Source organism: Watersipora subatra, chromosome 5, assembly GCF_963576615.1.
Source record: "Watersipora subatra chromosome 5, tzWatSuba1.1, whole genome shotgun sequence".
NCBI lineage: Eukaryota > Metazoa > Bryozoa > Gymnolaemata > Cheilostomatida > Watersiporidae > Watersipora > Watersipora subatra.
In genome coordinates this window covers 14,102,739-14,205,423 of record NC_088712.1, presented here as the reverse complement: position 1 = coordinate 14,205,423, position 102,685 = coordinate 14,102,739, and the positions used below count along the sequence as shown (strand labels likewise).

The 102,685-nt window shown below is 34.5% G+C and overlaps 2 protein-coding genes, 1 long non-coding RNA gene, 2 other non-coding genes and 1 pseudogene across 6 annotated transcripts; 3 read left to right on the top strand and 3 right to left on the bottom strand.

Annotated features, from left to right (window-relative positions):
• Positions 1–22,351: 22,351 nt before the first annotated feature.
• LOC137396179 (28S rRNA (cytosine-C(5))-methyltransferase-like) lies at positions 22,352–62,077 on the bottom strand. Its single transcript, XM_068082332.1, has 14 exons — positions 61,707–62,077; positions 57,605–57,781; positions 54,155–54,183; positions 53,379–53,495; positions 52,678–52,773; positions 48,142–48,321; positions 46,423–46,561; positions 39,416–39,618; positions 36,361–36,438; positions 36,015–36,095; positions 32,364–32,513; positions 31,228–31,352; positions 25,163–25,302; positions 22,352–23,222 (listed from the first exon to the last, which is right to left on the bottom strand). The coding sequence occupies exons 1-14, from the start codon at positions 62,011–62,013 to the stop codon at positions 23,062–23,064; spliced, it is 1,983 nt and encodes a 660-aa protein (XP_067938433.1). The 5' UTR covers positions 62,014–62,077; the 3' UTR covers positions 22,352–23,061.
• Positions 62,078–62,134: 57 nt separating this feature from the next.
• On the top strand, positions 62,135–66,901 carry LOC137396896 (uncharacterized). Of its 2 annotated transcripts, none has more exons than XR_010978647.1 (4): positions 62,135–62,158; positions 63,488–63,592; positions 65,741–65,794; positions 66,599–66,901. It is a non-coding gene; the product is annotated as an uncharacterized lncRNA (long non-coding RNA). The 2 variants fall into 2 exon arrangements; XR_010978648.1 differs by lacking the exon at positions 62,135–62,158 and adding an exon at positions 62,161–62,188.
• Positions 66,902–72,805: 5,904 nt separating this feature from the next.
• LOC137397833 (U2 spliceosomal RNA) lies at positions 72,806–72,997 on the top strand. The gene has a single exon (XR_010978881.1). It is a non-coding gene; the product is annotated as a U2 spliceosomal RNA (small nuclear RNA).
• A 1,832-nt stretch (positions 72,998–74,829) lies between these two features.
• Positions 74,830–95,651, bottom strand: LOC137397132 (galactose-3-O-sulfotransferase 3-like). The gene is made up of 7 exons (XM_068083419.1): positions 95,537–95,651; positions 89,881–90,088; positions 87,709–87,818; positions 86,004–86,150; positions 83,500–83,675; positions 79,463–79,569; positions 74,830–74,992 (listed from the first exon to the last, which is right to left on the bottom strand). Exons 1-7 carry the CDS (start codon positions 95,556–95,558, stop codon positions 74,830–74,832), a joined length of 933 nt encoding a protein of 310 aa, XP_067939520.1. The 5' UTR covers positions 95,559–95,651.
• On the top strand, positions 85,413–85,593 carry LOC137397834 (U2 spliceosomal RNA; annotated as a pseudogene).
• On the bottom strand, positions 92,827–93,018 carry LOC137397832 (U2 spliceosomal RNA). Its single transcript, XR_010978880.1, has one exon. It is a non-coding gene; the product is annotated as a U2 spliceosomal RNA (small nuclear RNA).
• Positions 95,652–102,685: the final 7,034 nt, after the last annotated feature.

The window sequence follows — 102,685 nt, the reverse complement described above, 5'->3', positions numbered from 1 at the left end:
TCTGTTAGTAGTCCAAAGTGTGTCCAATAATAGCGATACCGCACCAGGAACAAAAATCTGCTTGACGCTGGATTTGAACTGGTATACTCTAGGTTTGTAAGCAGAGGTCTATTTATTAAGAAAAGCAACTACATTGCTACACAATGGAATAGCACACCATACTTATTACACCTGTCAATCTGTAACACCAAATGGTTAAAATACTGACACTTCAGCTAGAGCGCTTAGAGAGTATGACGCAATATTTTGTCTTAATGTTGGCTAAAGTTATAATATTAGCTTTTACTTTAGTAGAATTAAACTATTCAAACTCATTGAATATAGAAACTTTAGCCAATTTAGCTTTTCTATGCAAAGGCCAATCAGCTAGCCTTTCCTATAATAAGAGTTGTGTTTGTCCAATCATCTGAGGCCACCTTAAGAGCATTTGAGAAAAAGATTGCACCACAAAAGAATCAAACCCAGATACATGTATTTCCAGATCAGTGCACTACCAACTGCACAACTCCATCACCTTAGAATAATTATGCACATAGTTATTACACATGATGATCTCTCATGGCAGCATGGGACTGCCAGCGTACTAGTAAACATAAAAATTCAGTTCCATAGTACAGTAGTTGTTCCAAAATAATTTGAAAAAGGAACTAGCTCTGGTTCCAATAAACCCTATACCAAGAGGAAGATCGTTGGAGGTGACCCCCCCCCCTACATCGTGACATGACTCATTTTAAAGACGAACTTGCACAATATTTTAATAGATTTTATTAAATAATACATGTATCGGTATTTTTCTATCATTTGAGAATGTTTTTGATGTTTGAGGTGATCTGGCTGCCAGGATGTTTCAAGATTAAATTCGACAAAACTTGATTGCGGTTAAAACGCTCAAACAAGCGAAAGTGTGATTATCTATACTTGCAAAGAGTTGGAAAAAATAGAGATGTGTAGCGCTACAACTTGAACGCAATAGCCAATATTAAATATAGTTAGTAGAAAGTCTTCAGCTTTTGACTTTTTCTCTAAAAAATCGAAATCCGAAGACAGAATAAAATGAATGAGAGAGCGGCCATAGTTCAGGGATTAGGATGCTGCCTTACAGTTGGTAGGTCGCTGGTTCAAATCATACAAGGAGTGTCTGACTTCAAAAGCGCCTCAGCCAAATCTTGTGAGCAAATGATCACAATAAATCTTAGACCAGGAAGGTAATTTGCGCTGGGGAGAAAAGTGGAAGATGTGAAAAACTGAATGAAGAACACAGAATAACTTGAAAAGCTGTACACATCTTTCCATTCAAATATGTTCATTTGAAATAATTCTAGATAACATTACTTTAAACCAAGGCCATATTTAACACTTCAAGATTTATGGATGCACCAGCAGAAGTCATGGGAGATACTGGCTACTGTTATACCAGCACACGGAGGATAGCATAAGATCACTTATAATATAGAAGCCATCACAAGCCCGTGATAACTGAAGCAGAGCAAAGAAGAATAGATTCCTGACTAGAGATCTTTTTTAAAATGGAAATGCCTAAAACTAGACGTGAACCCGCAACTCCCTTCTCAATAGATACCATTGTGGCAACCCTTCAAATAAGATGTTTGTTTACTTTTAGGTCTACTGTCAAGTATAGCATGCATGTTTCTCAGTTTTGTTGATGTTAGGATATGACATTTCCATAAAAGTTTGAAAATGCCAATCTTATTTTAACGAGTAAACTTAACCTATTATAGGGAAGCAATACATCTAACACTATACCCTAGTTGAAACAGAGAAAAACCTAGCTGCATGGCGATCATGGAGTTATTTCTCTTTGAGTGTCTACAATAGTCAAGCTATATTTTGGCAGCGGTGAATTTCAATATTAGTTAGAACTCAGGCTTGAGTGAGAACTCTGTCAACAACAGGCATCGGGTTAAATAAATATACCTTAGCATCTTATGCGTCTGTCAGCAAGGCCATCAGACTCATCACTTTTCTCTCATCTTTAAAGACAATTAACCATCATGTGCAGCGGAAACTGCTTTTCAACCCTACAAAAAACAGCCACCATACTACAGTAAAAGCTCCTACAATGTAAATAGTTTGTTCTGAGAACAATTATATTATAAGTTTTTACGTTGTACAAAGCATAAAATTTATGTAAATTGCCTAATCCATTTTAAGATTTTTCCAAACTCACCCCTTTGATCCTTAAAAATGAAAAAACTAAACATAACATTTCAATTTAATGATTGTACACTAACCTTAGTATTATTGGTTTGTATCAGAAACTTATCTTTCTTTTCCTATCACTTTCCATTGATTTGCTGTTCAAGATTATGGTAATTTTACGTTATAGGTGCATTTACAGTAATTAGAATGAGATACCAACTCACTGTTATGAATATGTGGGTCTTAGACTTAGAGTTTAGGCTTCAAAAGCTGAAACAACTTTATTCAGGTCGTGTTCAGCCCATGACAGCCTGTAGAACATCAGCCAATGTCAGCTGTCCAATCATCTGTATAAGAACAATCAGTCAGCACTATCATTCATGTTTTTAAACATACATTGCTAGTTATCAAGAATATGCAGAAGAATGGACAATTTTTATGACATTTGAAGAGTCATTCACATTAAATTTTAAGGGGTTTATCGGAAAGTATAGATGTTTTTCTATTATTTGAGATTTGGTTTGTTGTTTTAAGTTATCTGACTGCCAGAATGTTTCAATATTAAAATTGACAAAACTTGACTGTGATTAAAATGCTCAGAAGAAAAAGACCTGTCCAGACTTCTCCAATAATGATGCCAATAGTCGTGCGTACTGTTTATAAGTTATAAATATACAGTCTCATTAGCATCGGGCACTCATATGTTAACAAAGCATTTAAAGGAAAAAAATTGGATAATTTCAAACCATTTTTAAATTACTTGGGACATCTATAGAAATGTGTCTGAAACTGTATTTGAAGTTTTAGTTTAACGGCTATAGCAAATACAAAAAGTATTTATGTCAAGAGAGACGCATAATATTGGAACTTGAATTCAATAGCCAGTGTCATAATGAGAGGTTCAAACAGAAAATGCAATTATTGATGTCATTTTGGGAGACGATTTTCTCTTCTGAATGTTTCAACAACTGATATCAAGTTTGAACAATTTTAATCTTGGTACATCTTAGCAGTCAGCTCACATAAAACAACAAACAAATGCTCATATAATAGAAAAACAGCAAAACCTTTCGAAAAACTTGTTTTCTAATTTGTTGTGATCGATCTTTTAACCTCTCTAGAATTAAAAATGCTTTTTTATATCTATCTATAACTCATTGGTTTCTTGTCATCACTATTGAAGTCCTGAGCCGAGTACAATCAGCACCTCCTTGGTCAGATATCAGTAATCTCGAGGACAAGTGAACTTTGAAAACTAGAGAGACACTCAACAGAAAATTAGCTATTGTCATTCCAAAGACAGAGTTTTTGTTGGCTAGCGGTAGAAAGTCATTTGATGCCAATTCTCTATTTATAAAAGGAATTTTCTTGTAAATATGTACATGTTTGGCAACAGTGCAATTACTTACTCACAAAATACTTTTATGTTTTCTTTATGTCACAGTTACACATTCATGGTTTACAACATGTTAGGCATTTTGCCAATGAGTAATACAAACATGTATGCTATGTAGGACTTCAAAGAAATTAAGTACTTTTTACCTCATTTCCTCATGGTGGACTACAAGGAAATGAATTTTTCCTTATAAGCATGTGGCTGACGTACTGAATAACAAAATATTTTTACATCGTGATCTTGGCATCCTTCGAACGTATTCTGCTCTATGTAAAGCCCTTAGAAGGTAACAATTTCTAGAATAATCTCGAAAGATGCTGCCAAGTTTTATGTTGATACTATTTTTCAAGTTAACCATGTTATAAATAAATAGTTTTACGTAAGAATCCAGAAAAAAAGTTGATCAATCTTGCACGGCTTCTTAAAGTGTTTTAATTTGACCAAAAATCCTTCCATAACTTATTTCTAGTCAATTTTAGGAATTGTAAAAGAAGCAGAATTTCTCATTACTTTGTAAAGGTTCTTTATGCCTATTTTTGTAAGAATTTAGAGCACCATTTACTCATTTAGAAAGAATTTTTACATTTATATTTGAATATTCACTCTGCCTATATTTAGACACTCATTCTGCCATTTTTTGATTCACACTATAACCATCTTTAAATACTCACCACAGCTATTTTTAAATACTAACTACGCCCATCTTTAAATACTCACTACGCCCATCTTTAAATACTCACTACGCCTTTCTTAAAATACTTACTATGCCTACCTTTAAATATTCACTAAGGCTATTTCTAAATACTTACTACGGCTATCTTTAAATATTCACTACGGCTATTTTTAAATACCCATCACACCTTTTTTTGAAAACATGCTAACAGCTATTTTTAATAACACACTAACGGCTATCTTTAAAGACTCTCTACGCCTATCCTTAAAGGTTGACTTGCAACAAAATTCACATTACAGTTATTTGATATGAAAAGATTCACCATGTCTTACTCTGCTGTGTTGTAGGTACAAAATATGTGGAAATGTGATTACAAGCTCTTAAAAGCTCAAAAATGAACAGTTAATCACAGCCACACAAGACCGCCGTAGTTTGGATTCTCTTTCCAAAATGGCTCAAATGTGGCGTAGTTATGAGAGATGGTGTCTGTTTACACTTTCATGCAACCTTATTTGTCGAAATATTTTTACAAATGTATTTCATGCATTCAATAAAATCATGTCTATTGTTCTTACGTGTCTGTTTTATCGTCATTGTAATGCTGTCACTTTTAGCAGTGATATCTTATAACCTACCATAAAAATTCGTTTAATTTTTTAGCCTTAGCTTGAAGGAGTACATATCATTGTCTGATAATCATGACGAGCCTGTTGGTCACTTGTGATAATCGAAAAGTGCTGCAGAAATTATTTGCGAAGTATTGGGTCACATGATCAGATTACGACTTGCCGATTAGACCAAACCGAAACCAAACTGTAAAGTGGCAAACACCTATATTTGATACGGGGGTCTTTGGTAAAACCCAAAGTTTTTGTCATAAACTAGTGCTACGACAAGTTTTATATTGAGCTTTTTATTGGCCTTTCAATTCACAAAAGAACATCTGTGACAAGACAATAATAAATTTCATGACTACGTCAGAGAAATAAAAGGATTCCAATCTACGGCAGCTTTTTGTTTTTGAGTTTTTAAGAGCTTTTAATCACATTTCCACATATTTGGCACCTACAACACAACAGAGTAAGACCTGGCGAATCTTTTGATACCAAATAGCTGTAATGCGAATTTTGTTGCAAGTCAACCTTTAAATACTCACTACGCCTATCTTTAAATACTCTCTACGCCTATCCTTAAATGCCCACAACAGCTATTCTTAGAGATCCCAATCCTTTTCAAATGGCAGCTAAAAACTCATTCTGCTTCATATTTAAACATCCAGTAAGCACAGTTTCTAAAATTCAATCTGCTTATGTTTCAAAACTTATTATACCAATGTTTAACGATCTAGTTCACACATGAAAAGATAATCGGTCATCAATTTTGTGTTACGATTATGCTGTATTTCCGATAAACAAAAATATTCAAGTTCAGTTTTTTTACATTGGCAAACATTTTGTAGACAATGTAACATATCAACACTATAAGCCTCTTAACCTCTCAACACATAGTTCTACCATTAAAAATTTCTAAATACATGATAAATGACACAGAATCGCACTTCCTATCATTCTGTTGTTGTGTAGAGTATAGATTCACCAATATCCATTACTCTGTTGCAACAAAAGCATGTAAAATCATGTCTTGGATTCTTCATCCAGATGTTTCTAATATGAGGATTAGCGGTTATTTCACAATTTAAATTATGATATATTGAGCGTACCGTAAAACTTCTAATTAAACGCCAAGAAAGGGTTGAAAAAAAGAGTGCCATGGCGTTCAATTAGAGATTTTACAGTATATTAAGACGTACATTCTCATGCAACAATAATTCGCCACAATTGAACTAAATCGGTAGCCTATTTAGTTTGTTGATGAGTCAGAATATTGTAAAAATATTCTGTAAACTTTCTTTTTGTTTAACTGGCAAAGTATGGCTACTTTAACTGTTATTGTTAGTTTTCACATGATATTCTTGATGGTAACACTTGCCGGCAGCATGTTTATATACCAGCTACTATAACCCCTAATTAAAAAAATTTTATATGGTGTAAGCCACTATTAAATTTGAAGATGAACTTGCACAGGATTTTAGTAAATTTTATTAGAAAGTATCAGCATTTTTCTATCATTTACAACTGTTTTTGGTCTCTAAGGTGGTATAACCGCCAGGATGTTTCAAGATTAAAATTGGCAAAAGGTTGATCGAGATTAAAACACTCAGAAGCAAAATAAATTCAAATGACATCATTTCTTGCTATAGTTGATATCAGCTACTGTTTCCAAATTGCAGCGTTACATATCTTTAACCTGTCAGTCTTTTTGAAAGTATAGATAATTGCTCTTTCGCTTGATTTGAGTATTTTAACCATGATCAAGTTTTGTCAATTTCAATCTTGAAACATTCTGGCAGTTAAATCACCGCAAACACCAAAAACAATTGCAAATGATAAAACAATACCGATACTTTTTGTTAAATTCTATAAGTCTATCTTTAAAATGAGGCGTGTCAAAATGTAGAGCTGTTCTTATCGAAAATATTAGGAATTGTAGCCGGACATACAAAAACTTGTAACAACGTAACATCAGAGCTATTGCTATTTCTCTTGGCTAAACTAACAACAGTTTTTTTATTGTGGTTAAAAACAAAGATGGCAACTGTTATATAGCTAATCAGCTATGAGTTTACTTATTCTCTCACGTTAAGCTGTCTCCTATTGTTATGAATGACTAGGGTTGCGTCTAATGACCAGGGTGTGATTCTAACAAACTCTACGGCTCATTTAGCCCTGCGCAGCAATACAACTTGACTGCGTAGCAGCCCTAGTATGTGCTTTCAAACGTAAAGTCTCTGAGGCTATATTGAACTCTGGTTAAAAACAGACTTGTTTTTGCTAGGAAGCTAGTAACCTGAGGAATGTACTGGAGTACAAAATTACAGACGATTATCATTTGTTCAGACTAATAAGGATAGGGCCATGTCCTGATATCAACAAAGTCTGGAAATTGATAATTGGGTACTGTACATTAAGCAGCCTATATTGTCTGGCACACATATTCCTAGGCTACAATATTGTACAGTATGCATATACAGTATACATAAGAAAGTAAAATATGGTTATACCTGCAATAGGATACAGTATAATATTAATAGCAGTAATAATTAATAACAAAAATCACCGTACTCTGGCGAGAAACTCATGCGCAGGTGTCACTCAGGTCCTCTGTCATGAGAACCACCTATTGGTCAAAATTGTCATTCTGCGGACACCTAAAACTACAGAGAAGCAAGTTTGAAAAAAATGGAGTTGACTGTACTACGATCAGGACATCCATAGATCTAAACAAACACTTTGAAAGCAAGGAATAAAGGTATGGCAAGTATATTTATTCTAATGAGGTTAGTAAGTACAAAGCAACAAGTTAATGACTGTACTGATGCTTATTAACTGAAAATACATGAAAACAATAACATTGTTTCAACAGTAACAAAAATAATTTCAATAATTTCGTTTACTGTGACAGTACTTGTCTAATTGTTATTAGTCGGTAAATTTAGCAGAATGAATTCCAACTCCAACGCTTTTAGAAAACAATTCACTGATGTTCACCAACTGTGCCAGAACAGAACCAACAAAAGTTGCCATATTCTTCAACCTTTTGTTACGCTGAAAAAAGAATGAACATCTACGAAACTGTGAAGGTTTCATTCAGTATAAAAAATATCTTTATTATGCTGAACTTGAAAATGATCCAGAAAAACAACACATGAATATTATAGCTAATTCAGTTTGAAGCCTATCTAGTGAAAGTTTAGGGCAAGTTACTTTATGTATTTCTATCACTTACCTTGGTATCAAACTAAAGCATTGCGATGTCTACACTTTCATTAATGCTTCTCTAAGTTGAGGTTTTCAATTGTGTTTGAAACAATAAAAAAGTTTTAACTTTCAATTCATTAATCTAGGTTTTACATATGAATTAGGCTTTTAAGTTTAGTTGTTATGTAATTTAGTGGCCTTTAGTATAATGTATTTGTATAAACTCATTATACAAAACAACATAATGTATAAAATATAAATAAGAATAAAAAATACAAAGTATTCTTATAACAATATTTGTTTCAAGACATGGAGGGTTCAACATACAAAGTACATTGGAACGGATTAAATTCGTATGTCAAGGTTAAACTATCCCACTTAGTATATAAACAGGAAATTAACCAAGTCGGTAAAGGCAGAGTTGATTTGTTGGAGGCATGATCAGTTGAGTTGTTTACTTCATAATCCTGTCATCACTCTGTTTGTGTGAATGACTCATAAGTCACAGGAAGTGTGGACAGCATGGTATGCGGACGATATACACACACATATATAGAACCAGTTCCTGTTTGATTCCAGCATGAATCAGCTTGTATCGATTGTTATTATTAACTGTTTCTGACCATCTGGTGGTCAAAAGAGCATGCGCTAGACAACGGCAAAAGTTTAACCACAAATTAATCAGTAGATTGAAAGGTGCAATTAAAAACTTTGTATTCTTGTAATATTCCCACGGTTAATCTAATTTGCAGCTGAGTAAATGGTAAATTACAGCTCAAGTGAGAACTCTTTGATTTCACTAACTTGGGTGTTATCAGAGTGCATGTTGCTAATTCCTGTTCATACATATGCAACAGCCAGGAGATCAACTGGGGATCAATGGTCAAGTCTTTAATTAGGGAAGCCATACATTGGGACAACTATAATTAAATTACTCTCTGAAATCTCTCAAGTGTGTGGGCAAACTCGAAGATAGAGACTGATGTCTGCTTAAGGCTGGTTTACACTATATCGCCGTATCTCGACGTTGGTGCCACAATACTTTGGTGATGGTCGGTGATAACGATGTTCACACTATCACACACACACACGCACACGTACACGCACACGCATACGCAGGCGCACACGCACACGCACACACACACACATCTGGGTTTGCATCGGAAAATACTCCATGGCATCGTGTTTTTATTTTTTTTTAAATTTTTTGCAAGTTTGTTTTCGCATGCTGGAATCAAAAACTAGTTCCACAGCGATTATCATAAACTAAAATGAATAAATCACGTTATCAGTGACCGCGGATTACCATCGCCGAAATCATTCCCATTTGAAAAGCGGTTGTCGATGGTTAGCGAAATATCAGGAAAGTTTGACAGCTGCAAACTTTCCTGATGTGTTCGGGCTGCTTCGTCGGTGCTATCTGTTTACGGTTCACATAATCGACGATGAACGCCGAAAGGAAAACGCTGGCTAACAGCGATATAGTTAGACCGACAATAAAGTGTGAACCAGTCTTTACCTTACTGAAAGTGTTTTGAGAGCAAGGGTACACAAACATTTGTTCAGTCGTTTCAGTTGAACATGTCTAATCCAAATATTAAGGAACCTCAACGTCTGGAGACATGCCAAGTTGCCAAGGGCAAATTAAGGTTGGATGTTACTTCTGTCACCACCAGTGACCTTTTTGGGAATTAAACGCAACCAGCTTTTTGCACTTAAGGAGTTCTAAACCTCCAGGTCATGGCCGCAGTCACATGTATGTCAGAGAAACAGAAATTACGTTTTTGTATCTAATTACAAATATGGAGTCCAACTTCATGCCTTCGTATTTACCTCTATTTCAAAGAGTTAGCGAAAGTGAAGGAGTATTTTTATTCCATACATCATTCAGCTTCGATTGGCTCTTGATATACTCTTTGAAAATGAACTTGCACGAAATGTTACCAGATTTTATCAGAAAGTAGGCCTTTCAGTCTGTTTCAATCATGTTCGATTGTTTTTGATGTTTCAGGTGATCTGACTGCCAGGATGTTTCTAGATTAAAATCGAAAAAACTTAATTGCAGTTAAAAGGTTCAGATCAAGTGAAAATTTGATTATGACATCTATAGTTGCAAAGAGACTGACAGATTAAAGACGCGTAATGCTTCAACTTGAACACAATAGTCGATATTAACTATTGCAGCCTATGAACTAATATTAACTATTAACTATGGCAATGATAACAACTAGTCACATTATTACTCTTGTATTTTCTTCTAACTGTTTTATTTGCACCAGGTTAAATCGATTCAAAACTTGGAACATTTTGGCATTAATATCAACTCAAACATTAAAAACAAACTCAAATGATAGAAAAGTAATCATACTTTTCGTAAAAGTAATTCTGCAATTTAAATGTATTAGCCGATATCAATTATAGCAAATATAGCGACTGATAGGGTCCTTTTGAACGTATCTTTTTTCTGAGCGTTTTAACCGCGATCAGGTTTTGTCAATTTTAATCTTGAAACATCCTGGCAATCATGACACCTCAACTGTCAAAAATAATCACAAATGATAGAAAACAATCAATACTTTGTGATAAAATCTATGAAAATCTTGTATAAGTTCATCCTTGATACGTGCAAAGACCCGCCTCTAATTTCTGCAAAGGCCCACTTCTAATTTTTGCTTATTTTTATGAACCAGGTAGAGTTTGGAACCTGGCAAATGGCACACAGCTTAGACATGCAAAGTTTGGGAGAAATCAGCCAAAAGATATGGAAACACAACATTTATGCTGACTGGCTAACAGACACACCGAATGCAGTGACAAAGGAAAATTAAAAGATTTTTGGCTGACTGCCATCACATCTGGCATCTCACTTGAACGTTTGCCAATTAACACAATTTTGAACTGGTACTAGCTAATTACCCTATCAGGTAGCGGCTGCCACACTGCAATTGGATAGCAGCCAACACTTTGGTTAACCAATCAGGTAGCTGCTACCACACTGATTATCCAATCAGGCATCGGCTACCACACTGGCTAATCAATCAGGTAATAGCTACCACATTGGTTAACCTATCAAGTAGCAGCTACCACATTGGTTAACCTGTTAAGTAGCAGCTACCACATTGGTCAGCCTATCAGGCGGCTGCTACACCTTTGTTTGCCATTGGAGTAACAACTATTTTATTGGGTAGCAGTTCTCCTGGTGTGTTACCTAATCGAATGGCAGCTACAACCCATGATAATAAGGAAAAATGGAATATGATTAGTTTCACAATGGCTGCCAGTTAGCTTCCTGAATTCCTGAATGAAAATCCTCTTCTACTGACATACATTTTATAATCATTAGTCCTCTGGCACTTCTACAAGGTAAATAATCCGGTTTAGGAATGTTTACATTATGAGGATTTCATGAGAGAGATCTGCTTAAGGCTGTCAAATTAGTTGTAAGGGACACCTGCTCAAGGCCGTCAGATTAGCTTTTATGTAGTACGAAGAAGCAAAAAATGCATAAATTTTTTACGTTATCTGGAATTTACGCTATAAGAAGTGTACGTTTTAGGAGCATATACAGCACCATACTTCTAAAAGGAAAGGAAAATGGTTGGCACAGGTGGTAGAGTGCCAGCCTACCAAACTGTATTTTGCAAGTTCGAATCCTATATGAAGCAATGTTTCTCCTAACCTCTCACCATGGATTCAGACAGCCAACATGTTTTGTTGTGAAATGCCCAGAGTTAAGAAAGTGTTATAAAAAATTTATATTATATTCTTCTGTTTAGATTTACTTAGAATTGTTGAAAAAGTAAAGATTGTATATCTAATAATGAGAAAGCTGCTATTCTTACAGTGCAGAAGTGTTAAAAGATTCAGAGGGAAAACTGAAAAAATAAAACAAATGTGAAAATTAAAAAAAAACTTATGTTATATTACTGGATTAACAAACACGCTGGAAATAAATGAGTTACATACTTACTAATCCTGGTTCACGCTATATCTCTGTATGTCGGTATGTATGAGTTGTCCTTTCGATGTTCTTTGATTGTGCGAACCGTAAACCGATGACATCGTTGGGAAAGTGTGCAGCTGTCAAACTTTCCCAATATTTTGCGGAGCATCACTGACCGCCTGTACAATGTAAATCATTTCGACGATAGTAATTTGCCGTCGCAGATAGCGGGATTTTTTATTTCCGTTTATGATAGTTGCTGCGGGACTAGTATTTGATTTGCACATGCAAAAACAAAGAGGTTTCTTCGCAAAAAATTAAAAAGAAAAATGTTAAGGCTACGTCACGGAGTATTTGCTGATGCAAATGCGAACAGGTTTGTGATATGGTGAACATTGTTATCATCGACAATCACCAAAGTATCGTGACATCAATGTCGAGATACGACGATATATTGTAACCCAACCTTCATAAGACTGTACTAATGATGTCATCTGGGCCCAAGCTGGCCTAGATACCTATAGTGCTGGTCAGAGACAAAAAGTTCAATTTTATGGCTAAAAAAAAGGATGAATTAAAAATGTTACTCAAAAGGCTTTTTTCAGACTCAACTAGAGTCCAAGTTTTTATGCAAAAAAAAGTTGCAGACAACACAAATGCTTAAAGTGGCATATTTTAGCAATATCCTGATGATAATATTATATCGCTTAACAATAAACTTATTCTATATAATTTAGTAAATGTTTTATAGTAATGATAGTTTTATAAGCTTTAGCTGACCAGTGCCACTAAATTGTGATCAGAGATGGCTTCTGATGAGATGAGGAAGTTTTACATTGAAACCTAAAGTTTTTGTCTTTGGCTGACCTAACAAAATCTTTGCCAATAACCATACTACATAGATTACATCATGTTTACCGCACAGCCTTAAAAACAATGAGTAACCCTAATTGAGATCTTGAGCTTGATAAACATGTTTATTGATTTAATAAAATATGGTAAATTTATAACATATTATTGGAGATTAGCCATTTTATTTTAGTCACATTGTAACCTCAGCTATGGTCACTGTCTGGTCTCCAAGGCCATACACAAGGCGAATGGCCTTAGAGTTGCAATGCAATGAGTTTTTATCGCTAAAAATGATGTAAATAATTTGAATTCGTTGTAAGACTAAAAACACTTTTTAGGTGTTAGTATATTATTTTACAGCATAAACAGTACATTATAAAGTATATTATAAAGTATTATAACTACTGAATTTATCTTAAATATTTTATAAATAGAAAGGATGAAGCTGGGGAATATAGCTCATCCGCTAGTTTGATTCCCCCAGACTTATGCATAAAATAAAAAAATGCAAATCTGTTTGCACGTTTGTATTCACTACAAAAATACAAATACAGACAGAATTTGGGCAACCACACACAATAAGCACAACAGCTGAAAAGTAGAAAAACACAAAAAAGGGAGGATCAGATGGTCATAAATCTGGGTCGTTTCCAGATTCCTGGAACTTGACTCGTGAGGAATTGTCTCATATCTCAAAGCAATATTTTTTACATAAAATAATAAATACTAATTAATCCGTTCCCATACTATGAAAAACCTCTTCAAAACCGGATATTACGATGAAAAACATGTTTTTAGTTGTTGTAGTTTAGCACCTATGCTCACAAAGTAACAAATATCTATTTAGTGGTTATGGTCTGTAATGAAATGTAGCATTATTAGGTACAGTACTGTACAGTACCTAATAATGCTACATCACCTAATAATGCTAGATTACAACAACTAAAAACATGTTTTTCATCGTAATATCCGGTTTTGAATTGGTTTTTCATAGTATGGGACTGTACAGTACTGTACAGTACTGTCTCTCGAAGTTCCTACCTTTGAGATGGACATAGTGGCTAACTGCAGTGTGAGAGACGCTTGACTGGAATGCATTTGGTACACTAGACTTTTGTGAAGCTGAGTAACATAAGCTTTGAATTTAACTTACATACTTTTATATTTATAATTTCATATTACTTACATTTAATTTAACACACACTTAAAGCTAAGTTTTAATTTTTTCCAAAGCTTGTCCCAAATTTGTTTTTGATTCAATTTTTTTTTCGGCTTGGCACTTCCTACCTCACTTTCACTATCAATTTTTAGCTGTTGTTTTAAAACTTTTCACAAGCTCATCTAATGATGCTGTTCTTGAAAACGGCCTCTCGCGTACTTCCCTACTTAGTGGCCGCATCGAGAATTTGTATGCTCGTATCTCACAGTTGTCTCATATGTCAAGGCGAAAACCTGTATTTTGATTTTCTCACATGTCAAGGAATGACTAAAATAAAGTACTAAAATAACGATATACAATAAATCATTTTGATAAATTCATAGGATAAATAGGATTAAAAATGCTATTTCATTATTAGTCATAATTTTACTAATATAATGTTTATGATATTACCAAAAGATATGGTAAAGCTGCCATTTATAGCTCAGAGGTAAGGGTGCTGATTTATAGGTTGGTAGTTCGAGGCACACAGACAGCATCGGTGATGTTACGAAAGGGCACCCACCAACAATTGTTCCTGTACTAAATCTCATAAAGAAATCGCCTCATTAGCGGCGGAAGGAAGACTCTTTGCGGCGGTGACTCATCAGAAAAGCCAAAAGAAGAAGACAGAATGACTTAAAAAATTCCATATATCGTGTAACTTTCTACACAGTAAAAATATATTCATACGAAATTATGTTAGATAACATTCCTTCAAGCCAAGGCCATATTTAACACTTAAAGAGCTTATGGATGCACCAGCAGAAGTCATGGAAGTTACTGCCTATTGTTATACCAGCACACAGAGAGTAGCATAAGATCACTGATAATATAGAAGACATCATAAACCCATGATAACTGAAGCAGCACAAAGAAGAGTAGATTCCTGACTGGAGATATTTTCTAAAAATGCCTAAAATGAAGTGTGAAACCAATTGCAAAAAAAAATAATCCTCTTATAGAAATATAGTATAGAATAGAATAATATAGTATAATATAGAAATAATATAGTATAGTATAGAAATCTATACTAAAACTTGTGTACTACCGATCAAGTATTCCAGCTTACCACATTTTCATCAATCGCATCACACTATCTGGTAAGATGTTGCCTTATCTCAAACTTGCTCATTTCTGCAATTATATTACATGTTTCAAAATACTATGTTCAGAATATTAGTATTTATCTATCTACACATATGACACACATCGTTTTCTATCTCGTGACACCAACATACTACATCCACATCGTATGTTTCAGTATATGAACTTTCTGTTTTTACAATCTTCAATTCACTATCCAAACTCCTCCGCAATAATATTAGATTACCAACTTTTAAACACTTTTGTTCAACCCACTAAATAATTCCTGACTGTGATCTTGGCATTATTTTTGGCTTGTAAAGAAAAACATCATTTCTGTTAGTGATTTACTAATACCTATAAAGTATTATACTTATAAACAGAGCCTTGAACTCATGGTTCCAATGATTCATATGAGAAAATCCGAAAGGAGAAGATATGCTAAAGCTGTCGGAAGATTAACAAACAACATTGTCGGACTTTACCAAAACCTCATGTAATATTTTTAACATATTTCAGGCAAGCTGCTTATCATCTCTAACTCTAGTTTGTTCTGTTAAGAAGGTCTGCATAAGCAGCAAACAGCTGATTCTATTCAGCTATGCAAACATTGTTTTACAATAATCTGAAGGGTTGAAGAAAAAAGGTCTGGTGAAATTATGAGAATGGGTTTTTCCTTTTATCTGGACTGGTATCCTGGCAGTCTAGTTTGCTATGAGAGGTCATCAAGTGTGCTGACAATGCACAGAGAAAAGGTATCTGCACTATTGTTTCTCAACAAGCAAAGTGGTTGATTGGTGCAGGTGTTAATATGTTGGTATACAAACCTGAATTTAGTGAGTTCGAGCCTCATTAAAAGCAATAATTTTTTTTCTAAATTTGGCCACTATCTTTGAACAGATGGGCAGGCATGGCTCTAAGTGTATCAGACCCTTTTTGTGCATGACAGATATACTAAAGAATATTGTTAGATGCCCTAAAAGCTAGTTATTAGTAACTTTTTCTAGTGTTTTTAGTCTCAATTCCATTTCATCATCTAATTCAAATAAAAAGCAAATCAGATCATGTCGTAAAATACAAATAAAATAAACTAAACATAAAACTAAACATAAAACAAAACGTGAACAATAGTATTTAAAAAATTAAAAACTAAATTATTATGGTAAATATAAGTATATAATATATTAATATGGTAAAATGATGTTCTAGATATAGAATGGGCAAGATGTTTATTTCGTGTGTGTTCTGTGGTTTTTGTATATGGTGTGTATGGGATGCAGCAATGAAGTAAGTTGCTGGATATGTTGGATTGTTTGTGTCTGAGCTTTAAGCAAACTCAAATCTTTGTGACTGATTTTTGAGGTTCACGTAAAGTGGTTGTACCAAAGTCTAAGTTGGTCTAAAAACATAAAACCTTGGCTACTTCTCGGTTTGTCAGAAAATACAAAATCAAAGCAGATTGCTGCCTTAGTGAAACATCTCTAAAATAGGTTGTTTACCAACCTTGCACAAGCAGCAAAACCGTCATTTCCTCTTGATGAAACGCTTGCTTGACATGCCGAATCATGTCATGGCAGCACGTAAAGCAACCGGATTACGCTTTCCATTGCTCATTTGTACCAGCACGTATTAGTGGCAATACCCGCAGGTGCTTGCGCAAGCAGGAATGTTCCCGCACAACAACAAGCTTAAATATAAAGCAACGAGCCCAGCCTGCTCATTCACACACAATTCATTTGACTAGATCACTTGCTCGTCCTGTCAGTGCCATCACACAATGCTTTCTCTAAAGAACCTGTGCCTACTTGCCATCATTATGTCAGTATGCACTGTGCAACTGGCTACAGCTATCTGCGCTAGTGACTATGATCTGGTGAGTTGATATGTTAGTCCCTACAATTTGGTTTAACACTTTTCACTTCATTTCTCACATTTTAATTCATAGTAGAATTTGTGTGGATATTTTCTGATGCGTGTTAAAATATATTACAATATATATTATATAGAAATATAATATGTTACATATATATAATATATACATTGTGATATTTCATAGTATTATCATGTATGATAATTATACGTATTTATATAAAATTATATATATATTATATATGTATATTATATATAGGCTAATATACATATTTATACATATATATTTATAATATATAATATATATTTCATACAATATATATTATAAATATATGTATAATATACATATTATCACAATTTAAATTATATATAAAATTTATTGTGATATATTATAATACTATATTATAATATATCATTATATATATTCCCCACAATATTTAATATTATATTTCATATTGTGGAAGAATATATATATATATATATATATATATATATATATATATATATATATATATATATATATATATATATATATATATATATATATATATATATATATATATATATATATATATATATATATATATATATATATATTGGTGAATATTGTTGCATATCACAGAGATTTTCTCTTTTGATGACCTAAAAGTATACAAACAGCGGAGCATTTGTAGTTTTGCTATATGCTCACATTAACTATTATCAAAGCTGCTATTAACACGCACAAAATGATAAGTTCGAAAAATTTGGCATTAATGAAGAAAAAATGGAATAGTTGTACATTTCTTAAAACTTTTCACCAACCTTAAAATTTTATTCTATACATACAAATATTATCCTATAGACTGATAATGGTAGCCTTTGGATATTCTTAAATAACAAAAGCACTTTTCAGAACTATTGTAGTAATACCTCATGCAAGAGCAAATAAATTGACACTTGTTTTTACCTTAAGGATAACTGGCAGCAAGCCAAAAATAACCAGTCATAATGTATGCTCAAGCACCTGTATCATGTAGTCGAATTGATATTTTTTGCAGTGCTTCTCAAACTCACAGTGCTGTTCAGGGTATTGTTTGAATATAATGTGCCGACGACTCCCACGTGGCTGTAAAGATGAAGGCAGACAGGTAGGTTGTACATGTATATATGCATATCATAATATTTATAAGTGTTTAAATTTATGGTTATTCAGTGCAAAAGTATAACTGTGTAATTAACTAATTCTATTACTTTAGTTACATAACATAAGTAACTTGAAAAGTTTAGGTAAACAAAGAATATGAATGTCTGCTATTTTTTTCGAATTCAATAACGTTATGCAAAGCATCCTTTAAAAATTTTAAAATAAAAATTTTTAAAATAATTTTTTAAATTTTATTAAAATTATAGTAACATCCAAGATTTATATTTGAATAATATATGCATGAAAAAAATCTTTTGGAGCAGGTTACTTGCATACTTTATCAATTTTTAAAAATTTCAATTTATTAAGTTAAAATTTTACTACATCTTCAATAGTATTTGGAAAAAATTGTTTTATACTCTTCAACTATAATAATTGAAAAATTGTATATTCAACCATCAGAAGCTAAACACCTTAACTATGGAACTAGCCATAACTATCAAGCTTCACATGACTTGGTTTTGTGAATATTGCTTTCATAGATACCTTAATTGGCTCACTTTACAAACTTTTTATGGCTTGTTGAATATCTCCATTCTTGAGAAAAGTCGGCGGCTGAGGTTTCTGGCTTATTACAAATGCATTAAGCTAGTACTAGCTGACCTAGCAATAACAACATAGACATATGTTTTGATGTAACCACTTCCTTAACCAGCTTGTTTTTACTAGTGATTCATTCTGTGAACCAATTAGACAAGCCATTCTAATTACACAAAAACAGACATTAATGCGAGTTTGAGTTGGCAAAAAAGGTTTTGTGGCCAAGCATAGGGGAAAAAAGTGGAAAATGGACAAGTTGAAGTTTCCATTAATCCTATGAGAACTTTTGGACGTGTCGAAGTAACATGGAGAGATAGCATGCTGTAGATTGGAGAGGATAACTCCATGTTTGTAGAAATGCGTAGAACTAAAAAAAATGCTTATCAGGTAGGCCTACATTATTGCGAGGTAAATCTTTTTGATCATAATGTAAACCTTTGTGCTCTTTTATGATCAGAGACACCCATAGGCCATGAAACATGCTTTGAAAGCAAGGGATGAAGGTTTCTATATATTAAGTACATAGGATTAAGTGGATTAAAGCAGTGGATTAACTTGGTATGTCGTAGTTAAACTTGACACTTAGCATATAAACTGGGGAGTAACTACCTCTACGCAGACATTGTTTATTTGTTGGAGAATTTCACTATAAATATCTGAAAGCCCTCTAAAACAACTTCAAAAAAACTTGTATGAAATTCATGTTTCCATTGTGAATACATTTATGGCAGCCAACACTGTAGTCTCTCATTGATCACTGAGGGGTTCGAAAGTTTGTCCCCACGGATTAGAAATTCTGTTTTCTCAAGCATCAATGGCTGCGTGAGAAAATTTGAACAATGGTCTTAGAGGTATTCAAACAATGAATAGACAGAATGGATGTTATTGTGTACATCTGCTTATTTACAAAGTAATCAAACACGATTTACTTTGAGAAAACCAAAGAACAAAAGCTATATTTTGTATACATTTCCATGTTTGCAGCGTTTTCACACAAATATGCTTCTTTTGTAAACAATCTTGTTTTTGAGCTTTCTTAAATGCAAAAAAGAAATGCAACACCAGTACGTATATATCTGCAATTCGTCTTCACACGCTTTATTATATTTGCAGTGTAAACAGCAGTCCGAATGCAGCTGCGGTGCCTGTATAAAAGCATCTCCATCTGATGTCTATGGAACGTGTACTGCACGGGGTCGCTGATTTCATACATGAAAAGAAATGAACTCACGGCTATGCCACGTGACTTTTAGACAGATGTATCATATGCATGTACACTAGCCTATTGTTATTATTTATAATAAATCTTACAGAAACATTTGTGTTACTTTTGACTGAAGCCTCAACTTTAGAAGACACGTTTATGCCAGGATGATTTATAGGAGTTGCTTCCACATTAACAAAGTCAGTTTAGAGTAAAATTAGAAATAGTAGCAAAAACAGCCTTGATCCAGTCGCCGAAAAAAGATCAATGAAATGCTGCAAACTATATTTGTCCAATTTGGACCGCAGTCAATAATAGAGTACATCATGCGTTTCACCAATCATATCTTGCAATAGCGCCAGAAAATTATAATGGTGACATATTCTGGCCTCCCAAAGGATCTGTTAAAAATAGCATTAGGTGCATTTACACCCAAACGATTTAAAATCACTATTAGTTAGTAATTACTGCAATTATTACGCATACACGTACATGGCATGTAGCAATGAAGTTAATCTCTTCTGTGTTTATTCTTATAAGCGATCAAAATGGAATGGGTATAGATGTTGTATTTTATTGGCTAATTGACGGAGTTTGAGTTGATTTGGTGTAGCCTTCGCAAAAGCGTATTTCTGAAATACAACTAAAAAAAATCATACATGTGTACTGCACCTTTAGGCATATGCGAACGCTTTAGTGTATCTCTGCTTTCAGATACACTGCACTGACAGTTTGATAGCAATATTACTTGAATTCTTTGGCATTTTATAGTAATTCATTCACCGGCAGCAAGGTTTTAGAGGCAGCTACTGGCTTAAGGCTATTTTGAATTATCATATGGGATTTGCAGTCAGTAAAAACAGCTAGAATAATATTTTAATTTTTTATGATAAATAATGTCTTTATCAACGCTAAAATTAACCTATGAAACACAGTGTTGCTAAGCAAACACCAATCTGCTGTCGATTGTCAAAATCATAACACATCAGTGTCAAACAGCAATGCCAATCCACATTATTGGATATACATGTATCTCTGACCGCCAAAGAGGAAAGGCAGACTTTTTCATTAGTTGAGCCTCAACATGTAAATGCAGGTGTAGTGAGCAAATCTTTACTATAATAGGAGCCATGTCTATTTGTCTGCCCAACTCCACTGTTGGATGTTGGAAAATTTTGCATTATACAGGATCACAACTCGCACCAGTCAGCTTGGTAAATTGACAATCTAATACCTGCACCAACTACCTTGCAACATTTCAGTATATTTGTGCAGGTAGCACAATTTACACGTGGCAATCTCTTGCAGTGCCAGACTACTAGTATTCAATAATAATTATGCCAATTGAACGTTTGAAAGAGCAAACTAAACTAAATGGAGTAACCTAGTTACAATCTTTGACTGATTCATCACTGAAACTAACACAACATCAAGGATACAAATTACCATGTAAATCTTTTAGCCTCAGTTTTTTACACACAAATTGTTGACCTTTGTGAAAAATTAAGGGTCGATTATAGTAGTGAAAGGCTGTCGCTTCTAAGGAAATTTCCTCGGACGAACTTATCAGCTTCCTTCCAAAAATCAAATGTCATTACAATTATTAACTTGCCCAACACATGTGTGAAATCTTCAAATTGGCCAAAACTTTCCATGACTACTCTAGCAAACTATCAAATTTGCCACGAAACGTGACCACTCAGCTACATGGGCAATAGAACCATTGGTGTAGGAAGAGTTTATTAGTTTAGCATTCCTGGAGTTCATGCCAAGTCAAATTGGCCTAATCCGTGATGACCAATAATAGTTGCCGGCGATGAGTCATAAGCTAAGGTTTTTGCTCAACTCATAGCGTGACGTTTCTCTTGCTCCTGTAGAAGGCAGCCAGATTTGAATTACTACTCTGAATTATTAAGTTGTCAATTACCATGGGATTATTTATTAGAGATTACAGGTTAGTCGCATATGCTGTTTGATTTTATTATACCATGTTATATTGTTTCTTGCCACATTTAGTTGATGTTCAGTACTTTTACTTGCTATTATACTGTAACGTTTTATATTATATTGCATTCATATTTATTATGCTTAACAAGTTGGTATAAAAATGGTACTGAAATGTTATTTCAGGTTTCACGGTACCAAACTAAGGTTGTAACCTGCATACTAACCAGTGAAGTCACCAGTGAAAATCACAAATAATCCTATGCGTTACATAAGAGTTACTCCAAGTTAAGAGTCTCCATCAAAACTCAACCATTGGGATGCAATTTTAGTATGATAGCAGCTTATATTTGAATTTGTACTAACATGTGCTCATTCTGACAGAATGAGCACATGTTCCATTCAGCATATAAGATAACTCCCCAGAAGGGTACAATAATCGCAAAATAGCAAAACTCCGTAGCAGTGGTTTCTAACATATTTGGAAGTACTGAACCCTGCAAGTATCATGTGTATACTCATCGATTGAGCATGTGTTATGAATCACTTCTCTTAAGCGCTACAAATAGTTTCTAAATACATGCGAAAAGCAGACAACTCAAAAAGTTTATAATCAGTACAGGAGCCTCGGTGTACCACAAAACTATCGGGCAATAGGGTGCTTTAAATTCTATCTTTTTTCATAATCCGAGGTCTATGAGTTCTTCTATGACTTCTATCGCCTGTATCTAATCATAGTATCAGATTAGTTGCCTGCGTTGGCCTGTAAGCTCTCATATTACTATTGGCACAAAGCCAAAATAACAAACTGACACCCAGCAAAACTTTTGAATGATCCAATAATAGTCATGGAGGAATTCCCTTGACACTTTGTAGCAACATGACACTCTGATATTCAGCTAAATACTTCGCTGAAGTGGTTAGACTGTGAGATCAAATATCAGATAGATTGCAGTGTATTCTTTAGCAAATACTAAACATTTCATTGTCAGATAATAAATTATTGATCGATTTTCAATAAATGAAAAGTTCATTTTACATAATTTTTTCATGTCTTCACATGAGGCGAGACAACTCCTAATCCACTATGAACAACAATGTAGGGAGGATGTCATTTATTTACAAGGCATGTAGACTGAATGGCAGCTGGTATGAGCCTAGAAATGTACCCAACAATAAACATCTGATTTTATTATTTCTGTTTTCGCTTCCGAGACTTGATTTGACTGTTTCCTGTTTGCTGAGCTTGTCTCTTCTTACTCTTCTCTAAGCGCTTGAGCCTGTTCCACTGCTTTTTCTTGGGCGATGAAGACTTTGGCAATGGTTTTGAAGTGCTAACAGGTACCTCAGCATCTACATGGAATATATGGTATTCATATAAAACACGGAATCGTGATAAGAATAACGCAAAAAAAGTGAAGCCACCTTCACATTTCAATTGATACAATATGAGAATGGTTTTTTACCAATGTTATTGCCATTTTGTTTATCATAAGTTCTTAGATGAGCATTTTTTAAACTCCCGCCCACTGCGGAGACAAAAGAAATCTTATAGTCCAGGCTAAGCATGACACTCAGTAAATACTATCGACTAAATTTGTACAATCAACGGGTATCAATCCTTTTCAAATTTACATTAAATACACTGAAGAAGACAATTCCAATTGAGAATACTTGAGGCCAGGCATTTATTAGTCAGATTCCATACTATTTTTGAGAATATTTGAAAAGGAACTGCTCATCGAGCCTGTACGAAGATATACATAATTTTATTGATAACTGGCCAATCATGGTTGAGCATCTATGCACTGTTATTAGCGGGCCAATCATGGTTGAGCATCTATGCACTGCTACTAGCTAGCCAATCATGGTTGAGCATTTATGCACTGTTACTAGCTGGCCAATCATGGTTGAGCATCTATGCACCGATACTGAAGACCATCATGCAGTTTGCCTTCATGGAAACTGATAAATTTGTGAACAGTAATCTCTTGAGGTCTCATTTTAATTTCATAATAGAGCTTTGTTGTTCAAAGATACTTTCTTGTTTTGAAATGAATAACTCAGAGAGGCAGTACAGTGAGCAGTATATTTATGGTCACAATGTGACCCCAAGCAGGTCTTTCTCTCCAGCGAAGGTAGTCTATTTATGGACACGTATAATAGGAATACATCGTCAGTGTTGTAACTAGGACATTAATGTGGAGTGAGTCTACTTAAAAGAAAGTACGCTAGCAACAGCCTGGTTTATATCAGCGATAAAAATGGAAGCTCTACCAAGAATACCTCGAGACCACTTTTCAAGGACCAAGATTTTGCCTTGAGAAATGAGATAAATTTAAAGGTTTACTTGATATCAAATAACTGTAATGTCAATTCTGTTGCAAGTCAACCTTTAAGATACAAAAATACGAGACGATTCTCGGTGCACACACTAGTTGGCCGAGTATGCAAGAGGCTGGTTCCAGGAAGAGCAGCGCTAAGCCTTTCTTTTAAGACCAGTTTAAAAATGTCTTAAAAAGGCTTGCTAAAGGTGATAGCGAAAGCGAGGCAAAAAGCGCCAAATGAGAAGATACTAAAACGTGAAAACGAACAAAAAATTAGAATTAAGATTAGTGTAAGATTAAAACTTATTTTTGAGTGAGTGAAGTGTGTAGTAAGCTAAATTCATTTAAATTAAATTTACAGTTTATGTTACGTAGTTTACGTTTGCGTTACCAATAGCTATTACCATCTGTCTTGCAAGTAAGAACCCCATACAGTACTACTGTACATAAGAATGCTATAATTCTTTGCAGATCATAATCCCCAGATAAATATTTGTTATCATGTGAGCATAGGTAATGAATTAGAACAGATAAAACATGTTTTCTATCGTAATATCCTGTTTTAGGTAGTTTCTCCAAGGAAGATAACAAATTAATTTGTGTTTGGCTATTTTATATATGTACTTCATGTACTTTACTTCATTTATTTTATATAGCAAATATTACTTTGAGATACTGGAAAATCGCCACACGAGCTGAGTCATGGAATGCATTAAGCTTGTATGCCGAGGTATGACTGTATTGAATATAATTTGATTATCTTTCCTCCCTCATCCACAGAGAATCACCAATAAGCGCTTTCCATCCATGTGCTATCCTGACACTGACACAACAAAGTAAAAGGGTTCACTGCATCTGACAAAATCCACTAAATCAGTTTTTAAATAAATGCTGTCGCAAAACAGCTTATTGTCTCCATGCTCAACACAGAGCCCATGACAGATACCTGCTGACATGCTAACTTACCTGAAACCTTTTCTTCTCTCTGATTGGCTTTTGGTTTCTCCCTATCAGCCTCTTCCTCCATCTCAGTAGCCGAAACATTTGTGAGCTTTTTCAGCTTGGCAACAAAGAAACCATCAAGATTATGACTGTGGGGGTAGAACCTAAAGATTAATAAAGATATATTTGTAGCGGAGGCACCTCTATAGCAACTAGTCACCCGATATAACGATGAATCTGAAGTCAACGAGAGTTCAGCTAATAGATATGAAGGTACCGTTACGCCTCTAATTGAACACCACCTCTATTAGACAGCTGATTTGAGATATTATGTTTGATCTCAATGAACCCACAATAAAAAATGATTGGTAAAAGATTCTTTGCAAAATGGTTCTAATAATGACTTAATCTGATTACTAAACGACAATAATAATAATTATACTCAATAATGTTATGCAAAAATTTATGTGGAAAGAAAAATAACATTAAAACGTTTAACCAAAGACCAGTCGCTGTTTTAAACTTTAGCAGAATTTAAGAATAAAATAAATCGAAAATAAAAACCATAAGAACAAATAAAACTGACTGATACAAAAATATAAATAAAACTGACTGAGCGCACAAATAACGACGTGTTTAGTCGCTGTTGTTGCCTAAGTTCTCAAGTTCTACTAAAGTTTACCGCAGAGACTGGTCGCTGGTTACACGTTGTAATCTTATTTTTTTCTACATAAACTATTGCACCAAATCCGTTATGATTACCAATGGAGCGACCGACATAATATCGCAACCAAGCCGCATAGACGGAAGAGAACAACTTCCTATAAGTGCAGCTGATGCATCAGGTGCAATACGTCTTGTGACAAGCTGTTGTGTTGCTCGCCCGCTCGACGGGGGACAACTCCGCAAAAACAACGGTTTGTCAAGACAGGCTAGCCGATTCCGATTTTGGACTCAAAATAAAGATTGGTTCACTAACTTTCAGAGTACTGAAGGCTTTTTTACAGCGTTTTAATATCGGTCTCCAAAACAACACGACCGGCACAACAAGCTTCGCCCATAAATACGTGCCGTGACCTAGCTTTTTAGGAACGGAAGCTAAGTAGGGATGTTTAGACCGATTTAGAATAATAGAGTTGGTTGTTTTAAAATCCATATTATCTAAATTCAGTCTTAAAAATAATCTCAGTCTTTTCTGAAAAGTAGATAAGCTATTTAACATTGCATATTTCAAAATGAGCTCAAAAAAGCGCGATAACAACGCTAGCTTGTGATAAAACCACATTTTTTGAGCTCATTTTTCTTGGCGTTCAACCTATTTAAACACCATGTAACAAGCTACGAGCAATTTTAAATAGTTTATATACCTTTCATAAAAGACTGAAATTATTTTACAGACAGGATTTAGATAATGAGTTTTAAGACGCCCATCTCTATTATTCTAAATCAGACTAAACATCTCTAACTTTGGTTTCTGAAAAAGCTAGGTTTTGTCACATATTTATGGGCGGAGCTTGTAATGCCGATTGTGTTGTTTTCAAGACGGATATTGAAACGCTTTAAGAAAGCCTTAATGACTTTGAAGGTTAGTGGACCAATCTTTATTTTGAGTACATCGGAATCAGCGTGTCTGATTTACCTACAAAATACGATGAAAGTTGTACGTGACAGTTATGGTATAACTTTGAAGGCGACGCGATTGAAAGAAATAATATTTCTATCAGTCTATTACGTTTTACTCAGAGAAATTTCTTGTATGATACTTTGTTGGTGTGATACTTCGCTGGACGGTGCGCCCCAGGTCACGATGTCCCCGTTATATGATTTTTTCACGATGTAAAACACAAGGTTTTTTCGTCCCTGCCATAAGACATTTTTTGGTCATACGATATTTATACATATCTCATCTCATACATACAATTATCTCAGCACCAGAATTTAGCAGTCGGTGTGATGAATACGTCAAAATAATGAAGATGCTGATATGCTATTTGCCAAAATGCCTCTCACAACGCCTGAGCCTGAAAGAGATAACAATGCTCTCAGTTCAGCATCATTTGTTGTAAGTTATAGTGAAAATGAAACCGGAAACAGATTGGTGATAAAAATTTAGCCAGTGACAATATTGAATTTAGTTTAGTTTAGTGAAACACATACTAGAACTGAGCTTTAACTCATTCGCACCTGGCTAATTTTCAGGCGACTAGCCACAAATATCGCTCATTTTTCAGAGAGTTTGCATAACTCAAATTACCACTACAAGAAACGGACTTGAGATAATTTACTCATTCAAGTTGCACAAGAAGCAGCCAAGTCTCATCTTTCAAATGATACTACATTCACATAGACAACTCGTTCATGTAGATCTGTGTCTCAGAGAAGGTAGTTTCAGAAAATTTGCTGAAACAAAGTTAGACTTGCACCATGAAAATTGCAAAATATACAAGGTTTGACTAAAATTACTTATTTATTACATACAGTACAGTTATAAATATTATTTATACATATACATGTCATGAACATACATAGTCATGAACATGAAAATTATGAAACTCTAATTTCGAACTTTTCTTAGCGAGTATCATCCTTCAAACCAAAACATAGCTAACCTACATGCCGATATAACTCAAATAAACTGTCACAAACATGTTTCAAGTAATAAAACTATGTTCAATACCTTGTTTTTGACTTTTCAGACTTCATATACAGCTCTAAAAATCAATAGAATGTAATAACGCCCTATGGTACGTACTGCACGTAGCACTTTATAATGTTACAAGTTATTACGGATCATCACCACTAAATATGCTAAAATTATAGTAGGTAACTATAGTTACTAAGGTTAACATATTGCTTTGTGACTAATTTTAATATGTACAGTACTTATATGAGATTTTGACGATTTTTACCAGGGGATGTTTGCATTACCATACTTTTCGGACTATAAACCGCATCCCTATATAAGCCGCATCTGCTTTATTTTCCAAAAAACGATAATAAAACAATACATAGGCCGCATCTGTGTATAGGCTGCAGAACTCAGGACGGTGATTTTTAACAGAGCAGCAACTTTCTCGTTTAAAACGGAACAGTGCCTAACGGCACGGTTTCGTATTAATCGACTTTTTTTACCCTAGTGCCTAACGTAACAGTACTGTTAGGCATTGTTTCGTATTTTCTTTTACTGCTAGAGGCGCACTAACCGGAGATTCTGGTTAATGCGCCCTAGCAATGAAAGAAAAAGCCACAGAATAGCCGCACCCTTATATAAGCCGCATGGCTCAAATCATCAGAAAAAAGTAGCGGCTAATAGTCCGAAAGGTACGGTATATAATTTCTATGGGTTCTCTACACCCTCCATTTAAACACCACCTTTAATAGAACGCCAATATAATGTAAGGGTTAAAAAAGCAGCGCCTCAAATACAGTCATACTTCGACTTACGAGCTTAATGCGTTCCGAGACTGAGCTCGTATGTCAATTTACTCGCAAGTTGGTGCAATTTATTTATATATAGAACAATTAAATATATATTGATTGGTTTCCATACTCTAAAAATGCAAATAAAACACTCGAAACAAGATTAGTAACAGAAAGAACATGTTGGTTATTGTCCTAACCTACCGCATGCTTTCAAAAACAAATAAAAAATAATGCAAGGAAATGTGATCAATTAAAATGTAAAATTAAATACATACAATAGCAGCTAACGCTAGTATTTGCCAGAGAGGGAGATTTAAGTTATCCTTCATTACAACAGTTGACTGTGATAAATATGGATTTTATCAAAGTCTCAAAAGACAAACTTAGAAGCAAATCTAAAAGCAAACTTTCATTTTTAACTTAACATGATTAAAATTTCTTCGGCGTTCATAGTTTGAAGTTTCTCGCTGGTTAGCTAATTTTTCCTTTGTTTCGCTTTCACGACTAGCCGGCCGTTTTATGATGAACATATCTAAGGAAATTTGCCTTTGTCGCCTTTGCAACATGTTGCGATTAGGACGAACACAGGTGTCGTCACAAAGGTTTAATGCATGACCACTAGCCAACTTGTCCGAATATCTATTTTTATAGTTTTGATACATAGCACCGGCCTTTTCAAATAGCGTCGTTTCAGTTACGCTGTCACCGGCCCATTGTTTATCTTTTATCCAATGCCTGAGCGGTCTCTCCATCAGCGGTCGTGAAGATCGCTGCACCGTTTAGAAACTATGGTTAGTCCTTTTGCGAGCTAAATGCCCTGAATATAATCCTTCTGTTTGATAATTGTGGATGTATTTCTGTCATATCGCTGAGCTAGCTCAATCACGCATATTTTTCAATAATTTTCCGTTTAATATCAATTGTTATCATTTGCTTTTTCTTTGCACTATTTTTCATTTTACTGGCAAACCTTCGGTCTACACATAGTACTTTTAATTCACATAATTTTGCCCTGAAAAGCGCGCACAAAAACACGGTACAAAAAGTATAACCTGAGCAGTTGAAAAATACAGATTTATGCTGTTGTCATCAAACACCTCCGGCATACTTTGCAACTGACTCACGTGCTCATATCTCAAACATGGCTAGTATGTTAGTGCTAAAACTTGCTTAAAAGCTGACTCGTATCTCAAGTTTCTCGTACGTTGGAGCACTCGTAAGTTGAAGTATTACTGTAGAGATATCATGGTATATGGCAGACTTACAAAATGCAACCAACAATCACTTCAGGCAGCTGATAACCTCTAGGCTAGGAGCAAATTGTCATTGGTACACACCATTCTATGATACCTGAGGTTTTGGTGCGACTTTCTGTAAGATAGCCTAATAGACACCCCAACAACAGATCTTACTGCACATTTAACTGAGAGCATTTTGTCATCGAGCTTAATATTAGCTCATCATTGTAAATGAATCCAAGTCCATTATGTGAACATGAAAATAAGCGATATTTATATCACTATTCAATATTTTCAAAATCAAATTTTTCGCATCAAAATTATAATAAAAACAAAATATAAAAACTTCCATTTCTACTTTTACTAAAATTTTTCCTTACGATTTTTACCAAAAATAGAAAGCAGTTGATCTTTTTAGATTTATGTCTTCACCAAACGATACGTAGCACGCATCCTTATACAAAGGTAAAACGAGGGAAGTAAATACAAATTTCGTAAATGCATAAATAAAAAGGAAAAAATATCACTGTAAAGAAAGTTTGTAAAACTCTTGTTAAACATCTGTAAAATGTGATGACATAAGCCAGAGTACAAGCAAATTCCAAATATTACAGCTTTATAATTCCTCATTCATAATTAATATGCCAAATATACCCGATTCACACAGTTGCATAACAACCGCGTTAAAATGGCCTAGATTATCAAAAAATAGAAAATAAATAAAAGAACATTTTCTTTTTTCAATGTCAATAAACAATATTTTTATTTAAATTAGCAACAAAATAAAAGTAATATAGTTAATGAAAGCGACGGAGTAAGCTAAATAAAAGATTGTAAAATAACCATGATATTAGGAGAGCACAATACCCAATTGCCTTGACTGGTTTACTGCCAAACATATTTAAGTTCAGGTACGAAAAAAACTCCAAAGAATTTTTTGCATTGAGATACAAGATAAATTTTAGATACACGCAAACGAAACAGTTCTCGATGTGGCCGCTCGGTGGCCGAGTATTCGAGGGGTTGCTTATGAGACCAACATCGCTCGGTAATTCTTATCAAATCAGTTTGAAAAAATTTGAAGGCTAAATGTGAAAGAGAGTAAAGAAAGTAAAATGAAGACAAAATTAAAATTAAGTTTCGTATAAGATTACAAATTTTTCTAAAAAACAAAGTAAAGATAGATTTGAAGTCAGTAATATAGCATGATGAAACACGCTATAAACATATTTATAGCATGCTATAAATATTGATGAAACAACTTCAAGTCTTTGGTATGCTTCATGGTACAAATCACTTTGTAAAAACAGGACTAATAATGGGTTGTTTCCAAAAATATGCAGGCCGGGAGATCTGACAGAGTTCACTTCTTGTCATGTTTATGATGAACAAAATAGCACAAGTCAAAACATTGGGTGATGAAAATACCTTCTGGTGTGTTTCATCGACTGGTGGAACCTATGGTAGAGGTACTGCGAGTAGCCTTCGACTCCAAAATCGAGGTTGGTAGAGACAAGCTTCACAGCTCGTTTCTTCAGAGCATAGTCTATAACCTGTTCAGACGAGCAGAAAAAGACAATATGATGGAAAAATACAGACATGTCTGATCATGAGGTCATCAGACGTTATATAAACAAATAACAGTGTACCAGAAATAGTGCAGACGTACAGAGGTATGAGAAAATGAGATTAGCAAATAATGTTCAGAAGGTTGATCTTGCAACAAAACAAAAAACTTGTTAGACAAAGTGCACATGACATGTTTATTTCATACAGGATATGAAGAGAAATGACTGATGTGCACTTATCATTCAATTAACCGAAGAGATTCTTCTATATCAATACTACTAAGTGAATGCAAACAATATTTGTATCTTCTCCAATATATGGCACCTGGTAGCAGGTGTTGCTATGTGGCACCTGGTAGCAGGTGTTGCAATCGACCAAACTAAAATATTAGTTCACTATGGAAATGCTTATACATTAATCCCTCACTTTTTGCATCCCCTCGATGAGCGAAAATCCACAGAATAGAAACTATTTCTAAGCATATGTATGAGCCAAATTTTAATACCACAACACTTAAACTGCTTTCTAAACTCATTGTATTAATTTTATTTCCGATATAAAAAGTCAGTAAATTGAAGTTATTTTGTGTGACTTTCAGTTTAAATTTCAACTTAAGTCCCAATATTTTAAGCCAGAGAAAGCACTAATGTAATTTGGAGTAATATGTAGTTTGGACTTAACCTGGTATGAATATCCGTACTCATGGTTAACTGGGGCCGTTGTAAGAAGGAAGTCACGTCCTTGTAAACGTATTTTATTCATGTATATTTACGTATTTAAATTTTTTTTTAAATTTATTTTTCTTAACCTCGAAGTACTGAAACCGCGAAGTAGCGAGGAATTACTGTATTTCACAATAAACAATGTCCTGTTGTAATCTAGCGAGAAAAATGCAACACAATTTGTATAAAGGTTAGCAGTGGGCGAAGTAGTAGATGGGACATATTAGTGACATAAGCTGTTTAAGACAAGCCCACAGCACTCCATATACATACCTGTTCATTCTCCTCGACAAGAATGGAGCAGGTAGAGTAAACAATGTAGCCACCAGTAGAGGATTTGGCATCGCATGCGTCTATGGCGGTGAGGAGTAGCTGCCTCTGGAGTTGCGAACACTTGGATATGTCTACCTCGTCTTTGTTTGTCTATAACAGAGTTACTAAGATCTATTATAACCCTTCCAGTGCTATTTACAAATTTCTGCAAATCTGCAATTGGTCTGAATCGATGAAACTTGCCGACCAATGAATGAGCGTAAAATGTTTACAAAATATTTACAAACCTGATATATTCGCGGTAGAAACAAAATGCATATGAAGCAGTTTTAGACAGTTAGGACGAGTATTTAATAGTGGCAAAAGAAATGGATAATGCCAAAATAGTATGTATGTAATTGCAATGTTGCAAATGCTTTTTAAATATTTATCAATACTTCAAAACGTTGTGACAACTCTCTTAACCGAGTTCCAACGCACTATAAACTTCTATAAATCTATGTAATATTAAGAGGAAATGCTACATTGCTTGGCAATTGCTTTCCTCACCAGTAGAAAAAACAATGTCTTGCAAAAGCCAATGATACGACATTGTTCGTTTCTATAAACAAGACTTAAGTTTTTATATGATGTTTTATATCTAACGTCGTTACAATGTCATTTAGTTGAAATTCGAAACCTTTCCTTATGGGAACACTCGTTTTTAATTTTAGGAAGTTTCTGCTATCGATAATCTTATTTTGAATGGTAAAAATTTATTTTTTAGTTATATATAGTACTTTATTGGCAATTATTTCATTTCAAAAACTGAAATGTTTTTTCAAATCAGGCCATACAACAATAGTAAAAAAAGGCAACAGTTCGCCATTAAAATCGAATAAATAGTTTGACAAATAGTGTTTAAAATGCCTTTCACTGCTAAGAGAACGGATATTAGGTGGAAGATTGTTAAAGCAGCTGGCAGTGATATTTTAAAAATGATTGGTAGTGATTGTATGCAATTTGTTCCTATCACGTGAGTTGAAACGAGTTGAGAACCTGTAACAGTCATGTAAAAATCGAGGTCACAAACCATGAAAAATCTTGGAACCTTGAATTGAAGTAAAATAAACATTTAGCATAGGCAGAGTAAGAAGACGCAGAGATTTGGAAAGATCATTCGCTGGAATAATATATGCAAGAATATGATGTAGATTTGCAATTAGTCGAAATGCTCTTTTGTGCAACAAAAATAATGTCTTTGTGACATATCTTGGAGCTAGATTATAATAAACGTCGATACCATAAATAATATGGCAAAATATAAACTGATAATAAAATGCAATAGCAGATTTTGAGTTTAGGTATGACCTGCAAAACTGGAGCAGAGTCAATGACTTCGTGACCTTATTGTAAATAGCGTTGACATGATTATTCCAAGAGAGTCGATCTGTCAAAACAAATCCTAACAATTTTGTCTCATGTCTACAAGTGATAGGTTGGCTGTTAAACTTAAGAATAAAGCTGTTTCGAAGGTTTTCATTAGTATTATAAAGAAGAATATGCAATTTTTGTAAATTGATTGTCATATGCTTTGAAGTACACTAGTAGCTGATAGTTTGCATGATGAGATTGCAGTTCGCCTCAAGAAGTTGCACATCTTCGTGATGACTTAGAAAGACAGTATCATCGACGTAGGCAAACCCTCTTGGAATAAGTCTAAGAAGATCATTTATATATTAAAAATAATACTGGAGCAATAAGAGACCCCTGTGGAACACCAACATCTATTTATTGCGTAAATGATTCCTTGTCATTCATGACAACCTTTTGTGAAAATTGGATTGAAGTATTCGCAACGATTTACTTCTAAAACCAGCAACTTCCAGTTTATGAAATAATATTTCGTGATTGACACAGTCAAAAGCTTTGCTGAAACCTAAAAACAATAAGCAAATCTTTTCACCCCTTGTTTTTAGATCTAAACAGTCTGAGATTATGAACAGCATCAGCGTACGAGTGACTTCTGAAACCACACTGATTAAATGGTAGCTGATCACACATTTCTTCAGAGCTCCTATTTTCTCCTGTTAACAAACCAGAAGCTCGCTTTCAGGTTTGTTTTATATTCATATTACGTTGTATAACTGCATTAATGTATTCTAACTTTTGCAAACTGCTTTCACGTTATCTTAACACTTCTAACAGCAAAATAAAATGGCTAGCACTTATAAAATATGAACTTAAGCCAGACAGTTGTATTAATAGTTCAAAAAACAAGCTGTTTTGTATTCGGCATCATCTATAAGGTCATCTAAGACAGGTGCTATTAGTCACATTCTGTTGTTGAAAGGGCTCTAATGATATATTGTTAATTTGGGTGAGGTAGACCATGGAATAACAAAGTAAGAACCAAAACAGAATGCCATGTTTTTGAGTGAATAAAATGCGGTGCTGTAGCACTTGGCGCAATAAGTAATACGACAGTCGAAAGGTTAAAGGAAAAAGAATGTAATATATTTGTTAAAGCTAATTAAAGGTTGACTTGCAACAAAATTCACATTACAGTTATTTGGTATCAAAAGATTCACCATGTCTTACTCTGCTGTGTTGTAAGTGCAAAATATGTGGAAAAGTGATTACAAGCTCTTAAACGCTAAAAAACGAACAGTTAATCGCCGCCATCACGAATCTGCCGTAGATTAGAATCTCTTTCCAAAACGTCTCAAATGGGCCGTAATTGAACGAGATGGTTTCGGTTTACACTTTCATGCAACCTCATTCGCAGAAATATTTTCACAAATATACTTCACGCATTCAATAAAACCATGTCTATTGTCCTGATGCATCTATTTCATCATCATTGTAACGCTGTCACTTTGAGCACTGATATCTTATAACCTACCGTGAAAACTCGTTTAATTTTTTAACCTTACCTCGAAGGAGTACATATCATTCTCTGATAAACATGACAAGCCTGTTGGTCACTTGTGATAGTCGAAAAATGAAGCAGAAATTATTCGCGTTGCTTGGCAGGATGTACGGGTCATATGATCAGACTACGACAAAACGATTAGACCAAGCCGAAACAAAACTGCAAAGTAGCGAGCATATATATTTCTTAAGGGCTCCTCGGTAAAATCCGAAGTGTTTGTCATAAACTAGTGCTACGAGACATTTTAAATTGAGCTTTTTATTGGCCTTTCAATTCACGTGAGAACATCACATGACAAAACAATAATCAAATGGATTGACTACATCAACGAAATAAACTAATTCCAATCTACGGCGCTTTCACGATGGCGACGATTAACTGTTCGTTTTTTTTAGCTTTTCAGAACTTGTAATCACATTTCCACATATTTTGCACTTACAACACAGCAGAGTAAGACATGGTGAATCTTTTGATACCAAATCACTGTAATGTAAATTTTGTTGCAAGTCAACCTTCAACTAAGGTTTGTCAGAGTTGTCCTCTACCGTCAAGGATAATGCAAGATAGCACAAATCCAAACAGATTATGAGACGCGTGTGAAGATCCATGTTGAGCAAAGGTGGGCTAACCGAGACCCTTCACAACTATTGTTATTGTTTTAGTATAAAATATGATTAAAGGCAAACTGTGGGTGATGATAATAAACCATATTATCTTTTAACACAACCCAACCTTACCTTTACAGCAGGATCTTTGGCTATAACCCCGGTACCGCTGCATGGAGCATCCAGCAACACTCTATCGAAGTTATTCATGTACTAAAACAAAACACAAGCAGTAAGAGTGTTTTGTATTGTTTTCTTATTAGGATATAATGGTGTGAGTTAGCTCCAACCACTGTCCACTTATGCACTGATTGTACAATTAACTGTGGATTACTAGCCAGTACATGTAGCTCTCAGTTGCTCATTGAATAAACACTCATGTTACCTCATATATTACCCTCAATGTCACAAGGATGCCTACAACAAGCAATACACTAAATAGGTGGTCAGAAGAACATAGGGCCTTTTCTCAACATACCTTAGTGATGTCCTTTCCATCCACATTCGAGATGATGGTATTGGTTATGCCCATCCTATGCAGGTTGCCTATCACTGCCTACAGAGAAAAAGGAGAATTGAGTTGGCGAGGTCTAAAGAAACTAAAACAACTATTCTGATGATGAGCTGACGGGCTGACCTAATGCTGACAGTTATGAAGAGACGAGCTGTGAAAAGATGAACAAAAAGTAATGTGCATGAGAAAACTTTTCTAAAATCGCATTTAAAAATGGATTTCCACTTTCAGAAAAGAAACGCATGAAATACTTCAAAAAAATTAATTTTTTCCAAAGCAGCAAGAAACCATACGTTCATCTGATGGCTCAACACCAGCAGTGTTTATCAAGCTGTTCAAATGCAAACAAAACAAAGGATCTAATTTTTACTGACTTACCGCTAGATAGCAAAACAAATGTTTTATTTTATTATTTACTCAAAAGAGACATTTATCTTGTGGCGGTGGCTAACGGAATACTGAGTAAAAAAATTTCTAAACAGACTGAAACGAACAGTAACTGAATTTGTAGGAAATGAGAGCATAACAAGTACCTACTATTAGAAACTTACTGATTGGCTGACAGCAATATATAACTGACAGCAATATATAGTAAGTAACTGGCTTTAAAGTTTGAAGTTATCTAGTATCTATGTCGTGGCAATCTCTACAACCCATGGCATAAAAATACAGCGGATGAACTTCTAGATGTCTAGCATGGGCTGGACACTTGATTTATTTATGCCAATGAAATGGGCTATAATTTTGCTTGCCACCTAGTCCTTATTTAAGACCTGTGAATAAACTAGCCCATAGTTCCATTCGTAAGTCTTTAGTGTGAGTAATTAATAAAGAGGTCTTGCCTGATTATTTGTTTATCACTTCTTATATCCTCTCCATAATACATTTGTTATACTGCCATTTGTATTTATTGGAGTTATCAACCATTTTGTGGACTAGGGAATAAAATCAATTAGTGTATTCTACATCAACCAGACTCACACAGGCTTTAGGAAGAAAGGGGAAGTATACCCTTTTGAAATAAATTAATTTCAAAATGAATTAGTGTATTCTTATAGAAAACACTAAGTCATTTTGTGTGAGTCTGGTCGATGTTCATTGAAAAACCAAACAAAAATTTATGTGAACGCGGACGTAATAAACATAAGACGCAAACAGATACTGTAAAATCTCTTTTTGAATATCTTTCAACCGTCCCTATAGTGGCATTGCATTAGAGGGGGTGTTTATTAGAGGTATCACAGAAGTTACCAAGTGGCCAATATGAAGCAGAAGTTACCAAGTGGCCAATATGAAGCAGAAGTTACCAAGTGGCCAATATGAACCAGAAGTTACCAAGTGGCCAATATGAAGCAGAAGTTACCAAGTGGCCAATATGAACCAGAAGTTACCAAGTGGCCAATATGAAGCAGAAGTTACCAAGTGGCCAATATGAACCAGAAGTTACCAAGTGGCCAATATGAACCAGAAGTTACCAAGTGGCCAATATGAACCAGGATATAGAAAAGACTAGGTGACTAGTATTTACCATTCCAACTTTTAAATGAAAGTGTTTGTTTATTTCTGTCTGTGCCTGACCAAAGCATAATTCAAATATTTGAAAGCTCGAGGTTTAGTTTAAACATATTGTTGAAAAACATATCTTACTTCTTATGCTACACATTCATTCAAGATTTAAAACAGCTTATAAACAGTGGTAGGTAATATAGTTGCCTCTGGCTATGTTTCTTTGCCCAATGAATTTGAGTAAATTAAGCTAGGAACTTAAGCTAATGTTTTAATCTTAACTATAATAAAAAAAAATTGTTTACTTCTTATGCTAAACATTCATTCAATATTTAAAACAACTTATAAACAGTAGCAGATAAGGTAGTTGCCTTTGGTTAAGTTTCTTTACCCTATGAATTTGAGTAATCTAAAGATTGACTTGCAACAAAATTCACATTACAGTTATTTGGTATCAAAAGGTTCACCATGTCTTATATTATTCTGCTATGTTGTAAGTGCAAAATATGTGGAAATGTGATTACAAGCCCTTAAAAGCTAAAAAACGAACAGCGAATCGCAGCCATCTCGAAAACACTGCAGATTTGTCAAGACAAGACAAACTTCGAGATTTATATATAGATACGCCAGTTGAATGCCCAGGTAACAAAAAGCCTGCGCAAAAAAAACTATTTTTGTTTATCCTGTATACAACATTTACAATTCTAACTTATAAATTCAATATCATAAGAAATGTTTTCGTGCAGCTCAAATAAATTTAAAAAAAAAATAAGCAAAGAGTACATCGAATTGTGTATATAAAAATATTACTGTTGCAGCAGGAGCTCATTGTGTTCAAAGTTTTTAAGGACAATACCAGAACCTTTTGATTTTGGTAAATCCCGATACTACGATATATATATCTGACTGCCTTTGTCTGACCAAATAGAGAGTGTAGAAGCTATTCCTATTCGAGATAATACAATTGTCCGCATGAAAATTATTAGCCTTTACCGATTTAGCAATCGAGCCTTACGAAAAAACCGGAAATAGAAGTTCAAGAAAAAATGAAAAACCATTGTTTTTCATAGAGTTAAAAGAATTCATAGAGTTTCAATTAATAGGTCATTTAGCGCGTGCTGTCGAGAAAAAGGTGTATACAATATATAGTAAAAGCTGTGAATCGTAAAAGCCATCGTAGACTCGTGGATAAGCAATTGGATCTACACGAGTTCAAATCCAGTAGAATGCAAAATTTTAATCCAATATTTTAATAACTGTAGCTGAGCATACAGAACTACATCCATGTATACAAACTTTGAGTTTATATATATATATATATATATGAGTATTTTCAACATATATGCTTTCAATCAGATATCATTATGTGAAAATGAGAGCGACTGGTTTACACCGCCACACAAACTTGCAGTAGAAACTTGGGCTATTGGCTTGTTTGCCATCATCAAGGTTGCACCACTTCAGCCTTGTGGTAGGCATCTTCCTCTATTTCTAGTGACTAATAAATTCTCACCTTCAATCGTGTTTTGTTTTTATCATTAGCCACGAGAGAGCCTGTGTTACGCATCAACGCCGCCATATACGACGTCTTTCCACCTGGCGCTGCCGCCATGTCCAGCACTTTCTCATTCTCTTGAGGAGCTAGAGCCATGACAGGAAGAAAGCTTGAGCCACCCTGAATCATGTAGTGGCCAGCCAAGTACTCTGGAGTGGCACCTACAGAAATAAATGCAGAAGTTGTGTTCACCTTGAGCTAACTGCTAAGTGGAAGAAGATAACTCGCGGAATAGAGTATGAATGGACAGCAAGGCAGAACGTAAAAGTTTAAAAGCCTCAAGGAATGCATTACAATGCTAGTCTATGAAATGAGTAAAATAAGACAACTTCCATATTATTTACCATGTATCAGGTATAACAAAAAATCTTAATAAACATATGAAGCCCTCTGACTACTTATGCAATAGCATTGTATACAAATAATTTCTTTATAAAACTTTGGAGCCTCAAATTGAATGCTATGGCCTTCATTGCATCAGTGAAAATACTTCTGATGAAATGATACATCTTATAAAATTTTCACTCGCCATGCCGTTTCGATAATAGTGACTTTCACCTGTATAGTGCATTTCGGGAAGGTTTTGCCTGCGGCTTTTCACGAAATTTGAACAGCGCTAAACTCCTGCGTTGACCGCCGGCAACTGCCGGTGGTACTAGGCATGTAGGTTCACATTTCACCGCAATTGTCTGCGGTGCTATCGCCGGTGCTTTGCGGCATATATGGGAACCAGACTTAAGCCATTTGCAAACAGGGTGATTGTTTTAATAAAGGTAAGCTTACCTTTACTGGATTACCAGGTAGGTTACAGAAATTAATTGGGTAATTATTTTATTACCCGTGCAACGCCAGACATTCGGTTAGTATATTTGTATACGTATAATGAATTAAAGTTTATAGTAAATATTATATTAAACGCTAAAATGCACAATAAATTTTCACTTTCGCTTAATTTTCGTTTAATTCACGCAATATCAAAAGATTTATGAAACACTAAGAATGCTGAACAGATACAGAGCGAGCATCATATATCTTTCAGGAGTTGTAGGAGGGATTTCGGCAAATAGCACATCGGCATATTTGTTATTCCGACATATTCAACACACCGACCGCCAAATTTGGATTTCGAGAGACATTTTGGTTGTCGTATGGTTGACTTGCAACAAAATTCACATTAAAGTTATTTGATATGAAAAGATTCACCATGTCTTACTCTGTTGTGTTGTAGGTGCAAAATATGTGGGAATGTGATTACAAGCTCTTAAAAGCTCAAAAACGAACAGTTAACCGCAGCCACACGAGACCGTCGTAGTTTGGATTTTCTTTCCAAAACGGCTCAAATGTGACGTAGTTGTGGGAGATGGTTTCTGTTTACACTTTCATGCAACCTTATTCGTCGAAATATTTTCACATATACACTTCACGCATTCAATAAAACCATGTCTATTGTTCTTATGCGTCTGTTTTATCGTCATTTTAATGCTGTCACTTTTAGCAGTGATATCTTATAACTTACCGTAAAAATACGTTCAATTTTTTAGCCTTAGCTTGAAGGAGTACATATCATTGTCTGATAATCAGGACGATCCTGTTGGTCATTTGTGATAATCAAAAAGTGCTGCAGAAATTATTTGCAAAGTATTGGGTCACATGATCAGATTACAACTTGCCGATTAGACCAAACCGAAACAAAACTGTAAAGTAGCTAGCATCTATATTTGATACGAGTCTTTGGTAAAACCCGAAGTGTTTGTCATAAACTAGTGCTACGATAAGTTTTATATTGAGCTTTTTATTGCCCTTTCAATTCACGGGAGAACATCACATGACAAGACGATAACCAAATTTCATGGCTACGTCAGAGAAATAAAGAGACTCCAATCTACGGCGGCTTTTCGTTTTTGAGCTTTTAAGAGCTTGTAATCACATTTCCACATACTTGGCACCTACAACACAACAGAGTAAGACATGGTGAATCTTTTGATACCAAATAACTATAATGTGAATTTTGTTGCAAGTCAACCTTTAATAAACATATGAAGCCCTCTGACTACTTATGCAATAGCATTGTATACAAATAATTTCTTTATAAAACTTTGGAGCCTCAAATAAGATGTTATGACCTGCATTACATCAGTGAAAATACTCATGATGAAAGAGCTTGGGATCATAAACTAGCACGGTTAACAGTTGCGCGTAATGGAATGATTATTAAAGCCTGGTTCCCATATCGATTGCGAGATCCCAGCGGTAACTTGCACAGCAAAACGCTAGGCCCGGTGGCTTCTGTTCACATATAAAGCCGCATCGTTAACCGCATAAAATGTTCGCTCGCCATGCCGTTTCGATAATGGCGACCTACACATGTACAGTGCATTTCGGGAAGGCTTTGCCTGCGGCTTTTCACGAAATTTGAACAGCGCTAAACTCTTGCGTTGACCGCCGGCAACTACCGGTGGTACTCGGCATGTAGGTTCACATTTCACCGAAATAGCCTGTGGTGCTATCGCCGGTGCTTTGCGGCGTATATGGGAACCAGACTTAAGCTGTCTGCAAACAGGGTGATTGTTTTAATAAAGGTAAGCTTACCTTTACTGGATTACCATGTAAGTTACAGAAATTAATTGGGTAATTATTTTATTACTGGTGCAACTCCAGGCATTCGGTTAGTATATTTGCATACGTATAATGAATTAAAGTTTATAGTGAATATTATATCAAATGCTAAAATGCACAATAAATTTTCACCTTCGCTTAATTTTCATTTCATTCACGTAATATCAAACATTTACAAGACACGAAGAATGATGAACTGATACAAAACGAATATCGTATCTCTTTCAGGCATTGTAGGAGAGACTTTGACAAATAGCATATCGGTATTTTTGTTATTCCGATATATTCAGCACACAGACCGGCAAATTTGAATTTTGAGAAACATTTTTGTTGACGCTATATGGAGAAAAAAATGCTGTACAAGGGGACGGAAAAAAGTGTGCTCTGAAAAACTGTAAAACAGGGACATCATGACCTGGGTGTGCACTATATGTCCAACCATATACTTAATACACTGGTATTTATGATTCTTGTATGGTGTAATTTAGAAAAAATTTCTGTTTGAAATGAAATTATTGCCAATAAAGTAATATATATATTACGAATTGTCAACTGCTAAGTATAATAAAATTATAGTTTTAGTTGTTCTTTCAAGCATGATTTCATCTAAAAGTAAAAGAAAACAGAAACCGATGACATCACAATGAACCAACAATGTGGCAAACGCACTGTCAGTTCACTACGAAATGGTAAGTTACATGTATGAGTCAGAATGACTAGCATTTCAGTGTTTATACCTTCTGACATTTTATAAGCAACACCTTGAGATACAACTGTGCATACTTTGTAGGGGAGCCTGACAAAACTTCATTTGTTTATGGTTTTAGCCATATTTAAATATAATAATTGACGAGCTCCTAAAGCTTTTTTTATTTAGCTTTTTCATGCGCATAAGCATGTTAGGCTACCATAGAGTACATTGCAGAAGATGTTGCATATTTCTACCTATTCTTTATGTTTACTATTTTAGCATCTCTTTCATTCAGCCTTTTTACCTACTATAGGTCTTTATTTATAATGCTTCAACTGCGGCACGTGTTAGTCTAACACCCGGTACCGTATGAGTATCAGCCTAACACCCAATATCACGCATGCAAAAAACAATGTCATGATAGCATAATATTGATATACTCATGGTTAATTTAGTGGTTTTAAGAAATGAATTTTCTGTTTATTTTCATTCAACATTTTTAAGTATACTTTCGACAAATTTGTACAATTTTTAACATGGCGCTGAAACTCGGAGTCGTCGTTACATGAGAATTACCTTTAATCAATTATATCTTTAGGAGCAAGCCTTGCTATAAGTGTAAAACTTGCTCGCCCAAACCTTATATACTATATATATCTCTCCTCCCCCTCTCTGAATACCATGTCGTGTAAGGACGTAGGTGATCATGGTTCCCCCCTTCCTTTAACCATGATTTTTCTTGACAGGTTTTCACAGCGTTTTGCCATTGCCTTCTGTTGGTTGTTATTATTGAGACACCATCTCTAACTAGCTGGTTGTTGGCTTGCAGAGGAGCTCCTTTACCTTTTATCAGGTTTGACTATATGTACAAACCTTTGACCATATGCACATGATTTTGTGTAAGGTTCTGACCATATGCTCTACATGTATCATATAGAGAAGGGAAATAGTGTGATTTTATGGGTAATGTGAAAAACCTTCACTTTGTTTATGCCTCCCTCAGTACTGAACAACGTAGAGTTGTGAATAGAATGACCGTACTACAACAAATCACTCATCTATATATATATATTTTTCAAAGTATGACCGTCGTATATCTGTTGGTTTTCTGGCTATAGCTATTATTAGAACAGCGGAGCTGGACAACAATGCAGACGCAAAGTCATGGAGTACCGTCATTGGAAGCCTAGCCTTATTCACTGGCTTAGTGGAATTTCCCATTGGCAAGATGCCAGGCTACTAGCTTAAAATGTACAGTTGTTTGACAAAGTTTTAAAACCTTTAGATGTTTTTATTTTTCTCTTGATTTATTTCAACTACACAAAACACTTCTCTCATGGTATGTAGTTTGAGAGTAAGAATGGGAAACGTTGTTATATGATAAATACAAATCAAATTTCTGTCCAAAGACTTTTTTATTACCAGGGCAACGGCGGGTGGTACAGCTAGTAAATTAATAAAACAAACAATTTAAGTTATCTTCCTTTTAATAGACTTATTGTTCCGTTAACCATGAGACAATGAATAAATCGTCATTTTACATATCTGAGCTTTAAGATTTGCTACTCAAGTTCAGGAAATACTAAAACTTACAAGGACTACTAACATATCACCCAAGCGATTTTAAGATGCTATAAGATGTGATTTCCTTTAGCCACATGCAAAATGTTCAACAGTGAGTTCTTTTCATGTTAACATCTAAAGGATATAAAAAGAGATAAGAATGACCAAGTCTATACATTGGTAAAAGCAATTGGTGTTATTTTTTTATTGCATTATGGAGTTGTGTACTCATAAAATATATGCACACGGCTGGACAGCCATTCCAGTTTATCTGCAATGGATAAGTTTATACAAGCATGGCCAGGAGTCAGAAATACCAAACACAGCCAGTGAAAGTTCAACCCGGGAGGCCTTTTGCTGAAAATTTTGTTCTTATACTACTTGGAGGTGTAAAAATCTACTGATTATTGTAAATCGTAAGCATGACACACTATAGCAGCTTTAAACATGTGAAAAGCTGGAAAAAATTATATGTGAACCAAAATTTTTTGACCAAGAATATTAAAAATTATACAAAAAAATTGAATTGTTTTAAAAGATGAAAACTGTTAAATTCTTCTGCTATATCAGCTTATATGAACTAGCGGGAGGCAGCTGTAAAAGTTTATAGCGTATGACCATTACATAACACAAAATGCAGGACATCTAAATCTGGCTTCTGAATAAACCTGTCAATGGAAAAGGCCTCGAAAGTGTAACAATACAGTGCACCCTCAGGATACAATTACCATAGTATACAATTTTTTCACCTTACAAAGTGGAACATCATGATTTGTTCACCTCACCATACGAATCTTATTTCACCATACGAATTCAACAAAATTTTCACCGGGAGTTCAAATTTGGCAGTCGGTGTGCTTATACGTACATCAAAATAACAAAGACTGCAATACTAATCGCCGAAAATATTTTTACAATGCCTGAAAAAGACACGATGACTGATTTTTCTCAGTTCATCAACTCTCATGTGTAAAATGGCAATATTTTATCTCTAAAATCAGTTCCAAAATTGGAGTTGCGATCCCTTAAAAAAGAGGCATTCAGTGGTCAGACAACTCTTAATCTGTTAACAAAAATCTATTTCATTACAAAAAGCAGCATCGTTCGGACTTTCTTGCTGAATTAGGTTAAAAAAGGTTTTAATGAGCCCGGCTAAAATTATTATTAATTATATTAATTAAATTATATTAAAAACAAAGCCAGAAACTAATGGGTGATAAAATTTTAGTCATAAAAAGTTAAAATTCAGTAAAATAGTTAAAAACACACACTAAAACTTAGCTTCAAGCTTGTTTAGTAAGCTTAACTTATTTGGAGTGAGTTCAAAGTTTATGTTATATGTACGTCTGTCTTGAAGGTAAGAACTCTCTATGGTACGCACTACACAGCACATTGCAGCATTACATTTTAATGCAAATCATAACCAATAAATACACTAAATACAATAAAGTTACTGTAGTTTACTATAGTTACTGAGGTTAACATACTATCTTGTTACTAATTTTTAATATGAACAGCACATATATATATAAAACGTTGACAATTTTTATCAGGGGATGTTTGCATTATATATGTACCATAATTTCTATACACATGCATTCGACTTTTTTCACCATACAATGCCAACCCTGGAATGGATCAAAGTCGTATCCTGAGGGTGCACAGTATTGCATATTTCTGATTTAATCAGAAATAAAAATGCATAGTCATAAGCGCTTAACCAGTTCAGTGTAAAAGAGCAGACCATGGGAGGCAAATCTATAATTGGTTTTAACAAATGCAAGAATGAGGAATGTATAACGTTAGTAACATTCTTGTGTCACCCGTCCTTTAAGTTGCCCTAGTCCACTGAGAGCCCATTTGACAGGTTTGTTTGATGAAATAATGGCTTCATTTTGTTTTATTGACATCTCATAGCTTGTCGTAGTCTGCTCACAACATTTAAATTTGATCTTTTCAACAACACTATATCACTTACCAAGTAACAAAGAATCTATAGCCTTTGGATAGTTGAAGAGTTTCAGACAAATTATGAGAAACAGCTGTCTAGGTGTGTAAAGCACCCTCAGACATGCTCAGAGGCAGATATTCTTACCTATAGGTACTTGTGTGTCATAGACAACGAGACCCACTTTGCTCCATTTCCCTATTGGATCCAGATTCATTCCTCTGTTAATGAGTGCTTGCGCCAAGTCTCGCCGCCTTGTCTTCAACGTGTTGGTACGTATCGTCACCTGACAGAGAATGAAACCACCAAGAGTTATTATTCCTTTTTAACAATGAGAAAACAAATCCTTAAAAAGGTGACAAATGATGGAGAGTGAAAGCACTAGGCTATCTGTTTCCTTACTAAGCACCAGACTCAAGACTGGAATATGTGTCACCAGAGGGAGAATGGAAGCACTAGGAGTTACCCACCCTTTTAAACAAACAGCAGGCTCACAAGGACTAATAAAAAGAAAACATCAAAACGACCTTTCCGGAACAACTCCAGAAAAGAGAGAGACTGGCAGTCACTCTTATTGTCATCTTTACTATAATAAGAGCCATGGCCATCAGCCCAACGCAGCGGTTGAACATTGAGAAAAAATATTGCATTGTCTAGGATTTGAACCCATGACATACAGCATTATATACCCACACTCTAACGCCTGTACCAATCGAGCGCATTACCAAATTTTTGAATAAATGTGCAAATGGTTATATTACACCTGACGATCTTTCACGGCGCACCCGACTACCATTTTACTAGTGAGTATAACACGAGGCACTTCGGTTTAAAGAAATACTTCTCTATCTGAAAAGTAAGTGTAAACATTGAGCATCAATAACAGGCTAATACCATTAAAGCTGGAACTTACTGCTATGCTAAACAGAAACGGAGCTGGGAGGGGTCACATGCCACCAGTTGGAGCAACATATAAATAATACTGTCATTCCTTGGGCTAAGGTATAATTTGAACTAAAATGCTAGTATATATGACAACTCCAAGCACCTCCCAGATTACAGCAGCGAACATATCCTCGAACGCTATATTGCCGATCCGCGACAAACCTTAATTTTATCTGCTATATCTATAGATTAATACAGTGCTCTCCTGTAAAACTACCATTTTAGAAACATTTCTATTCAGTCACACAGACAAGCTGTGTCAAGTAGAGCCTACTGGTTAATATTTACTGAATGCAGGACTTCTATGAAGCAAATGTTGTTGAAAGTTAAGTCTTTGAATATAAGATGAACCTGCACGAAGCTTTATCAGAAAGTATCGGTATTTTTCTATCATTTGGGATTTTTTTTAATGTTTAAGGTGATCTGACAGCCGGGATGTTTCAAGATTAAAATTGACAAAACTTCATCGCGGTTAAAATGCTCAAGAGAAAAAAAAAAGATGTGCAAAATGATGTAACTCACTGCTATCAGCTATTGTGTTCAAGTTGAAGTGTTACACCCCGTCTCTATTTATTCTGTCAGTCTCTTTGCAACTATCGAAATCATAATCACACATTTGCTTGATCTGAGCCTTTTAGCCACGATCAGGCTTTGTCAATTTTAATCTTGAAACATCCTGGCAATAAGATCACCGCAATCATTAAAAACAATTGCAAACGATAGAAAAATATGGATACCTTGTGATAAAATCCACTAAAAACTTATGCAAGTTGACTTTAAACATACGATAAGCCAACTTTACATGAACTCATTGAGCAATAGAAAAAAAAACTAAAAGAAAAGACAATTCTAAAATAAACCTAGATGCTTATTCAAAATGCATGCTAGCCGCTATGAAAAATGAAAGGAAAGACAACTCACCGGTCTGTCAACCTCGTTGGCCTCTAAAAACTCAATGATGTCATGAGGGAAGAGATGAAGGAGTTTCTCCATAAGGAATTCATTGTAACCGTAATAGGAGCAAAGATCCGTGTTGAGCTGACTTATGTACTGATGCCTCGACGTGTCTGGGTCTCTCCTGCTGCTAAAGTCTCCCAGCACCTATTAATTGTTACCGCGGTTACTGACTGCGACGACTGATAGGAACAGTGAAAATAATAAGAGTTGTCACTGCTGAGAGTAGATGAAATGTAATGCCATAGTTTCTGATAGTAAAAAGCGTTGCTATAGTTACAGACAGTAAAAAGCATCATGTCACCATGGTTACTGACAGTGGCAAATGTAACCACAGCAGCAAACACTTCATTGTCATAACTTCTGCTATTAGAACATTAAGTATGTAGTTTGAAGATTTTTTTAGCAATATTCAAATGAAAACGATAACCCTTCGTGATTTGGTCAAGCATCTGACAACAATAGCTTCTGAGATACACCGACTTGTGTAATCTGTATTAGGAATTCACGAGACGTCATCATCATAAAAAAAGAAACTGATAATCTTCCCGAATCCACGGTTAGAGGTTGGTAAAAAGTTTGCTTTGTGCTAGATTCGAACTCATCACATTCAGCTTGGTAATCCGGCACTCCACCACACGAACCAACCGTCTAACTTTAGAGTGTTTCAGAATAGTTGTACATAACTCCAAACTCTGTTCTTAATTGATTAGTTAAAATAGCATGTTTCAGCTAACACGCTTGAAGATCATGATTGTATGAGAGAGCATGATGAAAGCTTTATTGGTACACCTGCATATCTTTCACGGCACATGAGACTGATAGGGATATGACTAGATATGAATGAAAGCTTTCTGAGAGGGAGTGACAACAGTCACTCTCTAATTACACTTCTAACACAAAAAATGCAAATCAAATTTACAAAGATTTTCCAACAGATAAACCTTGGACAACAATCCAAATCAGGTTTATTTTCCAGTTTTAACCAAACGTTGCATCATTCAATCTTTACTATTATAAATACAGTGTCTGTCCGAAGCCATGCTAGGAAAACGATTACATCGCACGTGAATCAAACCCAGGGTTTTAGATTCACACGGAAATTAACTATCACCACACTACTCAGGTGCCCCACCACTTCATGACATAATTTTCCATATACTGATTACTCATGATGATCTCTCACAGTGAACAGGATTGGCAAGTATACTAGTATATAACTCTCTGTTTGTCATCTGCCTGTAGTTTGTGTGTCTAGTTATGGCAAAAAGGTTATAGGAACGAAAAACCTGCTTCGCACTGGAATTAAACTCTGATCCTCCAGTTTTGCAGACAAGCGAGCAATCCATTACACTATGCATCCAACTGGCTATACAGTGCACCCTCGAGATACGATGTTGATCCGTTCCAAGGCTGGCATTGTATGACGAAAAAATCGTATGTCGGGGTATAGAAACCATTGTAATTATACAATGGAAAAAAACAGGTAAAAATCGTCCACAATCTTATAAAAATGCTGTACATATTGAAAATTAGTAACAAGATAGTATGTTAACTTATGTTTTAGTATGTATTTTGAACTATTTTACTGAATTTCAGCTTTTTATCACGAAATTTTATCCTTCATAAGTTTCTGTCTTCACTTTCATTATAAAATTTAGCGTGTCTGATTGAAACCTTTTTCAACCAGAATTCAATAAGAAAAGCCGAGCGATGCAGTTATCGAAAGCGGCCTTTCACACACCTGACTATGTAATAGCTACCGAAAAGAAAAATTAAATTTTATTTACTACTATACAGGATGTACATACCTTTGGAGTAACATGACTTTAGCTGGTACATGTAGCGAATAAAGCAGAGGCAAAAACGTATTAAAATGTATGTTGCTGTACACTTGAAGATTAATTTAATACGTAATGAAATGGAATTTTCAGCAGGCAAAAGAGTTGTCTAGTCCTGTCCAATTTTTCTTCTGGTTTAAAAGAAAAAAATGCTGGTGCAATGCAGAAAACTGCTAGCTAGCTAACGCTTGTAGAAGGATCGAGAGAAGGTGCTACAGTAGTTTTTCTTGTATGAAATGTACACAAGAATCAATGTAACCATACGTACAAAGATTATACATATTTATACACTAGAGGACAAGGCTTTAACCAGTTTCAGAAAGTAATGTGAATGCATCAACTATGTTGAGTAGCTGGTTATATGAGTTACATACATACGATGAATTGTATTCACGTAGGAGATAACACGCCCATCTGCAAAGACATGGTTAAAAAAGAAAATAAAACATAAAATCAAAAGGAAACAAATAAAATGAATAAAATATGAAAAACATGCCACACAAGAGATAAATAATATATATTACACATGTATTGTTTTAATGTACCATTCCACATCAGTAAATTAAACACTTGAAAATATTTCTGCCAATGTGGGGGTTTTCTGTATCTTCTACTTCTTCGCCCGTACTAATTGGTTGCTCCTTTTGAATGCTGATCGCGTGCATGGCCTTTCAACTACTTCAAATCTTCAGTTATAAGCTCCTTCTTGTGCTTGCTTTAATGGAGTTCTTGTTTTAATACGAGGGCGGTTCGATAAGTAAAGATAATTTTACAATAAGTCAAGTTGTAGTTGAGTTAGATACTTTATTTTTTTTTATTTTTCAACATAATTGCCAGACAAGTCAATACATTTCTGCCATCTTGGTACCAGTTTCTTGATCCCATCTGCATAAAATTCTGCAGATTGCTTTCGTAACCATTCGCTCACAGTAGTGAGTGTGTTCACTCACGCCTTTGAGTACCCAAGATCTTCATGAAGAATGGAATGCACTGTTCCAATGGAGATGCTCAATGATTCAGCAATTTCCTCAACCTTTATCCTCCTGTCTGCTCTGACAAGCTTGTCCACAGCCTCCAAATTGGATGGTGTGGCTGCCTCTTTTGACCTGCCTGACCTTGATTCATCCTCAATAGGGGTCCTTCCTTCCTTAAAACTGCTAGCCCATTTGAAAACTCTGTTTTGGTTTAAACAACTCTCACCATATTGAGCTTTCATTCTCCTATAAATCTCACTTGGTCTGACTCCTTCACTTGACAAAAATCTTATTACAGCTCTCTGTTCAACATGTGAGCAAATTTCAAGAAGGGCAGCCATTTTGAAATAGTCTCCAAAAAAATTTATAACCTCAAAGTTATTGAAAACGATTAGTGTGAAGACAACACCTAAAAGAATATAACTCCAAAAAATTATGCATGTATCACAATAATATTTTAACTTATAAGGAAATTATCTTTACTTATCGAATCGCCCTCGTAATAATTGCAAATGCTGATTGGTTGCGATCATATTCCTTGACAATGTTAATAATACGGGTGCCTTCTTATTTACGACATCCAACTTTGTTGACATAGAAATCATTTTTCCTTCGTTTTGTATCAGTCTCAGAATCCATAGCTAACGAATTAAATGTAGATACTTGTAGTTATATACGTATGCTGACTAAAATTTTATAGTAAAAGATATTGTAACGCTACAAATGAACATTTGCTCTTGCTTGTGTATTTTACACAAAATTTTCCACGCGGAATTCTGACATGAGAGAAGTCGATCATCGTGTCTCTTCTAAACATTCTGAAAATGTTTTCGGCACACTATATTTTAGTGTCTTTTTTATTTCGACGCGCGTTATGATCACACCGACCGCCAAACTTTAACTTGGGCGAAACTTTTCTCACAATCGTATAGTGAAATAAAATTCATATATCGAGGTGAAGATCTCACGATGTTTGACTTCGTAAGGTGAAATAACCGTATATCAGGGTAATCGTATCTCGAGGGTACACTGTAGTGTAGAATAATTGTACACACCATGATTATTACACCCGCTGATTTTCCATGTCGATTGGTTAAAATATCATGCTTCAGTTAGCATGTTTTGTTTAAAGATAACAACTGCATGAAAGATCATGACAATCTTTTTCCTAACACTGGCATCAGAGAGATGTACACGTCTCTTATCATGGTAAAAATTTAGACTAGATTAAATTACTCAAATTCATTGGGTAAAGAAACTCGGCCAAACAAAAATAACTTTTCTGTGCAAAAACTTTTTTATTACCCGCGCAACGCCGGGCATTCATCTAGTCTTTACTTTAATAAGAGCGCCTGTCTGTCTGTCAAAAGCCACAGGTGAATATTTGGCAAAAAAGATTGCATCAGACAGGATTTGAAATCTGACCTGTTTTCTTGGCAGCCAGGCGTGCTACCATTTGCGCTAGTTGGCCATCTTGCCGCATTTCAAAATAATTGTGCACATAGTTATTACAGCTGATTATTTCTCAAGGCGCACTGGACAGCCACGGTACTATGAATAGTAATACACTAGCTAAATGCCTGGCACCTTCTATGGAACTTGAAGAGCAAACAAATGACAAATGAATGTTTCATCATATTACTCAATGGTTTACAAAATCAATCACTGTTCTTTGTTATGACCTTCACCTGTATGATGTCTTTGATTCGTTGTTTGAGAAGCTCCAAGTCTGGTGCCAACCGGCTGTCCTTGGAGATGTCCTGTCCACTTGGCAGCTTGTAAGTCTGTATTTATAAATCATCAAAACTGCGTTACTGTTATTACACTCACAAATTCACTGCAAATCGTCCTGTTTCTACTACCCAATGAAATTAGCCAACAGAATTGCAACCAATCGAAATTATCTCATAACAACAACAAAAAATATATCATCAAACTAGCGAATAGAATGCCAACAGAATATGAAAGCACCAATAGTAATTCATGAAATCAACCAATTGTATCCAATGAAGCAAGCCAATATATTCCAATGAAACTAACCAATAGGATTCCATGAATTAGTCAGTAAGATCCAATGAAACTAACCGGGCTTTTTCTTCTCAAGCCTAGAGATCATGTCTCATATTGGCTAAAATCCTCTAAATGTTTGACTACATCAGAGCAAATCTGGTAAACCACAAAAATAAGGGATAACTGTATTTTAATTTCAGGCTTTCGCTTTTAGACAAACCAAAAGTTTTTAACTTTTTGGGTCACTGCTGATAGATATCAGCAGTGACCGAAAAAGTGAAAAACCGTGAAGGAGTGTTAAGAGAGAGCTCAATGTATGCTACTAAAACTTGGCTAGACACATGGCTGAAAATCAACACACAATGAGTGTTAGTCTAACCTCTGTCTGTTGAATATTCATCTCAAGTTCTTCTTGTGCCAGCTTCTGCTCGGCTTTGTCTTCTTTTCTCAACTTCTTCGCTTCCTTCTCGACAGGTAATAAACCCTCCTCATCACTCTGTGTAAGTTCCAAGATCATACAATGAGCTCTATTATTAAAAGACTAAGCTCGGAATAACTTCTTCAAGCATTATATACTCGAAGATCAATTGCAAGAACTGCTAACTTAAGCGTGATTCCCATATACGCCGCAGGCACCGGTGGCAGAATGGCGGGGCTAGTAGCGGTGAAATGGGAACCTATGCGCCGAGTACTGCCGGTCAACGCAATTAGTTCAGCGTTGTTCAACTTTCGCAAAGAGCCGCAGGCATAACCTTCCCGAAATGTGCTGTACAGAAAGTCAGCCCTTTCGAAATGGCATGGCAAGTGGCCATTTTTATGCGATAATCGATATATGCGTACATAGTCGTTTTATGTTAACATAAGCCACCAAGCCTAGCGCTGCAAATGTTTTGCTGTGCGAGCTTACCACCAGGGTCTCGTAACCGATATGGGAACCACACATTAGAAAGCAAAAAAAAATTGTTTCAACTTTTTTGTATCAAGAAAATTGATTTACTTGGTTTAGCAATGAAACATGAAGACAACCTAAATAAACATTCTATAACAATTTATGATATATGTACAATATATTTATGAATATTCTTGTCTCATGTAAAGCTTTATAAAATAAGACACTACTACTGTCTTATTAGCAAGAACGGAAAGGCAACTTACCACGTCGTCTTCCTCTGACTCATCAGAATCTGCAGAAAATCAACAATCACAGCAATTATTAACAAGGATTTGAACTACACACGTCCATCAAAACCAGGTCAAAAATTTGGCAAATTTTTTAATACAAACAAATAAACTAAAAACGCCGATGACTGCAAGAACCTCAGTGAGCTCATGAAATTGTCAAGACATAGATCGTTAATATTGGTCAAAGAATTTCATAAATTTCTGGTATAATAACGAGCAGAGGTGTAGCTGAATGATGCCTTGGACAACAGCATAAAAATAATATATATATAAAAAGTTAATTTTTTTGTTAAATATAAGCCAAATAGCTAGAGAAAACCGGATGCACAAAAAAAAACTCATAACAGATCAAGTTATTTTGGTGTTGGTAATACATGTAAGTTTGACCATTTTGTGCACTTACATAGTAATTTTAAAGACATCTTGAAGCACTATATACTATGATATTTTATTACTTTGGTCCTGATTAGTTGATAAATGAACCTATTCAATGTTAAGATTGCACAGAATTCCCGGTAAAAACTCCTTCTCTATGTAATACAATGTGAGTAGGTTTCGCGATGCTTGGAGAATAATAGGATTTTTGACAATTGGCAAAAAATATACATAAAAATATAATAGCTAAATTATGCGAACACTATTAATATCAAAACATGGTAAATATATTTGAGGTATTTTAAGAAACCCTATAAAACTTGTTTAAAAGGGGAAAACTGAGAGTGGGAAAGCAAAATCTTAAAAAGTACTGCAGTGAGTGTATTATAGGAGTTGTTTAAGCAACTACACCGATATCTAGACCGAGGTTTCTATCAGTATTGAACAGTTCAGTAACAGCAAGTCATCAGTACAAAACTATAGCATGCTCTCATGTATGTAGCCTACTATTGTTGTCAATTGCTCTCTCTGAAGTTGTTACTACTTCAAAGCAGTAGCTAGGAAAAATGATAATGTAATCCCTCTCTTTTTGATGATAATAAGGAAAACTACGCAAAATACTAATTTTTTAAGTCACTTCTTCATTAATCATAAGCCTTTTTCTTTTAGCTCAAGTACAAAAGACAGTTTTGAAAATCATAGGCATTTAAATCCGTGTCCCAAGCGTGTTAGAATTTCGCATTTTACAGAACGTAACAGACAATTAGCGAACTGCAACAGTTGCTAGCCCAATAATGTTCACGAAGGCACCTTATTGTGTGGGAGTATGAGAGAGTTATGTATTTTCTATATTTTTTCATACAATTTTGTTAATTTTCAGTGAATATTTTTACCCCGAGAAGCGCTGAAACCGCTAAACCGATAAAGCAAGAAGTAGCGAGGAAACACTGCATTTCTCACTGACACATCCAATGCCATAGAAAGTGCGCTCTTTTCTTGAGAGATAAAGATTAACTTTTTTGCATAACAATTTACCAGAGCGTTTTTTGTCAAACGTTTTAATTAGTTGAATTAGACTATTCTTTTGTTGCATACAATGATTGGCTATAATCCATATATAAAAGCATGATTGAGATATGCCCTTTTTACAATAAGCAAAAAACATACAGTAATCCCTTTGTAACAGTAATAATAATGTTAATTACAATTATTAAATTATACAATTAGTTAATTACAATTGTTACTCCCTAATAGTATTATTTATAATTAAATTTCAATTGTTATCTATGATGGTTGAGCATTGCATATTGAGTTGTTTAAAATTCACACTAGTTACTGTTGCCGAGCCTCAGTCGCTCTGCTATACCCTGATATATCTAAGGTGAGTGAATGAGCATGCGTGAGTTTGAAGCTGGGTGATGGTGTGAGATCACAAATTCGGTGAGATTTCTTTGTGTGTTAAAACCCTCATACACTGGGTCAAATGTTCTATAAACACATTTAACTTATTCGATAATCAAAGTCTACAAAAACTTCTAACTAAATGATTACAAATATAGCACAAGAGAGAAATCAAAAACCAATTATAAATAGAGATAGTAATAGAGGTACCCAACATAATTCACCTAACTTGGAATACATGAACCTTACTACAACCTATTTTATAACCCGTTTTTATGTTTTTTAATTTATTTTTAATATTCATCTTTGGCCTCCACATTGGCAGAGTAGTCTAAAACGACTGACGCACAAACAACCAGAGCCCGTTGAATTTCCAGGCAAATGGTGGTGATAGGAATGAATCCAATCTTAAATAGCTCTCTACAACTGGGCATGTCTCCTGTTATCTAGGTTCCCTTGTCATTGTACTCGGACATGTCCAGCTAAGCTCACAGAGGCGATGTTTGTGTACCATTGCTCATAAAAACACTCCTAGCCTCTGCTAGCATTAAGTTAAACAGTACTCAATATTTGAGAGACCACTCACACACTTAAAGGAGATTTTCTTTATATGATTTTCAAGAAATTTCGAAGACCGCAACTTTGCAAGGCGAGCTATGCGGAAGATATATTTGCCCAAATTTTATATTACTAATAGAGATGGTTCTTTGCTTATGTAGCCAGAGACACTATGTTTCCATGAAGCAGATTTGGAATTGTGTGCACGTTCAGTTAGAGTGTGATAAGTGTTTAAATGAACATTCACATGTTGTGGATTAATGCTGCGCTTTGTTAACCCTTTGAACACTAACGGCCAGTATTCAGGCATTGCATAGGGTGTGTCAGGATCCCAAATAGCCGGAATTTCGGCATTCACATGGCTTTGCTTACAAAAGCGGTTTTCAAGTAACAGCATAAACCAATCAAATTAATTCTTGCACAGGATATTAGACCTGAAATTTCACTTCCATTTGTAACAGTTTCAAATATTATTGTTTACTTTCTTCGTTATAACAGCAAAATTTATTTGAACGCTATAGCAAAAAAATCGCTAAGACTCATCCGTTTGTACGTCATAAATGATTGTGATGCAAAAATTTTATGATACTAATTACAATTTTCCTGTATATTCTGAGTCATGAAATGATGATGAACATGCGCTCGATGGATATGATACTACCGTAATTTTTTTACGAGTTTGTAAAATTGTACGAACTTTTACATTTTTAGTCCGAATAACGGTGAAGTACTTTTTTTCTGTTTGATGAGATTTGCTGTGGGTTGCCTGACTTTTTTACTAGTGTTTTACCAAACATCATTGTATCATGCGCACATTTAGATATATTTAATAAAAGTTTAAAAACTTTGGATGTTGGGCAAATTGCCCAGGGTTACTGACAAGTATTGACAAGAACGACCAGGGTTCAAAGGGTTAAAAATAGAAAAGGAATTTTAAACCATAGACCATGGTAACATAGTGATATAAAGGTTTTACTGCACTTCATTCAACCATCAAGCAGTTCATAAATAAATACAATGCTATAAGCAGATGAGGAGGCTGGTTTTTTAAATATTGATAACATAGTTTCAGCTAATACAATGCCTTGCCTTTTATATTGGCCATCACTGGATCCTTCCGTTTTGATGTGCCTTTTGGGGTCAGCCACTCGCTGTTTTCATCGTTGAAGTCGTCATCAGGTAAATCGTCGTCGCTGAAATCTTCCTCCATTGCATCCTCCTCCATTTCATCCTCATCCATCTCATCGTCATCACTAGATTGGCTATCTATAGTGATGGAAAGAATACATGCGTGTCACCAAAAGATTGGGACTAAAATAGAGCGCTAATAAAGACATAACCGAAAATGCTTAAAATGAATGACGACACCCACCAAAATTGCTAAGCGCTTTGTTTGAAGAAATATCTATGGGTTACCGAATCAACACCTTCATGAACCAGCCTAGACTAAACTGCATGTCTTTGCTGAACTGCTTCAATGTTTACCCTATGATTGACCTTAGTTCTAAGTAAAAAATGAGCAACGATAATAAAACGGACCAGTAGAAATAAATTACATCCAAGTCTAAATAAAGCATTGTATAGCATAAAGCTCAATTAAATTTTGTATAAATTGCTACTTTCTGCATCAATACAACAAACATGGACTTTTAAACAAGGGGTTACATGCTGATAGGAAATTGTATCGACATAATAGAACGAGTGGCTGTAAGTAAAACTAAACTAGGAATTGACCAAAAGCCTGTATGGCAGTTTGCTTTAATACATTCCTGTGAATACAATGTAGATATGACCTAATACTAATGCGTACTAATGCTCTGCTACTACCACTGAGTGCAACAGAGCTACTAAGTTCTTGGTGTTACAGCCCAACTATGGGTAAAATAATGGGTATTTCCATAAAACAACAATAAAAGATGTGTTACAAATTTATTTAACCCTTTCAACTTTTCAAGTCCATTCTTTGAATACCCGGAAAAAAGTTATTATCCATTGCACCCAATCTTTAATTATCTGGAAAAAAAATTTTAAAATATTTGTGCAAAGGTCATTTATTATGTCATAATTCTGTAGCAGTTTTCCAAAATTAAAAATTCTATGCTTTTAAATGTGCTAGAGCTATTAGGTACCGATTGCTATAGGTTGGAGATCATAAAAGAGACCATTAACGCTTTTTCTCTCCAGTTGGTGTAAAAAATCCATAGTACAGGCAAAATTTGAGGATCTGTTTTTTTCAGCAATATCATAGTAATTTCAAAATATATTGTGGTGCCGATCACTGGGTTCACGGCTGAAAGAGAGAGAGAGAATATGCTAGAGTGACCGACGCCAGGACTGAGCCGAGCCCCGACGACACAGCCTCGATAGGTCTTCCAGTTGGCTGAGGGTCGGCTACCAAGCACTTTGCAACATGCAAAGTTACTTTACCAAAGTATTTTATCAATATTATGTAATTAGGAGGAATAAGTTTTAACTCGCAAACAATACAATAACATGACAGAAAAGTGTAAATTTTAAGATTATAATGATATACTACTGTATTTTATTTAAGCTGCTTATATTGGGCTTATTGTGACATATAGTTCAAGTAGGTGGAAATAACGAAAACGATCGGGCGTTTGATACTTTTGCACATGACTTTAATAGGAAACAACGATCAGATGCAATGTTTTGTCTCTGGACTCATAAGGGTAAGTCAAGAAAAATTATAACACTGGTTTACTCATAAATTCTGTACCTACAGCTCATCACCTTAAAGGTAAGTGAATGTTGTCAACTTTTTGCAATCAAAGGCCATTGTTATTTAGCGAATGGTGTGCCATTTGGATTTAATTGTGTCTAGAAGGCAGTCATTTTAATAAGTCAGTATTTGATTGTGCATTGGTTAGTTGCTAAAATATACTAACTTTTATTGTAAAACCAAGGTCAAGTCAGATAGTGCTTACTAAACGATTTGACTAATAACTGACAGAGTTTAGTGCATCAAACCTTCTTTAATTCTGAAGCCATTATTCAGGATAAGTAACACCTCAAAAATTACAAAATACTTGTCAAATGAACAAAGACATGAAATAGTGTCACACTCAACTATAGCACAAGGTTACTCAGCTGCAATGACCCTCTACGGATTCACTGATTCGGCATTAATTTCGTGATTAAATCAGAAAGTGAAGCACTAAAATTTTTGTTTTGGAATACTTCTTGAGGCTTATAGCATAATAGTCGATGATCGAGGACAATACTATTGGGTCCACAAAAGTTATCATCTCTCACACTTGTAAAAATGTGTACATGCATAATCTTCTTCTATTTAAAAACCCCTCAAGAATAGAACGAGTTGGAATGATGTTAATTTCCAGAGTTCCTTTCAAACTCGTGTAATCACTCGTTACAAATTTTTGAATCTTTGCTATGGTTGCCGCGAGTCCACCGCTTATCTCTGCCCCGCCTCGGCTTACACACTGTGCATCTCTTTATCATCTGTATTAATTATTATTAATGTATTATTAATGTATTATTATCGTTATTCCATAATTCCATAGTAAACAATATGTGACACCTCTTATTGATTAATACTTCGTAAAGTTTTACAAACAATCTAATTTTTTAACCTAGCTTTTAGCTTTTCGCAGTTTGCCTAATGCATTAGCTTTAATATTTCAATTCAAAGGCTATTTAATTTAATGTTATTTGTAATTACAAGAAACCTGTTTTATAAGTTTTTGACAGCCGGGCCCATATTTCCTGGGGCGGCTGGGCCCCCAACTTTTTAGTGATTTTTAGCGGCCTACAAAGAATTGCAGTCCAAGCTCATTCACTTGGAATCTTCAACAACTAATTTACTAGCAACTAGCGTTCTATATTGTCTCCGTGTGATCTCGCCGACTGATTGATCTTGTGAGACTCTGTTGAGACTAGGAAACTGAACTTTATTGCTTATAGTGGGGGTGTGAAGAAAACCCTCAAACTTGCATTTTCCTTATCATATAAAACTTAATCAACGTAGAATCAAAACATCAATGAGGAGCACTATGGGGCAGGCTCATCTGAATGATCTTCTAATATTACACATAGGTATATATATAAAGATGTTGAACTAGATACAGAATCAGTTGTGAATGATTTCTGTGATGGACACATTGACAGAACAAGAGCTAATGCAATAAAGAAGTAATAGCTCTTGTTCTGTCAATGTCCCTTACAGAAATCTGTAGTGTCATGAGTTTTATATCGTTCGTTGAATAAAGAAAAATTTTTGCCTACCATGAACCATTAACAATATATTTATGTAGATTTTGATGCATAAAATTGATTGCATTTATGCATACTTTGAGGGATGTTGATGCTTAAAAGGTCCAGAGCTTCAGGGTGCTGCCTCGAACCCCGTTGAGGGGCTTACACCGCCCCCCAAACCCCCAAGTGTTCATAACTAGTCGCCTAACATTTGCCACCCCAACTTGCAACTAGGGAATACAGGCCTGTTGGCAGCCAAATGACAAATTTAACGTATTCTTACAGGAATACTTGCTACAATATATGAAGCAAATATAATCAAAACATTCTAAGTTTGTATGTCGAGGTTTGACGGTAAGTTAAAAATTTGAATAACGACAAGTTTTGTACTGAAAACTCGAAACAGCTTTAAAATGAATGATCCAGAAAATTCTTTGAGAAATTGGTAGATCATTCCTAAAAGAAGCAAAATTAATTTAGTTGAAATACAAATTTGCTATTAATAAAATCCATTGTAATTCTCTGATTGGTCTACTATTACTCTTGGTCTTTGGGTAACAGTCACTGCCTATCAGATACATATATACAGGATGATCCATTACGCCCGTGGGCATTACATGGATGAGATATTTCTTTATAGGATTTATACTGTCAAAAATATCCTCTTTGAGCGAGTTTTTGTTAACACTCAAATGCTTTTTAACAACTTTGATTTATGCTTTGGCAATCTTTATAGCAAAAATGGAGGCACTTAAGCCCAATTTCTACACTAGAAAAAATTCCTCAACAGGTACTTGTATTGAGAAAACTTCACATAGATAAATAATAACGTATTTATGCGTCAATCAATGCGTACCAACCTTTAGGTCTGCTACATTGCTAATAGCTCAGCGCTAATTTGAAGTAGCACGGCGAGGAGCTTATAGGCTATCTATAAATTAAATTAGCATTAACTTACCACTGAGACTTTGGTTTAAAACCTTTTTAGAAACCGTTCGCATGCTTCTCTTTGGGCCATTGAGCTTACTCTTTAAAAGTGTTGCATTTTTCTTCGCTAATGCTTTATCCTTTTTTGCTTGTAGCAGTTGTTGTTTTTCTGCATCTTTTTGGAGGGCTAGCTTTTTTCTCTTCTTCTGATGAGAAGAAAGCTTTTTAGAAGAGTTGGTAGGTTCAATCAAAGCTTTTGGAACTACTGGATCTTGTTGCCTTTTTGCTTTTCTCCCAGGACCACGTTTAGGTTTTTCTGTGTCTAATTTTCTTCCCATTTTGTTACTATAAATAATAAAAAAGGATAAAGCGCGTACACGATTTGACAGGATTTACATGCGTTTCCGGTTTGCGATCCTTCAATACGCATGCGCCTGTAGTCCGACCTTATACTGACCTTCACTTTGACTCAACCTTGCTCTGGTATTGTTTGCAAAATGAAGTAGTGCTAAAGTATTTATACCTTTTGTTTTTATTTTGTATTGAGTACCGCTAAAATTATGGCCAACTGATTGCTACAAATTATTTACAGTTTTTACATCTTTGTTTGCAACTAGCTGTAGTTATGAGTCAAACACATCCAATATCAATAGTGAATCCGAGCTTTACCTGACACCAATGATATACAGCCCCCCTGGGGGGCTGTATATCATTGCTGACACAGTGCCATTAAGGCTAAAGCAACGGTGCAACTGGAGAGCTATTCCTGCTCACTAGATATATTTCGAAATAATATGTGAAGCCAGTATAGTTCGTTAAAAGTTTTATTAAAATTTTAATAGGTAGCAAAATGAAAATCAACTAATAATAGTATTTCAAACCGTAAACCATAGTCACAAAACCAGAAACAGATTCAAATTACTTAGTGCCATAAACCACAACAAACTCAACAGTAACCTGCTAAATTCATTAAATAATCTCTGCACTCATTTAAGAACTCTTCCTCTGCAATCTTTTAAAACAAAACTCAAACTACACCTACTTTCCTCTGACCAATAATACCATTCATCATATAGCCTTACCTATTTTAACCATTTCATATTACACTTTGTTTTCATGACTAGAAAACTTGTCATATATTTGTATACTATTTTCACTGAGCTATTATTTGTCCACTTTTTGTACTCATACTCATATCAATATCATATCAATCCTCAAGCTTGTGTTCTACATATTTTATGCATTCAGTTCTAATATTATTATATTAGTTAGACTATTCACTAGTTTTTTAGTTAGACTATAGTTTCTTTGCGATCCTTTTTATTTTTTTTTTGTTGTACACCGCTTTTTAGTTAGTTTACTTGCCGTGGTACCTTGTGGAAAACATATTGTAAAATATGACTATTGATTACCACAATAAAGATTGCTCATATATATATCTTTCCCAAATAACGTCCTAGTGTATATAGTCATACATTGATGTGGATTTACTGTCTACACTGTTAATCAATGATGTTCTGAGGGCTAGAGGGTTTAGTTATCATTACCATGACCTATAACTTTGGAAGATGTCAAAATTCTTGCAATAGGTGAATTTAATTCATTGCAGTTTGCCTTTTATGTTATTCCACGGTTGAAGCACGTAAATTATTTCACGAAATGTTTGTTTCACGAGTGTTGTAGAAAGTACTCCATGAATCATTAATTTCAGCTTTTATGCTCATGTGAAGAACTTGCCGGTACTGACATATTTTCATCTTTAAATTGACAGCACACTGCTTGTGTACTTGCATTATAGGTGTATTTTTCTAGGACTTGACAATGTTTCATTAACATTTAAAGTTGGATGTGGCCAACAGATCCTAGTATTAAAGAGGAGAGAACTAGGTTTGCACCATGTCATTATTTACTAACCTGGTGAGTTGTGTTGTCTTATGAATAGCATAAGTTTGGTAGATACTAAGGAACACCTTAGAGTTTTTTGTATATGGGGTGCTATTTTCCATGCTCGTTACCAAAATTGTATTAAGGTTGAGAAGTACATAAAATTGACGCTTTGCTCATCATATTGATGGTGATTCTTGTATCTACATGAATACCATTTTGTTTAACACAACATTTATTTTCATGATGTGTGAACAATTTAAATAAACTTTGAAAATCTTTGCTAATGTTTTGTAGATTTTTAGTTTGCCCTCTGATTAGATCTGAGACGCTTGAAAACAAGGTTGGGCTGTATTTGTCAGCATTTATAATTATATAATTAGCCTGAGAGATTGTTGGCCAGTATAGTGACGACTCTGACTTACTTACAATGTTATATCTATATTAATAACAAATCACTCTTTGTCATTCTGTCTGTCTGTTAGTCTGCACACAAAACACAACGCGATTTTAATTTTTTCACCAATTTTGTCCAAGTTTCGCACTAATGTACTCCACGCTTTTTGCCAGGGCATTAACACTATTGTGATTCAAAACTCTGTCTGCTTCATGAGAATCAGCCTCTTGAACACCATTCTGATTAGAAACTCAAGACTGTGCCGTCACATGTACCAAGGACAATTCCTTCAATAAACACGGTCTCAGATTGAAAAAGATTCAAATCATATTACAAGCGTTATAGCAAAAATATTAAGAACTCAAGATTTTACTTGTGTCTAACACCCCAGTAAGCTTCTCAGTTGCAAGACTGATACTAGTACTAGCGTCTTTCAATGCCTCTTATTCTGTCTCCCATCTGCCTGAGACCTTGCAAGGCATGCTCAGTTGTGCTCACTAAGTTGGCACTCTCTTAGTTTTTTCCAAATTATCAAAATTAGAAATACTAAAAAATATCAATGGAATTGAACCACTATCAAATTATAAGCATGCTATGAGAGCTATTGTAAACAAATGATTAACCTTTTTAATAATAAAGCTATTATTATTATAAAGGTTTAACATCACTTTTGCTTGTTTTCTTTTCAAATAACGTTGCATTGTGGTAATTAAAATTTGTTTCTTCAGCTCTACATTACAAATGAGATCGACCTGAATTTGAAGCGAGTCATATGCAAAATATAGAGCTAATTTTACCATGACCCTTGTGCACTAAACACACTTGAGCGATTCACTAGCAAACGATATAATGGGCACGCTTACAAGCTGCCAATAAAATTCCGTATCATTAGTTCCATCTGAGTTATTAATAAATTTAGGTGAGTCAATATGGCGCCGTCTAGGCGACAACGTAAGCAACTTCCGCATTTGTCATTAAACCTGTCTCACTTTCACGGATTGGACACTGCCTACACTACAAGAATACATAAGAAAAAATGATAATTGTATTTTTAACTGTAATATTTTTTCGATTTTTATACATTTTATTTTGTAGTGGTTTGTTATATCTGATATATTAAATATTTACCGTTCTCAAGATGGTCAACCTGCGCAACGATTGACTCCAAATGTTGGTTTTGAACTCGGATTTTTTGTAATTTTTGTTTGTTATGGTGCACATGACTGGGAGTGCTATTATTAAATTTATGAACAATTCAGTGCTCGTTCTGAAGATGTTTCAATATTAACAAAATAGCAAATTGTCGCTGCTGTACGTTGGTGAACATTGATAAGAAATGATTACCCGCCATAAAATTGCATTCTAGTAACAACCAACCAATCGAAATGCATCTCGCTAGCGATAAAGTTGTGTAGAGAAAGTCTAGCATTATCGCTTTGCATGAGCACGCTGAGTGAGTTCTAATGCAGATTAGCGCCACGCAGCCCGATATCGCTCTAAATATCGCCTAGTGTGTTTTCACCTTTAGAGTAACCTCGGCAATGTCATTGTGAAAATGTCAATATTTATCCTTCCCAAAGTTAGTACATGTTGGGTTGTAGGGTTGTGGGCATATTCCTTATCTATTTCTACTTTTTACTATTAATACCTGTTTACTACAGTGTATTATTGTTTTATTTAATTCCCAGACAATTGTGCAGCGTAGTTTAGAGCTAGGCATGTGTAGATAAAACTTGGAGTGTCCACCTTTTTCTGTTTTAATTGACAAAGTTAAATTTCTTCAGGTATGTGCACTCATCGGGGCCTACGCAGGCGTCTACCTTGACCAAAATTATAACGTAAGTTTGTTATTTATTAGCTGAACACATCATCGGCCTCAAATACATAAAACTGTTGCTAAAGCCAATAAAATAGGCTACTTTGTTTGTGTTTTTGTTGCTGTCATTACCAGCATTAACCAACATGTTGTTGTTTGTCTTCGGAGTTGAAGCTTGTGGATCTTTGATTGATCAAAAAATATAATTCTATTATACAGAATTATAATTCCATTTTGTTCATCTTCATTCATAGTCTTCGTCTCTTCGAACAAGAATGTGCACGTTTCATGAAAACGAATGAAATGTGTGAATTATGAATTCTCGTAATGTCTAACAAATTGTAAGCTAGTTACAAGGATGTCGTAACCTTCACCTTCATTCTCATTGCCAATTTATTTGTTGACACTATGTAGTTGAGTGTAGCTAGTCTTAAAACTTACCAACATTACTTTTCAAGAGCTTTATTTTTGGAAATAAAAACGTCAACTCTAGTTAATCTATCTGGTTTTGAAGTACTTTTCGCTACATTTTTTGCTTCAGTAAAACGGCATGAAGCCAATTTAACTTCTCTTGGCCAGCTATATAATGGCTCTACAGGTACAGAAATCCAAGCTAATGTACTTTTGAAAATCCAAGGTTATACACCTTGGAAAACCCAAGGTAAAACACTTTGGAAATTCCAAGGTAATACACTTTGGAAATTCCAAGATAATGCACTCCGGAAAATCCTGCTACAGGCATGCTGTTCTTCTGTTTATCGCATGTATAGTTGTGTAAATGAATCTGAAAGCTTAAAAGTATGTTCATTCCCTTTCTGATATACAGGTGCCAAAGGTGACTGACCCGCAGAGAATGTGGGAGAAGGCTAAGGACTATCTAGAAAAAAACAAAAAGGATTAACCAGAGTGTCAGTTACTGGCAACATTCCATTTACTTTTTAAGGATGCTCTTTTCAAAGCCAACCCATTTTGGCGCTAAGCTTTAAATGCATATTTCTTGTATGGTTCCTGTGGGAAAACTGCTTGTAAATTATGTGGTGGTCAATATCATTGCCATTGATCTCGGAATGTTGTTTATTTATTTCTACCATTTGTAAAGACAGATGAATAAAAATATGATGTAAAGCGATCGTCTATAAATGATGGCAATTGGTTCACTCTGCTCTTGGGGAAATTAGATTATTCATTGATTGGTATGAATGGCATTGACACTTTGCCATCATAATCTAGCCGGGGTTTAATTTGTAGGTTGTTATTTGATCATTAAGTCACATTGTGTGATAGCATTACTTTACTGAATACATTGCATGTTCAATGAATGAGCTGCTTGTAAAGTTATCAAGATGATAAGCGGAAGAAGGTAACTCCCTTAAAATGATCATTGAAATAGTTTCAATGATAAGTTATTTAGTGATGTCCTTTTTTATAATTATGATGTTAAAGTTTTTATGTTTTCATCCAGATATTTTATAATAGGAAAACAGTTTTAAAAATTTGAATGCTCTAAATCCTAACAAAGTGCATTCTAGCTTTAAACATCTATTGACCAGCATAAGCTCCGTGAACTAATTCAAATAACTTCCGTGGGCTAGAAAAAGTAAATATATTGGTTGGTCTTGTACTGGTAAAAGGTGTGTGTGTGCGTGATTTGTGTCTAGTGTGGTATGCGTATGTTTTATTTCATCAATTAGTAGAAATATTACATAAAGCAAAAATTAAAATATATTTACAATATTGAATGAAAAAAATAAATGAAAGCGTAATCCCTACATATCAAGGTATTATGAAACCCACATGCGTAGTAGCACTGCATCTAGTCGATGCACTGGGCCCACAGAAGTTGGCATATTTTGGCTTGTAAATTGAAATATTTTGTCGTAATTCCAATAATAGTTCTGTCTTGATTATTCTAGGCTTGATAAGTGGCTCTTAACATTTTTGAAGCTATTAAATGCCAAAATTTGTTGTAAGTCTATTGGAAGACTTCCATTGTGATGGTACTCTGTATTCGATTGTTTTTATTTAAGTATACCTCAACAGCACTGTTTATGTGTTGCTAAGAGAAAAAATTGATAGATTGAATGTATTGCTGTGGTGTGTGACTGGTTGTAAGGTTATTATCTACAAGTATGCTATACATTTATCCCCACACCACAACTTGCTTTTAAGAGTAGAGTGGTTGTCACATTGGAGAGCTTCCGGCCTTTAAGCTCAGCAGCTGATGAAAATCCTTTTGATATACAGTCATGTACAAAAGTACAAGACCGTTTACAATAACCTAGAATTTCTGAAATATATATAACTAGTTGAAATTTAAAACTAAAAAACTTAGTATCTATTTAATTGTCAAAATCTTTCTTTCTGTTTTTATTATGTACTAGTCTCTAAAAACAATAAATTGTCTGGTATGATGTTAAGCATTATTAAATGTGAAGTTGTTTTCTACTAAATGCTATTTAGAGAATTGCGCGCTTAAGCTGTCAAAAATAATTGAGTCTATATTGTTAAGGAAGAGAAAATGTCAAACACTTGAGAAAATATTGAATAATTTAACACATTGACTTGAAACAAAGATTAACCCCTTATTAACTATCGCTAATACTTTATTAATACAGAGCAGATCTCATCGAGCGAGAGTTGAAGTAAATTGTACTAGACAAGGATAAACGACTCCCAGTTCAAGAACGAGTTCACGCAAACTCGATGAGTCGATGAACAGGCTTGTGGGTGAACCAATAAACAGATTCGAGGGCGAGCCGATAAACAGACTCGTGGGTGAGACGATAAACAGACTCGAGGGCGAGCCGATAAACAGACTCGAGGGCGAGCCGATAAACCGACTCATGGGTGAGCCGATAAACAGACTCGTGGGTGAGCCGATAAACAAACTCGAGAGCGAGCCGATAAACAGACTCGTGGGTGAGCCGATAAACCGACTCGAGGGCGAGCCGACAAACAGACTCGTGGGTGAGCCGATAAACAGACTCGATGGTGAGCCGATAAACAGACTCGATGGTGAGCCGATAAACACGCAATACGAATATTAATAATTTTTTGAGTATTTATATAGTAACATGCAAATCTTAAAGCAGTATGGTAATAAATGGTTAACATAAAAATTTGCTAGTATAATATTATACCACAACGAACATGTATTAAGCGAGTGCATTATGATTGACTGCTCAGATTTGAATAAATGGCCAAAAATTCAGATAACTCTATTACGCACACTAGCAGTCTATAAACACGGCTACTGACTGATAGTAACTTCATTAGATCCCCTCTCCCATCTCAGCTCTCCTCGCGGCCACCATTCCATCTAAAAAGCTTTGTTCTGTGGTGACAATGCTGGGAATTCCGTGTCATAATTACCACCAACCTTTTTTATTACCGAGTATTACATAGGTACAAGGAATAAATTTCAACTCACAAACAGTACAATAACGTTACAAAAAAGTGTACATTTTAAGATTGAACTGATATATCACTTTATTTTATTTGAGTTGATTATATTCGGCTCATAGAGTCCTACAGCTCAAGTAGGTGAAAATAGTGAAAATTACTGGGTCTCTTATACTCTTGCACACGACTCTTATGGGAGACAACAACCAAATGCAAGGATTTGTCTCTGGACCCAACAGGGTAAGTCTAAAAATTATAACACTAGTTTACTCATAAATTCTGTACCTACAGCTCATCACCTTGAAAGTAAGTGAATGTTGTCAACTTTTTGTATTCAGAGTCATTTGTTACTTAGCAAATAGTGTGCCATTTGGATTTAATTGTGTCTAAAATGCAATAACTTTATTGATTCATTCTTTGATTGTGGATTGGTTAGGTGCTAAAACACCTAATCTTAATGCTAACAGCTGCTCTAAAATCTTTACTGCTACTCTGGAGATATGGTGCGGCTGGTTGCCAACACATCTGTTTAAAAGAGTATCCAAATTGGTGATGTAAGTGGAATTTTTTATTATTCTGAAGCCTAACTATATCTAATTGGGTGTAAATACTCTGCCAAATTTAGTTAGTGAAGTGTGTTTAAAATACAGTCAGCCAGGTAGAGATGAACCTGCACGAAATTTTAATAGATGCTATCAGAAAGTATCAGTATTTTTTTATCATTTGCGATTGTTTTTGGTATTTGAGGTGACCCGACTGCCAGGGTGTTTCAAGGCTAAAATTGACAAAACTTGGTCTTAGTTAAGACGCTCAAAAGAAAAAGACTCGCACAGACTTCCGCAAAAATCACTTCAGCAGTTGCGCATATTGTATATAAGTAATACATACACGGTCTCATCAGTATCAGATACTTCTGTGTTAACGCAACATTTAGAAGGAAAAATAGGACACTTTCTAACTAACCTAACCTATTTTTAAATTATTTGAAACATTTACAAAAATGGATCTGAAGCTATATTTGAAACTCTATTTGAACCATCATTAATATGGTTGTTTTGGTAATTACTTGGCAGATAGTTTAGAACATCAGTTGATACTCTACATGTGTATACTCAACACAAGATATGTGAGTGAATACTAACTGGATGTTGATATTAAACACTTTTCTATGTTATTGTGTATTAAACTTGAATATCTTACATAGCCGTTATTTTAATATTTTAGCTTATTGCTGTGGAAGTCAGCGCTGACTAGCCACTTGCAAGTGGGCTCTGCATAAAAGTTGTTTTACACCGAATGAGTAATAGCTCTCATGCACAACTGTAACTGTTACAAGCAATGTGACTGGTTGATCAGTATGGCTTTTATTGTTCAAGCTCTATAAGCATGAAAAGACAAACTATCTTTTCAATGTCTTTTCATCAAATTACTTGATCAGACTGTTATGCAAATATAAAGGTTGTAAGAGTTGAATTTTTGTGGTTTTCTAATTAGTTTTTTATGGCAGGGTTGCAATAAAAAGGCTTATTTGTAGAGCTTGCATTGGCTTTTGTCAATTAAATGCACAACTGTTGAAAGAGCACATTTTACTGCACACAGTGCTTCATAAATCTGAAGTTTTAAAATATTAACAAAAGTTCATAAATTTTCTTCTATTAGTACCTCAAGTACAATTCAATGCAATCGAGTGAAATGCTGAAATCAGTTTTTGAACAATAAATACTTGAACAGTTTCACTCGTAAATGCAAAAATGTAAATTATATGCAGTATATGTGAACCCAGCTGTGCAGAGGTTAAACTGTTGATCAAAGGTTAAAGGTTAACACTGTTGTTTCTTCCCAGTGTATTTCTTTACATTCTTGTTCTCTAGGGTTCACTTCGTGCTCTCACTAGGATTCCTTTTCTGGATGCAGTTTCTTCTCACTCCTTTTGCTTTTATAGTCTGTTCAGTTATAGGATTTGAACTCTTGACATCCAAACCACAAATCTACCAACAAGCACATGTAACCACAAGGCTAAGCCAATCTTACTATACGCATTGCTTTTACCATATATGGCAGTATTAATGCTAAATTAGCTTTTTTCTCTTTCTTTCTCTCACTCTCTCTCTCTTTCTCTCTCACTCTCTCTCTCACTTTCTCACTCTCTTACTTTCTCTCTCTCTCACTTTCTCTCTCTCACTTTCTCTCTCTCACTTTCTCTCTCTCACTTTCTCTCTCTCCCTCTCTCCCTCTCTCTCCCTCCCTCTCCCTCCCATCCTTCGCTCTCTCATCCTTCGCTCTCTCCTTCTCTCTCTTGCCAGCACAATAGTGAAGCAAAAATCTTTTCAGTGAATGAAATACATGCAAGAAGCTAGCATTACTCGTTGTATTGCTAATTGCTCATTGCATTGCTAATTGCTCAATGCATTGCTAATTGCTCATTGTATTGCTAATTGCTCATTGCATTGCTAATTGCTCATTGTATTGCTAATTGTTCATTGCATTGCTAATTGCTCATCGTATTGCCAATTGCTCATTGCATTGCTAATTCCTCATCGTATTGCCAATTGCTCATTGCATTGTAAACTGCTTGTAAAATAGCTAATTGCTTATCGTAATATGGAAATCATTTTGCTTGCCGCATCCATGCCTGACTACTTGGAGAGGCCTGAATCACTCGACCATGGAAGTTTTTTGTCTTTAGTTATTGATTACAAATGTTTGTTTACTCATTCTTTACCTAACAGTATTTATTACAGTTAATTGAGAATATGCGCGACACTCAGTCGCAGATTATTACCCGTCTATGAAGTCGAGCATAAGTTCAAACAGAATACACCACCACTTTAGCACCTGCACCAATCAATCACCTTGTTACATTTTGGAATACTTGTGAAGTTAGTTATTACACCTGACAATCTCCTATTTCTTCAGTTAAGGTACTAATTATCATATTTTAACTAGTAAACTAACTTGACTGCCTAGCGACTAGTTAAAATATTATAATAACGAGACAAATTATAAAAATAAGCAATAAAACAGCTGAACACTTTTTAAAAAGTTCAACATTGAAGTTTAAATCTTAATTGAATTTCAAATATTTTTATTTAGCTCTCTTCATCATCCTTTTTTATGTATGATAAGATCAGAAACTTGACATCCTAAAGATAGTTTGTTGTCATTTTATATTGATTAATTCAAAATTACTCCCATGGGGTATCGCATGTAAGATCTTAATGTTTGTGTGGATAGCCCGAGATCGGATGTTTGAGTCCGCACAACAACGGGAAGTATTGTCCAACCCTGAAGCTTGATTGCTTAACAAAGAAACACATTCAGCTGCTACAACTACTGATATGAAACAGCTGAACCGTAGCACACGCTTTGTTAATACTAGTTGATTAATCATCCGCGCGCTCAGTCGTAGATTTCCACCCACCTTAATGCTTACTCATATCTGCTTAATATGGTACCTTGTCATGCTTTCTCTTCTAGAACACTCCGTGGGTTGTTTCCCTATAACACATATCTTACAGCTTACAGCATAGTACTTACTATATCACTGGTTATGTAGACGGTTGACAAGACCCACACTGCTTCTATAAATGACCTTGAGTAATGACTCGAAGGTCAAGCCGAAACTCTGGTTATCGCTTCTCGGCCTATTGGCTAAGATCAAAGTGTAGTATCTGTTCTAATCAGTTTAATATCTGATTCGTGGCACATTGTGTCACTACGATATTAATCTGATTTTTGGAACTAGACGAAGCGCAGAAGCTTGCTTCGGCTTTGTCACGGGTTGTCCTGGTATTGCAGTACCTCCAGGTACGGCCCACCTCCCTTTCTGGGGAGAAAACTCAATAAATAAAAATCTTCAATGGTCTCTTTTGAATTCCAGAAATTGGCTGGTTTCTAAATGCTTACAACTGTCATTCCTTCACAATTTTAATCTATTGATTAAAAATTTTAATCTATTGATCAAAATGGTATTGGTTTAAGCCTGTGGTTTCTGACCTGAATTTGATCAACCCTAGGGGCTCAATGAGTCAGTCTCAGGGATTCGGTGGTGGTTTCTCAAAGGCAACAGCAAAGGTCACACTGATTTGCAAGGTCGTGTCTTTATGAGAAGATATGTAATTTGTTGTGAGTCCATATATTGTATCGGTTTTGTTCTTTGAACATAGTGATCTTAATACCCAGTTTCGTTTGTGCACCTGTAAAATATATACTTATGTCTTGAATGTGAAAACAATCATTTGTACTTTTCAATAGAGAAGTGTTCTGTGAAAATGCATAAAAAAACTGGTAGAATTATATATATATACAGTGGTTCATAACATTGCTATATATATATATATATATATATATATATATATATATATATATATATATATATATATATATATATATATATATATATATATATATATAAACATGTATATATATATATATATACATATATATATATATATACATATATATATATACATATATATATATACATATATATATAGATATATATCCAACAATGTTAAAAACCACTGTTAAATCTAAGATCTATCCTTCAATGAGTTTTTTGAAAAAGAAGGGTGCTATTGTAATGTGAGGTCTACCGTTATACAATGTATATGGCCTACCAAGGTGAGGGGTGAGATCTACCACATTCATCTAGAAACAGATTTAACGTGGTCAAATGTATGAACAGACCAGCAGCATTCTGGCAGCGAAGTCAACAAAAGATTTACGTAGTTGAAACTGGTAATGAGAATAGAGTTCAATGATCTACGTGTATTTGGGTCATTCTTAGAAAGTGTATGAAAAGTCAATGACTATAATAAATGTATGGAAAAATGTTTATTTTTATCTTTTTTAATCTAAATGAAAATTCAATTATTTTTAAGAGTCAAAATTCTAAAATCCTAATTCTAAAATATTTATGTACAAATTAAATGTTTATTGCTTATAAAAATGTATAAAATGTGTTTTATGAGGGAAGAATAATTTAGCAGTAAACTTCACGCTATCGTAGAATCGAAAAATCTGTGATTTACAAGGAATGCGTTTATCTTAGTTGTTAAGGTCTCTATAACTATATCATGCCAATTTTTTAATATTCTTGTTAATAGTTGTCTAACCTGATTATTATAACTTAAGCAAAGTTGAAATAAATACCAAGTGAAGTCTTACTTTTAACATAACCAAACTCTGAAGTTGGTATGTGTTGAAAATAAATGCAACATTTCATTTAATAGTCAATACGTGATAGATTAAATATGGTTCACAGCTTGTTCTTTTGGTATATCTGGATAATAGAGAGTTATCCTGATCATAATAATACATGCAAGTAATTAGTAATAGGTCTTTAGCCTGATATTGGTCAATTCACTTGATGATGATAGATGATTATTCTGATAATTTGTCCTGTTAAAGGTAATAAATCTCCCAAATAACTAATGCCTTTTGTTTCTAGGCTGATTCAAACCTCAACACATTGTTAAAACCAACCACAGCTGATTTGATAGATCTGAATGTAGATATTTTATTACCTGAATAATATCCAAATAATATATTTCCTTTTATTTCCCTTTCTATGCACAATTAGAACACCTGAGTAACAACATACAGTGTCTAGTACCAGACAATACAATGTTTATGAGCACTTAGTTGCTGTCATTAATGTTTGGACTTCCATCGTTGACCTTTCCTGCGACCTTGTTTTGCTTGATACCGAAACGGACAATATCGGTCTAATGCTTTTGAGAATTCTTCAGCTTTTCCATTCCGTACTCTGATCGCAAGGCAGTCAGTATCTACAAATAGCCATTGTACAGTGTTTCTGTATACATCTGGAAACTGTTGACGTTGTCTAATATATATTTACTTGTGACTAGTTTAGCAACTGGATGGAGAAGAGGGTTATAGTTAATATAGTTTAATTACCTGATAATAGTTTATTAACCTGGTAATAGTTTATCAACCTGGTAATAGTTGATTAACCTGATAATAGTTTATTAACCTGATAATAATTTATTAACCTGATAATTGTTAATTAACCTGATAATAGTTTATTAACCTGATAATAGTTGATTAACCTGATAACAGTTGATTAACCTTATAATAGTTAATTAGTGAACTGATTATTATCAGGTTAATTGAGTAATTAATTTGAAATAATTAATAGATTCAGATTGATTAATTGATTTGATTTATGTATCAATGTGTTCATCAACTGACTTGGAATTTAAGAGACCAGCTTTTCAATTATGTTTGCTACAAGGAAATTTTGTGCCTCAACAACTAATCAATTAATGGCTTGACAAGAATCTTTAAAAACTGTGTGACAGTATTGAATCGGACTCAGGCAAGCAAATGAGCTATTCTTAAATCGCCTAAGGAGTTCTTGAATTCTAAAAAATGAACTTACACAAGACTTTAGTAGATTTTATCAGAAAGTATTGGTATTTTCTATCATTTAAGAAAGTATTTGATGCTTGAGCTGATCTGACTGCCAGGATGCTTCAAGATTAAAATTGACCAAACTTGATTATTGTTAAAACACTCAGATGAACCAAAAGCGCGATTATCACATCTATAGTAGCAAAGATATTGACAGAATAGAGACACGTAACGCAGTAACGTGTCTCTATTCTATCCGATATCAACTATCAACTACTGATTTGATTTTGTACATATTTTTCTTCTGAGTCTTTCAACCGTGATCAAATTTTGTCGATTTTAATTTTGAAACATTCCGGCAGTCATCACCTCGCACAACAAAAACAATCACAAATGGTCGAAAAACATCGATACTCATTAATAAAACTTACTAATATTTTGTGCAAACTCATCTTCAAGAGAAATGCACGACCAAACAACTATAAACTATCCATCACAGGACAGGTTAGGTAAAATATTTATATATCTTTATTGGCAATTGTTTATTTAAAATGAAAATGTTTTCCAATTATGCCATACAGCAAGAATACAACAAAAAATGAAAAAAAGGCAACAATTAGCAACTAAAATCGAATAAATGGTTTGAAAAATAGTGTTTGAAATATCTTTCTCTGCTAAGACAACGGATATTAAGTGAAAGATTGTTAAAGGTTGACTTGCAACAGAATTCACATTACAGTTATTTGATATCAAAAGATTCACCATGTCTTACTCTGCTGTGTTGTAGGTGCAAAATATGTGGAAATGTGATTACAAGCTCTTAAATACTCAAAAACGAACAGTCAATCGCCGCCCTCACGAAACCGCCGTAGATCGGAATCAGTTTATTTCTCTGACGTAGTCATTACATTTGGTTATTGTTTTGTCACGTGATGTTCTCACGTAAATTGTAAGGCCAATAAAAAGCTCAATATAAAACGTGTCGTAGCAATAGTTTATGACAAACACTTCTGGTTTTACCGAAGACCCCATATCAAATACAGATGCTCGCTACTTTACAGTTTTGTTTTGGCATTGTCTAATCATCTGGTCGTATTCTGATCATGTGACCCATACTTCACGAATAATTTTTGCAGCACTTTTTGGTTATCACAGGTGACCAACAGACTCATCATGTTTATCAGACAATGATATGTACTCCTCCGAGCTAAGGTTAAATAATTAAACGAATTTTCACGGTAGGTTATAAGATATCACTGCTGAAAGTGACAGCATTACTATGACGATGAAATAGATGCGTAAGAACAATAGACATGGTTTTATTGAATCCGTGAATTATATTTGTGAAAATATTTCGACGAATGAAAGGTTGTGTGAAAGTGTAAACATAAGCCATATTGTACAACTATGTCCCATTTGAGCCGTTTTGGAAAAAGATTCTAATCTACGGGGTCTCGTGATGGCCGCGATTAACTGTTCGTTTTTGAGCTTTTAAGAGCTTGTGATCACATTTCCACATATTTTGCACCTACAACACAGCAGAGTAAGACATGGTGAGTCGTTTGATATCAAATAACTGTAATGTGAATTCTGTTGCAAGTCAACCTTTAAAGCAGCAAGCGATGATACTTTCAAAATAGTTATTAGATGTTGTATGCAATTTGTTTATATCACATAAGTTGAAATGAGCTGAAAACATGTAACTGCCACGTATAAGGGCAATAAGCATTCTTTTAGTTCATCCCTTAATCATAAATTTGGAGTTATCCTCTACCTGCTGATTTCAGCTAGAAGAGGCTGGCTAGGTAATTATCTATTATTACTCCCTGTAAATAAATCTAATCAATTACCAAAAGAGTTTGTAGTAAAGTAAACTTCTTAGTTATCATAATCTAAAAACATTAAATTAGCTTTCAGGATCTCAGGCTATTGTTCTTGCATGTATCGCCCATTCATGCGCTTTTTTATTATCAATGGAATCTACCCAACTTGCTTATCGTAAAACCAACCAAGACAGCAACTCTCATATATTTTCTGAAATCGTAAAGGGTAGTTAATGGGAAAGAAAACCTCCTACGGCAACCCTCTAGCCTCCCTCTATGTGTAGGAATTACAAAGCACTTTCATCGTAGAAATGAGGTAATGTGGTTATGTACAAAATCATTGCAGTGCTTTGTACATGCATCTGGTAGACGACACAAACAAAGAGTATTACAGAAAGCTTTCTCTTGCATGACACACTCAGTGGCGGGTACCACACATTCCATGTAGTAACAGTAACTAGCATTTTTAGCAAGCATAGATAACAACATGCTCTTTTATCAAGTTCTGTTTATCTATGTGATTTTCATTATATTCTTGTAACTTTTAGATTATAACAAGGTGAATGCCCGTCATTTCCTGGGTAATCAACAAGGCTTTGCACAGAAAATTTATTTGTACTTAACATATACAATATTGACCATTCTAACTTTAAACTCAATGGCGTGAGAAAAGTGTTTTTGCGCAATTTAAATAAATTTAGAGAACAAATAATTAATGACTGCATGGAAGTGTGTGTATAAAAAAGTTTACTGTTGCAGCAGAAGCTCATTGTATTCAATAGATGATACTATTCTAAAAGTAGTATTTTTAAAATACTATTTGAAAAATTCTTAACTTAAATTAAAATTTTAAATTTAAACGTCTAGATACGCTTTTAATTTAAAAAGAAATTAAAAACATATCTAGTCGATACAAACATAAAAATGAGGCATCAGACTTTCTTATTCAACAGAATTCTTGTTAATTAATATTAAAATGTACATATTTAGCTTTAATCGCAATAAGGATACCGTAGACAAGCTAAACGTGATACGATTGGCTAAGCATTGTGGTTAGGTGCACGTGGTTGCATATTTGCAATTGCAATCGTGGTGAGTTCAATTTTAGTATAGTGGGCATTTTTAATTGCTAGATATGAATTGTTATAGCTGGACGTATCCACAACAGAAAACTAAAGACAAACGAAAGACAAGCTATGAGATTTACATAGAATGAGTTTACGAGAAAGGATATGAAAAAATATTGATCTACAAATTATGTCAACTTCGGGTTATGGTTAATGAGTACATAACTCCAATTTTAATGTTCTCTTGGTTTCTTACAAGGTTATAAGACCCTCAATAAATTTTTAAGCTAATAAAGTACATACTTTCTATTGAGTTTTTTCCACAGACCTAAAGTTTTGTTTTTAAGCCCTCTCACAGCTAAATGGGTTAGGCAGTTTAGGCCTGTCTTCTATCGATACAGAGATGTTTATATAGAGTCATATAACCTTTGGTAATTATTATATATCAGTTTCTTATTAATAAAATTGTAAATAATGCACCAAAATATAAGGCAACTTGCTAAGGGTATAAATTTCGTTTTACTTTGACAAGATAAATTTACAAATACTGTGCCTTGGGTGTGTCCTATACACCAAGGAGATTCAACGCTATATTTTCTATAAATGTACCGCTAATTCTCTATAATTCTCAGCCATCAGGCGTACCCTACAAATACTGCCTCTAGTTCTTTATAATATCTATAAATATTGCCATAAACTTACCTCTAATTCTCTATAATATCAACAAATATTGCCTTAACTTACCTCTAGGTTTCTATAATATCTATAAATATTGCCATAAACTTACCTCCAGTCTCAAATGACCTCTCAGCCATCAGACGTACCCTACAAATACTGCCTCTAGTTCTTTATAATATCTATAAATATTGCCATAAACTTATCTCCAATCTTAAATGATCTCTCAGCCATCAAGCGTACTGCTAATTCTCTATAATATCCACAAATATTGCCTTAATTTACCTCTAGTTCTGTATAATATCTATAAATATTGCCATAAACGTACCTCTAATCTCAAATGACCTCTCCCACTGTGTGACTATCTCTAACTTTATATCTTTATTTTCCTTCAACTCTTCGCTGAAGCAAAAGTCATGAACTTTCACCTGCAACTTCTTAAACACAGCAACCTAGAATATTCCAGAACATTCGTTGATATAAGGTAGATTACAACTAAACACTGAATACCCTAGGACTCTTAAATTTCGCTAGTATTTAGTTTCGTGAGTAGCTCACAGAGTAAAATTTTGCAGCAACTGAATTTCGCAGCTCTGATGAGTGCGAAAATATAGTGATGTGAAAATAAATGCAGTGGAACAAACGTAATTAGATTCCTCAGGTTCAGTTCACCGATAAAAAAAATTTCAATTTGCGACTAGTTTGTAATTGTGAACCGCAGGTAGAATGGTGTGGGCAAGGTCGATAATGCAATTTGATCGCTTGCTGCCATTTGTTTCTTGGACTATCAACAAGCCCGTTTTCACTGGGGCGGCTGGCCGGCTGAGCCGCCCCAACTTTTTGGGAATTTTTTTACGGTAAATACAGTCCAACTCGGATAACTCGCCCTCAGATAAAATGTAACATTTCATCTCAAACACAAGGTTAACTCAAACGGCTTTGTTTGGTCAGTTCCAACGCAATGATAAATTGCTTCAGATAACTCGACCTCAACATCATTTATTCGAGAAGTTATTTGCCCAACGGCCATGGACACGGTTTTTATCGCTGTAGAATATCACTTCATTCCAAGCCATAAAGACAAACATCAACTTTTAGTAGTTTTTAGGCATCATTATTATCATCACCAGAGGCAAAATATTTTTGTTAACAACTTTTATAAAGGTTTGCTAAAGATTAAGTTTTATCAAACACCCGCTTGGCCATGTCCCATCAAAAGCGTAAAAGCCTCCGAATGAACTTAAAATAAAATCCGCAAAATTGATCTTTGTTAAAACGCTCAAAAGAAAAATATGTCTTTTTTCTGAGCATTTTAACTGCGGTCAAGTTTTGCCTATTTTAATTTAAAAACGTCTCGTCAGTCACATCACTTAAAACAAAACAAATCTCAAAAAATTACAAGTTATTGAAGAGGTGTCAGTGGTGAATCCAAACCTTTCCAGAGCCATGCTGCTTGTGTAGTACTGTGAGTGTCAGTGTGTCTTATTTTCTTTCAACACACGGTGCTCACTGCATTGATTGATGTCCCCAACAAACGATAACGCTACTGATGCGTGTGCATTGACATCAAATTCCTATCATTATAAATCATTCTTAATGGGAAAATAATCATAATTAATTGCAAAATAATAATGTAATAAATTTTGACAGTCAAATTATTTTGTTGGTGTATATTTTAACGTTGCTATAGTGGTCGTTAAAAACGTTAAAATAAATGTCGTCATAAAATTCCATTCTACAGTATCAATGAACAAAGCTATTTAGTTTCGCTTTTTCGCTCGTTTGTTATGATAGTTTAGTTTTGCACATGAAACTTTCACGATTTGATTTTGATTTGATTTGATTTTTATTGCGTAATAATAACATGACAATATGAGTAAAAAAATACACAGAGTAGCAATAGGACATGCCAGATAGCCAGAGGCTAGAGTCAAGGCAGCCCCAGCAAGCAGTAGGAAAAGAAACAGAATCAGCGATAAGCGCACACTCCGGAGCACCAGAGTCAGGAAGGACAGTCCCAGGACGCCCACAGGCGCTCTACCAACTTCGCCTTCAGCTGACCCGGAGCAGAGCCCGCACAATCACTCAAAAATTTATTATATAATTTCATTGCACTAAAAATATCGATCTCTGTCCCTTAGAAGACAAACACTTTTTCAACTTTAATTGATTTTTACTTTTTAAACGGGTATCTTGACAATGATCTATCATAAGATCTTGCAACTCTTCCATGGGGAAAGAATTTGTTAAAAACATTAGCAGGCGATACTGGAATAAAATTTCAATTGGCATTATTTTTAAAATTTTAAAATTTTTGGAAACTGTTTGATTTGGTTTAAAATTGAGTATTATTCTGATTGCCTTTTTTTGCATGATTAAAAGTTTGTTTAAATCAGTTTTGTTGCCGTGGCCCCAAAACTCGATTCCATAAATTAAAAGAGAATAGAAAAAACTGTAGTACAAATTGATCATGGTTGATTTGTCTAGGTAGGGGCGAATGAAACGAAATATTAGTAATATGTAATTAAGTTTTTTGATGAGACTTTGGATGTGTTTTTTAAAAGTCAAGTTGTTGTCTAGCGTGATACCTAAAAATTGAGTCGAATCTTTGATTTGTAGTTGAGAATTGTTTAAAGAAAGGCTTAGATTATAATTTTGAGTGTTTTTAGACGGATTTTTGAAAACTACTTGAAATGTTTTACTGTTGTTTAAAATGAGTCTGTTTGATAGGCACCATTCATTAATAATATTTAATTCCTCTTGGAGTTTAGAATTATCTGTTGAAAATATATTGGTGTCATCTGCGAATAAAATACAATCCAAAGCAGGTGCAGCATTTACTAAGTCATTTATAAAAATTAAAAATAAGAGGGGTCCTAAAATTGATCCTTGTGGGACACCAATCGTAATTGCCCTCATTTGCGAACAATCAGTATCTGTTTTGGTAAATTGAAATCTATTTTGGAGATAACTTTGAATAAGAGAGGAAGACTTTACACTAAAATTGTAGTAAAAAAGTTTGTCAATTAAAATTTTGTGATTAATCGTATCGAATGCCTTTGAAAAATCCAAAATTACGCCCTGAGTTATATTACTTTGATCTAAATTAGTATATAAAAATTCCATTAGACTGTTTATTGCTGTAGTGGTGCTTTTACCTTTTCTAAAACCAAATTGTTTAGGCGACAAGATGTTATTGGTTTCTAAAAAATCCCGTATTTGCAAAGACAAACATTTCTCTAAAATTTTTGATAAAGCAGGAAGAATGGAAATGGGCCGGTAATTAGATGGATCTGTTCTATTTCCTTTTTTAAATAATAGGATCCTTTTTTAAAACGATAGGATGACACCGCGAAAACGCGAAAGTTAGATGCCGCGAATACATAAGTGTCCTAGGGTATTTAGCTTGCTGTGGAATTTCCTGTGAATATAAAATATCTGAGCTGTGATATGATCTATCATTGAGGACTGCTGAAGTTATCTCTGCTCACTCTGTCAACAATAAGTGATCAACGCTGTAAGTTTGCTGTAGAGTAAAGGGAGACATCGAGAATAAACTTAACAGAAACTTATTAATAATTACTACAGCAAATATTATTTATCAAGTATTATTTCGAGAATAAACTTGTTAATGTGCGTGTGGGCGTGTGCGTCTGTGCGTCTGTGCGTCTGTCTGACTGTGCGTCTGTGCGTCTGTGTGTCTGTGTGTCTGTCTGTCTGTGCGTCTGTATGTCTGATGTTTCAATACACATAGTTTAAAGATGAAGCTTAAGAAATAACAAAAAATACAAATATAAAGCAAAAACGACTGTCCGACAGTTCGAGACTAGCAACAGGACAACCCCTGGTCATGACCCCAAAGAAAAACACCAGTCTGGAAAGAAGATAAGTAACCTTAACCTATTCTAGCACTTTAGTTAGTTATAATATTAGATATATATATTATAAATAATAATATAATATGTAATCAATATATATGAGCTCAATCAAAAAATTCAATGTTCCCAGGAATATCTTTATTTAAACTTTGAAAAGTTGGCAAGCAGCTGCAGTGGCTAGAAAAAGTAGGCACTCTTCTACGCCTCACCTTGACCTTTAGTAAATCTTAAGTTTTAGCAGCCATTCCTTGCTGACTGCTCTTTCACTGCCTTCATTGACTGCCTCTGTGCCCCATTACTGGGTCAGAGTAGAGAATAATGATGCTGTTAGTACATGGTAGAGTAGGCTCTGTTTTGGTGTTAACCCGCCATTATGTCCTATACTTTCAGTTAAATAATGATATAATAATTTAAATCAATCAATATATTCTAATGTTTATTGCTCTAGTTACTTATATTATTGAAGTTTAATTAGTAAGGATACAGAGAAAAGATAACTCTAACCTCTTCATGAAATTCTTCCTGTTTGCTTATTTTCTCCCAGAAGGATTTGTTAAAATGCTGGTAAAGCAGCCAGTCACCTAGATTGTGGTCTTTATCTAATAGTTTCCTTTTTTCATCACTGGTTAGCACCGTCCCGCTCTTTTTCACTGCCTCATTTGCATAAGTGTAGAATATATCTAAAAATTTGGATTAACAGATGCACAACAGAACAACAAATTTGGAATACTAGATGCTATAGCAGAATATAAACTACATCATTGCTGATTTCTGTTTGTTCTTTTCACACCTATCCAGGTTTGTTTAAAGGTTGACTTGCAATAAAATTCACATTGCAGTTATTTGGTATCAAACGATTCACCATGTCTTACTCTGTTGTGTTGTAGGTGCCAAAGATGTGCAAATGTGATTAAAAGCTCTTAAAAGCTAAAAACGAAAAGCGACTGTAGATTAGAATCTCTCTATTTCGATGACGTAGCCATGAAATTTGGTTATTGTCTTGTCACGTGATGTTCTCACATGAATTGAAAGGCCAATAAAAAGCTCAATATATAACTTATCGTAGCACTAGTTTATGACAAACACTTCGGGTTTTACGGAAGACCCCATATCAAATGTAGATGCTCTCTACTTTACAGTTTTGTTTTGGTTTGGTCTAATCGGCAAGTCGTAATCTGATCATGTGACGTAATACTTCGCAAATAATTTCTGCAGCACTTTTCAATTATCACAAGTGACACACAGGCTCGTCATGATTATCAGACAATGATATATACTCCTTCAAACTAAGGCTAAAGAATTAAACGAACTTTTACGGTCAGTTATAGGATATCACTACTAAAAGTGACAGCATTACGATGACGATAAAACAGACGCGTAAGAACAATAGACATAGTTTTATTGAATGCGTGAAGTATATTTGTGAGAATATTTCGACGAATAAGGTTGCATGAAAGTGTAAAAAGAAACCATCTCTCACAACTACATCACATTTGTGCCGTTTTGGAAAGAGAATCCAAACTACGGCGGTCTCATGTGGCTGCGATTTTCTGTTCATTTTTGAGCTTTTAAGAGCTTCTAATCACCTGTCCACATATTTTGCACCTTTAACACAACAGAGTAAGACATGATGAATCGTTTTATATCAAATAACTGTAATGTGAATTTTGTTGCAAGTCAACATTTAACGAATTCTTTTTAGAAAATTGATTAAGTTTTGGCAAATGATCTGCAACTGGCAGAAAAATCTATTTCGGCCGTCACTTATGTAATCACAATAAAGATCACAAGCTATGCATATGCCATTATTATTTTAAATAGCGCAAATAAATATTGATCTATGTAGAGAGGAGACGAGTCTTGCTTAGATTGAAAAACTTGTGTTTATTAATGATGAAATTTTAAACTGACTGATTTGACAGTTCAACTCTGTGGAGAGCTCTAGCAAACAAAGAGCGAGCAATTTTCATGTATAAAGGCTTTGGGACTTCCCAATGATGCATCAATTACTGTAAAACCTCTAATTGAATGCCATGGTGCTCTATTTATCAACCCTTCTGCAGTGGCGGTCAATTGGAAGCGGCGTTCAAACAGAGGCTGGCTGTGTATTTTTCAAATGGCTTGTCAGATTTTTAGAAAGATAAATTTAGCTTTTATTCGGGCGAAGTGAATGTCACTTATATTTTGCCCTCTTTTTCCAGTGGAGCGATATTAAACCTTTTGGATGCAATAAATCTGTTAACTGACTTCTAGCTTGTTAAAGATCTCTTAATAAATATGCATGGAGAAACCGAGAAATATTTCTACCAGTTGATATCTATTGCTTGCAATTGACACGCTATGATATTATAGCCTGTATCCTTCTTCGCAATCTGTTGGCATTTTCAACTTTTCATCCTATCTTTGAAAACATTTTAATTTTATATCTATATAACAACAGGAGTATCTGTTCTAATCAGTTTAATATCTGATTCGTGACACATTGTGTCACTACGATATTAATCTGATTTTTGGAACTAGACGATGCGCAAAAGCTTGCTTCGGCTTTGTCACGGGTTGTCCTAGTATTGCAGTACGTCCAGATACGGTCCATGGCTTGAGTCAGATTTGCTAGTATTGAGATATTTTTGAGCAGCATGGTTGGCAAGGAGTCCTGCTCCAAGATGTACTGTCTACCAAGTCTTTAACCAATAATATTCATGCTGGTTATTTATTCATCATCTGCTAAAAAAATAGCGGTCAAAAAATGTGTCTGTTTTAGGGGTTTTTTAATTTTTTGTTTATATTTTTATCAGTTGTTAAAAGAATTATTATAAAATTAATTTCATATTTTTCACTAAAGGAAAGATAAATCAATAATTTTATTCTTATCATCAAATAAAAAAGGAAATTGCCCTTTAATCCCAGCAAAACGTAGCAATACCAACAGAAGAAATTCATCAATTAGTACCCACTAGAAGAAAATTGACCATTTAATACAACAGGAAGAAAGGTTAGCAGTAACCTACCAGCCATTGACCAGTTCATGAGCCGTTTCAGTAGAACTAGGGATTCATCAAAATATTCTGTTATCATGACCAGCAGGAAGTGACTGTCTATGAAGTGTATATATTCATCTACCTCCTTTCTTATAGAACTTTTGTAGACATCAAAGCCTGCAATGGAGCATAACGGTTGCTATGACACCAATCCTTCCAATTACCTTCTTAACAATATCTTTCACTTGTACTCAATAACCAATTACCATTATATTCCAAAACAACCTGTCGTTTAGACTATATTTGGTCATATCATTCTATATTTAGCCGCTTCAGGCTATTACTATCTCAGGCTACCTAGTCTTACCAAAGACCACCTGCCTAGTCATGTCAAGCTTTATATGACATTGAAGGATGAATATAGCCATGTGATGTAACCATATCAGTCACTTCACATTAGGATACATATATCCTAAGCCTTGATTTTCATCTCTTTATAATATAATCACAAAATAACACATTATTAAATAAGATATCAACACAAGTACAACATAATATAAATATTGTAAAATTCAAGGCGAGACAGTTAAGCGTAACAGAATAAGATCTATTCAAATATAATTTAAAAGACTTTCATAAAATATGTTATCATACATAAACTATGCATGCAAAGAGATGGAATGTATTCACAGGTGTAACAAATCATGGTGTAACTCGATGTCATCAAGTTTAACCTGACTGATATTATATATTGGTGTCAGGGTGGTCTAGCAGCAGCTTCATTGATTGTCAACCATGGAGTTGGTGGTTTGAGTCCTGCTTTGTCAATCTGACAAAAAGCTCTCAGCAAACTTTCAACCCTAAATTGTTGGGTTTTTTGGATCTAGACCATAACTTGGAGGCCTGTATACCACACTGACAACATAAATATCCACGTGTTGCACGTGTTGCAAAGGTATCTCTGTAAGGTTAATCTGACAGTTCCAGAAGTGGTAGATACTAGAGGTGGAGCGAGAAAGGTTTTTTAAGTTCGAGACGAGACTTGAGACACTGTCTCGTAAAAATTCTAGACTTGAGATACGAGACAGTAAAATAATGAACATTTGGTGATGATTTCACTACGCAAGGATGAGCGCACTTGATATATGAGATTGATAAACCTCTTTTTAAATTGAATTTTTTTCTAGTGTAAACATTTTAAATACAACATTTTAATAGCAATATGCATGTATTTTTTGTAAACAAAAGTGACACAAACTGCTCTAAAATAGCGAAGTTATACATTTTTAAGAATTTTGAGCTTGATTGATAACAATTATTATAAACGTATTGCTTTGTACATGCATAATTTTACCATCTATTGAACAGGTCTTACTTTATATATGGAGTTGTTGTTACCGCGAGAAGACTGCAGTTACGTTTTAACAGCCGTGCGCGGGCGCTTTAGTTCTATTTCATGTCTCGAGTTTTGCAATTGTTAGGTCGAGACGAGATTGAGACGAGATACTCAAGATGTCTCGTTTCACCTTTAGTAGATACTGATAACTGGGTCACCTCTTCTCTACCATACTGTTCGATCCAAGCATGCATCGCTAAGATGCAAGTCATTGTCGATTTCCGACAGACAGCAAGCCATATATTGTTGTATGTTAAAATACTTTTTATTCAATGTTATAAAAGTACATGTTATCACTATACTACTATACCTTACCTTGTTACTACTTCATAAACTCACCCAGCCATTGGAGAAAGTTGTTGTGCACTTGTCTTTGCATGCCAGTTATGTGGTCTCTTTCCATATAAAACAGCACATCTTCTTCAAGCACCTGTCGAGGGTTGACACCCCTGTAGTAGATAGCAATAGTAATAGTAATAGTTGCAACTAACTATGCAGAGTTTTGTTATGTAAAACTGATCAGCCAATTTCATAGAGCTAACTTGTATAATTCATAGAGCTAATTAGGCTATTTCATAGAGCTTTTCAGCCTATTTGGTAGAACTAACCAGCCTACTTCATAGAGTTAATCAGTTTATTTAATAGAGCTAAGAAGTCCATTTCATGAAACTATTTAGCTTATTTGATGAAACTAATCAGCCTATTTCATAGAGATAATCAATTTATTTAATGGAGCTAATCAATATGTTTCATAGAGCTAATCATCTACATGTATTTTAAGAAGGATCTTATGAATCAATTTCTTAATATTATTGCAGCATCCCATAGATGTGCTGTTTTCATAGATGTAGCACCATTAGCAAAATACAGTAGACACTTGTACAATGTAAATATTTCATTACTGGAACATTTACACTATAGGGATTTTACATTATACTAACTGTACAACCCGGCGTTGCCCGGAAAATCAGAAAGTCTTTGGACAGAAAATTTATTTGTATCTAACATATAACAACATTTGTGATTCTAACTTTTAAACTTCATATCATGAGAAAAATGCTTCGTGCAGGTCAAATAAATTAAAAACAATAAAATGGCTATGAAAAGAATTATATGTAAAAGTGAAATAGTTAGCAAATAATAGCTAAATTGAGTCTGTTTTGCTACGATTACAATAAGAGATGATTCAGTAATGATACAATTAATACTAACTGAGAAAAACAAAATAAAAATCCTGAGTATGTTGAATTAATAATAAAAATTATTGCATAGAAGCAATGATATACAGCCCCCCAAAGATAGGCGACGGCTATCATATGGGGGGGTTTAATGATCCTGCTCTGTTAGAACTGTGCTAGCCTGGGTATTAATAAAAGTACCATAAAAGTGCTGTCTTCATAGATGTAGCGATATTAACAAAATAAATCAAGATTAAATCATGAAAAAACTTATAGATTATTTTAAGAAAAGTATAACAAGGTTGAGCCATAAAATACTTACTAAAAACTTTACCGAAGGGCTGTTCGTAGAGTATTTTAGATAGTTTCACAAAATGTAGCAAAATTTTTCTTGATTTTGAAAAATACAAAATTAAATGCAAGTTTTTAAAATAAAATGTTGGTAAGTTTTCACTAAGCCTAAACGTATTAAAACTGAAACCTAATTGGTTTGCAACAAAGATGAATAAAGCTAATAGGTCCTGAAAACTATTAACCGTTGAAAAATACAATAATAATAACAATAATCATGATAAAGATAGTAATAATAATAACAACATTAATAGTAATAGCAATAATAATAATAATAAATGTTTTACAATAATATATAGCAACATTCTTAAAATCTTTTGAACATTCTAGTTGTAGATCCTGTAAGCTTTTTGTGCCTATAGCTATTAATATGTTTAGTCATAAACATTTCAAATGATTTTATTTTGCTGCTATCATTAAAAAGAAATACTGTATGTGGTTGTATCTTTTCACTTCAAGTTTGCAATATTTGAAAATATTGTCTAGATATAAAGGTTTACATTTGCTTAAGAAATCATTCATAAAAGTCCCGTGCTTGCAGAATTTTGACATTTTTGTTCAGCATTAGTATAATAGACAGCTAGAAATTTGTGCTTTTTTAAGGAGTCTAGCAAAAAGTATTTTACATATGTAGCTCCTTTTTTCCTAAAATTTAGTAGTCGTAGCCTAAATTCTTTTAATGGCTATGATTACACCACAATGGCTCAATCTATAATACAAACAATAAAATAAGGTTTGAAGTTTGCCATCACTGAGAAAACGTTCTTATGAAATAAAGAGTTATCTCACATCGGTCCAAAATGGGAACGACTCCAATGTTAATAATTTTTCTAAAGTATGGCAAATGGAAATCTCTGAAAGCCTGAAAGCCGAGAGCCTTAGAACACTGTAAATGTTATGTGTATTCAGGAGTAACTTATCACCCCAAAATCAATTTACTGTGTAAAATAGGTTATTTACTTGTCACACTAAACAAACATACCGGTAGGCTTTCATGAAGTCAACGAAGGAGATGAACCACTTTACAGGATCTCTTATAGACGTGATGTAAACAGTGTTATTTGGAAAGTGTTTCTGGTAGAACCTATGGCTATATCTAGCATGCTGCTCCATTAGATTTGGATGCTCGCTGTCAGGGCCAATTCTCCAACTTTTCCCAGGAGACATTTCTCTTGTGTTCACCAGACTGCCTATATATAACATAACAAATAAACGTTCCACAAAATTATGACATTTAATAATATGATATGCAGCATCAGGAATTGTCTTGACTTGATTGTACAAATAATTTTTTTAATTAAAAATGAGAAGTTAATTGTAGTATAAAAACTAATTTAAAAAAAGGTTTTGCGTTAATTAATCAAATTAATTTTTCAACTGCAAAAATAATTACTGTCGCACTGTATACAGTTCTTTTCAGGTTTTTCTTTTCATTGAGAGGACAACTCTTTTCTTAGAGGTTTCCTCATAACAAATTTTCATTTTCCAATTGTCATTACCTTCAACTACTGTTAGCTTGTGAGAGTTTTCTCTTGCAAATACAGCAAGAGAGAAAACAATGCATTTAAGGCTAGCTATGGGACTCTAATTATTATAATCTACTTTGAGAATTTGCACTGACTTAATGTTTTACGTTATATGGAACTTTTTACATAATACGAAACAAAAACTTTACATAAATTCTTTACGTTAATTAAAGTTTATGTTATAGAAAAGCCTCTGCTGTATTTGCTGTAACTCTTACAGTTCAACACAATTAGGGAAAGACGCAGCACTGTAATGCAAACTTTAGTGAAACTAAACTTGCATAGTTGTCCCCACACTGAGTCTAAGAGTGTTGGTGGTAAAATGATTTGCTTCAACACTAAGAAGTACTGAAGCGACAGGTGACAACAAGTCTTAAAAGTTTGTTATTGAAAAATCTGATAATAAATATTATAGTAAAAGAGTACTGGTGCTTGTTTCCATATTCGTACTAGGGAATGCTCAGCGTTGCACAGCTAATACAAAATGTTTTTGCATAGAAAAAATATTTTTAATCAACATATACAACATTTACCATTATAAATTTTAAATCCAGCTATTTTTTATATCTCTGAGTGTCCGGCCATTTCATAATTTAAATATTTGAAAGCTCAAGGCTTAGTTTAAATAGATTATCGAAAAAAATTTGTAGTTTTTATGCTACACATTTGCTCAAGACTTAAAATAGCTTATAAACAGTGACAGGTATGTAGTTGCCTCTGGCTAAATTTTTTAAACGATGAATTTGACTAAATTAAGCTATAGGAACTTAAGCTAATGTTTTAATCTTTACTGTAATAAAGGACGCGCCTGCCTGAAGCTAATCAAGAGCGTTAGGAAAAAAGATTGCACTTTCCAGGTATTGAACCCATTCATCTGGACACAAGGATGTAAAGCTAAACACCCTACCACTAAACCATGGAGTCAACCTGCCGTGTTAGAGAATAAATGTGCACACAATTGTTACACGTCTTGATCTCTCACGAAGCACAGGACTGTAAGCATGCATATTTTAAACAAACGCTATCAGCAGGACATACGAACGACATACAAACACTTGATTTTATAGATATAGATTGAAGGCAACATTGCTTGACTTCATCTATTCAACTGTACACTTGCACAAGTTATTTTATTAATGATATAAAACAAATAGGGTACAACCGTATAATTGTATATGTAACACATCTCAACCTTTGACTGACTCTACTACCGATTCTCCACTTCTAAAATTGGGGTTTTCTTGTATACGATAAAGCCATCAGATGCGTGTTTTATTAGCAGAAGCCTGCCGATACGGCTGATTTGGCAGATATTAAAGACTCCATAAATATGAGTCATTTAGTGGGCATAAATTAAAAAACTGGAAATTAAATTAAAACACTGAAAGGTTTTAGCAACTAAAATCTTGGAGAGTAGCTATAATGATTTGTCAAACAAAAATGAGTGTTAGATACATGAATATATAGAAAAGAGTTGGGCACTATACCATATACATGTACATGTATTAGCTCAAACTCTAAAGTAGTTTATATAACACAACACCTGGTAAATATATATATTGTCATAAGATTGAGAAAGAACTCAAAATTCAATTTTCAAGGAAGACAAATACAAATCTTTTGAATTTTGATTCTCAAGAATTGCTGTGTTCCGCAACATATTTTAGTTTTTTTGAGTTGGCTTCCAAAGCACTGCTGTTAGTTTGATGCAATTGCATTTTTGATAAGATTCTTTTCAAAAATCATAAATATTAAATCACACAAACGTTTAGTAGCTTTTATCGAAAGGTATGGATATTTTTTAGCATTTGCTACTGTTTTTTATGTTTGAGGTGATCTGGCTGCCAGGATATTTCAAGATTAAAATTGACAAAACTTGCATGCAGTTCAGACGTTCAGAAGAAAAATACGTGCGACGTGATTTCATTAGTTGTTGTTGTCGCAATAGTTGATAGTGGAATGTTGCGTTCCAGTTGCAGCACGAGGTGACTCTATTCTGTCCATCTCTTTGCAGCTATAGACATCATAATTACACTTTCAAGTTTTAGCAATTTTAATTTCGAAACATCCTGGCAGTCAGATCAACTCAAACATCGAAAATAATCACAAATAATAAGAAAATACCAACACTCTCTAATGAAATTCACTAAAGTTCTGTGTAGGTTAATTTATAAGAATTCTTCTAATTCTTTTAAATTGGTGTGGGCAGCATGACAGAAAATAATTAAGAAGCACCCGCTTCGACCGACTTACGACCCCGATCTTACAGCGATAACCCTGTTTCAATCAATAGTTTAAAATTGCGAAAGAATGGATGTTGTAAGCATTTAGAAACCAGCCAATTTCTGGAATTCAAAAGAGACCATTGAAGATTTTTATTTATTGAGTTTTCTCCCCAGAAAGGGAGGTGGGCCGTACCTGGAGGTACTGCAATACCAGGACAACCCGTGACAAAGCCGAAGCAAGCTTCTGCGCTTCGTCTAGTTCCAAAAATCAGATTAATATCGTAGTGACACAATGTGCCACGAATCAGATATTAAACTGATTAGAACAGATACTACACTTTGATCTTAGCCAATAGGCCGAGAAGCGATAACCAAAGTCTCGGCTTGACCTTTGAGTCATTACTCAAGGTCATTTACAGAAGCAGTGTGGGTCTTGTTAACCATCTACACAACCAGTGAAATAGTAAGTACTATGCTGTAAGCTGTAAAATATGTGTTATGGGGAAACAACCCACGGAATGTTCCAGAAGAGAAAGCATGACAAGGTACCATATTAAGCAGACATGAGTAAGCATTAAGGTGGGTGGGAATCTACGACTGAACGCGGGGATGATTAATCAACCAGTATTGACAAAGCGTGTGCTACGGTTCAGCTGTTTCATATCAGTAGTTGTAGCAGCTGAATGTGGTTCTTTGTTAAGCAATTAAGCTTCAGGGTTGGACATTACTTCCCGTTGTTGTGCGGACTCAAACATCCGATCTCGGGCTATCCACACAAACATTAAGATCTTACATGCGATGCCCGATGTGAATAATTTTGAATTCATCAATATAAAATGACATCAAATTATCTTTAGGATGTCAATTTTTTGATCTTATCATACATAAAAAATGGTAATGAAGAGAGCTAAATACAAATATTTGAAATTCAATTAAGATTTAATCTTCAATGTTGAACTTTTTAAAGAATGTTTAGCTGTTTTATTGCTTATTTTTATAATTTGTCTCGTTATTATAATATTTTACCTAGTCCCTAGGCAGTCAAGTTAGTTCAGTAGTTATAATATGATAATTAGTACCTTAACTGAAGAAATAGAAGATTGTCAGGTGTAATAACTAACTGCACAAGCATTCCAAAATGTAACAAGATGATTGATTGGTGCAGGTGCTAAAGTGTTGGTGTATTCTGTTTGAATTCGAGAGTTCAAATCTCATACGATGTAAAAGTTATTGCTAACATTGGACTTCAGCTTTCGACAGACATGGCTCTTATCATAGGAAGGACTATAGTATATTTAATAGAGATCAGGCTGTAAGAGATCATCAGATGTGGTAATAAGGTATAGAAAACAAGTTTACACATAATAATTCTAGAACACGGAAGTCGAATGATCGATGCAGATGGTAGCGTGTTTGGTGGCGAAGTCCGTTACATACGAAGTAATCTTTTTCGAACATCTAACCTTTGCTGTGAACAGAGGAATGGATTATTATCTGGCAGCTTTGCGCACCATGAGAGATCATTTTATGTAATAAGTATCTCTACAATTATTCCATGGTAGTAGTCGTAGTCCAATGGTGCAGTTGGTTGTGCGCTGGGCTGGGAAGTGTAATAGTTAGGTTCAATTCCCATGCTGTGTATTATTTTTTTGTAACGCCTTTAGATTTGCTTTCGACAGATGGGCAAGACTCTTATTATAGCAAAAATTAACATCCACCTTTTGAGAAACAGATTGAAGAAACAGGAAACGCGAGTCAATAATCCTTCATTTTTTGTGACGTCATTCTATCGTTGTTGGCCATCTTTATAGACAGCTTTTATCGTTAAAAAATCGAGGCTTCTGCAATGAACTTTTGAAAACGATGCTTTTGTTTGCGATTTTTTTGTTATAGAATCAAAACAACAGCAAAAAATACTATTAAATAAGAGAAAAACAATCATTTTCAACAAATATGGCGGCTTTTACGTGAATGAGCGCATGTGCTAACGGCTTGATGGCGTAAAAAACTCGATGGTTCCAAAATGACCGTCGAGACCAATCAGGAGAGAGGTTTTGGTGTACCACGATGATAAGCTTTGGGTTAGGAACAATGAAGCGCATTTAGTTGAGTAGATTGAGGTGAAGGATTTAAGGGGTAAGGAGAAGAAGCTATCTGATTTGGGTGTGAGATGAGCGAGTACAGAAAGGCAGCTGCTGCTGCTGAAAATCCTTTACTTCGTGTCTGAGTAAATTCCTCAAAGATCAAATATGATTTCCACTTAACTTACTGCAAGCAGCGGCTGTGCGTGTTTTTAAGAGCGTCGTTACACAAGCAGCTGCTGTGTAACGATGGCTATTGTTTGTTCATTGTTACACAAACAATAGCTATATGCTGGACATGTCCAAGTCCAGCAGGATAGCAACTACTAAAACTGGAGACATGCCAAGTTTGGATTTCATTCTCATTACCATCAACTGCCTTTATTGGCTGTGGAACCCTAACCTAATGTTTGCAACTAGGCTATGGCTGCTCTCTGTTCTACACCAAGTAGGGTGGAGGAGAGTCCTATCTATCAATATCTCTCCAACTGCCCCACTCCATCAAACCCTATTTTCCTTTTTTCTTCTCCCTCTTCCCTTTCTTCTCTCTCCTTTCTTTTCTCCAATTTTTTTTTCTTCACTCCAAGTTTTGTCAGGGGCAAGTAAATTTAAGGATCATGCTCGATGTAACCACTCAACCAATAAGATGATCTTGAAACTGAGCAAGGTACAACAATAGGTTTCATGGTGACTAACAGGTTGTAATAAAATAATTAAAATTAAGCCTAAGTTATGCGTCTTCGTGTTGTTCTGGTTGAGACATTTCTCTTTGTTTTTAAAAGAAATTGATTAGACAATCTGCTCACCTTTGTTTGTTGACATCATCATATTGAGACCATGTCGAAATCCGAAAGAGGAAAAGATATTTGAGAAAGTGGAACTTCCAGTTTTCTCAATCTTCACATAAACAAAATGTTCTTGTCTTTGTTGAGGATTGAGTTGATATGATTGAGAATGACTCTTGACCGATGAGTTTCTTTTTGACACTTCATTTATTGTTGGAGTTGTGTACTCTCTTTCAGAAGCCAACTACAGAAGAGCGAATCTTCAATAACGTGAAGAGAGGTTGAGATAGAAGATGTTGTTTAATATGATGACTAGGCTTTTTGAATCACTAGCACTCTATAGTAAGTAGTGATGTGCTCCTACTACACAAAGTTGAATGTAATGATATTACAAGGGTGAGCAATGGCAATAGCACTAGGCTAGTAATAACAGTTGGGCAAGCATAGTACTAGTACTAGTACTACAAGTACTACTAGTACTAGTACTGCTAGTACCAGTACTAGTAGTACTAGTACTAGTAGTAGTACTAGTACCTAGTAGTACTAGTACTACTAGTACCAGTACTCCTACTACTACTAGTACTAGTAGTACTGGTACTAGTATACTATATGGTAACAGTACATGTATGCCTATACATTTCAAGTTGCTTTCATATTTCTAATATCTACAGTATGTGTACTTGATGAATGAGATTTACATATATAGATATAAGATATATACTTTAGATATAAGTGTACATTATAAATATAAAATCTAGGCAACTCAAAGGAGACGAATCTAAATTTGCTGCAACTTTAAATCAGGATATTAGCTCTCATTTTAAAACTTTGTTACACTACATTCAATCAACTAAATTTTCAAACTTTTTTGAAAGCTTTTTAGCCTTATTGTCCTTTGGAATATTGCAGCTTTATTCAATTGTTCAAAACTTGTTGCCTTTACAGAAGGTTCTTTGCTTTTGTATCTGATTCGCAAGTTTCTCATTTAAGCAAAAGATGGCTATGGTATTGGGAAGGCTGAGAAATATATTGGTAAAGTGATAAAACTTTAAACTCAATGTTTTAAAAAGTTTTTAAAGTTTGACGCATTACAGAGAAATTTTAGCGTTTTAGTTATAAAACTTACTTTGCGAAAGTTTACCCAAACCCTATGGTTACATCATGAGCATTTCCTTGTCAAATAAAACATATTTTTGTACCCACCTTATATGCTGCTGTTCTTTGATGAAGCTGAACCAAGCAGTAAAGCATGATAGCGATGTAAGTCAGCAAAGACAGCCATCTGGCCGGGTGACGTGACAGTGTCGGACAAATCTTTTTCATTTTTTCTTTTATATAATATGTCCTGCAGATATTTATGCATCTGCGCTCACACTAATTTAATAGCGTTTGATGAGTTGGCTTTAAAGAATATGTACAAATTAGATCAGGCAGCAGCCAAATCCTACAAAGTAGGAATGCTATAATAGCACATAATGACCTAGTCTTTATTTTATTCTACTTCAACAAAGAACCACTGCACCTGATACCAGGCATCAACACCTTGCCAATTTACATTAAAGAACAGAGTTATGCAAAAAGAGTTTTTTTCCAGTACACACAATTTAATTTTACTATTTCCTATTTTCTATTATTTTCTGTCTCATAGTCTAATTTGCTCTCATCAGCATTGACTGATGATAATAATGTTTTTATCTAACTATATATTTTAATTTCTACAACTTTAAACATTAATCAACATTAAAACATTTAAAATGGTTATTAATCAATTGAAATAAATTTGTTAAAATAAATATTCCAATTGGTGGAATAATTTTGAATTTTTTTGTTTCTTAAATATTAGGTTAAACTCAAAAGACTTTGAGTGAACAATTTTTAAAGAAGCTAACAAGCCAAGTGTGCCAACTGCTGATAGGTTATTTTTTCTGAAATAAATATAAATTAAGATAAATATACTTTAATAAAATATTTATTTTATTAGAACTAAAAAGAAATTTTTGACAAGAATATTTATAGGAGTATTTGAAAGGTTTTTTCCGAGAGGCGATGCTATTATCATTTCTGTTTTTGTCCACAAAGCAAAATGCTTGCAGACGGGCCATTCAGCATGACATGTGAGATAAAAGCATTTGATGGAATGATCCTGGCATGTGCCAGCGATAATCTGTTTTTGACAGGCTGAGCAGGTACACTATGAATGTAAAATACATCGTTATCTTTTAGTATTATAAAATGTTTTGTTTCACAAATGCTTTGTTTGCCTTTATTCCAATATATTCTATGATGTTGCAGTTATTACACCATAAGATTCCTTTTCGTGGACAGGGATACAGCCTAAAATTCTGGATTATCATGTAATTTGTTTAAAGGGTTCAGACTCTTTTGAAGAAATTAGCAATATTTGCAGAGAATTGCAGGAATTATTGATTGTTCACTTTTTCCTATTTTAACTTTTTCATAAAACAGAGTCAAGCAAATGAGATTTGTTTATGAAGAAAATGTTGCAGGTGTTTTTGACAAATTACCAAAGTAATAACATTGTAGGGCTGTTTTTGGATTCTGAATTGTTCATTTTTCCCTTTTTAAACTTTTTCAGATGAATGAGCTTGCTTATGAAGAAAAACTAGCTTTGGAAAACAATAAAAAACCATTGATAAGATCTCACCAATGCCCAGATATTAAATGCATTGCAATTGCATTTAATACTTGCCTGGATATCTATGTAGTTGCAGCAGCAGTGCAGTGGTAAACATTTCACAGCCGTGCACTAAAGCAATTGCATTTCCAGCTTTTACTACTGTTCAGTATGCATTATACATGCAGTACAGCTATTTCCTAAAGTAGTATTAGTGCAGTATTGCCTACTGCATTATTATAGTAGTGCATATTGCAGTATTGCGTTAGTAGTAATATTGCCTAACGCTAGATGCAGTGAGAGAGCTGCTAGCATGCATTTTGCAATGCTACATGCAGTAGGAACTTTTTGGTTTTACTATACATGTATCCACAGCACCTTTTCACGAAAACCCATCACTGTATCAAGCATTGAGTTGGCATTGATGCAATTACAACACAAGTGCAAGATGTGATTGCTGCTCAAACTTGAGACCGAGTGGGCAGACAAATTAGTCACAATCAACATATTGCATACATTGGGAGGAGGATCTACTATGGGTTTGATATATAATGCTAATTAAATTAATATATTATTAGATATAAATTATAAATACTAATATATAAATAAATTAAAATATTATGTTAGTGAAGTAAGGAGACCCAAATTTCATATGAATGGTGATATGAATGACTTGAAGCACTGACTTTCCACTGTCCCACTGGCTTCAGACTCGCGAACCGGAGGATCCGAGATCAAATCTTCTGAGATACGGATTCCTTTTTCCAAGATTTTAATAGCTATAACTGAAACTACACACATGACCAATATACACACAGACTTTGAGATATTTGAGAACTTTGTACATATGTATATATGTACAAAGTTAAAATATATTGTTATATTTTATATATAAGTATATCTTATATATAAAATATAAGATATTATATTAAATATATAAGATTTATACTTATTATATGTATATATATCTTATATATAACTTATATATAAGTTAATATTAAAACAGTAATTGCTGCAGTTTAACGGAATAGTATACACAAATTATTATATAATTACTAAGGTATGAGATATGAGTGTGTTGTTACTGCTCTGAGATAGAGCAACTTTTGCCGGTTTATAATGAAGCGCTTTAGGAACAGACACATTTTGCACTATCCTGCGCTGGGGTTTGAACCACTTCCTTCTTGCGCAATAATCAGTAGTGATAACCACTACACTACAACTGCTCCCAGCTAGATGGACGGAATTTAGTATGCTTCATACACCGAGGCACAAATATTTCAATAGTTTTTGAATTAAAAAGTTTATGTAACTATACAGGGCATGTAAGATGAGGCTATGAGTTTGTCACAATCTACAAACATTTTCCAAAACTATACTCAATGCTAGAGCTTGACAACATTTGTTTTTGTGTTTCATTAAGAAATACAATGATTAATTTTTAAATTTGCATGATATGATATTGGTTCTTCTTGACAACAAATATAACCTAATTAAAGAATTCTACTTCTAGTACATTTCTAGTTACTAAATTGTAAATATTTAGCTAAAAAATTGAACACTTACCTTAAGACAATTGTAGATATTTAGTTATCTTAGATTCAAAATTTTCGAACTAAATGAAATGTATAGTCGAAGCCAATCAAGCCAATACTTTGCATCACCATATTTTTAACTACACAGTGAAAAATCAATGAACGCAAAGCTCTCCTTGCTCTACAAATAACTATTAAAGGTTTCAACAGGTAAGCTGATATCCAACTGTCAATATTTGTTGTAGCAGCTAATACAGCATAAATTTATACATAGTTGCGACTACTAGAGGCAGGTGACTCCCAATATGGAAAAGCTTTCATGGGATAAATTGGTAAAGAGAGGTCATAAGAAAGATTGGATGACTCAGCGCTTTTGACAATAAAATCGAAAAATAAATGAAAAACGCTGTGACATTCACGCATACATTTTAAAATGCATTTCACAAAAAAACTGCAGTAAAAACATGCAGCTAGTGGAAGCAAAGTTAAATACAGCCAAACCACTACACACCTTTGCCATGAGACAAGAATTCTGTGAATTAATTTTGTATTTTAAACTTTGACCGTACAATGATTTGTTTGCATTCTACAGTTAGCTTATAGTTTACATATAAAATACTATTATAGGACAATATTGAGAACTATGTCATAGTGATATATAGTTTCAAGATTTCTGATAAAAGAGTATTCAATTATTTAGTACTTACAATTCGAACTTGTCTTCAAATTTCAAACGTGTCTTTAAATTTTAAACTTGTCTTCAAAGTCCAAACTTCAAATTTGACAAAGATGGATAGTTCCTTATTTGTTACTAAACCATGACATATTACTATTCCTCACCGCCTGTCATGTGATGGCATGTGGTAGCATGTGGTAGGAATAGCATTTTACTTCAGTTTGAGCGATCATATTGCCCTATTACGCTTTAATAACTTGCGTACAATGACTTGGTTATTGTAGCGCTTTGTCAATTTGTTCAATGTTGTCAGGGACTTGTCTATTTTCTGTCAGCCTCAATACAGCAATGTTTTATTTAAATAACATACCTTAACTTTGTTTAAATTTTTAGTTATCCTTTAACTAAATTGAAACTTATTTAATGTAATATTTGTTGTGCATGTGACCAAGCTATCAAAATAAATCCTTAAATAAATTTTGATTGTGTGACATTTTTCATATAATGTAGACCTAACTTGTTTTTCTGATTGATAAACACCTAGGAATTTTTAAACAAATAGCCATCGTAACCTTGAAATTCTTTAAGACGTGAAGTTTCCAAAACTGTGGAAACTCACATTCATAGGTATTGTTGCATCATATTTGTAAAAAAAGTTTCTAGACAAAAGCCTGTATATAAAGCATGACAGACACACATTGTGAAGAGTTCGAATCTTGTCCGATGTGATCCTTTTTTTCAACTTGCAATCATTGCTGGCTTCAGGTAGCCATGGGTCTTATTATAGTAAAAATTATAGTTATTCAGCCAACTAATGTGACTGACTTTCATGTGTTGGTTTCTATAAGCTGCCTGTACTTCAGTTGATAATATGTTATCTGTTTTATGCTGATTTTTGTGGCTACAAATTTGCTTCATAACTGACCACATCAACCGATCTACGCTGTCAATGGACGCATGCAGACACATTCTTCATTCTTATTGGCTATTAGAACATATTATTAGAGTGTTGAGCGGCTAACCTAAATGTCATGAGTCCAAGCCTCCCACCCTGTGATCTCTTATTTCTAACCCCAAGCCTGGTTCCCATACACATACCAGTGACAACACTGCAGGGCTATCAGCGGTGAAATGTGGACCTACATGCCGACTACCGCTGGTAGTTGCAGGTGATCAACGCAAGAGCTCAGCGCTGTTCAACTTTCGCGAAGAGCCACAGGCAAAACTTTTCCAAAGTGCCCTGTACAGGTGAAGGTCACCACTTTCGAAAGGGCATGGCTAGTGGCAATTGTTATGTGATCACCAGTACATCTAACGTCGCAAGTGTTTTGCTGCGCGAGATTACGGATAGGGGCTAGCATTTAATATGGAAACCAGGCTTTAGGCCTGACTAAGTCTTAGTCTGGGCAGACCAACACCGCTCTCACTATTGTAAAGACAGGCCCCTGCCAATCTGGTGATCTGTGACAGATCATCATATGTAATAAGTTAATAACTAACTGCAAATTTATTCCTTGGTGTAGCCAAGTGGTTGATTAGTGCAGGTAGTAAACTCTTGGCCTACTGAGCTGAATGTTGTGAGTTCAAAACCTGTTGAAAGCAATCCTTTTTTACAAGCATGGCTTTGGAAAGAATATAGGAAAGAATAGCGCATGCCAGTCTGTCAGGCATAAGAAAATGCAACTGTACTTCAACTGATCCATTGCCTGTCACAACCATTACTTATTGAACAAGTTCTGATAGCAGCTAGTAAATATGGTGCGTAAGTTGGGTTCTTTAGTTACATGGAAATCAATTACAGTGGACCCCCGTCATACGGCATTAATTCTTTCTGGTGTTGGGATCATAACGCAAAAGTGTTGGTTAGAGGGGAATAAGAACCCATGGTAAATATCTAATGCACACATCTCTACCCCCGATAAAAAATGCATCAAAATTTTATATGCATACTGTACCTATTACAAATTAGTAACAAAAAAGTGCATTGACTTTAGTAACATAAAATTTATAGTAAATATTATATTAAACACTAAAATGCACAATAAATGAGTTATCGTTTCAATCAAGCAAGGTCAAGCTTTTACGACAAACGAATAATGCTGAACTGAGAGAGAGAGCATCGTCAAAAAATGTAAGACAAAGATACTGTAATACAGGGGTCAGCTGTAATACGGGTCAACTGTTATTAGTGATTTTGATTATATATCAATGGTACTCGTTAGTATTGAGGATTGGAGTTGTGTATTCTGACTCTTTGCCTAGCTTAATCACACATGCTGGATAAGCTAAGCAAAGAGGTTTAGGAATAGGCACCCACGCCTATT

Coding starts and splice junctions, on each gene's coding strand:
- LOC137396179 (XM_068082332.1), bottom strand. CDS start 62,013: ATGGGAAGAAAATTAGACACAGAAAAACCTAAACGTGGTCCTGGGAGA. Junction 48,322..52,677: donor GAATCAAAGACATCATACAG/GTGAAGGTCATA, acceptor AACAATTAATAG/GTGCTGGGAGACTTTAGCAG. Junction 46,562..48,141: donor CCAACGAGGTTGACAGACCG/GTGAGTTGTCTT, acceptor ATTCTCTGTCAG/GTGACGATACGTACCAACAC.
- LOC137397132 (XM_068083419.1), bottom strand. CDS start 95,558: ATGATGATGTCAACAAACAAAG. Junction 87,819..89,880: donor GACTTCATGAAAGCCTACCG/GTATGTTTGTTT, acceptor TATCTACTACAG/GGGTGTCAACCCTCGACAGG. Junction 86,151..87,708: donor CAACTTTCTCCAATGGCTGG/GTGAGTTTATGA, acceptor GCTCCATTGCAG/GCTTTGATGTCTACAAAAGT.